General features: G+C 45.3%; 4 protein-coding genes across 10 annotated transcripts; all 4 read right to left on the bottom strand.

Annotated features, from left to right (window-relative positions):
* Nucleotides 1-1,254: 1,254 nt before the first annotated feature.
* RABGEF1 (RAB guanine nucleotide exchange factor 1) lies at nt 1,255-35,297 on the bottom strand. Of its 2 annotated transcripts, XM_035139230.2 has the most exons (10): nt 35,216-35,297; nt 27,174-27,362; nt 24,713-24,879; nt 23,934-24,053; nt 15,784-15,950; nt 15,106-15,187; nt 12,496-12,628; nt 9,227-9,318; nt 6,971-7,227; nt 1,255-4,548 (listed from the first exon to the last, which is right to left on the bottom strand). In XM_035139230.2, the coding sequence occupies exons 2-10, from the start codon at nt 27,350-27,352 to the stop codon at nt 4,150-4,152; spliced, it is 1,596 nt and encodes a 531-aa protein (XP_034995121.2). In that variant the 5' UTR covers nt 27,353-27,362; nt 35,216-35,297; the 3' UTR covers nt 1,255-4,149. The 2 variants fall into 2 exon arrangements, with proteins under 2 accessions (XP_034995121.2, XP_034995124.2); XM_035139233.2 differs by lacking the exon at nt 23,934-24,053.
* A 1,284-nt stretch (nt 35,298-36,581) lies between these two features.
* On the bottom strand, nt 36,582-56,293 carry KCTD7 (potassium channel tetramerization domain containing 7). Of its 2 annotated transcripts, none has more exons than XM_035139236.2 (5): nt 56,135-56,293; nt 50,990-51,170; nt 42,124-42,293; nt 39,262-39,440; nt 36,582-38,885 (listed from the first exon to the last, which is right to left on the bottom strand). In XM_035139236.2, exons 2-5 carry the CDS (start codon nt 51,119-51,121, stop codon nt 38,509-38,511), a joined length of 858 nt encoding a protein of 285 aa, XP_034995127.2. In that variant the 5' UTR covers nt 51,122-51,170; nt 56,135-56,293; the 3' UTR covers nt 36,582-38,508. The 2 variants fall into 2 exon arrangements, with proteins under 2 accessions (XP_034995127.2, XP_060124528.1); XM_060268545.1 differs by lacking the exon at nt 56,135-56,293 and adding an exon at nt 51,889-52,021.
* A 104-nt stretch (nt 56,294-56,397) lies between these two features.
* Nucleotides 56,398-82,238, bottom strand: TPST1 (tyrosylprotein sulfotransferase 1). 5 transcript variants are annotated; one of them, XM_035139791.2, is made up of 7 exons: nt 74,370-82,238; nt 68,978-69,903; nt 64,001-64,199; nt 63,409-63,459; nt 62,976-63,039; nt 61,807-61,855; nt 56,398-60,702 (listed from the first exon to the last, which is right to left on the bottom strand). In XM_035139791.2, exons 2-5 carry the CDS (start codon nt 69,820-69,822, stop codon nt 62,995-62,997), a joined length of 1,140 nt encoding a protein of 379 aa, XP_034995682.1. In that variant the 5' UTR covers nt 69,823-69,903; nt 74,370-82,238; the 3' UTR covers nt 56,398-60,702; nt 61,807-61,855; nt 62,976-62,994. The 5 variants fall into 5 exon arrangements, with proteins under 5 accessions (XP_034995682.1, XP_034995684.1, XP_034995685.1 ...); XM_035139793.2 differs by having other exon boundaries at nt 74,214-82,238; XM_035139794.2 differs by having other exon boundaries at nt 74,210-82,238.
* A 140-nt stretch (nt 82,239-82,378) lies between these two features.
* CRCP (CGRP receptor component) lies at nt 82,379-99,912 on the bottom strand. Its single transcript, XM_035139701.2, has 6 exons — nt 99,672-99,912; nt 92,158-92,194; nt 91,577-91,675; nt 90,400-90,494; nt 86,246-86,303; nt 82,379-82,926 (listed from the first exon to the last, which is right to left on the bottom strand). Exons 1-6 carry the CDS (start codon nt 99,677-99,679, stop codon nt 82,780-82,782), a joined length of 444 nt encoding a protein of 147 aa, XP_034995592.1. The 5' UTR covers nt 99,680-99,912; the 3' UTR covers nt 82,379-82,779.
* Between the last annotated feature and the right edge of the window lie 2,325 nt (nt 99,913-102,237).

Genomic DNA, 102,237 nt, shown 5'->3' on the forward strand with positions numbered 1-102,237 from the left:
TTTCCACCTTTTTCTCCAAGAAGCTTAAGGTGGTGTACATGGTTCTTCCCCTTATTTAATCCCCAAAACAACCCTCTGAAGTAGGCTAGGCTGAGAGACTGTGACTGATACACTGAGCTTCATGGCTGAGCCAGGACTTGAACTCTAACCACTGCACCAAACCCATCAGCAAAAGGGTGTGCTGTGCTGTGCTGTAGTGGTTAAGAGCACAGGTGGGAAAATGTTTTGTCCCACCGGGCTAGATCTTTACCTTCCCCACAAGCAGACAGGCCCACGCAGCTGCCAATCATCTAGCGCCATAATGACGCCAAGTGATTGACAGCTGGGTGGTCCCAGCTGATGTGGACCCGAGCTCCCATCACACAGAAAAATGAGCAAGAGGGCGACACAAGTCCAATCACAACTGTAGGCCCAGGATCCACTTCTTACACCATTCATAATTGTGAAGGGGCAGATTTCATGGAGGTGGACACAAACTCCTATTTTCTGCATGATGCTCCACAGTTCAACTGCACAATTGAAAATAAAACTGATTATTGTGCCATTATACAAATCAATGGTGGTACCACATTTAGAATAACTGTGTACAGTTCTGGTTACCCCACTATGTAGAGTTGGGGAAAGGTTCAGAAAAGGATCATCCAGAATGACCAAGTCCCCTATGAAGAAAGGCTGAATCATTTGGGACCTTTTAAAGAAAAGGCAAGTAAAAGGTGACATGACAGAAGTTTAAAAAACGATGCACAGCTTAGAGAAAGTGGAAAGAGAGCAGCTTCCCTCTGTCTGTCTGTCATAGCGCTAGAGCTTGCGGACATCCAATGAAGCTGAATGTTGGAGAATTCAGGACTGACAAAAGAAAGTCCTTCTTCACGCAGGGCATAGTTGAACTCTGGAACTCACTGCTGCGGGAGGCAGTGACGGCCATCAACTTGCATGGCTTTAAAAGAGGAGTGGTCAAATTCAGGGAAGAGATCAATGGCTACTAGTCTCCATAGTTGGAGTTGGTTTGTTGGGAACCACAGGAGGGGAGAGGTTTTTTGTGCTCTAATCCTGCTTGCTGGTCTCCCCCAGGCATCCAGTTGGCCACTGTGGGAACAGGATGCTGGAAGAGATGGCCCACTGGCCTGATCACTTGCACCATTGCCTCCACTACCTTCCTGAGTGAGAGGGACAAGTTCTGCCAGGTTTAACATGTCCAGAGTTAAGAAACGAGACATTGACTACTATACAAAAAAGACAGTGAATGCGAGAGAACCTTGTTGTGGAAGAGGTTTAATTTCATTCGACAGCAATTCAGTAACAGCAGCTATGATACAGAGTTTAGGAGTGAATGTATGGACCTGGAAACCAGAATTAGCACCTAAGGGTGTCACAAAGAGAGGAACGGCAGGGAAAGGAGCCCCCCCACTTAAGGCAGAGGTGGATAATATCTGTAGCCCTCCAGATGTTGCAGGACTTCAACTCTCAGCACCTCTGACCACTAGTCCTGCTGACTGCCGGGAGTTGGGATTTCCTCAGCGACAGCTGGAGGGACTCACAGGTACATGCACCCCTGCTCTCAGAACGGAAGTGGTAAAATACAAGTTCTCTGCGGTCAGCTTTGTCAGTTCCACCTGTGTACCTGGGGTTAAGGAACGAACACCATAAAAATATTTACCTTTTGAGAAACTCAGAAGAGCTCACAGAATAAAGGAACACAAAGAAGCTTTTTAAAAGGAAGCAAGGACACAAATGGATCACAGTCTCGGTCTGAACTTATTGCAAAAAAAAATAAAAATACGGAGAAGGGCCCTGAACAGTGAAACAGCTGTACTCACGCTCTTTTGGCAGACTTGCAGGAATCTACTTTGTTATTTTACGAGAACCCCAATATCCACCAGCTGGTGCAAAAGACATAGGCTTAGAAAGAACTAGTCCTGAGCCCTGGAATGAATTCTGAGTACTGCAACTCAACTGAGCTCACAATCCTGGGTAACTGAGCGGCTGCCACATGGATGGAAAGTGGACTCTCCTTCATTTGGGGTTTTAAAACAGGAGGTTGTCAGGGATTCTTTAGCTGTGATTCCTGCACTGAAGGGGGTTGGACTAGATGATCCTCAGGGTTCTTTCCAACTCTACAATTTTATCATCCTATTATTCTTTTCTGTCTTCTCTGACTTCCTCTATGCTAATAGGTTGTAAAAAATAGTAAACTTTGAAAGCCTTGTTATCGCCTCATTTTTCACCCTGGACCAGATGAGCCTTAGGTTTCCTTCCAAACCTATGATTAAATTATTTCTTTTAGAGGAATTTGGAGCCCAAGAATCCTGTCTTGGGGTTAACTGGGCTCACTATCTTTCCTACATAAAACCCCACTTCTGGAGACTCTTTTCCACCTGCCTCCTCTTCATTTCATCAGTATCGTTCTGCCCTGCGAGCCAAGGCATTTAACCATCAGAAACCACACGTTCTTCCTGATCCCTCCCTGCAGATTCCTCTCAACTTCCTGTCTGGCCTTGGTTCCAGAAGCTGCTCGAAAACCAAGATACTTGGAAATCTACTCCACAGTTCGTCAATGATCTCCACATCTACAAGTAAGATGGAAGACCCAGGGGCTGGGGGGAAACATGCAAAAAAGCGGTGATTCCAAAAAGTGCTGTACTGCGGCATCAAGCCATAGACACTGTAAAGCTCAGCTTCTCTCCTTGTGTCATTTGAAGGGGGTGGGAAATTGCAAGTCTTGTGTCTGCTTTCCCTGCAGACTCAAATCTGGCACCTTGAGGTCAAAGGGATAAGGAAGGACCCGTCTAAAACCCTGGAGAATCGCTGCCAGACAGTGTGGACAACACTGAGCTAGATGGACTGGCTCAGCATATAAGGCAGCTTCCTATGCTCCGATATTTGCAGGTTTGGCATTAAAAAAACAAAAGAAAACCAGAAGTCACTGATGCTTAGGATGAATTTAATAGCAAGGACAAAACATTTCAAGGTTGTTGTTCTTTTTTTAAAGGGAGGCTGGCCACACTTTTCGAGCATGGTTAATCCCGCACTGATGATGGGCCAAATCCTGTTTGCTTTTAGAGCAGTGAAAACTGGCTCATAAACATGTGGGTCCCGCCCGATTTTGATCCGACTTCAAAGAGACCCAGTTGTGCTGAAGGACAACACGTGAAGAAAAGGTTCTTTTCAGCTCTCTCTCTCTCTTTCTCTGTATAAATTCAGCTTGCACCCACCCAGGCGCCCTCTCCAGATGATTTGAAATACAGCTCCCATCAGCCCCAGCCAGCATAGGACACCTGATGCGAGTCAAAGTTCAAAACATCAGGAGGGCACCAGATCAGGGGAGGCCAGAGTAACTGGGCGAGGAATTGTGAATATTGAGGAGATGGCCTTGGTCAAGGTATACAGTTAAGATAAAGCAAATTGTTTCCCACTACAAGGTTCTAAATCCCTGCCATTCCACCTCCCCACAATTCCAGGGGAGAGGGGGGAACCTGTAAGGAGTAAATTTAACTCACTGACGGCAAAGAAACAAAAACCAACATTTAGCATTCCTTACCAGATGCCATGCAGGTGAAGACACAAGCTCAATGTTGCAGACCTATTTACAATTGTTAAATATTTACTTTACAACATATTTCCTTCTCCTCCCCTTCCCCAAGAAGGAATAAAAGAGTACCATTCTAGTTGTTGTTGTTTTTTACCTACAACTTGGCATCCCTTGCAAAGTGCTGATAACCACCTCATTTTTTATTTTTGAAGCAGGAAAAAAATACCAGCAAAAACTTCACTTAAAAAAAAGAGAGAAACAAACCAAATATCACACACACACACACACACACACACACACATACCTGGAAGGGAGAACAGGGGGAGCAGAGAAAAAAACCACCTGTGTTTCTTAAAAATTATACCGGATTTGTGTAAAAAGGAAGAAGTTAAATTGGGTTCGAGGAACACACAAAACCCACAGCCCTCATAGTAGCTGGCTAACTCTGGCTAAAATAAGTATCATGTGACACACTTGCCAGCAAACAGTACCTTTAAAATGTGCCGGTTTTTAAATTCCTCTGATTTTCCTGCCCCTCTTTAGCCCACTCCCCAAGCAGAAGAAAGCGGGGTGGGGGACATAGAGGGAGGGATGTCTCTGAGCTGCTCTGAAGCTGCTCATCACCCAGCGTAAACCTGGGGCTGCAATGGGGGAGGCAGCTTGTCATTCTCCACGTTTTCAGAGTCAATGGCAGCCAAGGCCGGATTGGGGGGCTTGATTTCCAAGGGATACTTCTCCACGATCTCCTGGACCTCCTTGGTGATCCCGTCAGTCCAGTCAATGAGGTCCTGCTCGAGTTTTTTGGCCTCGCTCACAATCCTCTCCTGCCGCTCGTTGAGCTGGGAGAGGAGGTCAAGGTTCCTGTACATCTGCTGGACCCCAACGCAGACGTCGGCCGGCCAGCTCTCCGGCTCCTGCTTTTTCGGGGACGCTTGGCCAGACATGTAGCGGTCGAAGTCTTCCTCACTCAGGTTGAGGGACTGGGCATCCAGCTTCTCTATGAAGGCGACGGCACAGCACTGGAGGCAGGGGGAAAGGCACCACGTTTATTCCCACGCTACGCAAAGCACAAGATCCACACACACACATAGCACACCCGACCAGCCAAGCCGCTGTTTTTATTCCAGCTGCTTGAAGTTACTCTTGAGCGGTGGCCGTGGAAGAAAAAGGTGAATTCCATGCTACGGAGCGTTAGGAAAGGAACTGAAAAACTGATATTATTGATTAGAAAGCAGTGACAGGGGGAGGTCAGAGCTTTCTGAGTCTGAAGCATGGGAAGTCAATTTTAAATTTGTATAATTTGACAGAAGATCTGGATTGTTTAATTGATATTTGCATAATTTGTATAATTTGAGAATGGATTAGAAGTTTAAATTGGAAAATCTAATAAAAATGTTTATTAAAAACCGTAAAGGAACTGAAAATGAAACAGCCGATAACACAGTTGTTGCTGGCATCCATCTGTCCCGAGAGACAATGGAGTGTGCCTTCAGGGGTGACGTCTAACTGCTGTGTTAGCAGCACCGAAGTGACCTCCCCGGGCCGGCACAAGCCTGGGCAGTGTGGAGCGGGGTCCTGGGCTGCCCAGACAACAAGACCCCCCACTCTCAGCCTCACCAATGCAGTCCAAAGGAAAGCAGAGCAATATGTTGGCACCCGCTTGGCTGCAGGAGTTGCCGGAAGGAGGCGTACAAGGCACCACCTTGTGTAGGGCAGGCACCCCCAAACTGCGGCCCTCCAGATGTTTTGGCCTACAACTCCCATGATCCCTAGCTAACAGGACCAGTGGTCAGGGATGATGGGAATTGTAGTCCAAAACATCTGGAGGGCCGAAGTTTGGGGATGCCTGGTGTAGGGCTTACTCCTTATCCCTTTCTTCTCCTGAAAATATCCTGCAAGGCAGCAAGGTTTATAATCAGTTTCCCTTCTCCTAGATGGGCTCCCTTCCCAGGTTGATGAGCCCCATCTGCCCCTCACTTTCTTCTGCAGCACAGGCAGAAACTGCCTTATTGTCGTTGGACCCATGACTGGTCTCGTCCACTCAATCCAGAACCTGCCTTTGCATGCAGGGGAAGTCCCCAACTCCCCAAGGGTTTGAGATCCATGAACTACCCTCACCTGGTTTAGCTGGCCAGTTGAAGCTGTTTCTCGGAGTGTGGCCGCTGTTCAATGCTGACAGCTTCTAAGAGCCACAGGTGAGAGCTGAGGGCAGGGTGGGGACCAAAGGTGGGTGAACAACCCCAGGAGGAACACAATGTGTCCCCCCACCAGAGGAACTAGCCCTCCCCTAACACCATTATTCAAATCTATGGTGCAAGTGAATTTGGAATAATCTGCACAGTTCTGGCCATCTCAACTTGCAGGAGACCCCATCAGTTCATCAGTATCCGTCTTTAGTATCAGTCTCATTGGAAAAATAAAAACATGGCTCCCTTCTTTCTACAGCTGAAAACTTATACGAACTCGCAACCTAACAACTTGTATATAAACGCAGACTTGCCATGGACAAATTCAATGATATCTGGAATCCACTCTTACAAATACTGTAACAGATTCAGATCTGGTGAAGTACAATAACAACTTTGTAAAGTATACTGTATTGGGTTTTCCCCCTCCCTCCTTTATTTTCCCTTCTACACAAGTGCCAGGTGCTGTCTCTCTTTCTCCTTTTCTCTTTTTCATTTATGTCCCACCATGTTTAGTGCACATATAATTATGTACCTTTTGAACTTTCAATGAAGATGTCTGGGGGGAGAAAAACTTGCGGGAGACTCTCCCACAGACTGCAATCAGCTGGGTGTACAAGGGGATGATAAGGTGGGAAATTAGAAATATCGTCGAAAAGTGCGTTTATTTCAGTAATAACGCAACTTAAAAAGGGAAACCAATATATGAGATAGATGCATGACATGCAAAGCAAGATATGTCAAGCCTTTATTTGTTGTAATTGTAATTATTTGTCCTTAGGCGGGTCAATTATAAATGGAATGTAATGAATGAAATGTAATAGCGATGTTTATTTTTGTTTTTGTTTTTGTATTATTGTAACTATTTGTTTTATTACTGTAGAATTTCCAAAAGAAAGCATTTGTAAAAATTAAAGGAAAAAAGAAAAAATAGTAAGTTGCATTACTGAAATAAATGCGGTTTTCGACGATACTTTAATTTTCCGAGTTTCACCTGTATATAGGGACTTGGCCAGCAGCAAATCGACAGCCAGTACAAATCACACAAGGAAGCACCATGTGCTGGTGGCATTTGACACCCCCCCCCCCCCGGCAAGCCAGTTGCCTCCTTCTGCAGCACCTGCAGCCTCTGGACCAACCCCCAAGGGCAGCCCCACACATAGTGCATCGCAGTAGTCCAGTCACAAGGTTACCAATGCATGGGCAGCTGTAACAATGAACCTCCTGCCCCACCCCCACCCCCTGATGTACCTACCAGGTTTGTAAAGTAGTAACCATCTTCGCCAGACATCAGCCGGCTGGGGTTGCAGAACCGAGTGATATACTGGATGTTGGACTGGAGGCGAGGAGGGTTCCCCTTCAGGACAATGTAGATGAGGGTGGGCAGGAAGTCGTCGGCCGAAGCCGGCTCGTCCTTCGTGGTTCGAATGGCAGTGAAGATGTGTTTGCTGCAACTGGTGATGCAGGTCAGCTTGTCCCGGGGGACACGCTTGGAATCCATCTCGATGATGTCTGCGAGACACGGGAGGAGCCCAGAGGGTTAGGGAGGGGTGCATTCTCCAGCAGCCACGTGCCCACAGAGGCTCTGGCAGATAGGAAGGTCAGAGGCTCTGGTCCATCTGGGTCAACGCAGCCTACACTGAACGGTAGCGGCTCTCCAAGGTTTCGTGCTGCTACACAAACCGGGGGCACAACTGTATTTGGAATGTGGGATGCAGTTCCAGTCGCGCCCCCTCATTTTGTAGAGGTTCAGGAAAGGTCATGGGGATGAAGAGGCAAAGGCTGCAGCCTTTGGGGTGTTTTGGCTTGGAGAGAAGGCAAGCCGAATGCGCCCTTTACAAAACTATGCATGGCACGGGGAAGGCGGGTAGAGAAAAGTTTTTCTCCCGCTCTCGTCCTACTCATGGGCACCCAAGGAAACTGAACGTTGGAAAATTCAGGATGGACAAAAGGAAGTCCCTCCATGCAGCGCAAACTGCGGAACTCCCTGCCGCAGGAGGCAAAGGCGGCCACCAACTTGGGCGGCTTTAGAAGCGGACTGGACAAATACGTGGAGAAAGGTATTGATGGCTACTACCGTGTTTCTCATATTATAAGACACGTCTTATATTTATTTTTTCCTCAAAAAAACACACTATGGCTTATTTTCAAGGGATGTCTTATTTTTTTCCTCCTCCTCCTGCCACGGCCGGCATTGCTGCTGTGCCTATCACTATGTCTTATTTTCGGGGTATGGCTTATATTCCTTGAATGCTTAAAAATCCTGCTATGGCTTATTTTATGGGTATGTTTTAAAATATGAGAAACAGGGTATCTACCGGTATGTCCTGCCTCCACATTTGGAGGCAGCAATGCTGCTCAATCCCAGTTGCTGGGAGCCACAGTCCTGCTTGCTGCTTTCCCCTTTTGGCATCTGGCTGGCCACTGTGAGAACAGGAGGCTGGACTAGATGGGTCTTTTGTCCTTAGGACTCTCCCTAGGCCACGCCCTCTCACCACCGCTACTTCCTATTCTTCTGGAGTGTTTCTGCCTAGCTGGAATAAGCCCTATAACTCTGAGAACACAGGTGCCTGTATGTACAATTTTCTGACTTAGGTGTGGCCTGAAACGTAGCCTACTTTTCCCTCTGGCTCTCCCAGAGTTAGGTAGACCTACCTGGAGACACTGAGGAACTGGACCTAACAGGGCTTTCTGTGGGCAGTGCATGTGTTCTACCGATGAGCTTATGGCCCTGAGCATTAAACACTGGGGAATCTTGTAAGAAACGCAAAGATGCCCCTGTTTCTTGAGCGGTCAATCCCGATACAATCTTGGATTGTTTTCCACAGAAAGATGAGGCAGAGCCACACACCATGGGCTGCATCCATGTTTTTGAGAGCTGCCTGTTATGGTGCTTTAGCAGAGAGACATATTTGTTTCTGTGTCTTGGGACCCTCGTACCTCCAGGACCGCCTCTCCTGGTATGCCCCGCGGAGGACCTTAAGGTCCACAAACAACAATATTCTGGAGATCCCGAGCCATAAAATGGCTAGATTGGCCTCTACTAGAGCCAGGGCCTTTTCAGTACTGGCCCCAACTTAGTGGAACGCTCTTTCCCAGGAGACCAGGGCCCTGCGGGATTTGTCATCTTTCTGCAGGGCCTGCAAGACAGAGCTGTTCCGCCTGGCCTTTGGGTTAGACTCAGCCTGACCCCTGTGTTTTCCTCCCTCATGGCTTGGATTTATGGACTACTTGAAATGAGTCTGCATTTTAAATTTTAATACTGTATTTTAATCTGTATTTTAATTAATTGTTTTTATGTTTTATTGTAATTCTGTTGGTGTGAGTCGCCCTGAGCCCGGTTTTTGACTGGGGAGGGCGGGGTATAAATAAATTATTGTTGTTGTTGTTGTTGTTGTTGTTGTTGTTGTTGTTATTGTTATTATTTTAAGGCTGGGCAATGGTTTTGCAAACAGATAATGGCATTCCACCCGCCCGTGTGCCAGCTGGGATCCAGCATCCCTCGGCATACCTGTGATGGCCTTGACAACCATGTCGGAGACTTCGGGGATTTCTTCATTGACAGGAACACAGAGCATCTGAGGAGTGACCCAGTGCAAAGCTCTGAAAGTAGAGGAGGAGAGAAAGAGAAAGATCTTAAGAAATCAAGTTGGTAGACCATGAGACTCTTAATCTCAGGATTGTGGGTTTGAGCCCCATGCCGGGCGACAGATTCCTGCATTGCGGGGGGTTGGACCAGATGACCCTCGTGGTCCCTTCCAACTCTACGGTTCTAAGATTATGGGTTTTGGGAAAGCAAAGTTACACCTATACTTAAAGCACTCTCTTATCACTTTCACAGACATGGAGAACCCCAGGAACTGTAGTTTGTCCAGGGTGCTGGGAATTATAGATTGATGTGGTCAACCCCTGTCAGGGGATTGCTGCGGCTACTCCCGAGTAAATACGCCCCAGTCCATTTTGTCTTTAACGGTTTTATTGTGCATAGTATTTGCAGTGCAGAGATAGCTGAAAACATGACCTCCTAGTCACTCGCAGAATCCGGCAATGGCGCCCTTCTGCTCTGGCGCCAGCATAATAGCTTGGGCACCCCGAAACGCTGCCCTCTAACCTTGCGTTTGGGCGCACGGCTCAATTCGGGCGCTGGAAGCGGCTGTACTCCCTCTATCACTTGTTGGCTTGAGCGGTGCAGGGGCTCAGATACATCGCTGAGCCGCCGTGCCTCCTCCATTCCACTCCCATCTACATTCCCCCCGCCTGATCCGCTGCTGCCGCTCTTGCTGGGCGAAGTGCTAGTCAGGATGATGGGGGGAGGCTCCCTGTAGGGAGGTCCCCTGACAACCCCTTTACATGAACTACAGTTCCCAGGATTCTTTGGGGGAAGCCATGACTGTGGTGTGAGAGTGCTCACGTATGGCATGAATGCGGCTGTAGTTTAACCTTCTTGGCAAACCAACATGCTCAACAAGCTGAAAATATTTTAAAACAAGACTTAAGAAAAAGAAAAAGAACAAGCAGAAAAAATGTGAGGAAAAAAATATTTTAAAAACTGAATACAACCACCAACTACTTATTTCTGTATTTCTTGGGCCTGGTATGATAATATATAATCTTTAAATGAAATTGATTTAATCTTAATTGTAAAATTAGTAGCTAACCCATGTAATACTCCTTTCTGAACCTGATGTCCTGCAGTAAAAACCATGTAAAAATAAAAACTGACAATTAAGTAAATTACAGGGATGAATAGCAGAAAATTGCTTTTTCAAAACATCATTTTGCTGCTGCTATTGTTATTGTGTTTTTAACACAGTGTACAGAATACAAATTACAAGAAATTAATCCCCCTTTCATTATCAGGAGCAGCTCGATTAGAAATTTTCTTTTAAAGGCTGGTGGACCAAGGTTTGGGGGATTGACTGTAGCAGAAAAGTTAACAGGGGGCAGGATCAGACATGCAAGGGGAGTCCAGCTAAAAAACGTACATTTGATAGTACGTAGTAGTCTCTAACTTGCGTGACCCAACTACAGGTTCCTCTACCTGCCACTCAAAAATCTGTGTGGCTGGGTAAGATTCCCAAGCAACATTGGTTGCTGGCTTGAAAACTACAGGGGCTGTGACAAAATAGCACACAAAGGCTTATAAATGGACCGCTCATGTTTACTGTGGCTGTGTAAAAGTCCTGTGGAACGCTCTGCCACTGAATAGTCAAGCAGACACCTTCTGTGCCAACTTTTAAATGCCTGCTGTCAACTTTTAAATGCCTTCCTACAGGGAACCTCCTCCCATCCTGTTGACCAGCTCTTCGCCCAGTGAGAGCAGCAGCAGCAGGTCAGGTGGGGGGAATGAGGAAGTTAGCGGTACGGAGGTGGCAAGGCTCAGTGATGTGGGAGAGCCTTTGCGCCACCTTGACCAACAGGTGGATGGGAACAGGCAGCCCCTTCCGGCGCCCGAATTAAGGCGCGCCACTAAACGTAAGGTCGGGAGGAGGCGTTTCGGGGTGCCCAAACTCTTATGCTGGTCATGCAACAGGAAACATCCACTCCCGGATTCTGCAAGTGACTAGGAGGTCATGTTTTCTGCTATCTCTGCACTGTAAATACTATGCACAATAAAACCTTTAAAGACAAGCACGGACTTGGGCGTCCTTGCTCAAGAGTAGCCACAACAACACCATTACACCTGCTGATATATTTTTTCCCTATTCCACCAGGCCTATGCAGGTAATTAAGAATACATCGCCTTCAACAATGGTTAACGAATGTCTGCTTTTCAAAAACAAAGATCTGTTTTTGGTATGCTTTTCTCTTTTTATTGCTATAAATTTTTAATTGATATACAGTGGTATAAAAATACGTTTATAAATGGGTAATAAAATTAATTCAAAATCTCTTGCTTTCTCTGTAATGCTAGGGTCAGTGGTAACCCACCCAGACTGTGTTTTGTTTTAGCTTAGTGGACTATGTTCCTGCTTGTTTTTACATTTTTTTTATTTGTTTGCACACTTTACCAAAAATGTCACTTTGAAACTTTTTTTTTAATGGGGGGTTTACAAACGAGGCAAGGATACCCCTTGGTGCCACCCTGAAGCAGGCAAAAGCATAGCAACTACATACAGGCTTAACAAGCTGACTGAAGGCGGAACCTGTGGGGATTACACGAGGAAATGGCGCTGGCATGTGTGGGAATGACTGAGATCTGGTGCTGGCAAGCCACGCCGATCTTCGAGAGTGTGGGCATTAGCGCGGCAAACCAGCTAATGTCAGAATGGGAAACACGTGAAGAAGGACAGGTCAGAGGCTCAGGTCAGCAGGGCAACAGGTCACAACAGAGCTAGAAGGATCTAGGAAGATCTGGACAGAACTGGATGAATCAGGACAAACCAGATGGGTCAAGCCAAGGAGGGCAACACAATGGGAATGAGGAGGGGGTGTTTACATGTGCTTGGAGTGACATGTGCTTGGAGCATGGACAGAGGGCATGGACAGAGGGCATGGCAAAACAACACGTGGGCTATGGAGGATGTCTTAGGGAGTGACCGGTTGTGACGTTACAGGAAACATCACCTTGTATGGGACTGCACTGCTGTAATTGGCTAGAAGTTACACTGTCGTTGTAATGATTAACTGTCATCCTGAGCTTTCAATAAAAGGAAGCGCTCGAGCTCTGCTCTTGGTCGCCTTCCCATTGAGTTCAACCTGCCTTGAGTCGTGTCGTCTTTGCCATTACAACAGGAACCACTCCCCCCAAGGGGGCACCCCGCCTTCCCAGAGCCGTACCTGATCCTCCTTTGGATAGCAAGGTCCTTCTTCTCATCCTCCGTGGTTTCCGGGCAAAAAACGTGTTTGTAAAGCCGAGTCATGACGTACTTCTCGATCTGGTCCATCACCTTCTCCGCTTTTTCCGGGGACACTGAAAAAAAAAAGATATCCCGAGATCAAAGAATACCTGGCTTCCCCACGCAGTTTGAAGAAGTGGAGGCAGAGTCTGCACCAAGCTTCTGGTTCCACCTGTTTCTAGTCTCAGAAAACACCTGAGCATTTTCTAGTCAAGAGCTCTCCTTTAAGAGCTGCCCTGCTAGATCAGACCAGGACTGGGCTCCCTTGAACCAGGAAACTCGTTCAGCCCCTTATGTATGCTACTACTGCGGCCCGTGTTTTGTTAGCCCATAAATGGAAAACGAGGGGGTCGCAACCAAAGAAGAATGGCAACTTAAGTTGACAGAATATATGCAGCGTGGAGACTTATAATAATAAGAATAAGAGAGCAAGAATAACATATGTTTGGAGAAGATTGGCAAACGTTTATTGAATATATGGGAAATAATTGTGTACAGCTGAAAACGCTGGCAGCGTTAAGATAAATTCAACAGTGTAAAGAAGTTTTGACGGATGCAATAATGGAATACTGAATGGCATAGTTTTTGTAAAATATGCAGGAATTAATGATATGTAAAATGAACCATGGAAAGAGATGGAGGGAAGTCACTGATATCTTAAGGATGTAAAAAATTTAAACTGTAAAACAGAAAATTTAATAAAAAGTATATACAAAAGTATATACCATATAGAGAAATCTCTATGTGGGACAAGAAGCTACAGTTAGAACTGGATATGGAACAACTGATTGGTTCAAAATTGGGAAAGGAGTACGACAAGGTTGTATATTGTCTCCCTGCTTATTTAACTTATATGCAGAATTCATCATGCGAAAGGCTGGACTAGATGAATCCCAAACTGGAATTAAGACTGCCGGAAGAAATATCAACAACCTCAGATATGCAGATGACACAACCTTGATGGCAGAAAGTGAAGAGGAATTAAAGAACCTTTTAATGAGGGTGAAAGAGGAGAGCGCAAAATATGGTCTGAAGCTCAACATCAAAAAAACCAAGATCATGGCCACTGGTCCCATCACCTCCTGGCAAATAGAAGGGGAAGAAATGGAGGCAGTGAGATATTTTATTTTCTTGGGCTCCTTGATCCCTGCAGATGGTGACAGCAGTCACGAAATTAAAAGACGCCTGCTTCTTGGGAGAAAAGCAATGACAAACCTAGACGGCATCTTAAAAAGCAGAGACATCACCTTGCCGACAAAGGTCCGTATAGTTAAAGCTATGGTTTTCCCAGTAGTGATGTATGGAAGTGAGAGCTGGACCATAAAGAAGGCTGATCGCCGAAGAATTGATGCTTTTGAATTATGGTGCTGAGGCTCCAATACTTTGGCCACCTCATGAGAAGAGAAGACTCCCTGGAAAAGACCCTGATACTAGGAAAGATGGAGGGCACAAGGAGAAGGGGAGGACAGAGGATGAGATGGTTGGACAGTGTTCTCGAAGCTACCAACATGAGTTTGACCAAAATGCGGGAGGCAGTGGAAGACAGGAATGCCTGGCGTGCTCTGGTCCATGGGCTCACAAAGAGTCAGACACGACTAAACAACTAAACAACAACAACAAGAAGAAAAATATACAAAAAAAGGAAAGGAAAGGAAACTCGTTCAGCCCAGACACTGAGATCCAGATCCAGATCCGAGCGTCTTCTAGTGGTTCCCTCATTGCGAGAAGTGAGGTTACAGGGAACCAGGCAGAGGGCCTTCTCAGTTGTTGTGCTCACCCTGTGGAACGCTTTTCCATCAGTTGTCAACAAAAACAACAACTGACAATTAGAAAACATCTGAATATGGAAGTTCTTAATGTCTGATGTTTTACTGTGGTTTTATAATAATTTGTTGGAAGCTGGTCGGAGTGGCTGGGGCAACCTAATCAGATGAGCAGAGTATAGATAATAAATTGCTGTTGTTGTGGTTTCTCAACTAGAAGCTTGAGACCGGCTCAAAAGCCAAGGGTCAGAGGGCCCATTTTCTGAACTCTAAAGCATCACAGGACCAATCCCTTGTACCTTAAATCCCTTCCTGTTGGGGGAGGGGGAAAAGAGCATGGCTCTCCTAAGTGTCAGGTGCTGTTTTAAAGTTCCCTCTTGCATGCTCCCACAGAAAAGAGGCCCATGCGATCACGAAAAAGGCTATGGAGGGCTACTAGCCATGATGGCTCTGCTCTGCCTCCACAGTCAGAGGTGGAAATGCTTCCAAACACCAGCTGCTGGAAACCACAGGAGGGGAGAGTGCTCTTTGAGGGTTTCCTCCAGACATCTGGTTGGGCACTGTGAGCAAAATGGGGTAGCTGCAGCCTCCAAATCAAAGCCAAGGGTGCGTTGCAGTGGTCCAACTGTGAGGTTGTGAGTTGAATGGACAACTGTGTTCAAGCTTTCCCAACCCCGAAACGGCCGCAGCTGTCTTGCAACCAAAGTGGTCATGTGTGTGCATGCCTCCCCTCCCAAGCCCCCCACCACCACCACCTATCAGCAGCTAAGAGCAGAAATGAGAAATACCTTTCCAGCGGCTCTGCAACTTATCTGCCACGTTCTGGTAGAAGTCCTGGGCGTATTCAGACTGCTCCTCAATACTCAGGTCCTGGAAAAAGAGCACCAGTCATGCAGGTGAGAATAGGGAACGCAAAGTTATGAGAAAGAAGATTCTGACTAAACATCAGGAAGAACTTTCTGACGGCAATAGCTGCTCAACTGTAGAACAGACTACTTCAGAAGATAGTCCACCTTCCAATGAAAACAGAGGCTGGATGGCGTCCTGCCAGAGTCTTTAGCTGTGATTCCTGCACTGGTTTTCCCCAATATCTATTTCCAAAGATTTCCCCCCTTGTTTACCAACTATCCAAAAAAATAAAAAAGCAACATAAAATCTGAGGAGGTTATCTTAAGATGTGGCAGCTCCATCTGGGCCAAATTTCAAATATTCCTGCAGTAAAGACTAAAGTACATATGCATACTTTCCCCATGAATATAACAAAAGCATACTACTTGAGCAGATAATCAGGACATTCCCATTCTTTGAAGAGCATACTGTAGTTGTTTTCTATTTCCACAAGTCAGCTCAACACCTAATATGCATTAATTTCACTCCCTCAAAAGCAAGTCCCTGGGTTTTAATTCCAGCCACCCTCACTCCCAGAGCCTCCGACGGAAAGCAAAGCCTCTCCGCTCTTCTCCTACCCGCTTGTGGTGCATGTTTTCCAAGAAGTGTTTGCACTGCTTGTAGATCTCCTGGCCAGATTTATGGTATGTCTTCAGAAACTCAATGAACTCCTTGGACACCCGGTCCGTTTCGATGCTGACTTGCCGGCTGATCGAAGGGCTGGGAGCCTTAACATCTGGGACATCTGCGGGAGAGAAAGACAGGACAACCCTTAGGGCACCCCATTATAGGACTTCACTCCTGCCAGGTTTATATGATGAACTGCAAAGGGGTCACTAGCCATCATTGGGCCATTTGGAATGTTGAGAAAGTCCGTGGTGCGCCTGTCATAAAATGGCTGCCAAGGGAGGGGGAGAACACAAAATGGTTGCCACCTCTAAAAGAGCAGAAATAGCAGCCAAAAAAATGGTGTGGGCACTTGGGGGGGGCAACACTGTGTTGCTGACAGAGAGAAGCCCATTGCATCTATCCTCTGTTCAGAAGGGAAGGGAAGAAGTGGGTATCCAATTCTGGCATGTTCAATGCAAGGAAAGCCAAGCCAGTGAACAGAAACTGAGCTGGAGGAGCAAAGGGTCTCCCCTGCGCTGTGGATTTTAGAGGTCATCTTTCGCTGGCGCCTGAGGCAATACTGGCACCCTCATGCCATAGAATAATGGGGTGGGAGAACTGTACCTGAGTAGAAGATTTATATGCAGAAAGCACAAAGCTCCATCCAGGCAGTTCCAGATTGACAAGGTTTCCTCTCCCTCAAATGTTGCCTGAGGGCAGCCTGACCACCAGACTGCCTCAGTGGGAGAGATGGGAAGCAGGCAGCTCACTCCATCAGCTCAGTAGTGACGTGCTGCGTAGTGACGTAGTCCCTACGTCACTACAGAGGGACGCTGCGTGCACGCGTGCTACGGAGCGGGTTTGGTTGCAGCAGTGCTGGAGCTCCACCGCCGTCAAACTGCGAGCAAGCCACGGCGGGGTGCGACTTTTACAGGGCCACCCTGTAAAACTCGCTCCGCGCCACGGCTTGCTCGGCTCGCGCTTTGATTCTTTCTGCTCAGGCGAGGCGAGGGGCGGCCCAGAGAGGGCATCAGCAGCCCACCCCTCGCCTCGCCGAAGCAGAAAAAATCAAAGCGTGAGCCGAGCAAGCTGCCCTGTCTGCTCCGGCGAGGCGAGGCGAGGGGCGGGCGCATGCGGCGGCCGTGGCGCTGTCCTCCGCAGAGTGGAGCCCGGGGCGTCCCGCCCCCCACCCCCTATTGCGACACCCCTGCACCAGCTTTGCCTAAAGTCCAGCTCCTTTGGGCATCTCCTGCTCCTGAACTGCAACACCTAAGCGTTCTAAGAACTGTGCTGTAGGGGGTTGGACTGAACGACCCTCGGTGGTATACCTTCCAACTCTACCATTCTATGATTCCATGGTGCCCGGTTTTGTTTTTTTCCTCTTCCCTGCCCATTCCTTTTCCCTTGTGGGTCGCACTTTCTGTTTATGGATTGTCAGCCTGTGTGGGCAGGGACTGTCTGGATGTAATTGACTGCATGCCAGCCGCTACGAGAGCCCTTTCGGCCAAAAAGCGGGCTCCAAAGGCTGCCAATAGATAAATTAAGCAACACAATGTTTTAAAACGGCCACCAGCCCCAATGAGAGACGAGGCGAGACAGCGTTCCGCAGGCCGCAAACACACAAAAAGGCGCAAGCAAAGCCAAACATTGTCACGGTGCACTCCAAAATGCAGCGGAAAGTCACCCACCTCTCCGTTTACCAACCAGGACTGTTCGGAATGGAGGGATGGAGCGTGAGAAGGCGACGCAAATGGAGCAGGGCGGACGAGCGAAAAGCGATGAAACAAAAAGAGAGAGGGAGGAGAGAGAGAGAGAGAACAAAACACAGGACAGTCTCAGTTTGCGTTTCACAAATACAACAGAGAGCAAAGCACAAATATGTCAAGAGGCACAGCACACGATGACAGGTGTCGGTTTGCAGCAGGGAGGGAAAGACACCAGGAGGCGTTTCACCATTTCAGGCTGGGACCGAGGCTACCTGGAAGATCGCATCTCCCTGTACAAATCTGCCCAGGTGCTAATGTCCTTGGGGAGCACCTTCCCTGAGTCCCTGGCAACCTGAAAGAGAGCCTTTTCTGTGGCTGCTCCCACATTCCACATTGTGGGATCCCCTCCCGAGAGAGGTCAGGCTAGCTCCCTCCTGGTTATCCTTCTGCCGGCATGCTAAGATCTTGCTGTTTAGAGAGGTCTTTGGAAACTAAAGTGCAGGCAAGGCACCTGATATATTTTAACTACTAACTAGGTTTTTTATGATTAATTTGCGTTTTGTAACGATGTTTTTAAGTGGTGGAAGCTGCCTCAAATCCCAGCTTGGGAGAAAGTATGGGATATAAATAGATTAAATCATAACCCTTCACAGGGTTGCTGTGGGGGCTAAATAAGGAAGGGCAGAACCATGTATGCCACCTTGAGCTCCTTGGAGAAAAGCAAAGGTGGGATAAAAATGTTAAACTAAAAATAAAATAAATAATGGCTGTCCAGCAACCACTGCATCTAACTACCAGGAGTTCCTTAGTGATGAAAGACGGCAATGAATTGCTTATCACTGCTCTGTGGCAAGAGCTGGTTCAGGTGAGCTGACCTTCCCACTGGAGCAACTTCTTTTAAACATACACAAAAACTCTCCTCTTTTAACCTATTTTCAGCTACCTGACATCTGCGTGCCTTCCCTCTGCATTATACATGCTTACACACACACTTAGATAGACAGATACACACACACACAAACGCTCTTCCCTTTCCCCCCTTCTCTCATCCCCTTTCCCCCACCTTCTTTCCTTCTCTTCTCCCTTCATCTCTTTCTTTTTTCCTTCCTTCCTGCTATGGTATCTTATCTCTTACATATCCTGTCTCAATTATTATTATCACTATCAGTTTTATTTCAACGCACCTCTCTCTCTCTACTGATTCCTGGGAGGTGGGGGGAAGAGAGAGAAAGAGTGTGTCCCTTTCATATTTGCTTATACTAACCTCATTTCTAACGGATGGGGTAAAGAAATTAATGTTGCTTTGTGTAGCAGATTCTTTAATCCAGCAATACATCAATAATTAAGCACGTACACACCTAACAAAATTGAATGTTAGCTTTTTTGTATTTTAAGCACCCCCTCCCCCCTAAAAAAACCATGATGAGACACCACTAAGATGTCTGAACCACATGGCAATACAAATGAGTTTATCTGAGCTTTTTAAACACAAACAAAAACCCCTTTGGGGGTTTGTGTATCTAGCTCAGGGGCAGGGGCGTGAGAGAGGGAAAATGTATGGATTAGGAAACTAGTGGGGTGGTGGGACTGAGCACCACAAGACACACACACACACACAGAAACACACACTGAAGACAGAGAGTGTCCAGGAAACAGTGTTCTACCCAAAGAGGGCACACAGCCTGTCATTATCTTTTAAGGGACTTCTACATGGAGATCTTGAAGACGTGCAACTGGTCACACCAAGCATCTTCATTGTTGACTTTGCTGGAGCCCAATGTTCACGCCGGAGGCTTAAAAGCATGCCTGCCCCTTTGGAGCCCCTTTCGCACAAAGACCAAATCCCCAAACCCTCTACTTGAACAGGTGGGGCGGGGGATAGGAAGGTGGAGACTCACCACAAGACACAGAAACACACAGGAAGCTCAAAGGCAGGCAAAGCATCAGTGAAAACTGTCATCTAGAGGAACATCCACATCAGCCTAAAGCCTCGCACTACGGTTGTGCCACTTTCCCGGCTAGGCAAGTGCCAGAGGACCGTAATTTCTCCAGGACTACAGGAAGCGATATGTGTTCCTTCTTCAGAGTCCCCCCCCTCCCCAGCTTGAGGGGCAGGGGGTGGGGTTGTAGCCCTCCAGCCACTGCCAGGCTCCAACTCCCATCAGCCCCAACCCTTGGTCAAGAGATGATAAGAGTTGTGGTTAAGATAAGAAGAGCACAGCTGAATCAGGCCCACTTGTGTCTAGCATCCTCTTCTCACAGAGGCCAAGCAGATGCCTGTGAGAACTCGCATGCGGTACAAGAGCACAAGAGCCCTCTCCTCTCCTGTGCTTTCCAGCAACTGGTATTCAGAAGCATCGCTGTAACTAACTGTTGAGACAGAGCATAGCCATCGTGGCTAGTAGCCACCAACAGCCCTCTCCTCCAGGAATCTGTCTAATCCTCTTTTAAGGATTTGATTGTGGTTAAGAGACCTGATCGTCCCCAAATACCCCAGCAGGAGTAGGGCCCTACAGCCCTCCAACAACTCCCATTGCCCCTGACCACTGACCATGCTGACCAGGGCTGAAGGGAGCTGGAGTCCCTTTGTACCTGGGGTGCCACAGGTTCCTCGCTCTTGTTGTAGCATTGAGGGGAGGGGAGGGAGAAGACGGTCAGGAGTCTAAATATCATGGGCGATATGATGGCCAAATTGTCCGAAACCTGGTAACTGTTCAGAACAGATGCACTTCTGGAATCTTAGCAGTTTTACGGAGAACAAGGATTTAACTCACTAGACATTTAAGGCCATTTAGGCCGGGCTTTGAACCATGTGTTCTTCCTCGGCAATTACATTTGGAGCAGAAATCGGGAATGCAGGTTATCACAGAGGGCAAATTCCAGAGGCAAGAGACTAATCAGGGAATCTTAGAACTATCAGAAGTGATGGATCCTTTCACGCTGGATGCTGGGCTCCAGGATATGGGACACCATTGCTACCATGCCATGCCGGGAGACACTCCAGCATCATCTACCTGGCTTCTGCCAGAAACCCAGCGCTTAATCCAATGTGGTGTAGTGGTTAGTGTTGGACCTGGGAGAGATCAGGGTTTGAATCCCCAGTCGGCTCTGAAGCTCACTGGCTAACCCTGGAGCCAGCCACTGCCTCTCAGCCTAACCAACCTCACAGGGTTATTGTGGGGATTTAATGAGGAATCATGTATGCCACCCTGCAGAAAAAGGTGGGATATAAATGTGATAAATAACATAAAATAAATTTGATCCAGCCTTTTACTTCAAAAATACGATGTCCACCTTTTGGGTGGGGAGGAAGGGGGTACAATGTCTTGAAACAGCCAATCAGTGCAGCTCATTAGAAGTTTGGCAAAAAGCAGCAAGGAAGAGGAGAGCCCTACTGTGTTCAGAAGAACACAAAGAGGTAGTGCTCAAGAAAAGCTGGGGGACCTGAGGAAGGGCCGGAGCTCAGTGGCAGAGCATCTGCTTTGCATAAGGTTCAATCCCCAGTATCTCCAGGTAGCTCTGGGAATACTCTAACTGGAGAGTTGCTACCAGTCAGTGTAGGAAGCACCATGTTAAATGGACCAACATCTGCCTTAGTGTAATATAAGGAAGCTTCCTGGGTTCCCATCGGCCTTCCAGACAGATATGGTGAATGGGAAATGTGTCATGCAAGCACAACGGAAACCATGTAGGAAGCTGTTTCTATTAAAATATGATCCCACAGAACCCTTGAAAAAACAGGGCAAAGCCAAAGAAACAGAAACAGAAACTGCTGCAGATAGAAAAGCTTGGATTTGGAAAGCCAAAAAAAGTGCAGGATATGGCTGTGGATACACACAGCTCTCTTTTTATTTCTTAAAAACATGTTTCTAGTCCTTATTGGGACAAAGGTAGGGTTGGAAGTGTGGGGGTTAATACTGCTTAATTCTCATAAGCAAGAAAACTGGTCAAGCAATTGGAGGGAGAGCGTCTTCCCCAATACTAACCATCTCAGACCCTATGACCAGCAAGTGAGGCCTTCTTGGTGGGGCTGCCACCGGGGCTGCCCACCTTGTGCTGACCCACAAAAGAGCCTTTGCAGTGGAGGTATTCCTGGTTGTGGAATACCTTCCCTAGTGAAGTGTGATTGTCTCCATCCTTATCCCGGAGAAATTTGAAAGCGTTTCTATTGACCCAGGTGCATATGGTGACTGAAGAAGACTGCTCCTTGCAACCCTGAGGACATGGGATGGAAAAATGTGTTTAATGGCCTGTAATTTTTTGAACGGTAAACTGATTGTAGATGTTTTTATTATGTTTTTAGAATGTTTTAAAATGTTTGCTTTGTTTTTGTTTCAAATGGCACATCTGTTTGCTGCCCATGGCTCCTCAATAAAGAGGAGCAGAATATAAACTGGACTGAATTGAACTGAAAAATAAAATTAATTGAGTCCCTGCCCCTCCCAAGACTAGCAAAACTAGAATTATGTAAGGTCAAGTCAATTTGCAAACTAGGGGCAGAGTCATAGTGTGTGGTTATAATTGTGACAAAGGTGACCTTCAGCCCTGTTCTATTTCCACATTCAAAGAGTCGCTTTTTTAAAGGAAGAAGAACATTAATAGTTGACCTAAAAAAAAATTAGAAATAATATAATCTCATTTCTGTCACATACAACTCCTAATTTCCCCTTTTCACTGTTATGGCCTGGAGGGGCAGCTTTGATCTAACAGCTTCTATTTCTCAGAGCCTTTTTAAAAATCTGCCCTTCTTAGAGCTGGAAGGAAATATTCCAATTCAGAACAGTCTCAAGGCCTGAGAATTTTTAGTTTTGCTTAAAACCTAAGAAAAGCAACATCAACGCACACAAGAGACTCCATTATGCACATTCAACACTTTTGTAAGTTAAAACAGTGTGCAATGCAGAAAGTCTTTTAATCCATATTTCCTTGAAGGAAAGAACCAATTTTTTAGGCTCCTAAGCTACCTTCTGGAATGTTTTAATTACATTTATAACCCTCCCTTCCTCCTAAAGGAACATGGGTAGCCTCTGGCTTCTTATTTTATTTATCTAAACAACATTTGCATATTGCTTGATGGCAAGAAACTCTCTAAGAAAAAGCCCCTGCAGGCCCCCCAGCAAATTTTAGAGCAGCCTTTGCTGATCAGATGCTCTCCAGAGGTTCTGGACTACAATTCCCATCAGCCCCTGGGCGGCTGCCTGCTCCTTCCACAGCAGCTAAGGTCGTCTGACAAGGTCCTCCTGGCTGTGCTGCAGCCTGCAGAGAACTGCCTGACTGCGACTAGCGGGAGGACACCCTCATAGAATTGCCTCCCTTCCGAATCAAGACAGGCGCAGACACAGAAGACCCTTCAGCATCTCACTAAAAACATATTCTCTCCCACCTTTGTTAGACCCTCATACCAGCTATCACAACAGCTTGGAATATATATGCTCTGGCCCGATGCCAGCTGCTATTTTATTTATGCTGCAGGTATTTTTGTACACAGCCTTGTGACGCTTAGATACCTAAGAACACAAGAGGAGCCTGCTGGATCAGGCCAGTGGCCCATCTAGTCCAGCATCCTGCTCTCACAGTGGCCACCCAGATGCCTCCTGCAAGCAGGACCTGAGCACCACAGCTCTCTCTCCTCCTGCGATTTCCAGCCCAATTGATATTCAAAGCACCGCTGCTTCCAACCACAGAGACAGAGTAAAGCCATCAAGGACAGGCTTCTCGTCCTCCATGAACTTGTCTGATCCTCTTTTAAGACCATCCACGTCGGTGGCCATCACTGCCTCCTGCGGAAGCAGGTACCGCAGTTCGCTCGCTGCAGCCGCCTCCATGTTCTTGCATCCTCATAGTAAAATTGCTTCCTTCTATTGAACTGTAACCTTCTGCTCCAAAGCCCAAGCTAGCAGAGGTAGAAATGCCAATGTAGCATAATGGTTGGGACTATGACCTGGGAGACTAGGGTTCGAATCCCCATGAAGCTCACACTGGGCAACTTTGGGGGCCACTCACTGCCTCACAACCTAACCGACCCTCACTGGGCTGTTGCGGGGGGATTAAATGAGGAGAGGGGGCAACCATGTACGCCACCTTGCACTCCTTGGAGAAAAGGTGGGATGAAAATGCAATCAATAAATAATAAAACCTGCTGCTTTAGTTCTTTGCTTAACTCGAGTCGTGGCCTTGGACCTTCCGGCAGAAAGTTCAACCAAAACAACAGAACTGCTTGTTGTGTCGTGTTGCAGGGAAATGATGAACGCACTCAATTTGAAGGACTGCGGTGTCTCCAACACAGGAAAGGTGTTAAGGAAGCAGTTTGATCAATTGATGAGAGCTACTCCTGGCACAACCCTAGCTTTGGATTCGGCAAAGCTGCTAAAATGAGCAGAGAAGGCGGGTTTGGTGCGGCTGGGCCGCGTTACCTTCAGCAGGAGAAGAGAGTTCCCAGGGTGGAGTAAAAATCTCCTTCAAGTCCCTGAGAAGGTTATCAGCACTGAGCTCCTTCCCAAGCTGTCCGGACTTAACGCTGGACTCCTGAGCGGCTGGAACAAATGCAAAAAAGGCAAAGGGCTCCCAAGGGTGACACAGTTAAGGGAGAGGGAGGAAAGAAGAGACCAAAGATCTGGCAGTTCCCTTCACAGACAGGAAGAGAGGCCCTGAGGAACTGCAGGTAGTTATATAGTGTGGGAAGTGTGGGTTAGGACTTGCTGAGAAGGGTGTGTGAAGGGGTTAAAACAGGCAGAGAGGGGAATCTCCCAGTGCCTACACTGTCTCTTCCTGCCCTAGCCTTTGAAACTGCAGACTAATACTCTTGGGTTGCAAGCTCTCGCTTCCGCCACCCCACCCCACCCAGCCCACTTCTTCCAACCCTCTGCAGAAAGGCCATCTCAAAAACCATCTCTGCTGAGAATGGAGGACCAAACATGGCTCTCAATGCGGTCATCAGTTGTAGTGTTCCCTTTACAATGCAGGTAATACAACTGTATATGCTGTGGGTTGTGCACTTTGAGAGCTCTGCTGGTTTATCATAAAATAATATTCTTCCGAGTTAGGTGATGACTCAGACCAGCTGATTTAAGAGTCTGGAAAGGGCCACAATAATTGCGGTCTACAAATCCAAAAGGCTAGTGAAACAGAAAAACTTGAAATCGTTACCCAGCTGTTGTTTCTGAAAGCCCCCCCTAACCGCTCCCCCCCTTACCCTTCTTAGCTCCCGGTCGAGATGACGCCCCAAAGAATTTCTTCACTGTCGTCACCTTCCGTGATTTCTCATTGGTTTTCTTCTCCTCAAACTTGGTGAACGTGAGCGACTGAGCCCCTTGAGGGTGCTGAGTGCTTGCGTAGGCCTCCTCCTCCTCACGCTGAAGCCTGCAACCGGGTGGAGAAAACAGAGCCACAGTTAGTTCCAGCAAGAAGCACTGCTGCTGAGTTTCACCATCAGCTGGGAATCCCTCCTGTCTCCCCCAGGGTCAGATTCTGGCTCCACAATAAAATCAAGTCACACATTTAAGCCAGGCTTCTGGCCTACAACCTTGCAGCAGGCTGGGAATGGCAATACTATAGACTGCAATAAGTGCATACCATTTCTGAATGTGCAAGCAGAAGAACTAGCAGATAATGGTTTTATCTCGCCCATTTCACAGTCTGCCAACTTTTGACTTGCAGAAATTTCATTTATTCATTTGAACCCAGAGCACAAAAATGTGATCACTTTATACTGTGTGAAGGGATGTTGTGGTCCGTACCTCTTTTTTTTTTTGTACATAAATTTTATTGGTTTTACACTTTCAACTTCAACATTATTTTCCGTCAAGTAGAATTAAATATACAAACTAGCCAACATAAAAAATAAAAAGTGAAATAAAAGTAAAGAGAAGCAAAGAAAAAGAAAAGAAGAAAAAGAAAGAGAAAGAAAAGATCTTTTCAGAGATTCTCTTTAACCTCCTGACTTCCCTCCATTTCCTTTCCTGGTTCATTGAATATATACCTTTCCTGCATAATTTACTTAAACCTCTTTTTCTTATCCTTATGTTTTATTCTAATTGCATGCTATCAAATTTTGCTATTTCAATTCAAATTTCCTTCCATAAATTTTATCTCAATTTAACTACTTGCAAATGTTTAGTCAAAGCCTGCTAGTGTTTCTATTTGTTTACAATAATTTTGTAAACATCCAATAAATGCTTCCCATTCTTTTTTAAATTTCTCAATGTCATTGTCTCTGAGCTTTTCTATAAGCATAGCCCATCATTATCAGTTGCCATTCATCTATTGCTGGTATCTTGTCTTCCTTCCACCTTTAAGCTAGTAGGATCCGGATGTTGCAACCCATTCCAATGTATGGGCACGCACGCACGTACACACACACCAAGCGTAAGAATTCTGAAAGCTTTGCTCTACCCTATCCAGACAATTGCCCCACCTATTTTGGTATAAATCTCTGCTTATTTCCCCTTAGCTGTCCCAGGTGGGCTGGAAGTGCAAGAACAGAGACAATCAGCTGCTAGACCATATACAGTGGGTACCTCAGTTCTCAAACAAAATCCGTTCTGGAAGCCTGTTAAGCTTCCGAAATGTTTGAAAACTGAGGCACAGCTTCCCATTGGTTGCTAGAACTTCTTGCACTCAGCGGAAGCCATGTCGCATGTTCAGGTTCTGAAAAACATTCAAAAATGGAACCATTTACTTCCACGGGTTTTCAGCGTTCGAGAACCAAAATGTACGACAACAGAGGCATTTGGGAACCAAGGTTCCACTGCACTGCTACATCCTGCAGCAGCAAATTCCACAGGTTAACCATGTGCTGTGTGAAAAACCACTTCCAGTTGTCATCCAGCGTTCAGTTTTCTTGGGTCTTAGTTTTATGTGTGTGTGTGTGTGTGTGTGTGTGTGTGTGTGAGAGAGAGAGAGAGAGAGAGAGAGAGAGAGAGAACTTCTTCCACTGTCCATAATTTTGTGAATTTCTATTGTGTCCCCGCCTCTCCAGTCCTCTGTCTAAACTAAAAAGCCAAAAATATTGTTCCTCAACGTGCTCCAAACCACTGATCAGTTTGGTTGAAGGAGGCACCCTCTGTTTGCCCTCTACAGAAACAGCTGGAGAGGTTTTTGGTTCCAATAGGCTTCCCCAGTTGGATACAAGTAGCATCCACTTGTTTTTAGTCTTCTTTTAAATGTATCTGCTGTTTCGTGCTTTTAATTATCTTGTGTGTGAAGAACAACAACTATGGGCCTTATGAAACGCTGTGGGGTTTTTTCGCTGATCAAGGAAAGCTTTTTAAAAGAAAAGGCTGGAAAAGACTCCTTACCTGAAAACCTGGAGAGCCAGTGCCAGTCAGTTTAGGCAATACTGAGATAGAGGGACCAGTGTTCTGATTCAGCATGAGCTGGCTTCCCATGTTCCTTACTGCTTGGGGAACTGTCCACATTGCAGTTTCAGCACAGCCATGACCAAAACGCCCCCTCTCAGTCACATACACATACACTTCAGCTGCCCCCCCACCTGATATCCTACCAAAGAACTGACATGTTACTGAGACTGTAAGCATTATCTTTCTAGGGGGCTGTTTACAAAAGCAATTCAAGCCACAGATTAACCTGCCATTTGTGGCAATGCTACGAAAGCTGGAGCTAAGCATTTCTTCCTGACGCCAACACCTCCTTACCTCTCAGCCAGCTCCCAGTCCTCCTGGATTTGCTTCTGCCTGGCCTTTTGGTACTCCTCCCTCCAGCACTTGGAGCAGAAGCCCTGCCAAGCCGGGTTGCCATAGTAACCGCATCCTTTCTTGCAGAGCAGTTCGGACTGGTCCACGTGGATGCCTCGGCGTTCCGACTTCAGGCTCATCTTGCTCCTGCTGTGGTGGGAGGGGAAAGGATGCAATTTGGGGGTTGTTTTTAAATGTCACTCCAATAAGTAAATGTGGGGGAGGCCCTACACAAATCAAAGAAACCAGCTGGGGAAAGCGGCATTTGCAATGCCAGGAACAAAATGCCACACAGCACCTCCCCTCCCTAATTCCTCAGGAGTTCAAGATAGGTAATAATAAAATGCTACTGGAGCAAAGCCGTCTTCCAAGAAGCAGAGCTCCTGTTATGCAATCCTAGAAATCCTTCTTTCTCAATATGGAGCCCTCCAGATGTTTTGCATTACAATCCTCATCTGTCCCTGCCAGCACAGCTGCATGATGCTGGGGGCCAATGGGAGCTGTAGTTCAAAACATCTGGAGGGCACCAGGATGGGGAAAGATGTCATAGAGTGTTGTAATTACCATAGATAAATTAGCAATGAGTACCATGAGTCTCATCATGGAGGAGAAGGCTATCAATGGCTATAAGCGGGGATGGCTCAGCTCTGCCACCATGGTCGGAGGCAGCAATGCTTCCAGATACCAGCTGCTGGAAGTCACCGCGTGAGAGAGTGCTCTTGTGCTCAGATTTCCCACAGGTATATATGGTTGCCCACTGTGAGAACAGGATGCTGGACTAGATGGGCCACTGGCCTGATCCAGCAGGCCCCTCTCATGTTCTTAGAACGTAACATGCTGCAAGATTTAGCAGCAAAAGAAAACACACACACAGGCCAACAGAGTCCAGAACTTGAGCTATAAACATAAAATAGTCGTAGAAAACAAGATTTAAGGCCAAGCGAAATAGCAGCATGGCTGGTGGCCAGCTTATCTGCATTGGAAAGAGAGAAAGTCTTGGCACCAAAATCACTATGGGAGGTTGCCAACTATTTCACCAACCTACCCACCCAAAATATGAGTACTGTTTGACTGAGGCTATGCCATGATTTGCATTCAGGGACTGTAATTTTTACACATGCATCCCTCTTATCATGGCAATGCCTAGAGTGGGCAACACAATTACTGGTATATATAGGGTTATATGTAGTCTGTGAGTAAAACAGGTCTGTGACTATCGTTCTTCCACCATTCTGGCAGAGATGAGTCAGGCTGCTGAAAAAGCCAGGGGTTCTCCCCATCCTGCTGTGAGCAGCTCACCTCCCCCCTGGTCTCCCAGAACCAGAAGACAGCAGAGCTAAGCCAGAAGAGGGGTGAAGAGTGAAGAGGGTGGACAGACAGGCATGGCAACGAAGTTTCAGATTGCTTGGGATGGAATCAGGGGCAAAGGAGGAGACTTAGGCAACTGTGGGAAGGTCAGGAACCTTCAATCTGCACAACTGCCTTATTATAAAACTGCAAGATTTGCTGAGAGGAGTTGCTGTGCTCACTAGGCCCAGCCTCCTGAGTTGACCATGTTTCCTTGAATAAAAAGTTAACTCCACTAACGCCATGTAATTTACTGCCAACCTGCTCCTGACAGCCAGTGACACACACCCTAAACAGGAGAGAAACAGCCTCAGCCTCATGGCATCATGTGATAAGAATATGCGTTCACAGCAATTCAGTATAATTGCAGGAACAAAAAGGCCAACTGCAGAAAACTATCAAGACAGCACAGAGAGAAAATGTGTTATCAGCCACCCTGATAGCTATGAAGTTATCACCCGGACCTGCAGGGAAAACTGGCACTGTCAAGATTTATCATGCCAGGTAGGCGCTTTTGTGCAACTCACTCAAAGTGTGTCTGCAAGGAGATTATGCAAGGACTAGTCAAGCAAACTGTGTCCCGCCCAAGGAGATTATGCAAGGACAGTCTGTCATTCCTTCAAATGACCAAAACAAAACAAGCCAGCAAGGAGGGCCCAGTTAGGGCAGGAGCTGCGTGCAAAAGCAACCTGCATAGAGCTGGTAGGCAAGGGAAGTAGGCAAGGTCACTTCACAACAAGATGCAAATATGAAATATATACAGAGATTAAAACTGGAGGTAGAGTGTTCATCCAAAGGGGGAGAGAATCCAAGAGTAGCAGCAGTAACACCTTTATTGGAACTAAATAGTCACCAAGCAAGCAAGAAAGCACTGAGTTCCTCAGCATTCTTCTTCAGGTTAGGAGTGTTTCGTTGTTGGTTTTTGTGCTTAACATAAAAAACTGAGAAATAACTAATGCCACTGTACAAGACGGAAGAGTCCCAGAAACTGCACACTGCAAGTTGGAACAGGAGATGTGTCATGCAGAATTACTTAGCCTAGGTCACCCCTGAAGTAAGGAGCTCTCATTCTACCCAACCTCTGCATCCAGAAAGACTGGGAAAATATCTTTCTGCCCAAGACCGTGAGGAGCCTCTTGGTTTAGCTGGCCCAGTGACCTCACTCAGAATAAGGGAACTGCACATGTTCATACAGAACAAGGAACAAACAGAAAATGATTAAGCCTGTCCTAACTAAGCCACGAGAATCCAAGTAAGTCTTCTGCTGTTCATCAGGAGCAGCTGACAACCAGTGAATGAAAACACCCTTTTTCTAAGTAGGAGGTTGAAAGCAAACTTGGCAGCCCAACACTGATGGGGAAAGAGGAGAGCTGCCTTTGCAGGCCAGGAATACATCTAAGAGTGTGCAAATGTTTGCTCTTGCTGAGTCAAACACGCAGAGGCACTCAGGAATGTCACCAGTATGCAAGAAGCCTCGGGAACGGAAAGGACTGGGATGACTTCATCATCAGTATTTTCCATGAATCCTCTACAGGATCTAGGAGGCAACTCGACTCCACAGCCGCACTCAGCACACAGTGGGATAGTTGTGCTTGACCCATTTAATCCAGAAAGGTGCTGAGAAAGAGGGGCAGAGCGAGAGGGAGGTGTTCTGCAACCCCTGACAGGCGTTTTGAAAAGGCAGTCATGTTGTGAGGTCACCAGAGAATCATGGGGAGGGGCTGAGCTGCCTGCACATCAAGACAACAGCCAGAGCTAGAGGGGTTTAAGGTCAGGAGCTCATTTTTACAGGGGCAGCAGTGTCAATCTGCTACACAAAGTGAAACAGAAACAGTAGCCCTGCAGCACTTCAGCAGCTACATCTGAAAAATGAGGTGGAGAAGGGAGGGAAGGGCAACAGCCCAGGGGGAAAATCAGTTCCCAGAAAGTCCTCTTTAACACAAAAGAAAAAAAATTCCTTCAGTAGCACCTTAAAGACCAATTTTGGTATGAGCTTTCGTGTGCATGCACACTTCTTTAACACAGTTACCAATCTCTTGCTAGTGACAGAAAGATGGGTGAGAGAGAAGGCACAAACACAATTGGGTCCTGGATTTAGCCATGTGGCGTCCAAATGCTGATCTTCTGTGCACAGGGTAGGGAATTCAACTTGTACCAGAAAGTCTGGAGTGCACATCTCCACTCAAGGGGGTGGGAGGAATTCCAGCTCCAGATGATTAATCTTCAGAACAAACTGGCTGGAGCCACCTCTGCACTAGAGGCAGTACCAGGCTCAGCAGGCTGGGGAAATGCAAGGAGCAGCAGGCAGGGATGGAGGAAGAGAACCGGGATTCAAGCTGCAGCAAGGACCGAGGAAAAGAAGTCAGCGTTTTCCTCTAGTTTTAGAACTCCAAGCATCGTTTTTCTTCAAAAGCATGAGGGGAACACAAAGAAAAAACACTGGGCAGATTGCCGTGCAGATGGGTCACCATCAGCAAAGAGCCACCGTCTCTTCCTAGTACAGCACACTGTTCTGTGTATGCAAAAGGTCCCTCCAGTTAAGGAATGCCTTAGGCTCCTTTAGCTCAGAACTGTTTACGCTGGCAGCAGCTCTCTAGGGTTTCAGACTCGGGTTTCTCCCAGTGTACCCAGAGAGGCCAAAGATAGAAGCTGAGCCTTTCTGCATGCAAAGCAGACACCCTACCACTGAGCTACAGCATTTCCCCTTTAGGAGAACCATAGAATTGTATGGTTCGAAGGGACTCTTGGGATCATCTAATCCAACCCCCTGCAATGCAGGAATATGCAGCTGTTCCATAAGGTATCAAACTGGCAACTTTGGCGTTATCAGCACCACACAGTAACCAACCGAGCTACCCAGGCTGAAGAGATGGGATAAGAGACTCTGGACAGCTGCTGCAAGTGAGTGTCGACAGCACTAGGGGACATGAACCAAATGTCTAATGAGAGTAAGGCATCTTCATATGTCCATATACACTTCAGTTTAGTGTGTCTACAGGTAGATTTTTAAATCTGCTCACAGGACAGAAATGTCGGTTTACCTCCTTGTACTCAATTCTCTGTTAACCCCCATAGGAAGCCTCCTCACCCCCTCTACCTCCCTTGGGATAAGTGTTAGAAAATAGCCAAGCGCCTGACACATTTTGCAACTGGCACAGGTCCAATTGCAACCACACAGAGATATCTTGATGCCAGGCTGGCGACAGACATCTCCATCTAGCTGGCCCCTCCAGCTCTCTTAAGCAGGTAAGCAGAAGAGCTTCTTTGTTGCATTTATATCCTGCTTTTTTCTCCAAGGAGCCCATGGTCCACGCCACTCCTCAGTTAATCCCTACAATGACTCTGTGAGGTACGGTAGGTTAAGAAGCTGTGACTGGCCCAAAGTCACCCAGTGAGCTTCATAACTGAGAGGGGATTTGAACCCTGATCTCCCAGGTCATAGTCTGACACTAACCACTACACCACACTGGCTTCCTAGAGTACTTCTGCTATGGGGCAGCTATAAAAATTAAGTAGATGATTAATATTGAGAACACAAAATGTCACTTAAGGATATGAAATATTGTCCTTGCAGCTTGAATTTGTTTTATGCTGGATTGTTTTATTTAATTTGTTGTAAACTGCTTGGATATTTTTTTCCTTTTTGGGTGTGGAACTCCCTGCCACTGGAGATTACGCTTAAATTTGCTTAGAGGAAGAAACAAACTCAGGCATCAGTTCTTATAATGAGAGCTCTTCCAATGCTGTAATAATAATAATAATAATAATAATAATAATTTATTATTTATACCCCGCCCATCTGGCCGGGTTCCCCCAGCCACTCTGGGCGGCTTCCAACAAAACACCAAAATACAGAAATCCATCAAACATTAAAAGCTTCCCTAAACAGGGCTGCCTTAAGATGCCTTCTAAAGGTCTGGTAATTGTTGTTCTCTTTGACCTCTGGTGGGAGGGCATTCCACAGGGTGGGTGCCACTACCGAGAAGGCCCTCTGCCTGGTTCCCTGTAACTTAGCTTCTCGTAGCGAGGGAACCGCCAGAAGGCCCTCGGCGCTGGACCTCAGTGTCTGGGTAGAACGATGGGGGAGGAGACGCTCCTTCAGGTATACTGGACCAAGGCCGTTTAGGGCTTTAAAGGTCAGCACCAACACTTTGAATTGTGCTCGGAAACGTACTGGGAGCCAATGTAGGTCTTTCAGGACCGGTGTTATGTGGTCTCAGCGGCCGCTCCCAGTCACCAATCTAGCTGCCGCATTCTGGGTTAACTGTAGTTTCCGGGTCACCTTCAAAGGTAGCCCCACGTAGAGCGCATTGCAGTAGTCCAAGCGGGAGATAACTAGAGCATGCACCACTCTTGGGAAGTTAGCCTATTTTATAGGCTAAGGTCCTCAGGAGCAGGAACCTCCTGAGGACCTTAGTCCAACCTCCTGCAATGCAGGAATAAATTACTTCCCTAGGAAACACCACTTGGGGAAAAGTGAATAGTGATCTTTTGTGGGTCAGAACATGGGATCCTAATTCTGGTACAGGTTACAAAAATTCATTGACTGATAACATGCTCAGAATACCTGTTGCTTAATTCTTGGTGTGCATGCATCCACCTGAGCTACGATTTTGTCCCCAATCCTCGATATGATTCTTTCCCCACACTCCCATTTGTCTCCTGACAACCACCCTGCAACACGGACTAGATTATTATTGCATTTAACAGTGATATCAACATAATACTAAAATAAATAAAATTCATAAAATACTGCTAATCATAATAATGTTAAGCTCCCAGCTTATGTGGGGGGGGGGGAGAGCTCCCACTACTCATTTAAAAAGTTAAGACAAATTACTACTATCCACACGCACACAGTTAATAAGTTGACATCAAAACATGATTGCCTCCATACCAACAGTTGGAGAACAACATGCTAACTTCTGAAGCAAAAAAAAATTAAATCATTTCTGCATAAGCCTGTAAATCACTATTAAAATAACTCAAAAACTAATTATACTTTATCACACAACAGTTCTATTTATAGTTTTAAGTTCCCAGTTCATGCAAGAGGGACCTTTGCACTCTTCCTCCAAAGTCAGGGAAGACCAGCCCATCTATAACTGCTTCTTCACCATGAGATTTTTTTAAACATTAATACTAAATTTAATTCCAGTTTTATCTACTGTTGTTAAGTCTTTATATACAATAATTACATATTCTATATAGAGGATATATTTTTAGGTAACCTGCCATTTGTGGTCATAAAGGACCACCTTGTCCTCAGGGGAGGAGATAAGTGACCCACTATGCAGCACTTAAGGTGACGTCCAACTCAAAAAGTCAACCACTGAAGTCGTCGTTACTCAAGCCCACTGATTTCACTGTAACCAGTGTTGGTCCTACTCAGAGTAGGCTCACTGAAATGAATGGGCATGACTTCCTTGTTGTCGACTCTTTGTGATCCCATGGACTTTCTTAGGTCCCTTCATTTTGGTGGGTCTGCTCTACATATCACCTTTCACTTAAGTCTCAAGGACAATGACAGCCATATAATCAAAACAATAGGTTGAAAAACAATTTAAAAAATCAAAGATAGGTTTAAAAAGGCAGAGACCTCAAAACATTCACGCAGCTGGAAACAGCAACTAACATTTTATAAGATCCATAATGCTAAAATTATTTTTAAAAAATGATACCATCATTCACTGATAATATAATGTACAGGTGATCCATAAATAATAAAGATATAATAAGGTAAATATAATGCATTAACTGATAAACACAGTTATAGTTAACTTGCAAAATAGAGCCGTCGTAAATATGATTTACCATCTCCTGCCAACCTAGCATCTCCTGCCAACCTACCATCCAATTTACCATCTCCTGCCAACCTACCATCTCCTGCCAACCTAGCAGTTCGAAAGCACGTCAAAATGCAAGTAGATAAATAGGAACCACTACAGCGGGAAGGTAAACGGCGTTTCCATGTGCTGCTCTGGTTTGCCAGAAGCGGCTTTGTCATGCTGGCCACATGACCTGGAAGCTATACGCCGGCTCCCTCGGCCAATAATGCGAGATGAGCGCACAACCCCAGAGTCGGTCACAACTGGACCTAATGGTCAGGGGTCCCTTTACCTTTACCTTTAAATATGATTTATACAACATATCTTTCACTTTGATCTTAGCCACATAATACAGTGGGTTGCACCCAACTAAGCTCCACCCAAAGCTGACCCACTGAAACCACTGAACCCAACTAAGCCAGTGTGGTGTAGTGGTTGAAGCGCTGGGCTGAGACCAGGGTTCAAATCCCCATTAAATCATGCAGCTCCCTGGGCGACCTTGGGCCAGTCCCTGTCTCTCAGCCTAGCCTACCTCACAGGGTCGTTGTGGGGATTACACGGAGAAGGGGGGAGAAGAACCACGTTCCTCACTTTCAGCTCCTTGGAGGGTAAGAAGGTGCAATACATAGATTAACAATAGCAGGGCAATTCGGTGACAAACACTTTAATTACAGCAATTAAAGCTCCCAGATTACTCAGTAAGGAAGGAAAGATGGGGGGGGAGGGTGCGGGGTCCTTTCACTTTCCTTCCCACCCACCCCCAAACTCCACAGGGTTTTGAAACCCCTTTTCCCCTCCCTCTTCAGCCCCACAGCCAGCCAGACTCACCTGGGGGGGCCCTTCGCCGCCTCCTGCGTCTCCTCACCAGCTTGTTTCTCCTTTTCTCGGCTCCTTCTTCCTCCTCCTCCTCCTTTCCCCGCCCTTCGGCGTCCTTGCGTCACTTCCGCAGCGGGGAAAGCGAAGGGCGTCGCTGGGCGTCCGCTCGCCCTGAGCACGTGACGGAGGCTGACAGAGGGGCGGGGCGGGGCGGGACCGAGGGAGGAACTTCATGGACGCTGTAGAGATACGGAAGTTTGTAGAGGTGTAGGTAGCCCTCGCTTCCGGGTCCCCGTGTGGATGGCCCGCGGCTTAATGCGCAGAAGAAGCACCACTCGTGTGCACGTGTGCAGTCATGACGAGCACGAGAGCATTTTTGCCTCTTCGCGAAGCCAACTGTGTTGGTGCATGTCTCAAACCCCAAACGGAGGGATGAGCGAGTGGGAAAAGTTCCCCATTCCTGATATAGATTTGTTTTTTTTAAGTAATGAAAGTCGGGGGGGGGGGGTATTTGGGAGTTGTTTTTACAACTTCATAGCTGCCAAGTTTTCCCTTTTCTCGCGAGGAAGCCTATTCAGCATAAGGGAATTTCCCCTAAAAAAAGGGAGAACTTGGCAGCTATGAAACACACATTGAAAAATAGATAGTGCTGAGAATAGGGGATGCTGTAAATTGTTCTGCACACCATCCTACACACCTATGCAGCTAAAAGGTAGTTTTGTTGTCTATTTTTTAAAGTTTGTACCCCCTCACCCTGTCTATTATTATTATTAACCATTAATATGCCACCCATCTGTTTTGGCATGCACAAGGGGTAGGAATCATTGTGTCCTTTCATACTGTTGGACTCCAAGCCCCATCAAGCAGCAGTGGTGTAGTGGTTAGTGTCAGGCTAGGACATGGGAGACCTGGGTTCAAATCCCTGTTCAGCCCTATCTCAGCCCTCACAAAGTTGTTGTGAAGATAAAATGGGAAGTGGGGGGAACAATATACTCCACCTTGAGCTCCTTGGAAGCAATGGTGGGATATAAAATGTAAAGTAATTACCGGTATTATACCAACATTGCCAGTTACCAGGAATGGTGACAGTGTCTGTCATTTGGAGAGCATCATGTTGGCTGGCTGCCAGAACTATTTTAAGAGCTACAGCTTAAAGAACTGATACCTGAGCGTGCTTTTTTTCCTCCTCCCTACCTGTCCCTTTTTCCTCATCTTTCATTGCTTTTTTTAGGTTGTAAACCTGAGGACAGAGACTAGCTTGCTGTTGTTTTTTGAAGCTATTCCGGCAGAAAATAAAAGTGGTAGGGGGTCTCCTAAAGGGAGGAGCATATTATGATACCCACCCAGCCCTGCTTTTAGTGTTTGGCAGCCTTAAAAAAAGATAATTGTGAGCTCAGTTAGATAGTGACCATAGTGAGATAATTTATTGCACGTTACTGAGACACAACATGTTTCAATACAAAATATGGGCAGTAAAAGGGGAGAGAGGTGAAATAACATATTTGAATGGTTTTATCATTGTAATATCCACTGTTTGAAGACAACACACTCCCACCTTGCAAATCCATTTACATTTCTCATTTTTGCAGAAGGCATTGAAGGTCGTAATGCATAGAGACATCTGGGTAAAATATACTCTTAAAGAAATGTTTTAACAGTCATAATGAATTGCTTGCCAAATTTACTAAAGGAGTATGCTCAGAATCCTTTTTTATCTCCACATAAACGAACACCATCTTATTTGTACCGGGAGGGCAGGGGGAGAGGGATGAGAACAATGCATAGAACCCCAGACTACCTAATCACGTGTCTTCCTGGAAATAATTTCCACTGGGTGGCATTCAACTAAGTTTTACTCAGAGTAGACTCACTGAAATGAATGAACATAAGGTTGAGTCATGCTGGATCAGGCCAAGGGCCCATCTGGTGCAGCATCCTTTTCTCACAGTGGCCAACCAGATGCCTCCTTTGGTAAGCACACAAGCAGGATCCAAGCACAAGAGCCCTCTCCCTTCCTGTGGCTTCCAGCAACTGGTATTCAGAAGCATTACTGCTTCTGACCATGGAGGCAGAGCATAATCACTGTGGCTTTCAGTCATCGATAGCCCTTTCCTCCATGAATTTATCCATTCCTCTTTTAAAACCATCTAAATTGGTGGTCATCACTGCCTCCTGTGGCGGAAAGTTCCGCAGTTTAATCATGTGTTCTTAATTCAACCAGCTTGATTTTAGCCAATAACAGGTCAATCCAATAAAACATCTGGCTGCGATGATCCGACATGCTCCAATTCCCAAAGAAGCATGCCAGCCATCACCAAGTTGAGAAAGTTTCCATGCTAACAATGACTTCTGGCCATGAGATTTGGGGCTGGCTCACTTCATCAAAGTGAGGGAGAAGTTTCTATCCAGGTATAAAAGGTAAAGGGACCCCTGACCATTAGGTCCAGTCGCGACCGACTCTGGGGTTGCACGCTCATCTCGCATAGTCAACAGCTAAAGCACCCAAAGCGAAAAACAGGCACAATTGTCTTTAAATAACAGTTATTTTTGAATTCATTTAAGAATGCAACCTATGCGGTCTGAGCAAGCACCAAGGGGTTAAAAAAACCACCCAACACCTGCCCTTTGGGGTCGGGGGAGTGGAAATAAATTAAATTTCAACACAAACATGTAAAAGAATTAACCAATACAGATGCATAAATAAAGCAGGGATTTAACACAGAGAAAGTTCAGACATTTGTAGAGATAATTCACTTCTGAAACCTCAGCATCTCTGAAAAGTACTTTGTACTTCTGTACTGAAGGTTGGAACAGCAGCAAAAAGTCACATGCCAGCGGAAGTGGTGTAAAAATAAAGTGCTCCTGTGCACTTCCAACGCCAGGTGGCTGCAGAACAGCTAGCTAGGTCTCCAGGGGTGCAGTTGGAAGATTGTGCAACGGTGTGGCGGTGCCCCCTAGGCAAGTGCAGGCAAGTGAGACCAGTGTGGGCCGAAAAAGGCTTGAATTGTGGGTTAGAGCCCTTCCAAAAACCTCAATACACACCAACTGGCATATACCTCTACTGGGACCCTATGTGTCAGCCACAGTAGCATGTGTCCTTCCAGAAGGATTTCTCTTCCTTGAAGCAAGAATCACAGGAGAGACCCCAGTTTGCTGCATAGCTATGAATGGAGGTCACGCTCTCCTGCCAAGATATGACTCCAGCACTCTGTCAGCAGTGCCACCATTTCTCGGAACGCAGGGCAACAAGGCCATGGAGAAGACAGCAAAACCAGCCAGCTAACTCTTCCCACGCCTGGTTGGGCTCACCACCACGTAATCTTGAACTCATAAATGGGGCGCTTGCAGTAGTAGTGGTTGATCAGGTGCTTATCGCAGACCCCAATGCACTGGTGGTCCACCGTGATGCCCCTGCTGGAGAGGTCCGTCACAATGCAGTGGAGGAGGTCGTACACGTCCGCCACGGCCTCCCAGGGCCCAAAGGACACGTCCACCTCACAGTGGTGCTCAAAGAGCTTGCCGTCGCCCTCGCTCCGCTCAAAGCGCAGGGAGTTGAAGAGCGGGCACTCGTAGGGCGTGATGGGCATCTCCTCCTTGAAGACGCAGATCTTCAGCTTGGCAAAGCGGGCCTTCCGCTGCATGGCACGCAGCTTTGCAATCTCCACAATCCGCTCCAGGTGCTCTGAAAAGCAAGGAGGAGAGGTGTGTGAAGAAAAAAACATTGAGAAGATGCGCATTCCTCAAACAGGTGCCTTCAGATGTTTCAGACTTCAACCTTCCACAGCCCCAGCCAGCACAACCAAGCTCCTTTCGGACCAAGTATTATATATGGCTATGCTGGCTGCAGGTGATGGGAGTTGCAGTCAGGGGCAGACCTTGGAAATATGCCACCCTGTGCCATTTGACACCCTTGCAGCACCTGGTGCAACCACACCACTTGCACTGCTCTAAATCTGCCTCTGTTGCAGTTTAAAACATTGGGAGGGCACCTTTCAAAAGCACTTCTGGCTGCTGCAAGACACACCCACAAGCTGCCTACCCCCACCTGTTCAATTTACCTTTGTAATATGGCATCAAGCCCAGGAAAGCCTGCCGGACTTTTTCTCCTTTGAGGGGCTGGAGATCCTCAAGAAGGTCTAGCAAGGGTCCAATGGAATAATATTGGGCTTCCTTGTAAACTGCCCGCACGCGTTCCCTTGGAGGCAAGTCGCCAGACCGCAGGAAATTGAGCACATCCCTAAAAAAAATAAAAGGCAGAAGGAACTCGAGTACATATACAGGTTGGTTGATGGCTACCCGTTCCCAAAACACACACACCCATCTCCTTTTCATTACATTGCAAGCAACAGTGTTCAAAACTGGGGCTGTAGCTTTCAATAGACTAATCGGTTAGATCAGCGTTTGCCAAACTGTAGTACTCTTACCTCCGGAAATACGCAAAAGGGCTCAAAGGATACAGGGCAGATTTTACTTTATCATACTCAAACCTTATTTTATATAAATACTATATATTGCATTTGCTCGAGACTAGATAATATAATGTTATTAAAGCTACCCCAGAATTATCGTCACCCAAGAAACTCCAACTGGCCCAAGCAACTCAAGCAGATGTTTAGATCCAACATGTTTCAATGAAGCAGCCATATACCACAGGGGATTCTGGGATGCACATGGTGGAACAAATGCTGCAGGCCTTTGGGGGAAATTCTCTCAAGGGGAATCATACTGTCTTCATGTTTGTCAAGATAACACCACACATGTGTCCCAGAGTTTTCAGCCATTTCTATTTTAAAAGTCGGGATATAGGAACAAAACAAGATGGGATCTATTTGTAGGGTTGCCATATTTCAAAAAATGAAAATCCAGACACAAAAGTTGTTGAGTTTTTTAAGAAAAATCTAAAAAACAAAAAACAACCCAAAACCACCATGAAGTTTTAAGCTATTTTAAAGGGAATTCAGCTAAATCTACACTTCTGACAGGGCTTCCCATACGTCTGGATTTTCCCGGACATTTCAGCTATTTCCACTCAGATACTGTTTCCGAGGGCTGAATCCCAGCTATGTCCGGGAAATTCCAGATGTATGGCAGCACTAATTTAAGTAGCTGACTTTGCAAGGTCAGGATATTACACATTTATTCTGAAACAGGAAGGTCAGCATTCCAAGGGCTGAAGAACCTTTTAATATCCTGTTTCCAGAGGCAAAAGCAGTACAGTCACTTTGACTAATCAATCCTATTAGTGACCACATGCAGCACAAACAAAGGGCATCTGTTACTTGCCATCTAACCCTGTCCAGCGCTCAAAGTCAGGGCATGAGACGGAAAATCCAAAGGGTGCCCCATCCCATTCCAACCATCTCTTGAGCTGAAGCTCTTATGCAGTTTCCATTCATATTATTATTATTGTATTGGCCTGAAAACAAGCCTCACCTTCCCCCCAAATTCTGACCATGAAAAGTACAGCTTATATTCGCAACCTTACGGTATGCAGCCAGGAGCAAACAGCGCCAGGAGCGCAGCAAAACGGTGCCCGCCCCGCACATAGTCCCCTGTCCTCCCCGAAGGCAGGGAAGGGAGAGAGCGAGAAAGGGGAAAGGCAGTTGGCAACGCAACACACACCGTATGCAGCCAAGAGCAGCGAGGAATGGGGCAGCTTATATTCAGGTATTTATTCTTTTCTTTCCCCCCCCCTCCAATTTTAAAGGTGCAGCTTATATTCGGGTGCGGCTTATATTCAGGCCAATACGGTATTATTGATTAAACCTATTAGTCACTTTTTTACAAAAGCAACTCAAAGTGATTTTCAGGAAGATTTAAATACCGGTAGCACTTACATCAAAACTAGCATTAAACAAAACAGATAAAAGAGACTTAAAGCAAATTTGCATTTTTAAAAGGCAAGATTAAGTCATCCCACCCACTCAAGAGAGCCAGTGTAGTGTCCTTTTTTTCAGAGTGTCAGACTAGGACCAAGAGACCGGGGTTCAAATCTGCACTCAGCCATGAAGTTCACTGGTTGTGTCCTTGGGCCATTGTCTGCCTGTCAGCCTAACCTACTTCGCAGGGTTGTTGTAGGGGATTAAATGAGGCGGGATGAGAACCACGTGCATCACCCTGGACTCCTTGGAGAAAAAGGTGGGGTTTAAGTTTAATAAAGTAATAAAGAGGCCACAGATAATTAAAAGCCAAAGGCCTGACAGAAAAGAAGTGTTTTTGCCTGGTGCCTAAAAATATGTAATGATGGTGCCAGGCAAGCCCCCCCTGTGTACAATATTCCACAAATGTGGATCAAGCACAGAAAAGGCCCATTGCAACACTGCTACCCTCTGGACCTCCCTACCACCCAAAAATGCACTCAAAATCCACCACTTCCAGGAATATAATATATACCTCCAACCTCAGGAATATGTCAGGGAGACCTGGTCCAGCCTGACATTTTGACCACAAACAGCTTCACCAACGTTGTGCTCCAAAACAATTACCCCCAGTTCTTGGAATAACAGCATCATAGACTTGTAAAGTTAGAAGAGACTGCAAAGGTCATCTGCTCCAACCCACTGCAGCAAAGGAATCACAGCGAAAGAATCTCTGACAGTCATCCAACCAATCTCTGCTTAAAAACTCCAAATGAAGGAGTCTACCACCTTCTGAGAGAGTCTGTTCCACTGTTGAACAGCTCTTCCCATCAGAAGGTTCTTTCTCATGTTTAGTTGCAATCTCCTTTCTTGGAATTCTAGATGCCACCTTGCCAGCTGCTGTTCTTTGGCCGCCTAGAGCAGTTCCCATCACCCCTATGGGAACATGAGTGTGAAGGTAGAAGGGGCATACAGATCACGCTACCTCCAAGGGACAGAGGAACCCGCCTTGCTCCTGGAGCTTTTGTAGCTAAGGGAGTGCCGCAGGCAAATAAGACATACCCAAAGAACTTCCCATCTCGGTCAATAAAGTATCTCCCCTCTGCATCTGTTGGGATGTAGTGTCGGCCACTGAACATAGCCGAGAGCATTGTGTCTTCGTAGCGCCGTAGTGTTGACAACCTGGTAGTAAAATAAGCTCCTCCAACATTCAGTGGAACCACTTCAGGGAACTGGAAGAAACAATTTTTGTCGAAATTCAGCACATAGGTCGGCATTCAAGTAGCATTTTCCATCAGTTGAAAAAATTACACTTGCCCAATAAAACTTCCCCATCTTCCCCCTGCACATGCCCCACATCCTACCCAGATCTACCCCCCAGAACAGATTTAGGGGGTATGCAGTTCCTTGCAGTGATGGATCAAGTTAATTCATGCTGCATGGAATACAAATAAGCCAGTGTGGAGAAAGTGGATGAACATTTTTCTCCCTCTTCTTATACTTTTTATTTTATTGCATCTGCATCCCAAATTTTGCTCCAAGGAGCTCAAGGTGCCATACATAGTTTTCCTCCTCTCCATTTTATCCTCACAACAACCCTGTGAGGTAGGTTAAACTGAGAGGTAGTGACTGCCCCTAAAGTCACCCAGTGTGAGATCTTCATGGACAAGTGGGGATTTGTTTTTTTTTTTTTTTCAAAATTTTTTATTCTTTTTAACATTAATAAAGTAACAATACAATAACAAAAACAGGTAGAAGAATACATATACACACAAATACAAAACAGAAAAAAGGAAAAAGAAAAGAAAAATATCACAATTCTAAATCTTTATTCTAATCTTCTTACTACGACTTCCTCTGCTCCCTACTCGCTGCGATTCACTATTAATCACATATAGCAATTCTAGCTCATTATCCATTTCTAAGGTTACTATATCTCACTCCTCTTTTCTAATATTCTGTAAATATATTCGTCCTCTATCTTTCTTCACTTTACTTTCATACTACGCTGCAATTCCTAGTAACATTCAAAAATCCCTATCTTCTTAATCAATTACAATACTATATTTCTTCAAATAACTCTTAAAACTTGACCATTCTTCTTCTGTCGCTTTCTCCCCCTGGTCACGGAGTCTTCCGGTCAGATCAGCCAGTTCCATATAGTCCAACATTTTCATTTGCCATTCTTCCACTGAAGGTATCTCCTGTGTCTTCCACTTCTGTGCTATCAGCATTCTCGCTGCTGTTGTGGCATACAAAAAAACCGTAACCTCTTTCTTTGGTATCTCCCCCCCCAAAATCCCCAACAAAAAGGCCTCTGGTTTCTTAATGAACGTATTTTTAAACATTTTCTTTAATTCGTTATAAATCTTATCCCAGAAGTCTTTTACCTTGGGGCAAGTCCACCACATATGATAAAACGTCCCTTCTCTTTCTTTACATTTCCAACACTTATTATCATGTGTGTGGTACATCTTTGCTAACTTAACTGGGGTCAGATACCATCTGTACATCATCTTCAACATATTTTCTTTCAAAGCATTACATGCTGTGAATTTTATAGATTTTTTCCACATTTTTTCCCAGTCCTGTATCATTATATTATGTCCAACATCTTTGGCCCACTCTATCATTACTGACTTTGTTTGTTCGTCCTTCGTTTGCCACTCCAGCAGTAAATTATACATCTTAGATAAATTTTTAGTTTTCGAGTTTAACAACAATGTTTCCAACTTGGATTCTTCTTTTTGAAAACCTACTTTTTGGTCCATTTTAAACACTTCATTGATTTGATGATACTGTAACCAATCAGATAGTACATCTTTCAACTGGTCATATGGTTTAAGTTTGTATTGTTCACCTTCCTGTACTAAAATATCCTTATATCTTGGCCATCTGGCTTCCATATTACGCCTTTTAAAGGCTTTAGCCTCCAGTGGTGAAACCCACCTGGGTGTTTTACTCTCTAATAAATCCTTATACCTCAACCAAACATTTAACAATGATTTCCTGATTATATGGGTCTTGAAACCTTTATACACCTTTGCTTTGTCATACCATAAATATGCATGCCATCCATACACATTATCAAAGCCTTCCAGGTCTAATACATCCGTGTTTTCTAGCAAAAACCATTCCTTCATCCAACATAAAGCCGCAGCTTCAAAGTATAATTTCAAATCTGGCAAAGAGAAGCCCCCCCTTTCTTTAGTGTCTGTTAAAATCTTAAACTTAATTCTGGGTTTTTTCCCCTGCCAGATAAATTTCGATAACATCTTCTGCCATTCCTTGAAGCATTTCACATTATCAATTATAGGTAAGACTTGGAATAAAAACAACATCCTTGGCAATACATTCATCTTAATAACTGAGATTCTACCTAACAATGACAGTTTTAAACTAGACCATGTTTCAAGATCCCTTTTTATCTCATTCCACATCTTCTCATAATTATCTTTATACAAATTCAAATTCTTTGCTGTCATGTTTACCCCCAGGTACTTCACCTTTTTTACAAAGTTCAAGCCAGTGGCCTCTTGTATCTTATTTCTTTCCTCTAACGTCAGATTTTTTTCTAAAACCTTCGTTTTAGCCTTGTTCAATTTAAACCCCGCAACATGTCCAAACTCCTGAATTATTTCCAGCGCTTTAACTACGCTGGTTTCTGGGTCCTCTAAAGTAAGCACTAAATCATCCGCAAAGGCTTTTAATTTGTATTGCTTTGACCCCACCACTACTCCTCTAATCTCTTCTTCCCTTCTAATCATGTTCAGCAGCACCTCCAGGACCGTTATGAATAGCAGTGGGGAGAGCGGGCACCCTTGTCTAGTTCCTTTTTCAATTCTAATTTCCTCCGCCACCACATTGTTGACTATAATTTTCGCTTTTTGCTCATAATATAATGCATTCAGGCCATTCATAAAACCTGAACCCACACCCATACCTTCCATATTTTTCTTCATAAAATCCCATGAAATATTATCGAAGGCCTTCTCTGCATCTATAAACATCAAGATCGCATGTGTATTCTTTTTAGTCTGCAGAAACTCTAATATATCTACAATGTTCCGTATATTATCCTTCATATGCCTTGTTGGTAAAAAACCCGCTTGATCATGGTGTATCAAGTCCTTAAGGATTCTTTTCAATCTCGATGCCATAATGTTCGCAAAAATTTTGTAATCCACATTTAATAAGGAAATGGGACGGTAATTCTTAACTTGAGTTCTGTCCGCCCCTTCCTTTGGCAACAATGTGATGAAGGCGTCTTTCCACGACTCTGGTGCCCGATCCCCTTCCAATATTTTGTTGCATACTTCCATCAAAGGCTGTATTAGCCAGTCCTTTAAAGTCTTATAGTATTTTGCAGTAAGTCCGTCTGGTCCTGGTGCTTTGCCCAGTTGCATTTGGTTGATTGCTGTTTCGATTTCATTCCTTGTTATCCTGCTGTTAAGTATGATTTTATTTTGAGGTGAGATTTTTTGTAATCCATATTTTATCACAAATTGATCCAATTCTCCCAAATCTACTTTATCTTTCTTATATAATTCTTTATAATATTTCTGAAAACATTTCCTAATTTCTGCAGGTTTCTCTATTATCTTTTCCTCCTGTATTATCTTGCTTATTGTGCTTTGCTTTAGTCTCTTTTTCATTTGCCATGCCAACAATCTTCCACACTTATTTGCTGATTCAAAGGTTCTTTGCCTCATCATCTTTACCTTCCACTCAATTTCCAGATTTATTAATTGAGAGTACTGTGTCTGTAACGCCTTTATCTCTTTTTGTATCTGTAGATTTTTTGGCTTAGCTCTTAATTTCTTCTCTTCTTCTATTAATCTGTTTAATATACTCTCTTTCTTTGCCTCTTGGGTTTTCCTTATTAATGTATTTTGTTGAATTAAAAAACCTCTCATCACCGCCTTGCTGGCATCCCATGTAACCCTTATGTCCATTTCATTATTTAAATTTAGTTCAAAATAGTCTTTAAGGGTTTTCTGAGCTTTTTGTACTATCTGTTCATTCCTTAATAGGGCATCATTCATTCTCCATCTAAACGAACCCTGCAGAAATAATTTCAGTTCCATTAAAACTGCATTATGATCAGAAAATGTCTTTGGGCAGATTTCCACCTTTATTATTTTGGGAGATAAATCCCTTGTGGTCCAAATATAGTCCAATCTGGAACCTGTTTGATGCACATCTGAGAAATACGTAAACTCTTTTTCTAATGGGTTTTTCAACCTCCATGTGTCTATCATATCAAAATTGTCTACCAACTCAAAAAAAGTCTTGGGGAGTCTGCCTTCATTTGTTATTCTTTGTCTTTGTGACCTATCCATCAACGTAGATACAACCCCATTAAAATCTCCCATCAAGATTATTTTGTAATCCAAATAGTCCAGCAGTCTTTCATGCAACTTTTGGAAGAAATCATATTTAGCATCATTCGGGGCATAAATTCCAACAACCAAAAATTTTTCGCCTTGCGCTTTTATTTCCACCGCAACATATCTTCCTTCATCATCTTTAAATAACAACTTGGCTTCCAATTTGTCCTTGACATAAATCACTACTCCTCTTTTCTTAACTCTGTCCGATGATATAAAATCATTTCCCAGGTTTTTATTTTGCAAAATTTTTCTATGAGATCTTGTCACATGCGTTTCCTGTAGACATATCACATCTAAATTCTGTTTTCTTAACACGTGGTAGATTTGATTTCTTTTCACCTTAGAATTAAAACCGTGGACATTCCATGTAAGTATTCTCAACGCCATCATGACTGCTTAGTTTGGAAATAATGAAAATGGTGCTGCTCCTGGTCCCGCTCCTCCCAGCAGATTCGGGTCGAAAAGGGGTGGTGGTTTCACCTGTGGGTCTGTATCTGACTCTTTTTCTCTCTCAAAGTCTGTTGCGTTTTGCTCTAGAAATCTTAACTTGTCTTCCACTGATTTAATCCACACTTTCTTCTGTTGAAATTTAAAGAAAATTCCCTCCGGAAATTCCCAGCGAAAAAGAATGCCTTTCTTTGTCAAAAGGTTCGTTAAATCCGTGTATCTCTCCCTGAGCGACAGGAAGAATTTCGGGATATCCTTAAAAAGGATGACCTGTTTTCCTTTCACCTTTAACTTTCTCTGGTAATGTAGACCCAAAATTTTGTCTCTCTGCTCCTTTGTCTGGAAAACCACCATACAGTCACTAGTGAATTGGGAATCTTTCTTCTTAGATTTTGCTCCAAATCTGTATGCCTTTACAATTGTTGGTTCTAATTCCTCTCTTGTTAAATTCCAGGCCGTCGTGAATTCCTGAATTAGAGTAGCTTTTAAATCTTCTTTTTCTATCTCCGGAAAATTCCTTATCCTCAGGTTCATCTGTCTCTCCCTTAACTGTAAAAACGCAATTTGCACCTGCGTTTAGTATTGCTGGCTTTCCAAATCTTGCACTCTTATGTTTTCCAAATGTGCCACTCTAGTTTCCACTCCTGCCACTTCCGTCTTTACCTGTTGAACGTCTTGTTTCAAAGTGCCAATCTTCTCTTTTAATTCCTTAAATTCCTCTGTATGTTTATCTTGTGTCTCTTGTAATTTATCCTGCCCCTCCTTAAGGGAACCTAGCAATTTAAGCACCTCATCTTCAAAGGTTGGCGAAATCGATGTTTTCCTCCTTGGTCTGCCTCCTGGACCTGGACCCGGCCCCTCGCCTGCCATACCAGCCTGCAGCTATACGGTCACTAAAGAGTTAATCAAGCTTTCTCTCCTATACAGCGGCTTCCCACAGTTGAAGAGTCGTTTTGCTTACTTGCTTGCAAGCTTGGAATTTCAAGTTCACCGCTTTCTCACTGTCTCAGCCGGCTGCAGCTGCGAAACACACCAATTCCACCAATCCCCAGTAATGGAAACTTTCGTACTGCCAAAACAACTTAAGATATAGTCCACAGGCAAGAAGAAAGCAGATTACCTTCACAGACCACAAGAAATCAAAAGGCGTTGCCAATTGTCTTTATACTTAAAAGTCTAAAGTATCTTTTCTCAAGAGCCCAGGCTGTTGCAGAGTCACTTTATCTCCCGTTAGAAACACTGTTACCAATACTGTGTTTTACTCCATTTCCTTACGTCGTTCAAAGCATCTGACGATCTGATCCGGTCTCTCCCTCCCAGGGTGGGATGCGGCTTCTCTTTTACTGACTTTACCGGGCAAAATTAGTCTCTATCTCCCCCCCCCCACTGCCCTATTGCGGGAGGGGGACCCGAGGGTGGGATTTTGCTATTAAAAAGTCCAAAGAGCTTGGTTATTGCAGCAATTCTTACTTGCTTCCGTTATTAGCGCAGCAAGAAGGGGGGAGCGACCTCCATTTTAACTCCTCCCCGCAAATCGAATAATTGTCCAAATTATCCAGGCTCTAATTGAATTTACTCACGGAGTACAAATTAATCCATTCAGCCTTGTTTTGGTTGGAGAACTTGATCGCTTGAAGATCTGTCGGACTTGCGGCTACGCGCTCCGGGGATAGCGAAAGTGCTTCGATGGCGCCCTAGTCTTCAACCTCGCCCGCTCTCAGCGACCCTTACTAGGGTCTACCGGGGAGTAAGGGAGACGTCCAGACACCTGCCGAATCCTGCCCTCATAACGCTCAATATGAGGCTTGTATGGAAACCCGCATCGCCGTTGCCGCGGTTTCCTTGCCCCCAGAGTGCCGGAGGTTCCCGCAACTGGGAAACTCCCGTCCGACCAGCTCCGCGATCAAGCGGAAGTCCGACAAGTGGGGATTTGAACCCTGGTCTCCAAGGTTCTAGTCGGAGACCTTAACCACTACACCATGCTGGCTCTCAGAATACTAGAACCTGATTGGGTAATCTTAGGAAACTGAAGGGTGAGATTCAGGGCAGGCAAAAAGAGGACTTTGTCACACACTGCGGAACTCCCTGCTGCAAGATATGGGCAATGGCCACCAGCTTAGAGGGCTTTAAAAGGGGACTAGACAAATTTGAGAAGAGGGAAGTGGTCTATCATTGGCTATATTTTATTTCTTTAAGAGAGTGTATTTTCTTCCTAATTATTAATCTATTTACAAAATAAAATAACATGAGTAAAACAGTAAAATCAGTTAAGAACAATAAAAAAAGATGAACACAGGGCAGATAAAAACAAGGGAACGGCTGTTAACTTATTATAGTATGAAAACTTTAATAAATTTTTAAAAAACAAAAACAAGGGGACAGTTTAAGTATGTGCTCTGTGAATGGCATTTTTTTATCTGTTCTGAATCTTCCACCCTTCAGTTTCATTGGACGTCCACGAGTTCTAGTGTTATCTGAGAGAGGCAGAAAAACTTTTCTCTATCCACTTTCCCCATGCCATGCGTAATTTTATAAACTTCCACTGTATCACCTCTTTTCTCTAAACTAAAGAGTCTCAAACGCTGCACTCTTTCTTCATACTGACACATCATCAACTGCCTGAAGTATCTTACGAGATGCTTCAAGGGGTAGCCCCACACAAAGCAGCAATCCAGCCTAAAGCACATGCCTCCAGGTCTGAAATTCCCAGTTGGTGCACCATCTCAGATAGGCCAATGCACCTTGGACTGTCTAGGCATGAAGCACCAAAGCCCAGTGCAGGTTCACTCCCACCCCTATATGGAACACCCAGGCTCAGGATGTCGCTGGGTACCAGTTGCTGGGGAGCAACAGCAGCAGAGAGAGCTGTCACCTTGCCGCCCTGTACATGGTAGGTTTCATGGAGGTGCCTGGTCGGCTACTGCAGAAGGCAGGATGCACAGGGCTAGGTGGACCTTTGGACTGATCCTGCAGGGCTCCTCTTAGGCTCATGTCACTGCTCCAAAATGACTCAGCAGCAGATGACTTTGTGTAGAATGCAGAAGCAGGAGGCAGACTGTGAGGAGACAAGGAAGGGTGGCACTGGCAGAGTCAGAGAGAGGGCAAGAGATCAGTCGCTCTGGGCTGGCACTTGCACCCAGTTCTGCACATCCATCTCCAAGATCAGCTGGAGCTGCAGACTGTAGGGGTTTTCAACTACTCAAGAGTACCAACGGAACTGCAAGCCACCAAGCAAATACAGCTTAGCAGGAGTCAGTAAATCTCCTGTTTTCCCTCAGCTGCAAAAACAGGACAGTCATGTGACGTGCCCAGTGGACTGATATCCGCTCAACTGCTCATTTTGTGCCCAGACTCCACCTGTCACCCCCTAGTTGGCTGTATAGAACATGCTAATGCCAGGAAACCAAACAAGTCTGAATATTCCTAACTTACACTGAGTTTTCTCAGTCTTGAGGCTGGAAAAACCTAAGCAGCCAGGGTATTTAAAATGCTTTTTTAAAAATCAAAGTTGTTTTTAAAGTAATGATTTGTGAATAGCTTCTAGTTCACCCCACCCTTCAAGCTCAGGGTGGGTTACAAAAACAAGAAATCAGTAATACACATTTTTAAAAAAGTAAGTCCATTTAGGGCAGTGGTTCCCAAACTTTATCGGGCCACCCCACACACACACCTTGGTTCCATACACTCAACCATACCATACCCTATAAAAAACATTATTCAGAATAGTGGTTTACACAACCCACTCTGGAAAATAAAAACAGAATAAAATTCAAAACAGTAACAATTACACATTTATTCAAAATCCAATTAACATTATTGAGTTTAATCCAATCAACAAAACTGCTGAACTTGAATAGTCATTTACACCTCCAGCATCCCCCTGCCACCCCCTTGCCAATCCCATCACTCTGCCCAGGGGGTGGTACCACCCACTTTGGGAACCATTGGTTCTGGGGCTTGACCCTGCCCCCACCGCTACAAGCCAGGCTGAAAGCAGAGTATTGTTTCTGAAAGAGGAGAGGTCCATTCCAGCGGCAGCCCCTGAAAACTGAAGCAACCAGGGTGGCAAGAGGCACCAGCTCACTCACCTGCTGAGGCAGGAGGGACAGGGCGTGCTCTGCCTGGGTGGCCGTCGGCGTGGCAGGCTCTTGAGAGTCATCCTCCGCATCCGAACTCGACATGGCATCGCTCACTTTGGTCTGCCCCGTGACTACCACCATCCCTCCGGCTCTTGTAACCAGGTCTGCTGGGCGGGCAGCCGTGGCAAAGCTGGCAGGGAGACAAGGGCCATGTTCATTGGGATGGGAGACCACAGTGGGGGGGGGCTTTCCTTAATAAAGAAAGGCCACTGAGGGGCAGCAGGCACCCAGAGATGCTCCACGCCAACCCTTTACGAGTGTCATTGCTGTTCTGAGGACTGAGTCACAACACTCAGGACTGTTCTATCTGCTACCAGTCAGGAGCACACGCGCACGCTGGGAGGGGATCCAATTTGCACAGCAGCGCCAGGAAACCTCCCTGTCAGCTTTCGCAGCCAGAGAGTCCCTCACTGGAGGAGGCAGCAGCTCTTATTGGCCACCTAACCAGCTCAACCTGCTCTTAGCTGCCCAGGCTGTCATTTTACTTGCTCAAATCTGATTAGCTGCTGGGGACACCTGCCGCTGAGCAGCCATTTGGCAATCCACACATCTGTCAACCAAAGGCACTGTTTGACTGGTTCAGTATGCTCTTAGCCACGCCCCACTAGCCTGTGGTTCCCCAACACCACACTGCCCCTCCAAGCCCCTTTTGAAATGGAGAAAGAAAAGCATTCCTTGCCCGATCCACAGAGTTCCACCAACATTATTAATAGTGGGGAAACTGGGGGTGGGGGGAGGTTTTGGCAGCAGCATAGACATTCAGAATCAAATTAGGCAGATTCAAGCATCCAATTCACACAATACTAATCAGAAAAGGGAGGGGGATTCAATTTTTAAGTTGGTTTAACCTGGGTTCTGACGTGCATGCAGAGATCGCTGAAATTGCTTCTTATAACCATTTCATTTCTCGGTCATCCAGACAAATCCTGACATGTAACGGAGCAGAACATCAGCACTGCAAGCAACTGGCACTGGAATAAGGAGGTTTGCCTGAACGTCTGAAATGAAAGTAAGTCAGCTGGACTGATTGCAAGGGGATCCGTTTGTACTACAGAACGAATTTCCAACCCCTGCACCTCTGGCTGGAGGAGAAACAAACTGGCTATTTTTCTCTCTAGATGGCAAGGAGGGATGAGCATACACGAGAAAATCAGGCAAAGTTACTACATGGACACAAAAAGGCAATCAAAACAGCAGCTCTCAAGGAGTCAGTATGTCACAGGACAGTGAGCTCAAAGCAGCACAATTTTGGGCCAGCAATGTCCCAGAAAAACTCATCCGATTTCATCGCAATGAAATCTATTGATATCTTTCACACTCCACCCCAAAAGGACAATCAGAATAAACCTCTCTGCACTTTGTTGTTGTTGTTGTTGTTGTTGTTGTTGTTGTTGTTGTTGTTGTTGTTGTTGTAGCGATTTCCTCTCATTTCATGTTTCAGCCCCCAAACTGGTAAGCTGCAAAGGTCTGGTGTGCTGCTTCATCGAAACTACTGTTCTAAACTGAGCTTAAAAGACAGTCTCATCTAATTGATTCTATTACGTAGGAAGATGTTCTCCCAATTTACAAATCGCTTACCATTACAGTAGATTACTTCCTCATAATGCCTCAACAAGCAATTTTGTCACCTCTCCACATAGCTGGATAAATCATTTCCTTCAACTGATGTTGGGGGGGTTAGAGTTAGCCTGTTGCAGTGAAAACAAATCTTGTGGCACCTTATGGCAAGAGCTTCCCACAAGAGTTTGTCATATAATAAATGTAAAAAGTATTCAAAATGTCACAGAAGTCATTGTTTTTTTCTGCTACCTGCAAGATTTCCTTGTTGCTGCCCGGTTGAAATAATATTTCAAATGTCAACTTTCAGACAGAAGAACTTAGCAATAAAATTGTTCTTTTTTGATTTAGAAAGACCTTAACCCCTTCATTTTTTAAAAAAAGATGCAAGGGACCACCAGACACAAATCTCCCAGCTACCACTGATTCCATTCTCTTTGTAAGGAGGGGGGAAATATTCAAACCAACCTTCAAGACATCCCAGATGTCTGGCACTGCTTTGAAACTGCAATGCTGACCCTTAGGAATTTGAAATATTTCTTCAGCTCTCATTCTGGCATATTTTGTTTAATGTAATGCAGTCCCAAGAACACAAGAAGCTGTGTCCTTAGATCATTAGCCTCTGAGTGGCCAAAGGGAATATCTGTCAAAACATACTAAATACAGTAAAGGCTCACACAGAATAGCCAGGGGAATAGGTAGGTTCCTCTTAACAGCACAAAAATACAGCAAATTTCAAAGAGGAAGGATTGTAGCTCACCAGCTTGCGAAAGATCCCAGTTTCAATTCTGGAATCTCCAAGAAGGGCTGAGAATCTACGCTGCCTGAAACTGCCAGCACTAAGCTAGAATCAATATAAAGGTTGGCCCACACACTTTTTCCTCCTCTCCATTGTATCTTCACAACAACCCTGTGAGGTAGGTTAGACTGAGATATAGTGACTACTTCAAGGGTCACCCAATAAACTTCATGGCATAGTGGTGATTAGAAGCCTAGTACCGGTATCCCTGATCATAATCCAGCACTCTAACCACTATACAATACTTAGGGCTGCCACACATCTGGACTTTCCCTGACATTACAAAAGTGGCACTTTATTCTGGTGGACCTTAGATTGGTGGCCTCCTAAAAAAACCTCAACAACTTTCAGTGTGTAACTTTCCTACACAGTGGTCTTTAAAGTCGTCTGCTCTGCTGTTGCCCACCACTTGGCCAGTTGCCCTGGTGATGCTATATTGATGTGTATTTTATGTTTGTTATTAAGTTGTTATTAAGTTGTTTTTGGTTGATGTTTTATATTTGTTGTTAGTCGCCCTGAGCCCGGTTTTTAAACTGGGAAGGGCGGGGTATAAATAAAAATTTATTAATTATTATTATTATTATTATATTACTATAGATCAGTCTAAAGTTCTTACATAAAGACAGTGGAGGCTGGTCCATTAGGGCAAATGGGGCAGCACCTCACCATTCTCTGTCTGACCTCATTCAGCCCTGATCTGCCTGTCCTCTTACTTACAACCAGCCCAGGAGGTGGCCTAGCTGGCAGACTCCTCTTCTTCCTTAATCTCAGTGTTGCCCTTGTCAAACTCAGCAGGCAGGGAGGAAGAGAATGGGGACAAAAATAGGATGAGTTGGCCCTGCTTGTTATTGGTTCTGGCAGCACCTACTATTGGGCTCCCTGCCTTCTGCCCCATCAACCCCAGTGGGCACCACCAGCCACTGTTAGTAAAGTTGTCACAAAGGGAATCCACAGTCATTCCATCTGAGTGGGATTAGCAGAAAGGGCTGCTCAAGAGGCTCAACAAAAGTGAAGCAGAGCCGGTTTGGTTTATGGCTCTTTTTTGCTTCAGCCATAAGGGACCAAAGGAGCAACTTTTCTCCCTCCTCTGCTGTCCAGGGGGAGCAGAGTGCAGATCACAACACCAGTCTTGCCCACAGGGTCCTGGACGCAGGTGCACCAATTATATGGATGATGAGAGGCAAGGAGGCTCCAGGCTGTTTTTCAGTTGGGTCTCTCAACAGGTGTGATGTGCCACTGTACTAGACAGACCTGTTGTGTATCAGAGCCACTAAAGTTGTGATTAAGCCACACAACCTGTGCCAGCAGAATAGTCCCTCTATACAAAACTGCATGCATAGGCCAGTGGTTCCCAAACTTATTCTCTCCCCCACCCAACAGACAATTTGAAAACTGCCAACTTGGTTGACGTTGGACTAAAGTTGTGATTAAGCCACACAGCCTGTGCCAGCAGAATAGTCCCTGTATACGCCCCGCAAAACTGCATGCATATAGGCCAGTGGTTCCCAAACTTATTCTCTCCCCCACCCAACAGACAACTTGGTTCACGTTGGACCACGGCAGCTGAAGTTCAAATTCCCATACAGACACAATGCTCTACTGGGCAACATCGGCCAACCACTCTTTCAGCCTACTGTACCTCACTGGGCCCACTGCATGAATAAAATGGAGACAGGCCGCTTTGCCACCTTGAGCTCCTTGAAGGAAAGGTGGGCTATAAATGCAAATAAATAAAATTAAAAAGAAAAAAAAACTCTGCCCAGAGAAACATTCCACACTCGACCCACACTCACAGATCTAAAAGATCAAACTATGTATACAGTATAGCCTCCATTTCTCTGACCTTAGATGATAAAGGGCAGAGAGACCCCACACAAAGAAAAGGGAAGGGCCACAAAATGGACCCACCCTTTCCCAAAACTGGATCCAGGAGATTGTTTTAGATTTTTCCCTGCATTGTTTTTATGCTGGTTTTAATGTGTGTATTTCTTTATTGTGGTTAAGTCGTTTTTAGATACTTTTGTTTTGTTTTGTTTTTAAAAGGGGTTGGAAAGAAAGAAATTTATTTTCCCCCTTTTTTCCCAATGAGCTCAATGCAGTGTATGGGATTTTCTCCTTCATTTAATCCCCACAGCAACCCTGTGAGGCAGGCTAGGCTGAGAGGCAGTGACACTTAAGGTCACCCAGCGGAGCATCATGGCCAAGCAGAGGGGGTTTGAACCCTAGGTCCTGCTCCAACACTCTAACCATGACACCAATAGCCCACACAATATCACTATACCACCCTGGCTGATTATTTGCTTAACTGCAATTCGAATAGTCCTCTAACCACCAGCCATAGTGGCTGGGCTAATGGGAGTTGGAGATCAGTTACATCTGTGGACCCAAGTTTGAGCCAGTGGTGCCAGAAGGTGGTCCAATGGGGAGTGGGGTGGCAAACGCTTCGCCCTCCTTTCTTCTGCCCTCTCTCCACCCACCCATAGTTAATGGGCTTCCTTTCTGGGTCGGACCGGATGCCAAAAAGGGGAGTCACCTGCAGGATCTCCCCCACTTAATAACAGGCAACAAGGCCCCACCCGCAAAAGGGGCGGCGATCTAATATGTACCTCCAGATGGACTCATTTAAAGAGAAGGGGGCGTGACCATCACACCTCGCCCCCTGTCCCCGCCCTCTCCGAAGAAGGGGAGGGGCCATGTTGCCACAGCAACCTCCCCTCCAGCCCCGCCTTCGCGCTCACCTGTCTGGTTTTCCCTCCGTGGGGAAATGATGGCGCTTCACTCCTCCTCTGCGCGTCCCACCTTAAGTATATATATTAATTTTCCCCCTCGACCCCCTCACGCGAGGCCCACCAGCAGCTCCACAGTGCCTGTCAGCTTCGCGCCTGTCAGCTTGTGCGCATGCGTGCCACTCTATCCGGGTACCTCCCGAGCTAACGGGACCTAGGAGGGGAGAAGGAAGAGCGGGGGGGGGAGTAGGCGTTGCAATGGAAGGGGCGTGTCGTAAGGACATCCTATTGGTTCAGTACAAAAATAGGCGGGGAAAGGGAAAGCTCTCCGTCTCCCATAGCGACGAGAAGCGGTGAGCCTGCGGCTTTCTTGCTGCCATAGAGACAGAGAGGGTCGCCTTCCTCTTTCGGCCTACTGTCTGAGCGGGTACCATCTTGACTCATCCCGTGTCCATGGCAACGGGATGCAGGCCTCGTTTGTCTTCAGCCTTCCATAATGATGGAGAAGCGACCGAATCTCCATCCTCTTCCCCACAGCAAATGTCCTGATAGGCAGTAATTCTGCAGCACAAACTTCCTATAGCATGGAAATTGGGGAAATCTTCCCCTACCGAATTATATTCATTTATAGGACACATTTATTGGCACAGTCCACACAAACCAGTTTTTTATTCTGAAAACAAATTATAGGCCACTTAATCAGAAAATTCCCTAAGCTGTGTACTTAATATAATTAATTACCAATAAATACACATGACTAGAATTACATATGCTTCCTGGAACTTTGTCAGTTTTGCAATAGCACAAAAACAATACATACAGCGCTCCTGAAATGCTGGTAACGGCCGCAGTATTTAAAAAATATATTTTTTTTACTTATTTAAACAAGAACATACATTTCAAAAACACACAAGAACGAAAAAATGAAAGAAAAACAACAAATGAAAGAAAACTAGAATTAAACACACGCACACAAAATTAATCTGGTTTGTTTCATTCACATTCCCTGGATAAAGAGATAATGATTATTGGCGTTGGGGGTGGGGTAGTAAAACAATGCTTTTTAAGAACTGTTATTTATAAATGGCAGCAGCATTACCAAGGCATATGACAGTTAAGAATTTAAGAACATAACAGCCTCCTGAATTAGGCCAGCTGCCAATCTAGTCCAGCATCCTCTTCTTACTGTGGCCAACCAGGTGCCACAATAGGAAACCTGAAAGCAGGATTCAGCCACAAGAATACCCTCCCCTGCTGTGGTTTATAAACACACAGCACATTCAGAAAAACCTAGTATAAGACTGACAGCAGATTAGTGGGTTACTGGCCCTTTCATTGTTGTGTAAACATGGGGTGAGAGATCCTCTACCTTTTTGTTTCAGCAGTTTCCCCTGGAATGAGTTTTGCCTCATCAAGCCACGCACCCTTGCCAGCCCTGCTGTGCACCATTTGGGTGGTTTTGCCTGGGTGGAATTTTTTCTTGCACTGCAATGATGCCTCTTGCTTGTCCTGAAGAGGTGTGGCTGTAGAAAACTTTTTTTATCTAGCTGGAAATAACCTAAGGAAAGGTAAGAACTGCATGCATTACTCTGCCTGCTTTTGCTCTCAATGTGCTAAACACTAAGAATGCAAATCTTTGGCTGAAACAGGTTCTCCACCAATGTTAAAACAACGTCCACCTGTACATTAAATATCATTGGAAAGAGAAAAAGGCAGGGAAAAGGTTGCCAGCTTCTTTTTTATGGGCCTGACACCCACTGCAAAGGTAAAATTATAGCTCTCCTTATTCCAGGAGGGAGTTGTGAGTAGTCTACAGCAGGCATCCCCAAACTGCGGCCCTCCAGATGTTTTGGCCTACAACTCCCATGATCCCTAGCTAACAGGACCAGTGGTCAGGGATGATGGGAATTTTAGTCCAAAACTTCTGGAGGGCCGCAGTTTGGGGATGCCTGGTCTACAGCTCAAGCTGTGGAACTGTCAAACAGAAGGGGGCATGGCAGGGTTGTTGCTTCAGTGTCTGAGGAAGTGTCTTGCATTGCACCTGTTTTTTATATTGCCTTGTCCAGTCTCTTGGTTGCTCTGAAGGGTGACCAGAAGATGAAAAGATGTTTAGATCAGTCGAATCGTAAACTCTGTGCATTTGGGGAGAAGGGTCTTCTTCTCCTGGCCTTTTAATTCACAGCTGAATGATAAGGAACAAGTGTAACCTGTGAGGACACTTTCCTAATCTTGAGTGTCTGTCGATATCTCAATGAAACTGGTTTCGATATTTTAAATAAGAATTGCCAAAAAGCGGTATTTTGACAAATGGATTAGCACAGCCATCACCAGCTTCGTGTCCTCCCCATGTTCTGGACTACAACTGAGGCTGATAAGAATTGTAGTCCAAAATAGCTGGAGGGCACCAGGTTGGCAAAAGCTTGTCTACCAGCTATAAGCCTTTAAATGTTAAGGAAAATATTGGCAAGTTTTCTGTTATGTTGGATGTTGCTGCAACTCAGGATTTCCAAAGCAGCTTTTTCTCCTTCCTCCAGCAGAGGTTACCCTCAGCTTGTCTATTGCTGAACTGCAGTGCATTTTATAATTTTCTTGTCTTCCAATTGTTCTGGGTTTTGACATCCTTTACCTTAAGCCTTCTAGTATGTCAATGTTGGAAAACAGGAAAAGAGACACTTTTATCATTTTTTATAGCATCTGAGAGATGGTGAATGTGGAATTACCCTTATTCCATATTCATAAGAATCCCGAATGGTGAGCTTGGGCTGAGCTGGGAAATGGCTACTTTGCTTATAGAGGTAAGCAGGGCTTTGCACCCTGACTGAAATCTGACCTTCTACCAAGCAGAGTCCAACCATTATCCCCACCGACTGGCAGTGGCTCCCCTGGGCTTTCAGGACATTCCAAACCCTACCTGGAATAGGATTCTATGATTCTGTGCTGCCATTGGGGATTGAACCTGGGACCTCCTGCATGAAAAGCAGATGCTGTACCACTGAGGCCCAAGGGCTCAGCAATTCTTAAATGTAAACATGGGAGGCAGAGGGGGAATTTGGCATGGGCAACTTTCAGCAGCGAGACCATATTTGCTGCCATTCCCAATTCCCCATGCTCAGCCACCACAGAGTCTTGGTCCACTCTACACCAGTCCCTGAGAGTCGAAAGTAAAGGAAACATTTTTAAGTTTTGATCTGGCATGCCAAGCCACACTTGTTATCCAAAGGACCATCTGCTCCCTTGCAAATTTATGGACAGATCAAAGAGAGCACTGGCTCATGCAGCACAAATTGAAAGGAGGCAGTGCTGGCCACCAACCTAGATAGCTTTAAAAGAGCACTGGGCAAATTCATGGGGGAGAGGTGATCAATGGCTATGTTCTGCCTCCATGGTCAGAGGCAGTGGTGCTTCTGAATCCCAGTTGCTGGAAGCCACAGGCTTGTGTTCGAGTCCTGCTTGTGGGTTTCCCATTGGGGCATCTGGGTGGCCAGGATGTTGGACTAGATGGGCCATTGGCCTGATCCAGCAGGCCCTTCTTATGATCTTAACATACCTTTTCTTTAGGATCTGTGTCAGGAAGCCCTGCTCCGGATGCCAATGCCTTTAGAGGTGAGGCAGGTGGCAGTCAGAGCAGGGCATTCTTAGTGGTGGCACTCCTGGTGCGGAATGAACTTTGTCCCTAATGACACTCACGGGAATCATTGCCTCACAGATACTCTGTACAATTGACTTTGACATTGTCCATCTCCTGTTTGGGATGATGGGGCAAGGGGGGCGCAGTCCAAGTCTCCCTTCCTCCCTCCACCCCCATTAAGCAACGACTGCCTACTGTCAGCTCAGTGGGTAGGCATGCAGATAAACCAACATTCACCAGTGTGGTCACAGCCCGCTGCTCACACACTTGCAGGCCACAGGTAAATATATTCAAACCAGCAGAGAAACACCGTCCCACCCCCCAAAAAAATCACATATTTGACATTCCAAATCTGTTTTGTTTTTCTACAAAAACCCGCTCTGGTAAAAACTAAGGTGCAAGAACAAGAGAGAGAAGACAGGCAGCGATAGGCATCTCCAAGCTCAGTCCAAACAATCTCTGCTCCTATGGCTTTCACAGGTGCTGTGTAAATGGAGAAAGACAGTCCTGGATTTCCAGCGACGAGTCTTAAGAATTTGGCCATGGGATGAATTCACGGGGAATGTCTCCTGCACAAGAACCGTGGATACCAAATGGCATGTGTGCACAGCAAAGCACTTTTGCTCGCTGTCCACTCCTTCTGAAGAGGTTTGCACAGAAGAGATCTCCAGCTGCAGTGCACCCTCTCTGGTGCGGCGATCCTGGAATCACTCATTCAAAACAGCTCCAGCATTTCAGAGGGGCCGCCATGGAGTCAATGGCACGAGGACTAAGACACAGAGGGTTAACATGTGTGCGCAACCCCCTTTCCCCTCCCACAAATATACCCACTTTTTAAAAAGCAAAACAAAAACCACAGGATGGGGGGGGGAAATTCTGAACAAACAGAACAGCTCAGCAGGTTCTTGACGATTCCACCCCAATGCTTTCCTCAAAAAGGCAGCTGACGCCCCTGGTCAAAAGAGAGAAAAAAAAGATTTCAGCAAGTGCTACTCAAGGGTGGGCAACCTGCAGTGGCTTTGGGGCAGTGACTCATTCCTTCCTGCATGCAGAAGGTCCCAGGTTCCAATCCTTGGTATCTCCAAGTAGGGCAGAGAGGACTCCTGCCAGAAGCCCTGGTGAATCACTGCCAGTCCATGTAGATAATACCAAGGCTAGATTGTCCAATGGCCTGACTCAGTGTATGGCAGCTCCACATGTTAACACAACTCTGGGCTATTGACAGGAGGTCAGCATGCAAACACATGGAACAAGCGTCTTTGCTCAGTGACTGATGCAGCTGCCTATTGCGGCTGGTAGGGTGGAAGGCAGGGAGCTGAACAGTAGGTGGCGCCAGAGCCAATGATAGCCAGAACCTACTACTGTAATTCTTTATGTAGATATCTAAATTCAAATCAATACACTAAAAATACACAAAAGCAGCACAGTATATCCATAAAAGTCTTAATATTGGGTTGGCAGAGTACTTAAGACTGTTAGGAAAGCCTAACTTTAAGTTGTGCTGTGGAGAGGGAGTCCAGAGTGTCTGTATTTGTTAAAATCTCATTAAGCAGCACAGAATTTTTCAAGGTCCTCCAAGCCTTTGGCATCACATAATCTATGAGTTACTTTTTCCAGCTAATGCTAAATGCCACATATAGTTTCTAGAGTGGTTTAACAATCAATTCCTCTTCCCAGGGAACTATGGGAATTGTAGATCCCAGGACACCTCGTGGAAAGCCACGAGTTTAAAGTGGCATGATTAAAGTGGCTTTAATTGCATGGTGTGGATTTCAATGGGTATACTCGGAGTATGGTGATCAGCAGGCAGCTTTCCTCCCAAGAGGGGCCCATCACATTCAACCACAACTTGCAAGGTTTTCACCCTCGCTGGAGACAACGCACCAAACATTTACACTTATTACCATGCTCATCTCAAGAGGTCTTGTGGAGAACACAGCCCAGTGAGGGTGGGCTCAAAGCAGAAGGCAAGAATAAACCCCCCACCCCAGCCATATACTGATATACTGTGTGTTAACAAACAGAGGATGAAAGACAGGATGTTGCCTTTTATTACCAATTAAGCACAATTAACTCCACCAGGACTTCTATTTCAGCACATCAGCCTAGAGAGAGAGAAAGAGATGGAAGGGACATTAATTTCCCAAGTAAATACCAGCTGTCCATTAAAATCAATTATGTTTGTTAGTAAACAGGAAAAGGCAAAAGACAAATACCAGTGGGGGGGTGTCACCCCATAAAACTGACCGGTAACAATTCAATTATGCTTTTCACGCAGAATGAGTTTATGAAACTCGCTGCCACAAAGTTTCGTGACGGCCAGCAATGTAAATAACAGGGCAATAGAAATTCATGGAAATGAGGAGGGGGGAGGGGGAAGTGGTCTATTGGTGGTTTGGGGTTGAGGTGACTAAATGGAACATCCCACTGCAGAGACTAGTCTAGAGCAGGTGCTGGGGAACAATCAGTGCGAGAGCTCCTTATGAACCATCTTACGTAAAAGCAGACTGGAACAAAAAAGGTCTGTTAATAAGAGCATACAGAGGGCTCTGCCAGTTCTGTCTAGACCAGCATACTGTTTTCTCACAGTGCCTGTCTGGGATGCTGATGGGAGTTGTAGTCCAACAACAACATCTGGAGTGCCCCCATTTGCCAAAGGCTGCCATAAATAAGCGTTATTTTTGGCTCCATAAGAGACAGGATTCGTTGAGTGAGAATATAGGAGGGCAGATGAACTAAAAAATTCTTCTTATCTGAAGAAGTGTGCATGCACACGAAAGCTCATACCAGTGACAAACTTAGTTGGTCTCTAAGGTGCTACTGGAAGGATTTTTTTTTATTTTGTTTCGAAGAGAGAGACTTTACTTAGATGCCAATTCTAATGAAAATACACAGCTTCTCCAACACATTATTTTATGGGGGAGATGAGCACGCAAAGTTTGGAGCGGAGCAGAGGCAAGGCAGCATATGAAGCCAAACAGGGGCAGATCCTTTACAACTTCAGGTTAGAAACAGCCAGCCAAGGCAGGGAGGCCCAGAGAGGACAGGAGAGACCAAAGGAACTACCCGCCTGTGTGCACCAAGCAGGTGAAACACAGAGACACACACATACATGCACATGAATGAAAGGAGCTGGGTGCGAGGAATTCCAGTGCCTGCAGCCAAAAATGGGGGGGGGGGTCCGTGTTTGGGGAAACACAAGACAGACGCCACACACTACTATACTTTCACATCAGCTCCTCAATCATTTTATCTTGGCCTGGGGCTTCCTTTCTATAGTCTTCCGCAGCTGCAATGAGAAGAAAGGGCCACGGCTCATTTAGGATGGAACGAAAGCTCTCGCATCGAGTTTGACCAAGTGGTTAAAAAGCAAAAAAAAAGGGGAGTTCATTTCACAGGAGAATAGTATTGTGTGTTATATTTCCAAAGGTAGGTTGGTAATCTGAACTGCAAACCTTTAAAAGAATTTGTACCCGAGCTTGCTTTTTCCTCTGCCCTCCTGTTGCTTCCCCCCCCCAAAAAAATGTCATGTCTTTTTAAATTCTCCATTAGCTCAAACTCAATTAAGATGCAGGGAGGTCCTCCAAACGAGTTGATGGACAGAGCCAAAAATATTTATGGCGCAACAGGCAAGACGAATGCTTCCAAGGCGCCTTACCTGTGGCACTCCTTTGAGAAAGTCGGGAAGTTGAAATTCTCCTTTGTAGACCTTCAAAGACAACAAGCACACTTTTAAACCTTTTTAAACACAAGTTTTGATTTAATTCACTGAGTGACCTTGGCCCAGACACGTTACCTCTCACCATATTGACTTTACTGGGTTTTTATGCAGCTAAAATGGAGGCTGGTGTAAGCTCCTTGGGAAATGAAATTAATATATACCTTTCAGACAGGATGAATGTAGCAACTTAACAAAGGAACAAAAACTATTACAAAGATGCTCAACTCAGATAACAAATATCAGCAGCGAAAGAAAGCATCAAGCTAAAAAAAACTATCCAGAAGCAGAAAAATAAGCCTGCTTAAAGCCACTTGAAACTTGGAAAGCTTTAATAAATTTAAAGAAAAGGCCATAAAAATTGGCACAAGCACTTTATCTTTTTTTTGAGTGGGAAGTGTGGAAGACCATGAAGATACGTAAAATGCTAACTGTATGCTCCTTGGGGCAAATGCTTCAGTTTTGCCAACAGTGCAGTGTAACATTCTAGGTAAATAACAATACTGTAGTAACAATAAGCCTTGTCTGTTACCCTTCTAGTGTTTTCCAAAACTTTCTGATCCGGCTTCCCATAGTTAGGGGGGTTGGCGTAGGGGTCATAGCCAAGTTTTGCCAGCATCGGGGCGATCACAGGCATGTCATGAAGGACGTCATCGGGGATTTTCCCCACCCATTTTGACAAAGCTTCCACATTCACTGGCTTGATTACTTGGTCGGTAGATCTTTCAACTCTGCAAAAGAAAGGAATTTTTTTATTAAAAAAACAATCACATTTAAAGCCAGTATGGTGCTGTGGTTAGTGTGTTGCACTAGGACCCAGGGTTCAACCCCACCCCCCAAATTTGGCCACAATGCTTAACTTGGGCCACTCACTGCTTCTCAGCCTAACCTACATCACAGGGGTGTTGTGAGGGTTAAATGAGAGGGAGAATACCTGAACACCACCCTGTGCTCCCTGGAAGAAAAGGTAGGATATACATGCAATACATTAATAATAATAATTTATTATTTATACCCTGCCCATCTGGCCGAGTCTCCTCTGGGCGGCTCCCAATTGAATATTAAAACAAAACAACATTAAATATTTAAAGCTTCCCTAAACAGGGTGCCTTCAGATGTCTTTTAAAATTAGGATAGCTGCTTATTTCCTTGACATCTGATGGAAGGGCGTTCCACAGGGCAGGTGCTGCTACTGAGAAGGCCCTCTGTCTGGTTCTTTTATTTGTCCTACTTCCTTTTATTTGTCCTGAATCTTCCAACATTCAAACTTCATTGGATGTCCAAGAGTTCTAGTTTTAGGAGAGGGAGAAAATCTCCAACCGGGCGACAGAGTGCACTTGGGCTCTCCTTACGTTTTTTAAAACATGTGTTTGGGCCTCGGGGTGCCTGTCTGCTGTATCCCACTTTAAAGGAATTTAAACCTGCAGCTTGGATGGAGGCGTGAGCCCACAAAGGAGAGTCCTAAGGCTCCCAGCAATGGGTGGGAAGGCATGGGGCAAGCCATTCACCAGCAGTCCACCTTAGTAGGTAAGGCCCATGTGGTTGCGGCATTTGTAAAACCTCCCCGCAACGGCACAAGCAGCGGCTCGGGGAATGGACAGCTCCAATGCGGCTTACAATTATAAAGGTTCCTGGAACCACACTGAATCCCTCCATTATCACCACAAAGGAGTACAAATGGCACTGTGGCTCAAACATGACCTTCGGTTCTTGCACATTAGCCATTGTGGCAGGCAACGCAAGAACTGGGGTTAGACCAGGTACTTCCCTTGGGTTGGGGGGGTGCAGTGCTCAGGTGTGCTCCGTGGTGGTGCGAGGGGGTCAGGGCAAAGCCTCTCTCTTTCTCCTTCCCTCCTGCCCTAGAATGTATTTCCAGGTATTGATCAAAACACTGGCTTTTATTTGCACACTTAAGAGACGCCTGTGGAAAAAAATACACCAAGACAGCTACAAAAAAACTACAGCCATCCAGAGCCCATAGATTTGCTCTGTATATTCTGGAGAATATAGTGGCTTGGAAGCTTTCCAAAAGGTACCTAAGAAGAGCCTGCTGGATCAGGCCCATCTGGTCCACACCCTGCTCTCAGTGTGGCCAACCAGCTGCCTCAAAGGGAAACCCTCAAGCATGACCTGAGCACAAGAGCCCTTTCTCCTCCTGCAGTTTCCAGCAGCTGATATTCAGAAGCCTCTGACAGTGAAGGCAGAGTATAGACATCATGGCTAGCAGCCACTTATCATAGCTTTTTCCTCCATGAATTAGTTTAAGCCACACACACTTTTCCAGGGCAGGGGGAGGCTCACACATTACAATTTCTTCTATGGATGACTCAAGAGGCCAGTGACAAGCCCAGCAAAGAGGGAGACCACAGCTAGGAGCAGGAGAATTTGGAGGGGGTTGCAGTTGCCTTCCTTTCCAAACACAGGAAACTGCCTTATATCGGGTAGCCAGACAATTGGACCCATGCAGCTCAGTCGTGTCTACACAGACTGGCGGCATGTTTCTCCAGGGTTTAGACAGGGTTCCCTCCCAGCCCTGCCTAGAGACACCACTGGGCTATGGCCCTTCTCTCCCTCTCACTACGGCAGCTTTGGGAACTTGCATCTGCCAAGGTAAAGCGCTGCTCCAGACAGAAACGCTGCCCTGAACTGCCAATCCTTGGATTTCACAGCAGATTAAAATAGAATCCCAGGCATTCTGATGCTCTTGGACACAGAGCTCCCATAATGGATTGTCAATATGCTGCTACACTTCCACTGCAGCCCAGGCGTGGGGGAACAAATGCAAAACTCAAAAAGGAGGAATGGGAGCAGAGTCTCTCTCCATCCCCATCCTAGAATGAGCAAGGGTAGGGGACGAATCTGGCCTTTGTGCCCAGGCAGTGGGTTTCTTGGTAGCATCTGGTCAGTCTGATGTGGGAAGCAAGAGTTCTTCTTATAATGGTTGAACAGACTGAAATGCAGACACCACACACCCCATCGCCACATCCTAAGAGAAGATAAGCCAGTGAACACGAACCCGACCTACTGACACACACACACACACAGAGAGAGAGAGAGAGACACACACACACACACACACACATCGCACATTCCTTCTTGCAGATTTGTGGGTTCTGCTTACAGTAATGAAAAGACAGAAACTTGGCCCAGATCCTCTCCGGGGAAAATGACACCTCCCCCCCCCTTTCAGAGGCTGCTGCAGACACAGATGTTTTCCATCAAGGAGAGGGCAAACGCCAGAACTTTTCAGCACTCAGCTATGGCAAGGCTGCCTGCCAACAGCCACGCTGGCGATGCCCCCAAGCCACAGAGAGTCCCGTGCTGATCCGCGCTGGTGCCAACCCCTTCCCTGCGAAAAGCCTCCTTTTGGACGCCCTTGCGCCGGCTTTCGAAGCAAGCTCGCGGGAGACAGGAAAAACACGCCTGGAAATTGCTAAAGGGCCGCGGAGTCGCCCAGAGAGACAAATGCAAGAAGGCCTGGTTATCCAGAGGCCAGAAAACAGCTCAGGCTGGAACACGCCAGCAAAGGCTGCTGAGCTCAAAGTAAATATTGTTTCGTAATGGGAGATGGATGGAATCATGGGAGAGAGAGAGGAGGAATGAACTGGGCTCCCTTTCCCCCTTTTTTTAACTCTTCCCCTGTTCTTCTACCCCAAAGGACACACACATATATTTTGCAAACTGTCTTAATGAGCTTGATTAGCCCATGGAAACTGCTTTTAAGTACCGCCGCAAGCCTCAGGCCACTTGATTGAGATCTGCTTCTCTGCAAGGCTGATCAAGAGAAGTTCCTCAAATGGCATTTCCTCCCAGTCCTGCCAGCCCCCAGCTAAGATGAGAGGCGCCCAAAGAGATCTATTTTGATCACACGCAGGTGGCAGGGCAGGAGAATGAGAATGCCCTGTCCACATGCAAAGGAGATGCTGTGCCACTGAGCTAAACTGTGGTGGTCATGCATGGTTCTAAAACAGGCAGGAACCCTACAAAGAGAGGACCCTTCCACCTCTTCAAAGGCGGGATTTAGCAGCCTACAAGGGCTGCAGGCAGAGACAGTATCAAAGATGGCTTCGTGGTGAAGCATCCCAAGCCCAAATAAGTTCCCAAACTTGGCTTGGAAGTTCTCACTGCTAGGGGGTGTGCCTCGAGAGTGCCAATCACATCATCAGGGGAGGGCAGGTTTCCGGCCTGCGGGACCTCCTTCAGCCTTTGCTAGAACCCCCGTGCCCACCACTCAGAACCAAATATAATATCATTAACTCAGCCAGGCACACATGTAAAAAGCATTAGGGTTCAAGGTGCCTCTGAGCATACACCGAGCGTTGGGATTTGTGATCAACGCCAGAACCAACCTCAAAAAGCCTTTCAGTCAAGCCAATCTCAAAAGTCTTTCCCCTGCCCTTTCAGACTACTACGGAAACCACATTTTAAGTTTCTTTTTCCTAATCAAATATGACCGAGGTAAAGCAAGGCGGGGGTGGAGATTTATACAGGACGTAAAATGGAGTACTTACTAACGGTAAGCAAGATTATAATGCTAATATTAGAACCAAACTATCTGCAGCAGCGGGGTGGGGAAGTTCAGGCCCAATAGCTGGATGCGCCCCCCCCCTGCCCCCAAGCTGAACTCTCTGGCCCTCAAAACTCTCCCCAGCAGGGGCAGATTTTAAGGCTGTGTGAATGGAGCACATGTACTAGGTGTTGCGCGAAAGGAGCACAGTCTCAACACGTCTTATGTTCCGCTAGTGCTAGGAAAGAGTTTAGTTTAATAGTGGTTTATGAGGGAAATGGATGCATCTGTGTTAGAACGTGCTTGGTGGGATTCAGTCTGGGTAGGGTTTCAAGTCTTTCAGGAGTGTAGCAATAACGATTCACGCCGGTGTGTGAACTTTATAGCCACAATACAGTGGATGGTCAGACTATGCGTGTTCTTGAAGAACTCTAAAAATGCATACTCGATTCTGACCAAACTATACACTTCCAGAGTTAATGCTAAACACATTACTTCCGGTAAATGAGCCACAATAGCTGCTAGAGGGCCATGAATATTTGTGTCCCGAGCTTTTTAGACTCATCTACCCTGTTTCTCATATTTTAAGACATACCCATAAAATAAGCCATAGCAGGATTTTTAAGCATTCAAGGAATATAAGCCATACCCCGAAAATAAGACATAGTGATAGGCGCAGCAGCAATGCCGGCCGCGGCAGGAGGAGGAGGAAAAAAATAAGACATCCCTTGAAAATAAGCCATAGTGTGTTTTTTTGAGGAAAAAATAAATATAAGACGTGTCTTATAATATGAGAAACACGGTACCCATGTACTATCTGAAACCAGCATTGATTGCCAGATGTGAAATTTTTGTCACCCCTATGTGGCCCACAGAAGATTCCCTCCGAGAAAAAGTGGCTTAAAAAGGTCCCCTACCCCCACCTTAGGGTAATTTTCTCCCTACAAAGGTTTTCCGGAAAACCCTCAAGGGATCCCCCACTCCAGGGAGGAACCAACTCACTTTGAGAGGGAGACGCCCCCGGCTTTCCCAATCATTTCTTCATGGTGCAAAACGGCGGGGTCCCACGGGATGCGGAGGAACTTGAGGAGCGTTTGTAGCCACCTCTCGGGGTGCAAGACAAGCTGCTCGTAATGGACCATCATGCAACGGTCCAAGCCAGCCTCCAAGCACTGGTTATACATGGTCTCTATGGCGCGATTCCACTTGGTCAAGCAGTCCCTGTAGCTGCTGAGGTCAAAGCCAGCGATGGTGACCTTCCTGGAGATCATGGAGTGGACGGAGGCCCGGCCGTCCCGCACCATCAAGATGAACTTGGCGTTGGGGAAGATCCGGGCGAGGTACGCCAGGGACTTGAGGGCAAAGGGGTCCTTATTGCACAGGTACGGGGCTGGCTCCCCATGCTTCACAATGATCTCCAGCAAGAACGCCCTCATAGCCGAATCCAAGACCTCGTCCGTGACGCCGGCCTCATCGAGCCGGATCTTCTCCTTGCTCGACCGAGCCCACATCTGCTTGACGGCCAGGATCCGGGGGATCACCCGTGTTTCTTCCCCGCAGCGGATGTCCGGGTGAGCATCCAGCATCGCCCGCATCAAGGTGGTGCCACTCCGAGGGACCCCTCCAATGAAGATCAAGGGCATGTCTTTGTGGTAGGCCAAGGTGGTGTTCTCTGGCAAACCTGAACCAGCTCTCAAAGTGGCCCTGACCGGCTCCGGGCGGACTACCTGTCTGCGCTCCTCCATCTGGTGGTGGCACTCCATGGCGTGCTGGCCCAGGTAGAAGACCGTCACTGAGCTTACCACCAGGCAAGCCAGCAGCAGGTTGTGCTTGAGTTTGCCAACCATCTTCCCGCAGAACGGTACCTCACGCGACTGAAGCAGATCGCCTGTGCCACGTCAGCGATTTAGACCATGAAGAAGCTGGATCTGAAAGCGAAAGGAAGAAGTTGCGGTCAGGACAATTTACATACAACCTCCTCCAGCCCATAACAACACACTTTCATGGAGGACTATCAAAGGCTGTGTTCTGCCTCCGTGGTCAGAGGCAATAAGGCTTGTCCGTGCCAGTGTTCTTGTGCTCGGGTCTCACTTGCGAGTTTCCCATTAAGAAATAAGCAGTAAATTGCAAGAACTCAGGCCAGAAGAAAAATGGATTTCAAATATATCTTCAGAAGGTTTTATTTGTGTGATGAAGAGTTCAAATAGGAATCAATCCCAGTAGAGTAGGCAAATAATAAATTCCAGTAAAAAAATCAGGACAAGGCCCTGTTTCGACAATTTTTCGTCAGCAAAGATTCACAGGTCAGAGTGTACCAAGTCTGAACCAAGGCAAACAGACTTGGTACACTCTGACCTGAGAATCTTTGCTGACGAAGAATTGTCGAAACAGGGCCTTGTCCTGATTTTTTACTGGAATTTTTTTTTATTTGCCTACTATACTGGGATTGATTCCTATTTGAACTCTTCATCACACAAATAAAACCTTGTGAAGATATATTTGAAATCCATTTTTCTTCTGGCCCGAGTTCTTGCAATTTACTGTTTATTTCTGGACTTTACCAAGAACTCCAATTTCTACTGGTTTCCCATTAAGGGCATCTGGCTGGGCACTGTGAGAACAGGATGCTGGACTAGATGGGCCACTGGCCTGTGATCTAGCAGCCTCTTCTCATGTTCAAAATGACAGAGTTCACAAAAACAGCCGCACCCACGTTACGATACCGTCTGCCCCAGGAGCAAGGCGGTGTTCGAAATTAACACGGCACATTTTTGCATCTGACACAGGTCCAATTGTGACCACATGGGAGATCTCTGGATGCTAGGTTGGTGACTGGGGAAAGCAAAATGTCAGTTAGAGAATATTTTCTGTGAAACTTGGATTTGTTTTATTCTGCATTGTTTTAATGTGTTGTAAATTGCTTTGAAATTTATTCTTTAAAATATAAAGCGGTATAGAAATGAAATGAGCAACAATGATCAATGGTTAAAAAATAGCACCTAGACATTCTGTTGTGGCAACCGTAACCAAGGTTGAAGGTACCATTTGGCAATTAGATTATTGATCTGAGTTTCTAACATTGGAACAAGGGTGCTCCTTGGCACTTCAACATCTTGGGCAGGCATCCCCAAACTTCGGCCGTCCAGATGTTTTGGACTACAATTCCCATCTTCCCTGACCACTGGTCCTGCTAGCTAGGGATCATGGGAGTTGTAGGCCAAAACATCTGGAGGGCCGCAGTTTGGGGATGCCTGATCTTGGGGCTATAGACCCATGAGATAAATTAGCCTAAGATTTGAAGGTGTTCATTCCCTCTAGGGCAGGCATAGGCAACCTTGGCTCTCTAGATGTTTTGGAACTACAACTCCCATGATCCCTAGCTAACAGGGCCAGTGGTCAGGGATCATGGGAGTTGTAGTTCCAAAACATCTGGAGAGCCAAGGTTGCCTATGCCTGCTAAGGAGTTAAGATGAAGGGCTGCCATCACCAGTGCAGCCCATTGCAGGGTGCCCAGATGCTGTTTTAAGTCCCTGTTGCCATATAATATTATATATATATATATATATATATATATATATATATATATATATAAAAGAGTCTCCCCCCCCACTTGCTCCGCTCTTCGTCATTCCCACCTCTCCCTCTTTACCCTCCTTCCACACCTGACCAAGCCCCTCACTTTATGCCACCCCCTCACCTATCCCCACCCCCAGCTTGCTCCAGCAGCTGTTTGGTGCTGAACTGACTCATTTCCACAACAGCAGCAGGTGGAGAGGGAAACACAGGTTTGGACCTGCCCGCCTAAGAAGCAGAGGCAGCCAAAAGCACCACCAAGCCGCCCCTCGAGGGACGGATGCCTCCAACAGCTGAGGTTTCGTTATTCTGACTAGTTGGACAAATTAATTTCATCTTGCTTTGACAGCTGCTTTTGCTGGGTGAGGCCAAAGGCCCGTCAACATGTTGCTCCCGGTGGTGGCAAGGCGGGTGTCTCTTTGTCCCCAAGTGCACTGTATGCGGAGGTACACCATCTCTGCACACGGAGGCTCCATTAGCTAAACGCAGCTCAAATAAATTCATGGGAGAGGATCGGATATCCCTAGAAGGAAGCAGACCTCTGAAGGAAGCAGACTCTCTTTCACGGGAGGTTTTTAAGCAGAGGTTGGATGGTCATCTGTCATGGATTCTCTACCTGCGATTCCTGCATTGCAGGGGGTTCGACCAGATGACCCTTGGGGTCCCTTTCCAACTCGACAATTCTAGGATACTATGTGTGGAATAATGCACAGGGTTCATTTATGGGAAAACCATATTTTTATTTAAAGCAAGTCACTATTGTCTGTGGCTGCAAAGACTTATAAAAGAGGACCTGCATCAACATATGCCAACAGACTATCAGCAGCTACGGCAGGAAAGCAAGCTCCACATTCAGAGGCAGTCTACCTCTGAATGCTGTAACTATGGGGGAATTACAGGCAAGAGCTGTTCCATTCACAGCCCACTTGTAGGTCTCTTCAAACCATCCGGTGGGTCACTGCGGAAGATAGGAAGGAGGACTAGATATAGTTTGGATCCAGCAGCAAAGAGGACTAGTGGGAAGAAAGGAAACACAAGAGAAGCCTGCTGGATCAGGTCAATGGTCCATCAAGTCCAGGCATCCCCAAACTGTGGCCCTCCAGAGGTTTTGGCCTACAACTCCCATGATCCCTAGCTACGTAAGAGGACCAGTGGTCAGGGATGATGGAAATTGTAGTCCAAAACATCTGGAGGGCCAAAGTTTGGGGATGCCTGATTCTAGTCAGCATCCTGTTCTCACAGGAGCCAACTTGATGCCTGTGGGAAACCTGCAGGCAGGATTTGAGCACCAGAGCCCTCTCCCCTCCTGCGGTTTCCAGCAACTGGTATTCAGAAGTGCTCCTGCCTCTGACCATGGAGGCAGAGAAGAGCCATTAATTTGTCCTAGACTCACATATTCAAGGGACATTGGAGTGTTTCTAGTGGGTGGGTAACGAACCCAGAGGAAATTGAATTGGGAGGTGATCTGGGTTCACGGGCAGGATATTAACTTTGGGAAATAATTTAATCATAGATGACTAACTCGGAGATGATGGGGGGAACTAAATTGATTTGCAGCAAGAACGCTTGTGAAATGAATGAAGGGTAAATGAACTGAACTCTTTTGGGATGATCCAATTTGGGTGGGCTGGTGCAGATTGACTGAACAAGCTCACCTGGGGCAAACTTGGGCAGGAAATTAGCTGGCTCATCTCCTGTGACATTTAAGTTTGTGTCTACAGACTCTTATTAATCTTTTATGCAACCTGCCTGCTGCAGGGTGCTATGAGGCATAGTAAGAGAGATTATTTGGGACAGATGCCCTCTTGCAGGTAAGATCTCCTGAAAGCTGTGCTAGGACTCTCTTCAAAGGAGCACTCTAACCATGTTCAGAGGCCCCTTCTCATTCTTTTTAAATTTAAAATGATCCCCATATATGTCAGAATCAATTTACAATCAATGTAAGACACAGTATATCCGAGGAGCTATAAAACACCCTTCATTTCCAACAGAAAGCATAAAAATACAGCAAAGAACAGTCTCTCTGAGCATGTACAGGCCACTAACTCAGTTAAAAAAAAAACAGAGTATGGAGTTATTTTACATGACCAGAGAGGCTTTCTATCTATCTCTTAAACACCTCCGATAGAAACCATCCAGAAGATCAAAGACACCCAAATATCTGGTTTTTCTGGCTTAACAAACTTTCTGCTCAATTAATGAAACACAAATATGAATTATTTTGCTGGCAACTGGGTCATTCAAAATCCTCTGTGGCAACGCTGGATGGCTGCTCTTCTCAGGGGGTTGGTATCTTTAAAAAAACATTTTTTAAAAAATGCCTCTGAGCACATGCAAAGTACAGTTCCGACACACATACTGCTCCAGTCTTTTGCCTAAAAGCAGATTAAAATAAAGCAGGTGGGGGAATTCTGTGCGTGGTCAGAAACTTTCTATTTCAACAAAAGGGGGGGGGAGTCGCTGTAAGGGCAAAGCACCTCTGAGCACGTGGGAGGCACCCTTTGTTGGGGAACAAGCCTACATACCGTACGAAGAAACAGGCTTGATGGAATCTGTGCATGCTCAGAGACGCTCTCCCCTGATCCTCCTTTTTGAAAAAGCAACAACGCAGAGTTCATAGAAAGCACGAGAAAGAAATAGTAAGAAGCACCAAGCCAGCACCCACGCAGGCAGAGAGGATGTCGTCTTCTCGGCTCTGCGGTCGATTAAATGGGATCCGATTCCGAGCTCCTGATTGCTCGCCCCCGGGAGTTCAGGGATCAGCTGCATGCACAACACAGGAAAGCCGCTTCGATGCAAGGGGTGGGGGCTCCCACTTTACCTGTCGGGGGTCTCCTCACGGACCCCATCCTGTCCCTGCCGCTCCAGCTGCGCCTCCAAGCCTTGCCAGGCTCCTAGTCCGCTCTGTCCGCTGCGGCGCTGCCATGGAAATCACAAGCCCTCCCAGGATTGGCCGATGTGTCGCCGCGCCCCATTGGTGGCGCGAGGGGGTGATGGGCAGGAGGGCGGGGCTTCCTCTGGCTCCACCCCACCCGATTCCTTCCAGCCTGGGCTTCCCCCATCACCACCACCCACGTGGGTCATCTGGACAGGCAGCTGCATCAGAGCGCACAGCTGGCGGCGGGTGGGGGGGAGAGAGAAGCGCAGCTGGAAGGATGGGAGGGGGGTGTCTGGCCTAACGTGAAATATGGGCATCGTAACCCTAATAATAGCTGCATTGAGTACTGCTACTGTTCCCTACAACGTGGAAGGTGGATAAGGCATGAATAAGCCTTGCACATTAAAACGGGATGGAGCGATTCCCCTATAAAGAAAGGTTTGGGGCATGGGGCTCCAAACTAAGGCCCGGGGGCCCGCTGCGGCCCAATCACCTTCTAAATCCGGCCCTCGGACAGTCCGGGAATCAGCATGTTTTTACATGAGTAGAATGTGTCCTTTTATTTAAAATGCATATCTGGGTTATTTGTGGGGCCTGCCTGATGTTTTTACATGAGTAGAATGTGTCCTTTTATTTAAAATGCATCTCTGGGTTATTTGTGGGGCATAGGAATTTGTTCTTTTTTTTTTTTTACAAAATATAGTCCGGCCCCCCACAAGGTCTGAGGGACAGTGGACCGGCCCCCTGCTGAAAAAGTTTGCTGACCTCTGGTTTGGGTTTTTTTCTTTTAGAGAAAAGACACGTAAGATGTGGCATGATAGAAGTTTATTAAATGATGCTTGCCGCAGAAAGAGTGGGTAGAGAAAAGGTTTTTTTTCTCCCTCTCTCATTACACTAGAATTTGTGGGCACCCCATGAAGCTGATTGTTCAGAGATTCAGGACAGAAGAAAGAAAATACTTCAGGCAGCTCATAGTTGAACTATGGAACTCTCTGCCACAGGAGGCAGTGATGGTCATCACCCTGTAGGTCTTAGAAAGAGGCTTAGACAAATCCACGGCTGATATACCTATCAGTGGTTCCTCGCTGTGCTGGCTCTGCCCTGTCTCCACGCTGGAGGCAGCAATGCTTCTGAACACCAGTTGCTGGAATGAAAAGGAAAGGAGCATGCTCTTGTGCTCAGGTTCTGCTTTTGGGCTTCCCCACACAGCCATCTGGTTGGCCACTGTGAAAACAGGGTGCTGGACTAGATGGGCCTGATTCAGCAGCCAGACCCTTCTCATAGACTGGAACAAATTACCCCAGAGGGCCAAGGAGGCCTAACCAGAAGCCAGAGCAAAGTGTAAAGAAGGGGAGGAGGCATCACAATTATTAATCCATGGCACATTGGGAGGAGGCATCTCAGACAGACGTCATCCTTGCAACCTGCTTTGAACACCAGGGTTCACAGCGTTCAGTTTCTTTTAAAAAGAGAGTTCAGTAAGTCTGTTTTCAAAGTTATGCTTGCAGGTTTTTACATTTACCCCTATTTTGTAATTTCTGGCATTTCTTTGATATGCATATTTAATCCTAGGTAATATGGGAAAGCAATGCTACTGAATGCCAGTTGCTGGAAACCAAAGGAGGCTTTTGTGCCCAGGCCCTGCTTGAGTTTCATGTTTGGGCATCTGATTGGCCACTCTGAGAACAGGATGCTGGACTAGCTGGGCCATTGGCCTGATCCAGCAGGCTCTTCGTATGTTCTTATGGGATGCACAGCCACATAAACATACTTAGAATCACAGCCTTCCTTTTATGTCTCAACATGTTTTATCTTTTTGGTTGTTGGTCTTTTATGATACGGATTTTAATCTGATGAGAGGTGGGTGGTTGTTGTTTTTTTATAGTGACTTTTGTTAACTGCCTTGGATCATTGTTTATGTTTTTGTTTTTTTTAAGAATGATGACATTTCTTAGAAATAAAAACCACATATTCCAAAGATTTCAGGGCGAACTGTGAGATTATTTGGCATCACTCAATCCACTTGAACCAACCTGAACCACTTGGGGGAGATGAAATAGGGTGGCACCCTTACCAATTTTAAGTCACCTCTAGGAAGAAGGGAAAAGCACTTTATACAAACAAAACTCTCGAGTCAATGGTTCGGATTATGCATGTGAGTCCAAAGTTTCCATGTTAATCATCAACAGGTTATTTGGTTCCCAAAACCTGCTGGCAGCCGCAGAATGCTTCTACTCAATGTCCAGAATACTTTCTGTTGGCTGTGGGGCTTGCAGTCATTCTACATCGATCTAGAATTCAGGATTATGCAGGCTAGAGTCCAGATACCTCAATACCAGTTGCTGGGAATCACAAGCAGAGAAAGTCCTGGTGCACTCAGGTCCTGCTTGTGGGTTTCCCATTATGGCATCTGGTTCAACACTGTGAGACCAGGATACTGAACTAGATGGGCCATTGGCCTGAAAGGCTCTTTTGTACAAAATATGCTCAGCCCTGGCATGAGAACTTAAGAAGAGCCTGGCTGAATCAGGCCTATGACCCATCCAGCCCAGCATCATGTTCTCCGTGGGGCACGTCAGGTGCCTCTTCTGGGAAGCACAACAGCACTCTCCTCGCTTGTGATTTCCAGCAACTGGCATTCAGAAGTATCATTGCCTCCAACCATGAAGGCAGAGAAAACCATCAGAGCTAGTAGCCATTGCACCATGTGAAGAAGTCCTTTTGTCTTTCCTGAATCTTCCAACATTCACTTTCATTGGAGACCCCCCCCCCCAAAAAAAAAGTCCTGTTATTACAGCAGAAGAAAAACTTCTCTGTCCACTTTCTCCATACCATGTATGTTTGGCACTGTTCTCGTATTTAAACTCTGCAGGTCTCCCCTCTTTTCCGCAACCTCTCTACCTTCCTAAACATCTGCTTTTTTTTGCTGGGCATGAGGGAAGTTTAATAAAATGCATACAATACGTACATATGAGAACTCAACTGTGCAGCTGGATCTATCAGACCTTGGCTGACAGCTGAACCTGGGATGTGTCACAGCAGAGAGATGAGAGTCTGCTAATAAAAGCAAGTTAAACACGCCAAGCAGTACCTGGAGACAGCTCACGCAACGCTAGCCTCCAAATCTATATATCTGAACGGGGGTCAAAAGGCATGCATCAGCAACAGTGCAGAAATGGAACTGCCTGGATTTGGAAGGTTGGGGGGGGGGACAATGAGCAGACAGGTTGAAATGGATTGCTCTCTGTTTGGACATGAAGCATTTGTGCATATATGTAATATTCTCTGTCATCCCAAATTAACCTCATAATTCTACATACATAATAAGTTTTTTGTGTATGTTTATTTTTGCGTCTTCAAGAGCAGAATGGCCTGAAATAATGTAGCAGGTGGAGAGTTTTCTGGCTGGAGTTTGTGGGGTGGGGAGGCATTTTTCCTATTCAAACATAACACCAATTTTGATGCTGCTCATTCACTGATTTCTTGATAGGGGAACTTTTTTTTTTTAACATGTCTGGGGCCTGTTAACATCTACTCTCGGAACGAAGTTCCAGACCCTTTGGAAGCCTACAGCTTTATTTCAGAAATTTATGCAGGGAGTCTTTGGGAGGTTGAATCAAACTGAATTGGACTTGGGAGACCAAGGTTCAAATCCCCACTCAACCACGAAGCTCACTGGGTGACCTTCAGCCAGTCACTACGTCTCAGCCTAACCTACGTCACAGGCTTGTTGTGGGGATTAAATGAGAGGTAAGCCTTTGCTATATTCAGTGTTCACACCAAGGTAAATAGATATAGAACTGCAGCCTTGGTCTCACTAATGATATAAGAGTGATATAAGAGAACCAAGGTGTAGTTTTATTTTAAAAATGTTCTGCTATTAATTGCATGTAGCCTATGACTAGAATGCATCCATGAAACCCAGCCAGATGGGCGAGGTATAAATAATAAATTATTATTATTATGAATGATTTCTGCATGCCTGCACTTTGTGACTCATGCCTCCCTCCTACGTAGCATTCAATCTCTCCTATCTGACCCTGAAAGTGGCACAACTGGCAGGATGTGTTCCTATGTCTGCTGTGCGTTAGCATCCGCACCTCCTTGAGAAGTTCCAGGGACAGATACAGGAAAGGAACGTCAAGAGCCTGCACTGAAGGTCTGGTTGTCTAGACAACTGCCTGATAAGTTGTAAGTTGAGACCACATGTTTTGGAACACCCCAAGGAAGTTGATCTCATTATGAAGCTGTGCGTATTTAACATCCCATGACCTCTAACCTTTCTTTATGTATGTATAAGGACGTTTAAAGATGTTTTGATGACTCTGTGTGCTGTGTGTTAGCAGCCTATGCTTTGTTCTGAAGTATCTCTGGGTCTCTGCCCCAAAGTGTTTCCAACCTAGAAATCATGTTTAGCAACTCTACAGTCATGATTCTCAGCAATCCCTACAATAGCCCTGTAGGATAGGCGGCTTTTATTGTCGCCATGGTGCAGACTGGGGAGGGGTTGAGTCAAGAGAGAGTGACTCAATCACTAGGCTGGAGTCAGGAGGATCAAAGACCGTACCTGCTCATAGAACACTCCATGCCATAATTAGAAGGTAAAAACACAACTCCCTACTGCAACTCTCATTTTAAAAGTTAAGTATACCCAGGAAGGTTATCTCTGCTTCAGCAGTTAGGAAAACCAGAAATATCTTCTAATCCCAGCAGCTCCATTGACAGTGCCCAACACCACTAGCTAAACCCAGGCATCAAATGGAAAACCAAGAGCACATTTGTTTTTTCATCTTTTTCTTTTTTAAAAAAGCTAGTCATTTTTGAGGAACAGTCAAAGGCTTGAAAAGCAAAGCTTAGGAAAATCAACAGAAGCGTTATCTAGGAAAGCTACACATGGCTGTAGCATTATCATTAGCTGTCTCCCTGGCCTGGTCCTAAAAATGAAGGAGTGGGAAAACTTCAAGCTGGCAGCACAGACATTTCCTGCTGGCCTCTCCCCAAAGCCCACCCCATCTTAGGTCCCACTCCTCCATACACACACTGCTGAACTGTTTCTCTCTCATCTGATGTCCTCTCTCTGAATTATTCCCCCCAGCTTATTTCAGTAGCAGGAAACGTGAGCATTCCCAAGTTCTGGTGCCAAACTACCCCACTCCCCAGTTTGATCTTTTTCCAAAGAGATCCAAAAGCTACCAAGTTTATTGTCTAGACTCTGTTACATTTTTTGATTCTCCTAGGCTTCTGCTGCTGGCTCCACTGCTTCTTAACAGTTGTTTTCAATTAAACTTTAATGTATTTGTGGCTTGCTGCTGTAATTGTTTTGATTGTTCGAGCTCAGCCTTTGACAACCTGGTGCCCTCTATTTATTTTATTTTATTTGCCCACCCTCCACCCTTATGCCTTAGCGTGGTTACAATTTAAAATATAACATTAAAAATTACAAGAAAGTTACAACTGCAAAAAATTCAACCACAAAAAATAACATCTACTGTAATAAAAATACATCTAAAGGTAACAAAAGTTTATATAGTTGCTTATAGATTCCCTAGCTTTCTGCATTAGAAATCTTCAAGCAGTTTTCTAAAAAGAGACCACAACTCCCATCAGCGCCAGAGGTTGGTAAATGTGTTCTGGCTTGTTGGGATCTGCCTTGGAGGCCATGAAGGAGAAAGGCCCAAGTAGAAGAATAAGAGTTTGCATTTGATATCCCGCTTTATCACTACCCTAAGGAGTCTCAAAGCGGCTAACTTCCTCACCTGCTGCCAGAACAAATGTATTAGGCTGCGGTCCTCTACTTGACTTACTTGGGCATAAGTCTCAAGGAACTAAAGTATTACTACTTCTTGTTGGCATCTGTCTGTCTTGGGAGACAATGGACTGGACCTCGAGGTGAAGTTAAACTACTAAAGAATCACATCACCTGCGGTGACCTCTCTGGGGTGCAAGCCTGGGCAGTGTATATGGAAGCACTGGGTTTACTTCTGGGTAAAAAGGCATAGACAGTTGTTCATTTCGCTATTCTCAAGCAAAAAGCTAAGTATTTTATTTACTCTGACAACTTCTATATACTGCTAAACTAGTTGCTTCTATGTGGCATATACAAGAACTCAATAAAATAAAGTGGTTAAAATTATAACATCAGAATTCACTTCAAATGCCTGCTGGAATAAAGAACTATTCAGTGGGTGCTGGAGGTTCAAAAGAAAGGAGGCCTACCAGGAGGGAGTTCTACAAAATTGGGCCCACAATACTGAAAGCAGCATGTGAATCATGGGAGACTACTACCAGGGACTCCCCAAAAAATCCTCAATGATCAAACAGGAATAGAAGGAATCAGGTGGTCCCTAAGGTATCCTAGACCAAAGTTTTTATACCTAAAGAGGTATAACACAATATAATCATGATGTTTATTTGTGAACTACTTAACATTACTATGTGGCTTCTGGGATAGTAGCCTCTTTCCCAGTAGATCCGGGATAGGTAACTTTCAGCCCTCCAAATGTTGTTGGAACCCCAAACTATTGGCTGGGCCACCAAATGGTGCAAAAGCATTCCAGGTCTCCAAAACCTTTCAAGACACACCTCAGGCAGTTGCTTCGCACAGCAGGCTGGGGTTTATTCGAGCTAAGCTTACAAACCAAGACATCCGCAAACAGAAGAATGTGCTGGGAGGGAAGGGGAATGCATTCTTAGCTGCTGAGGAACATTTCTATTTGTTTTTGCTTTCAGGGATTGGCCCCTCACACACTAACAGGCCCTAATAATTAACTGTCAAGCTCTGATAGACCGTGCAAAAATATGTATCATTGCCTGGATAAACAGAGCACACACCCCAAATTTAAATCACATCTCTGCTTATCTTTTCATGCATTCATTCTTTTACACAGCTTCTACAAACACAAAATGCAAAGTTTCAGAAATGGGCCCCATGTTCCCATGAATGGGAGGGAGGTGGGTAGATGTTGACAGATGCCCAGAACTTCAAGGGCAGGGAAAGGCAGTCACCCTGTAGCAAAAGCCAGATGTCTCCAACCTTGGTGTTCTAAATACAGTGATGTAATGCAAGCCAGGTCCTTCATGTTTTATGCTTTCTAAGTCCAAACCAGTTCTAAGCAGGTGGAGTATGTGAGATCTAGAAATCTGAGAGAGAAAAGTGTCCAGGAGACTGAGGAACTAAGGAGATGAGGGCCCCCAGAGGCAACACGGCTGAAGAGAAAAGAACACAGATTGGGCTAAGGAGAAGGATGATGACTGGGGTCAGAGGGCCTAATAGAATGAGGTGTGGATATAAAAGATAAGGGAAGGGAGGGGAAGGGAAAATGGTATTCACAGGGCCTAAGGACAGAGGAGACTGTTTGCTGTTGGTTGAAAGGCATAAAGCAGGGAGTTTTGCCTTGTGAGATCAGAATGAGGTCCAGAATTCTATTTCCGCCAAAGGCTAGATGGATGCTTCCAAATGCTCATAAGCAGGGCACAAATCCAACACTCTCCACTCTTGTTTGTCCCTGGACTCTAGCATTCAGAATTACTAGTGCTTCTGTGCATGGAGGTTCCATTGAGTTATCGTGTCACCCCACTTACTCATACAAGTAACATCAGTGCTCCATCTACTTCAGGGTTGTCAACACTGACAGGCAGCTGCTCTCCAGGGTTTGAAGCAAGGAGTCCATCCCAACTCTGTCTGGAGATGCCATTGGGGATTGAACCTGGGACCTTCTGTATGCAAAGCAGATGCTTTGTCCCTGAGTTACAGCCCTTCTAATTCTTTTTACAGCCACCTGAGCTCATGTGGTGGCTATCAATTCTGTAAGGTCATGTGTTGCATCAAGAGCTGCTCCCTTTCGCCAGTCCTGAACCTACTGCTAGTTTACTTTGTTGGGTGATCCTGCACTCTGGTAATGCAAGAGAAGAAAAAGTGGATACACCTCTCTAGTAAATAAAGCAGAACAAGATTTTGCAGTCAATTGTGAGATGTATTTGCAAAACAGGTCGGGTCATTCAGAAGCACTAGAAACCAACTGGTAATCAGAAGGCCAGTTGCATGTAAATCTTACTCAAAGGAGTATACCCATAAAAGGCACATGGAACCAACCACAGCATCTGCTTCTCAGACAAATCCAGTTTTCTTATCCCACAAATATAACATTTGTTAAGAATTCTGTTGTCAGTAATTGTTGCTCTTGTGGAGGATAAACAAACATGAAACACACTGCAGGGTGATATCACTGTGTTTGTGTCAGCAAATGAGGGGGAAGTTTTCATCCTTCCTGGAACCTCTTTGCAACTGGAATGTTTGGCTGACTCTCCCCAGTGATAAAATTTTGGCAAGGCTGCCTACATGGTCCAAGTCTTCCTATACCCTATCTCCTTCCTCCTCCACAGCCATGGTTGACTCCTGCTGCTCTTCTTGCTCTGGGTCTCCAGGAAGATTTCTAGTGACCGTCTGGAGCAGGGATTCAATTTGCTCTTCAGTGAGCCTCTCCTCACTTTCTTCCACGATCTGCAGAGGAAAAAGCAGTGAGCCACCTCTGGTCTCTTGCCACCATCACATGCTAAGAACAAACTGTTCCTTAGGGCAGAGCAAAGACAAACTTTGCCAACCTGGTACCTTCCAGATGTTTCAGACCACTACTCCCATCAGCCCCAGCCTGTTGGCTAATACTGTAAAAGCAGAAATAGCCAAAATGGGTGTGGTGCAAGGCTAAGTTAGGGATGCTTAGGCCCCAATGAAATCAATGTGAATAGATAGCTGTGACGAACTCAAGTTCCATTGATTTCAATGGAAACCAACAGCTGCAATCCTAGAAGCAGTTACTGGGGAACTCATTGGGACTTTTCTGAATAACCATTCATAGGACCATGCTGTCACTCTAACTTGGTCTAGATCCAATCCTTCATTTCTACCCAATGATTTCAATCCAAGACTCCTTGTGTCTTCTGAGACTGCTCCTTATGTTCTAGAATGTTTGTCAAACCTAACTGTTCATATATTTAGGACATTTCTCTTACGCTTGAAACACACTTGTTTTGGAGCAAGAGACACAGCAGTTCATAAAAAGCACAAAAACAACAGGATAAAACCTGCAGCAGATTAAAACACAAAAAATAAGATCTTCTTTAAAAAGTTTTTTTAAAAGAGGATCAATGAAACAGACATAAAATCAAATAGAGAAGCAAGTGACAGAGTCACCAAATCAGGGAGGTTTTCCTTCTATATGACAGACTAGCATTGCTGAATCTCTAACCTGTGGGCCTCATTAGGCCTGCCAGACCTCTGAATTTAGCTCACAGGGCCCTTTTGGACAAAACATGCCAGGATGTCAAGCACTTCACAGATCTGCTGCATCTTTGCTAAGCTGAGAGATAAGTTCAGGAAGCTGCTGCCCTCCTGTTGTGGTCGTTCAAGCAGCAAACTGGGCAGTGTAAAAATGTACAGTGATTGTACTGAATAAAGGAATTCAATGAACTATTACTGTAACCAATACCAAATTTTCACAAGATGCAAAGAGATTATTGGAAATAAAACACACACACACACACACACACACACACACACACACACTGAATCTCCTTCATGTTCAAACATTAACACATCATGTTTTCAGAAATGTCTTGTTCTGGGACACACCCACACCCAGATAGTCCCTTCTTTTTCTATGGCAACTGCCAACCCACACCTTTAAATTGGCACTTGTTCTCTGGAACTTCAGGGAATTTGCCCCAATGGAATAAAGAAAGAAAGACTCTCTGAAAGGACTGTTGCATTTTCATATCATGATGATCATGACAAGAGCAAACAGAAAATTATTCCTCGTGCCAAGTAAAATCAGATATAAGTCTCCATCTCTGACCTGTAAGCCTCTACCCGTAAACTCTTATCTCAATGAGAAAAAGAACATCTCTTAACCATTTGCTGACATAGGACTCCCACTCTTTAACTTCTTTATACTCAGTCTCAAATTAATTTCTCCTTGTGATACCTTGCCTGCCATATATGTGTACTTTTCAAGCTGGGTGAATTATTTCATTCCCCCCTCCCCACTCCTGCTTGCTGTACATTGCTTTGAAAAAGAGACAGCACAGACACTCAAATAAATAAAGAAGGGGAAATCTACTGCTAAGTCAATTCTGCAACATGGAATGATATCCACATGCTTCAGCTTCCAAATCCATTTCCTAGGCTTTGCATTCAGGAAGAGGTTTAGAAACAAGTGCTTTTATTGGGGGGGGGATTAACCTGGCAGTCACCTTTTGTCTTCAATCTGCTGTAACCTAATGGACTTCCTTTGGGGGGGGGGAGGGAGCAGAGAAATCACATTCTTGCCATTTCATTGACTCAACAACTCCCACAGCTTCAGCGGGTGCAGAGGCCATCTCAGAGTGTTTACTTCAGCTATTCATCTCCTTCTAAAACAGCAGACATTTTATGTGCTCAAGGGTACATTGGCTCTCAATGACGCACCAGTCAATACCTGTTTATTACACAGTTCTTTAAGGTCTGTTAGCTTCGGTTGCTAGGCTTTAGGGGACCTGGAGAGGCAAGCAGAGTGGAAATTGGGACTTACCAAGTCCCTGAATGGTGGCTGAGGGAGAAAATCCACATATAGCAGGCAGGCAGGCAGGCAGGCAAGCAGACCCAATAGGGCTCACCTTCTAGCCTTTCCCCTCCTGCATCCTCACCCTTCACTGTTCACCACCTCTCATGTGGCCCACTATGTTATGCAACACACTTTGGCACGAGATTGGTGCCCACCCTTGCCAATAGGGTTGCCAGACTCAATAGTGGACAGGACTTCTGTGCCTTTAATTGCACTGCTCTCTTTTGAGTCTGGAAACCTTAAAGAGAAACCAGCAGACCCTTTATTTAATTTCCAAGCAAAGGGTCTGCTGGTTTCTCTTTAAGGTTTCCAGACTCAAAAGAGAGCAGGGCAATTAAAGGCACAGAAGTCCTGTCCACTATTGAGTCTGGCAACCCTACTTGCCAATCATCCTCTTGGCCATAAAAAGGTCTGAGCCAAAACCACTAAATTTGAGAACCAGAGTGTCAGACTAGGACCAAGGAGACCAAGGTTTGAATCCCCACTGGGCCATGAAGCTCACTGGGTGACCTTGGGCCAGTCACTCTCTTTCAGCCTATCCCACCTTACAGGGTTGTTGTGGCGATCAAATGGCAGAGAGAATCTTGTAAGCCTTGAGCCCCATAGAGTAAAAGGTGGGCTTTAAACGCAATAATCATGTTCATTCTTATGACTGACAAAAACACAAATGATATCTGATTAAGAATGTCTTTGTGCTGTTCCAATGCTGCTTTTTGAGCATCTAGTTATTAATTATACTTATTCCTGAAATGTGTATCCCAGCCCTCAAATAAATTGTTAAAGAAGGCTTACAACACAAAAGCAAAGATACAATAAAGAACATTTTAAAAGAAAATAAGAAAAACAGACTACAGACTAAAAAGCAGGGCACAAAAATTTTAAACAGCTGCCTGAAGTTTATCTGTCTTCTGCTGGCTTCCATCCCATTTCTCCCTCAATGCCATTTAAGCAGCACAGGTGTGCCCAACTACGTGGCTCATGTAATGTTGTCCATGATGTCATCACATCAGAAGTCACAACGCTGGCAAAATCATCGGGGTTGTTAGGGCCCGATTAGACAGCAAGATAAGTGGAGAGCAGTCAGGGAAACAACAAAGAAGGAGCAGGAAATATAAAAAGGTCAATGAGCAGCATCAAAAGACTCTGAACCTTCCAGAACACAAAAGGAAAAGGGTTATTGCTCTTCAAGGGCTTGGGATACCTGGAAGCTTCACAACTTACCAACTGGATCTCAACGGCAGTAACAGGCCTGAGGTTTAGAAGCTGCAGTTTTTCTGCCCTGTGCAAAAGCAAAGAACACAAAACCATATAATTTAGGGATTCTGGTTACAGGAGCCATCCGCATGCTAACACTTCTTGGCCACAAAACAATGGCTGGAGAGCCAAAGTTGCAGCTTGACCTCAGATGAGATGCACAACAGGCAAAAATGAAACCATTTGGGAGCCTGGAAACAGGCTCATGGCCATATCCATAACCCAAACCCAAAGTGGCATTTAGTGGCCCGAAAGTTTTAAAACTATCCACTTTCCATTGCAGCTCGTTGCTCAGACACACTCACAAACCACTACTCTTTCTGAACCCAGGATTCTTTGGATGCCAACTACAACCCACAGCACGCTTTTCCATAGAGCTGTCCCAGAGACAGTTGGAAAAGAAAATATTTCTCAGAGGCGCCAGAAAAAACCCTTTAGGAATCTCATATTCTAGGGTGCACAAATGCTCCAGAAAGACAAAAAGTGGAGTAGGGAAGAATCATCAGCAAGGTGCATAAAAATATTTTTTTTAAAAAAAACATGGATTTTTAAACATGTAAATCAGTTTTAATTTCTTAACAATGTTAAGATATAAGTTTTTTTTAAAAATAACCTCATGGAAAATCTGAACTCAATTAAAACATCTCCCAGAGCTGAATGTATGATCCTCTTATGAGCAGCAACTGTGAAAAAAGAAAGTTCCATGGTAGGGATGATTAGGCACAGAACTGAAAATAAAAGTGCTAATATAATAATGTAGTTACACAAATCCATGGTGCAGCCGCATTTGGAATACATTAGGCCCTCCATTTACATGGGAGTTATGTTCCAGAGATTGTGCCTAAATGTTCAATGACAGGTGAAATTGCCAGAGCCATTTTTCCCAGAACCCCGCCCCCTTAATTTTTTTAAAAATTTATCATTCACTTAAAGCTGAATGCACACAAGTTATATGTGTGCAAGTTGCAGACTTACTGTACTGTGTACAGTTATGGCTGCTTCACCTAAAAAAAGATATAGTGGAGTTGGAAGGCAATGGTGGCCACCAATTTAGATGGTTTTAAAAAAACAACTGGACAAATTCATGGAGGAAAACGCTATAAATGGTTACTTGCCATGATGACTGTGCTCTGTCTAAAATGCTTGGAGGTAGCAATGCTTCTGAATACCAGTTGCAGGAAAACACAGGAAAAGTGCACTTGTGCTTAAATCCTACTTGTGGGTTTACCACAGCCATCTGGTTGACCATGGTGAGAACAGGATGCTGGACTAGATTGGCCATGGGCCTGATTCAACAGGCTCTTCTTATGTTCTTGAAAATATTATTAATAATAGAAAAACAATTTCTCTTAACATTTCTGTTTAGGTCCAGACAAACAAAACTAAACCAAATAGATTATTCTGAAGTGGTAATGCAAGAACAGAAGCAAGTAACAATGGTCATTAAAGGGCACTGGGAACTTCTCCTGCCTTAGACTCCCTGGAAAATTCCGCTTCCATTCAATCCAGCAAGGTTTGCTCAGGAGAACTCCCTGGCAAATTGCACATCAATATTTACTTACGTACTTCTCTTGCCTTATCTTTCCACTCAAGAAGCAACAACGTACTGGAAAGCAACAGGTCTTTTCAAATCCCGCACACAAAAACTCTGAACTAGTCGCTCCCTCTGCTGTCAGCATAGTATCATTGCATGTAATCTGGTGAGGTTTCATTTTGGTTTACCGTAATCAAAATTGTAAAAATACTGATCTTTCAAATCTGACTACCTACAGGGAAGCACCAAAATCTTGATGCAAACTTCAAAACAGACTGGGAGCCGTTTATTTTTCAAACTGTTCTTTGGCATCTATTTGTATCATGCATTCCTAGTTCCGTGTATAATTATAGCAGGGTGGTTATACTCAGAGAAAGGAAAGCAGGTGGTGCTGTGGTCTAAACCACTGAGCATAGGGCTTGCCGATCGGGAGGTTGGTGGTTCAAATCCCTGTGATGGGGTGAGCTCCCGTTGCTTGGTCCCAGCTCCTGCCAACCTAGCAGTTCGAAAGCACGTCAAAGTGCAAGTAGATAAAAAGGTACCGCTCCAGCGGGAAGGTAAACGACATTTCCGTGTGCTGCTCTGGTTTCGCCAAAAGCGGCTTAGTCATGCTGGCCACATGTCGCGGAAATACTGTCTGTGGACAAACGTCGGCTCCCTCGGGCCAGTAAAGCGAGATGAGCGCTGCAACCCCAGAGTCGTTTGCGACTGGACTTAACTGTCAGAGGTCCTTTACCTTTTTATGCTCAGAGAGTATCTACCTACAGGTAGGTAGTCATGTTGGTCTGCCGTAGTCGAAACAAAATAAAAAAATTCCTTCCAGTAGTACCTTAGACCAACTAAGTTTGTCATTGGTATGAGCTTTTGTGTGCATACACGAAAGGTATCTGAAGAAGTGTGCATGCACACGAAAGCTCATACCAATGACAAACTTAGTTGGTCTCTAAGGTACTACTAGAAGGATTTTTTTTATTTTCTTTAGAGTATCTACCATTCTCAATGAGTCTACTCTGAGTATGACATGTTGCATATCACTAATACATTTTTAAAAGGCTTATGGAAGGAATATCAGTGGTAATTCCACCAGAATTAATACCCACTTTACATTCTGCAGTTCCATGCTTTCTCATAAATTGCATGCTTATGGTTTAGGAAAAGTAATGCCCTCTCTCCCCGTCAACCCATTATTACCTATAACAACATCTCAAACTGACTATAACTAGCCTGTATGAAGGACTCTACCATTTGAAAACAGAGATGCTGTATGTATTTATTTTACTTAAGGGAAATATATTAATGAAAACTTTTTTTTTAAGTGAATGCCTGGACTTTCCGTTTAAAACACTGGTACCCTGAATGTTATTAAAGATATTTTCACATTTATAACCGCTATATGCTTGTATGTACTGGTCTTTGACACCCAAGGTATATCATTTGTTTTATTTTTATATCCTATGCCTATCAGCAATGTTCCTCTTGGATTATTTTTTTCCTGCTGTAAAAAGGACCTGCCCAGTGGAAATAAAATGCATTTAAGATCTACAAAGCCACTGAAAAAAAGTAATGCTTCAAACCGGAAAATCCGGTAAAAGATAACAGATTGAAAAGTGATTGAAAAGCAGATTCACTCATCCATCTCTTGGGACTGATTGCTTTTGACAGGTTTCACCGCTACTTTGAAAACATGGAGCCCACCGGATTGCAAAGGCACAAACATCTGCTAAGTAGCACTAAAGGACAAAGATTTAGCACTGGCGCCTCACAGAAGAATGAGAACAGAGCCAGTCCAATCTGCTTGAAAACAGAACACACAGTTTGGTCAGCTTTGAAGGGGAGTGGTCTAAGCACCCTCCCATTCATTTCATCATGGCACTGTCAGAAAAGCTTGAGAAATTTCTTCTTTGCTAATTCTGATACAAATGGATCTAATCCACACATCCCATGAATGCAGTTACCTTTCAGATTTTGCACTTCTTTGAATTCTATATTGCAGCTCTCAGCTCAAAGAGCATACCAGTATGTATATAAAATTATTATTTTAGTATAAAATACATTTAGACATACATACTTTGGGATAAAAATATATAGCAAAGTCCCTCTGGAGCACAGAAAGAGACTTGAGATGCAGTCGTCACACACACCCTGGAGGGACTGTGAAGAGGGTGGCTGCCTGTATATACAACCACTAAGGTTACAAGCACTCTTTCAGTGGTTCATTGGAAGAAAAATAAGACCCTGAATGTGCCCAGACCAAATAAGTAAGTCCTAGCCAATGACTGCCTGCAGCGGCAAGCTCTTTCATCACTTGACACCTTCCTGTGCTTCAGAAACTCATACTTTTCTATGGGTTAGCATATACTGAAACCAGAAATTCAAAGGCACATACATCAAGGGCCAAGCTCAGCATTCAGTAACAAACACAGTGCTGGGTTGCTGCCTCACTCCTGCAAAGCTTGGGGTGGAGGGGGTTGCATGGGAGAAGCAGCAGGGGGAAGGAATTTCATCTTCTTGTCAACTGTTGGAATAACTGAACCTCTCACCTGACAGCTACAATCCATCAGCCCACATGACAATATTAATGACTTACTTCGTTAACTTGTGGCTTTTCAGTGCCAAGAGGAAGTCTCTTACAACCTCAGGATTCTGGAATTTGCATGGTGTCTTAGATATGTATTTCAGTGTCTAGAAGGGCAGAAAAAGATAATTGTGCAGATTCAGTCAACCTTCATGCCTCCTTTTCAAGTCTAATTTAAAAGCAGGTCCCTCCAAACAAGGAACAATGTTCTCTGAAAGCAACACTGCTCTTCAGATTAGCAAATGTATCACAGGCGTGTTGTAACCAAATAGTGAAATGATAATCAAATTGTTGGGAACTATAAAATATTCACTGAGCAGGAAATCCAGAGGTCAAATGTTTAATGATGACATAACACATTTTCTTATTTCACACCTGTTAATGTTCATAATTATAGAGAGTACAGAAAAATAAAATAAAAATGATTAGGGTATATGTGGGAAAAGAACACAGCTCACTGATAAAGCATGCAGAAGGTTGCAGGTAACAATAAGCAATAGCACCTCCAGGTAGGGCTAGGAAAAGACTCCTGCCTCAAGCTCCAGAGAGCCACTGGCTACCTGTGTACACAATACTGAGCTAGATGGACCAATACTATGATTCACTCTGAGGCAGCTTCCTATGTTCCTAGTTAAAATCAGATCTTTTTTCAGAACCATGAGGACTGAAATCTTCAAAAGGAACATAGCTCAATGGAATAAATAACACATGCATTACATGCAGGAGGCCCCAGATTCAATTTCCACCATCTCCAGGTAAGGCTGGGGAAAGACCCCGCCTGAAATCCTGGAGAGTCGCTGCCAGTCAGTGTTCACAGTACTGAACTAGATAGACAGATTGGTCTGGCTCAGTCAAAGGCTCTATGTTCCCTTTAAAAAGAGAGAGCTTAAATGGGTTAGTCTTTCTGGCTTAGAAAACTGCATGTGGATATAACTGAGCTACCTAAAATTATGAATGGTATCAAGACAGCAGAAGACAACATTTTCCCCCACCCTTCTCTCTCTCTCTCTCTCTCTCTCTCTCTCTCTCTCTCTCTCTCAAATGCTCGTGTATGTGAGGAGGGCTGGGAGAGGTGAGGGAGAGGGAGCTGGCAAAAAAGGGGATCCTGTGCATAGAAGTATGGCTAGTGGGATGCGGAGAGAAGGTTGCAGCTTGGGACAGGATCATTTCCGTTGTTGGTTTTACTCACTTCATACATGATAGTATTCAAATTCTGCTGCCCAGCACTCTGCTTGCTTCTCCCGGTCTCTCGGCGCTGCTGCTTAAGATCAGTCAGCAACTTATACACCTGAAAGAAAGAACTTTGCTATGAGGTGGCCTCAAATGCCATGGGAGCTTTGATAATGCTAGCAGCTCATCATATGAGCTGAACCGTTTAATTCCTGTTCTTTCTGCTAATTTTGGTATGTGGCTCTCTTACGTTTTTGAAAGAGGTCCCGAGCTTCAAAATGAGCTCATAACAACTATTGTAGGTCGAGTATATATCATTCTATTGCAATTAGAGAGAGCAAGCACACATTTTTATGGAAAATAGGACCTTAAAAACAAACTTTCAGAGGGGTGCAGCTTTCACCCCAGTGAGAGGAACTTTTTAAAATTTTGGCTATAGGCACATTTCAACATGTATATTCCCCACTTCTCCAAGAAATGCATGACTGCAATGCAAGCTTTGTTTGTTGATCTGGCATGGAACAAAGGTTAGAACTAGCATTCTGAATAGGCCATAGGAACAAATTTACATAAATTATAATTGCAGTAAAATGATTTTACCTCATAATTGCTCAGAAGAGCTGAATTTCCATCTTTCCTAGAAAAACAACAAGAAATAAAATATGTTAAGGTGCTTTAGATGTGTTGGTGTGTGTGTGGAAAATCCACCTTGGAAACCCCTGCCTCCTGTTACAAAGCTCCCAAAGAACTATTTTTTAAAAAGTATATTTCCTTAGTTCAGTTTTTCCCAGTGTGTTGTGCCAGGCTTGGGTGAGGCTACACATGTGTGAGTGGACACATCTCATCAAAGCCAACCATTACAATTAAGCTTACATACAAGCTTTACTTGAAAGAGAACTCAACTGGCAAACTCAGAGACTCCCTGCCCACATAAACAGACATAGAAAAGGATACACTTAATTCTCACAGCACATATTCATTGCCACAAGATGGCTTTAGACAGGGAACAGACTTCACTATGAATTTGTCTATCAATGTCTGTTAACCATGGCTGTGTGCACACCATACATCTGAGACAGATTTTTTATCCCAAGAATCCTGGGAACTGTAGTTTGTTAAGGGTACTGGGAATTATAGCTTTGTGAGGGGTAAATAAAATATTGGTTTTTGGAGGGGGCAGGGGTGTGCTTTAAAGTTATGGAGTGTACACAGTCCATGTACCTCCATGTCCAGAGGCAGAGTACCTGTAAATATGAGTTGCTGGGAAATACCAGTAGGATAGTGCTGTTGCCTTTATGCCTCTTTCTTGGCCGATTACAGACATCTGATTGACCATGGTGGTAAATGGGATGCTAGACTAAGGCCTGATCCAGCAGGACTCTTCTTCTTAAGTCCTTGTTTAAAAACATGAGTTGGTCCTAGAAATGCATAGTCTAACTTTGCTATAAACTACCTCTATGGAGTCAAAATATCTGCTAAGGAAAGAGCTTTCCTGCATGTTTAAGGCTGCAGTTCTATAAACACTTATCTGGAAGCAAGTCCTACTGAAACCAATGGGTCTTGCTTCTAAATAGACACATAGGTACAGTATATAGGATTTCACTGTAAATCAGTTTCAAACCACTGGTTGTGTGTAGCGGCTGTTGCTGCTTATTATTATTTTTCCAGCAAAAGGCTTATAGCAGCAAGAGGGGTAAATGCAAAGTGGGGGGTGTTGCGCCCCCTGTAAGAGCCACTAACTGTCAGATATGAAGGGGGCAGATTCCTGCACCACAACACTGTTTCTGAGCGGGACTTTAATTTTTTCCCCCTTAGCCATGACCAGTGACCATCCATCTATGCTCCTGGTGACCCAATCTATAAACATTCCCACGAGTTTAGGTCTGTTGGAGAAGTTTCCTTCTGTGCCTCAACATCAGAAATGTTGGCTGGGTCACAGCAGTTCTTTGGGAAGAGGCCCTTGTTGGCAGTCTCAGAAGGCTGCAAAATTCCCTGCCTAAGGAGGCTGAGCTTGCCTTGAAACCTTGACAGAGTTGCTGGTGTCCCTTTCTATGCTGCCTGAACTTGCCATGAAACTTTTGCTGACTGTCTCAGTACCTTCTGAATTGCTTTACTTGTTATTTGTAAATTTCACATTGCCTTGTTTCTTTAGAAATGGAGAAGTGGGATAGAGATTATCTTAACAAACATCCTATCATCTGCTGAATCAGGGAACAAATGTACATCCAATTGTGGATGCTATCTAGTTATTCCATAGGGTAGATAGGCAGCTTCCAAGTTTCCTGCATTACTATCAACATCATTCACAAATGTGGACCCTCATACTTTAAGCAACCAGCCACATGTAAATACCTTTTTAAAGCACAACTAAAGATGGAGCAGACTGGCATGTTCCACAGCCAGCAAGCACTATTGCAACCCACACTTATTTACAAGTGCTTAGATTCAATTCCATTGGGACTTGCTAGCTATTGTTTACTATTTAAGTACAATCCTAATTAAGCTACAGACAAAATTATTTAATTTCTTTCCATTATAAATAAATAGGTTAGTTTTTAAAACAAAACAAAAACACCACAAAGCCGCAACCGCTATACATCCTCAGGACAATGGGTTCTGCTGAACAGACAGACAGCACTAACAACAGAAAGTTGCCACAGCTATATAAAAGGAGGAGGGTAAGGCTATTCTCGGGTTCCCCTATTGCAACATATTTAAAAGTACAATGCATTATGTCAAGCACAGCCAACTGTTTGAATAGAACTGTCATACTCATCACTTTCAAACAAGTTCAACGCCTCTTCCACAAACTTCCACAGTTTCTAGCATTGTTTTTGAAATTGCATTGGGATAGGGCGAGGGGGGAAAGAGGGGACCCCCTTCTGAAAATGCGCTGAGGTGCAGTTCTCATCACACATTTTGCTGATCCAGCAGAAACTTCAGCAAGCAAGCAAGATCACAAACACACACATTCATGCATTGCAAAAACGGTTACTGCTTTTTGTTGATAGGTATATTTAATTCTTTGGAAGAGGGCTATCTTTGCATTCCATCTACATCTAGAGAAATCCCTGCAGATTCTCTGTGACCAAAGCCCATTTTTTTTAATGCTCCACATAAAATAAAATAAAGAACACAGTACAGGAAGCAACTGAATATACTAATGGGTCTAGGAAGAATCATTCTTGATGAAATGCATTTAAAACAAAGGGTGGTCCCATTTGGAGCAAAAAGAGAAAAAGTTTACATCGTTTCATAATAAATCCAAAGGTTCAGGGAGGTCAAGGCTCTTTTCAGTGTGTTAAGTCTTGTTGGAAAATATGGAATTACTATCACACAATTTAATCTATTTTTGTATTTGAATGCAACTACATCAATATGCTAAGAATGATACCAGTTGACATTGCCACACACAAACAGTTTGGTTGCAATCTGTGTACTTGGTACTGTGTACAGTACTAGTAAAGTCAGTGGGACTTCTGAGTAAAAGTGCATAGGGTCAGATTGTACCAAATATAATCCCGATCCATTTCTACTTCAGGACACCACAGGGGGAGGAGGGAGGAACCTTTTTCCATTCTGGGGAAAACACAGTAATAAACGGAGAAAATGTGCATCTTTAAGATGGTTTCCATTTAAATAAAGTCAATCATGTCCAGTACAACTTTCAAATTAAACAAATACATTTCTATGAACAGAAACTCAAAATGAACTTCTCAAAACCCCTTTTTGTCAAGACCCTTGCTATCACCCATAAGTTTTCATTTGCAACAAAAACTGCTTACAATTTACTTTTCTTACATTTATGTCCTGTCTTTCTTTCATCATGGAACCCACATGTGGTTCCCAGCCGGCCTCCCATCCAGACACTGACCAGACTCAGACCTATTTAGCTTCAGCATGATGGTGGCCTTCATCCCACACAATCTGCTCTGTGATAACACGTGTAAAGCATTTAAAAAGTACCCTCCATCTGTCATTCAACAGTAACCATATTACTGTATTTTTTAAAGTTGTCCTTAACGGCTTCATAAAAAAAATAGTAAAGATGAATGATGCATATCATATGGGAAGATGGAGTAAGTCCAATTTCTATAGCGCAGGAATGGGGAACCTGGGGCCCTCCAGAGGTAAAGAGTTCATATTAAATAATCTGAATATAAACATGTCAGCCCTGCAGTTAATCATTTCTTGTAGAGCAGGGGTGTCAAACTCAAATTCATCGGGGGCCGCATCAGCAGTTTGGTCACCCTCAAAGGGCCGGTTGTATCTGTAGGACTATGTGTCCACGCTTTATTATCATAAATTATTGTCACTGCATTCAATTATTACTGTTTTTTGTAATAATGTAAGTAATAACTAGCTCTGAAAGCAGAAACATAGTCAGAATAATGGCAAGTAGATATTCAAATGTACAATTATTGTACAATTTATTGAAAAATGATTTTTGGTAACTGCACTGGGTGGTGGAGGCTCGCTAGGGTTTCATGCAGGACCTTTGCAGAGCTACTAGTACCTGGAGATGCTGGGGTCCTTCTGCATGGAGGACAGATGTTCTGCCAGTGAGCCACCACCCTTCACCAAAGGGACTGGCTGAGGTTGACTCACTGGAGCTGCTTTCCTGGTTCCAGGGTTTAAGGGCCAGAAGTATAAAGCAGCATCCTATGTTTCTGAGGAGAGGGAGGGGGAGGGGAGGGGAGGAAGGAAGGAAGGAAGAAAAGAGGGAGTGGAAGGGAGAGAGGAAGGAAGGAAAGAGGGGAGAGAAAGTAGAGTAGGAAATAAGGAAGGAAATAAAGAAGGAAAGAAAAAGAAAGAGGGAGAGAAGACGGAAAGGGAGAAAGAAGGAAGGAAGTAGAGGGAAAGAAAGAATAAGAATGAGGGAGAGGAAGAAAGATGGGAAGGACAGAAGGAAGAAAGGAAGGAAGGAAGGAAGGAAGGAAGGAAGGAAGGAAGGAAGGAAGGAAGGAAGAAAGAAAGAAAAGAGGGAGCAGGAGGGAGAGAGGAAGGAAAGAGGTGAGAGAAAGAAGAGTAGGAAAGAAGGAATAAAGAAGGAAAGAAAAAGAAAGAGGGAGAGAAGACAGAGATAAAGAAGGAAGGAAGGAGAGGGAAAGAAAGAATAAGAACGAGAGAGAGGAAGAAAGAAAGGGAAGGGGGGGTCGCCGCCTTGATTCAGCGCCAGAAAAGAGCACGAAGGGACCCAGGGGCAAAAAGCATTTCCTGTGCAGCGTGAGGCAGCGGGTGTCCATTTTAGGAGAAGTGCGTAAAGCCTCAGAGTTGCACGTTCGTGAGGCTGAGCTGCTGCTGAGCTCACGTTCATGAGGTTGAGCCGCGGCAGGAGGAGGAGGAGGAGGTGAGGCAAGAGGAGGCGGCGGCTTGCCGGGTTGGTGCCCGGCAGCGCCGTGCGGAGAGTCCCAAGCCTCTGGGACGCAGCAGTGCTCTGTAGCACTTTGAATCCTCCTCCTCCTCCACGGGGCGCTGCTGGGTGCTTTGTCTGTGCTTCAGGAGCCGCAGCAGCCGTTTCCAGGCGCCGAGCCGTGGCAGGAGGAGAAGGATTCAAAGTGCTACAGAGCACTGCTGCGTCGCAGAGGCTCGGGACTCTCTGTGTGGTGCTGCTCCGGCCGCCTTTCTACCCCCCCCCGGCCCCAGCTGTTTGTCGGCACTTTGTCGGCGCGGTGCTTCAGCAGAAAGGTCCCGCTGCTGGGTCCCACTGGCTGGGGCGCTCGGCGGGCCACATGACGAGGTCTGGCGGGCCGGATTTGGCCCCCGGGCCTTGTGTTTGACACCCGTGTTGTAGAGGCACTGATTAAAGCTTAGTGTTTCTATGTAAATGAAGAATCAATCTGATCATTTCTCAAGTATGAAAAGGCTTTGCACAGGGATTTGATTTTCACTTCATGAAAATGAAGCTGCTCTAGTCTTCCTAGCAACTACTAATGGACCTTGCTTTTGACTTATCCAGTCCCAGGCATTTATTTTTGTTTGTTACTTTTATTTTTGCAAGGGTGGGACTGGGCCAAGACATAGTGAAGCAGAAAACGAGCGATGATGGGGGTATGGAAAAAAGAAAAGCAGACAATATTGTCCAGTGTGCAGGATCTTTTCTATTTTCACAAACTGTTATGTGTGCTGGTTGTAAGAAAAGCCCTGTGAAACAGCCACTGCTGAACTGGTGCCCTCTAGATCAGGGGTAGGCAACTTAAGGCCCATGGGCCAGAAGTGGCACACAGGAGCTGTTTAACCAGCCCACGAGCCGCCCCCGAACCAAGCCGCCTGCTCGGCAATTCCCCACACATTGCACTAAAATGGCGCAGCACAGCGCAGGGACACTTCCACGGCACCGGAAATCATGTCTGGACAGACGCAGATGCCGGAAATCGTGGAGCACGTGCACAATCCGGCCCACGGACGGATCTCCGCTGGAGTGAACCGGCCCAGGTGAGGTAAACCCTGCCAACCCCTGCTCTAGATGGAGTACACCAGGTTGGTGGTGAAGGGTGCTATATGGAAATATTTTAAAGACATTCATGCCAAGGATGTGACACGAAAATGTGCTCCCCCCCCCTTGTAGATTAATCATTCTGAATTAGAAAAAGATGATCATGCATAAAAAATCTCCACGGATCTGGTAACCTGTAGGTGACACAAACAGGTGACCGTCAGCTAGGGAAATCTGAAGAAAATCTGCAGTGCAACCCTATGCATTTTTACTCTCAGTGGAAGTACCCACGCTCTGGCCCCATCCATTAGCCAGAAGACTGAGAGCTGCTGGATACTGTGTGTCGTGTACTTAAAAAGCAGGCAACGGTGAGGGCAGGATTTTGGTGCAGAAGCCCAGAACTCCCCTCAGCAGAATGGAGGGGGACGAAAGTGGAATAAATACATATTACCACCCAACAGAATATTAAGCCTAGAGTATAAAATTAATGTTAACAGCGCCACTGAAAGCAGGGAGCCAGATGATGTCACTGAGATTATATAACTTCCAAGAACTGGGTCCTGGGTTCATCTGCTTTCCTCTGCCCTCCTCACTCCCTTTTCATTTTGTACTGTGCGCATTAGATTGTGGGCCTGCAAGAAAGGACCGTCATCTCCTTTTATCTCTGCAAGTTTATCAGGCAGCCCCTTCTCTGTCTTCTCAGTACCTCCTAAAAATATTATCATTTATAGACAAGCCTACCCAGATACTTAGAATGCTGGTCCCTGTTTTAGACCTTTTTTAGCTTACTGATTTTAATTTTTTGAATGTTTTAAATTGTTTCTAGTGATAATTTTATTGTTTTATCTTTTTTGTATTGTATGTCACTTTGAGGGGTTTTTTTTTTACATATCTAGTGTATAAATTTCATGAAATGAAAAAATAAAAATAATGTATGCCCAAGGAGAAGGTCTGCACCCATCCGATTGTTCATTCACCCCTTCAGAACTTTTATGAGGAGAGGAATTTCTATAGACATCCCTCCAGCGCCCTCAACCATCCTTTCAAATATATTGGTGTTCTTTTACTTTAGGAAATTTCATCAACATTGCCAATTCCAGGACCCCCACCTCACCTCTCCCTCTTAGGAACGATTTCATTTTCTACCCCCCCCCGTTCCCCCCCTCAACCATCCCTCCAATTTTATTTTTGGGGGTGGGGAAGGGTAGGAAATTACCTCAGGCATTGCCAATTCCTGGAAATCTACCCCTCCATTTGCTCCCCCCACATCACAGGATTTACCCCTGGAAGGGGCAGCTGCAGGTCACCTCTTCCCCCCACCTAAAAAAAACCCCTTAGCCATCTAAATGTGAGGAAGTTTGCCTCGGGAAAGGTCAATTCCAAGAATCCTCCCAAGTAGGAAATATCTCCCCCCCCCCCCAAAAAAATATTTTTTAAAAAAATTCCTCAGCCACTTAAATGTGAGGAAATTCACCTCAGGAAAAAGGGCCATTCCAGGAATCTCCCTCTGCCTCCCACCCGAGTTTGAACGGCCTCACCCACTCCCCTGAATTTACACGCACCCCCCCTCTAATAGGCAGGGACTCGTCCCCCCCCCTTTATCCTACGGCGGGGAGGGGAGGAGAAACGGTGTGACTTCGGAGCAAGCGGGGCTTGCGCGCTCGCTCCGCCATCTTACACTTCCATCTTGCCCACGCCGCGGCCTCTTCCTCCCTCTCGCGCCGCCTTTGCTCGCTCCTCCCTTCGGCCCTCCGCTGCCTTTCCCGGCTGCGTCGTCTCAGGCAGCAGCCGCTTCGCCTCTTTCCCCTCCGGGCGACGCTTCCGAGACGGGAGGGCGGCCCTGTCGGAGCGGGGAGGGCGGCGTCCTCCTCCCGCCTTCCTCGAGGGAGTTCAGGGCAGACGCCTCTTTCCGTAGGAAAGGAAGGAAGTAGTATATGAAGGTGTCAATAATATCTTTCACGCGGCTGGAGAATGACTTCTTCTGCCCCGGGAAGGAATCGATCCCGCGTCTGTCTCGCAGCACCACCCTCATTTATTATTATTAGGTCGCATTAAGAATACTTTTTGCAGTGTAGATTAAAATAACCTCTAGCATAGAAAGGAATTGAACCCACGTCCCTCTGGTAGCACCATTCTTATTCTTATTATGTCACTTTAAGAGTACTTTTTTACAGTGTAAAATAACCTCTACCGTAGAAAGGAATCAAACCTGCAGCCACCTCATAGCAGGTACACATCGTATTCCCACCACTACTACTATCCCCATTTTATTATTATTATTATTATCATTATCATTATCATCAACATCACTTCTCAGCTAAGATCAAGTGTGTTGTTGTTGTTGTTGTTGATGTTGATGTTGTTGATGTTGTTGAAATAAAAAACTGTCCAGTAGCACCTTATAGACCAACTATGTTTATACCAGAACAAACTTAGTTGGTCTATAAGGTGCTACTGGACATTTTTTTAATTTTTATTTTGACTGCATCAGGCCAACACGGCTACCTACCTGAATCATCATCATCATTATTAATTTAGTGGTTGTCACTTTATCCATTGAAAATGACTCAAAGCAACTTGCAGATACTAAAACTTTATAGGTCACAACCAGCACCTTGAATTGTGCCTGGAAACAGTGGAGCTGTTGTAGCAAAGGAGTCATCTCAGGTCCCTATAACCAGCCCCTGTCAACAGTTTGGCTGCAGCTCTTTGGGCCAGTCAAAGTTTCTGATCCCATTTCAAAGGCAGCCCTTTGGGAGAGCCCTGTACGCCACCTTGAGCTCCTTGGAAGAAAGGTGGGATATTAAATAACCAAATACCTATGAAGAAGCTCGAAGGGAGTTCCTGTATCCCATACTGGTGAGGTTAGTAAGCCTCCCGGAAAAGCAATTATACAACTTGCTCCTGCAAGGCAAAGACCAGAAGATAACTAGGGCGGTCGCCAGATTCTGTGCCCAAATATGCAGACACAGACTTTCTCCCGAGTCCGTCTGAATTTCCCAAAATATGGTACCCCGAGCGAGCTAGGCTCAGTTTTCTGCAGCTTCTATTTTAAGTGTTAATGTTTTTTTTAGCATTGTACATATAATTAACAATTTATTTTAAATGTTGTTCAAGGCATCATATATACGTTATGCTCCCTGAAATTGTTCTTTCAAAGGGATTCATTTTATCTTCTTTTCTTTTTTTCTTTTTATATGTTATTTTTAAGAGCTGGTCCTTGACCGTAAATAAAATCATATCAATAACCAAATACTGTAAAATGTGCATTTGGTGTGGGACCACGGCCCTAATCCTGCAAGTGCAGCTTCTTACGGTCTTATGCAGTGCAGCTACAGAAATTGTTCTCCCTTTTTTTTTACTTGGGTGTGGGGAAACTTTCGCCCACCAGATAATGCAGATCTACAACTCCTACCATCCCTGGCTGTTGGCTTCATGCTCTGGCACCGGGGGGGGGGGGCAGGGCTGGCGCCTGTTCTGGGGGCGGGGCACGCCTCCTGGAGGGGAGGGGTGTGCGTTCCAGGGCCGTGGCGCGCGTTCCGGGGGCAGCGCGGATGTCCGCGATGGCGCCCCCTTGGAGCCCGTCGCTCGGGGCGGCCCGCCCCCACCGCCCCTATCTTCCCACGTCCCTGCTGTTGGCCATGCTTGTTTTTACTGATAATTTTTATTCTCTTTGTAAACCACTTCGAGGTTTTTCTGCTACAATTGAGCAATGTGTAAATTTTTGGCAACAGCTAAGTCCGTATGGTATAGTATAGCTCAACCAGTAGAGCATGAGAGCCTTAATCTTCGAAATCTATAGCTTTGGACTCTATTGTATCTGTCACCTGGGGATAGCTCAGTCAGTAGATGGTGAGATACTCTTGACCTCAGGGTCATGGGCTCGAGCCCCACATTGAGAAAAAGATTCCTGTTTTGCAGGGGTTGGACTAGATGACCCTGGTGGTCCCATCCAACTCTACAGTTCTATGATTCTATGAAATAAAAACAGCAGCTATGATAAGTGGCTGCATGAAAGCACCCTCTGGTTAGAAAAAGAGAAACATATGCACACACACACACACACACAGAGAGAGAGAGAGAGAGAGAGAGCTTTCTTGCTGGTCCCTGGCCCAGCCATGTTGCTAGACGACACAGAGAGAACAAAGGCACTTTGTCCCCTTTTTCCTCCCCAAAAAAGTGTGCTCAGCATAGCAACGTTTCGGTGCAGCGTTCTGAGTGAGATGACAGGGGGGCCCAGGGTC

The sequence above is a fragment of the Zootoca vivipara genome, chromosome 15 (assembly GCF_963506605.1).
Source record: "Zootoca vivipara chromosome 15, rZooViv1.1, whole genome shotgun sequence".
In the NCBI taxonomy this organism is placed as follows: Eukaryota; Metazoa; Chordata; class Lepidosauria; order Squamata; family Lacertidae; genus Zootoca; species Zootoca vivipara.

What these genes read in the sequence shown, in the direction of transcription:
- RABGEF1 (XM_035139230.2), bottom strand. Translation starts at nt 27,352, where the DNA reads ATGAGCCTGAAGTCGGAACGCCGAGGCATCCACGTGGACCAGTCCGAA. An exon ending in GACTGGGAGCTGGCTGAGAG is followed by an intron (nt 24,880 to 27,173) that starts GTAAGGAGGTGT and finishes ACCCGGTTGCAG; the next exon opens with GCTTCAGCGTGAGGAGGAGG. An exon ending in GTTGCAGAGCCGCTGGAAAG is followed by an intron (nt 12,629 to 15,105) that starts GTATTTCTCATT and finishes TTTTTTTTTCAG; the next exon opens with TGTCCCCGGAAAAAGCGGAG.
- KCTD7 (XM_035139236.2), bottom strand. Translation starts at nt 51,121, where the DNA reads ATGGTGGTAGTCACGGGGCAGACCAAAGTGAGCGATGCCATGTCGAGT. An exon ending in TGTCCCTCCTGCCTCAGCAG is followed by an intron (nt 42,294 to 50,989) that starts GTGAGTGAGCTG and finishes TGTTTCTTCCAG; the next exon opens with TTCCCTGAAGTGGTTCCACT. An exon ending in CGAGATGGGAAGTTCTTTGG is followed by an intron (nt 39,441 to 42,123) that starts GTATGTCTTATT and finishes TATTTTTTTTAG; the next exon opens with GGATGTGCTCAATTTCCTGC.
- TPST1 (XM_035139791.2), bottom strand. Translation starts at nt 69,822, where the DNA reads ATGGTTGGCAAACTCAAGCACAACCTGCTGCTGGCTTGCCTGGTGGTA. An exon ending in GGGGGCGTCTCCCTCTCAAA is followed by an intron (nt 64,200 to 68,977) that starts GTGAGTTGGTTC and finishes TTTCTTTTGCAG; the next exon opens with AGTTGAAAGATCTACCGACC. An exon ending in TTTTGGAAAACACTAGAAGG is followed by an intron (nt 63,460 to 64,000) that starts GTAACAGACAAG and finishes TTGTCTTTGAAG; the next exon opens with GTCTACAAAGGAGAATTTCA.
- CRCP (XM_035139701.2), bottom strand. An exon ending in AAAAGCCACAAGTTAACGAA is followed by an intron (nt 86,304 to 90,399) that starts GTAAGTCATTAA and finishes GCTTTTGCACAG; the next exon opens with GGCAGAAAAACTGCAGCTTC. An exon ending in CTGCCGTTGAGATCCAGTTG is followed by an intron (nt 82,927 to 86,245) that starts GTAAGTTGTGAA and finishes TTTCCTCTGCAG; the next exon opens with ATCGTGGAAGAAAGTGAGGA.